The 144,179-nt window shown below is 39.6% G+C and overlaps 1 protein-coding gene across 1 annotated transcript; it reads right to left on the minus strand.

Annotated features, from left to right (window-relative positions):
* Positions 1-8,849: 8,849 nt before the first annotated feature.
* LOC137912704 (neuronal growth regulator 1-like) lies at positions 8,850-111,459 on the minus strand. Its single transcript, XM_068756838.1, has 8 exons — positions 111,290-111,459; positions 75,626-75,864; positions 59,431-59,556; positions 50,413-50,544; positions 39,261-39,381; positions 37,589-37,737; positions 28,427-28,468; positions 8,850-8,950 (listed from the first exon to the last, which is right to left on the minus strand). The coding sequence occupies exons 1-8, from the start codon at positions 111,457-111,459 to the stop codon at positions 8,850-8,852; spliced, it is 1,080 nt and encodes a 359-aa protein (XP_068612939.1).
* Between the last annotated feature and the right edge of the window lie 32,720 nt (positions 111,460-144,179).

A 144,179-nucleotide genomic window follows, 5' to 3' on the forward strand; every position in this document is an offset into this window, starting at 1 on the left:
CATCTAAAGTCAATATATTCAGAGTAATATTTCCTCGCCACAGGTTTTAGAGCTTTTACAGGTGCATGCTTGTCTCCCAAATTAGGTTTTGATTAAAAAAAAAAGGAAGCAGATTTTTTTTTTCTGTCACTGCATCAGAGGGAAAGGCAATCAACAAGTCCACCACTGGCATTTGGAGGTATTGTGATATGATGCACAATGTAATTGGCTGATCTGAGGACGTTTGAACGCTCAGGAAAATCCACTTGGTTCTGATAATAAATAAAATAGCAACCATAATTTGTATTAGATTTTCATGTAATATTGAATGGAAATAGGATGTTTTATCTGATCGAACAGTAAATCAAGTCTACCTACAGGTACGAATAAAGTAACCCTCAATATTTTGTATATTGCGTAAAAATTTGCTTTCTGTGTAAAACAATGGATGGCAAAAATCAGTCCATCAATATTCCAGTCAGACATGTCATGATTTTGAAGTCTTTGTACCATCAGTTGGAGTAAACGCATACATTTATATAAAGACATGGTGTCCTATGCATACAGCAATGCAGCTCGATGATATCATAATTAATCACACGAATAAACATGACCAGCAGGGGAAAAAAACAATATCTTTATAAATAGAAATATTGGTATGTGTCAAACTCAAGACCTGGGAGCCAAATGTGGCCCTCCAAGTAATTTTTTGTAGCCCGCGAGAGCTGTGTGCAGACATTTGTTTTTTGTAAAATGCTGCATCTGTCCACACATGTTCTTAACAGTCCACATGTGTTGGTTGTACTGCAGTTATGCCCCTCTCAACTGTGACAAAAGAGTTTTGAACAAAATTAATGCCATAACTTGTGTTGGATGATATTTTTGCTGAGAGCCATATGTAGCCGGCTACTTATGGCGATCAGGATCAGCACTGGACAGCTCCATAGGTAGTCGGCTATATGGAGCTGTCCAGTGCTGATCCTGAAAGTGACGTCTTTTCCACGGCATTGACTCGGGGAATGTTCTTTATCTTGCCCACTTTGGTTGTTTTTTTTGGTTTGCGCATCTCCATGATAAGACAAGTTGGTGGCTTTTTGGTTTTGCTTTGATTTTGGAACACTCAACACAGCAAAGAAACAAGCAACTGGGTGGGGAGCAGCTCCCAATCAGCTCACTTTCTGGTTCTGGTCAATAACTCGGTGTTTGGATTTAACCATTTGTCACCATATCAAACTGGCCATTTCCAGCGTGACTGGCTTTTAGACGGGCTTCGTGTCTAAAATTTAGTATCTGATTTATTAAAGATTGAGCGATGCACACAGAAAAATAAATTCAATTATTTCGCCACATGAAAAGGATGAGAACATTGGTTGTGAGTGTGTGTTGACAAATTTGTACAATTATTTCATTACAGCTTGGACAGAGGGGTTTGAACACAACTCGATGATGTTTGCCGTCTTGTTCGGAGGGAGGATGTGCAGTCACACATTTCGCACATCATTGCCACATCCTACAACATTTGGTCAGCTGATAATGTTGGTTTGACCTTCAGCTTCTTGACAAATGAGATCAAGTCTGTGAGGGTTTGCTGGTCACAGATGCCCGACTGCAGATCCGCATTTCAGTGCAATTTCAATCAATTTGCTGTTCTTTTTTTTCCCGCTTTCAGCAGTCTGGAGAGAGAACTCAGATTTCTATTTGAATCTGTGTGCAATGTCAATTGCAGAAAAGCTCTCTACCACTTAGAATGTGTTATATTTAGTGTGTCGGAGTTCCTGACCCTGGGTGGGTGCAACCACTGTGACTTCTGCCCGCCTTGACGTCTCATGCGTACCCTCCATCGAGGAGCAGCTGAGCTGGAATGTCCTTTCTGGGATGAGGGATCAGACTGCCACGACAGCTGAAAGCTCCAGTGAGATGACCTGGAGAAAGATTGTTGTCATGTATGAAACAAATTGTTGACTGTCACGATTGTGTTGCTCATAAAGTCACATAGTCATGTTTCGAAAATGGCAGCATTTTATTTGAGATCTGAACAGTTGCTGACTGTGTTTTTTTCTTGCTGCTTTTCTTACACTGCTGTCCATAGACAGCAGAAAACCGTTACTGTGTAGTCAGTAAAGTTTTGTATTTTTATATTTGTTTTGTATTTTGAGGCATTTGTGTTTGTATTTTTATTTTGTGGCATTTTGTACATGTTCAACAGTTTTTAACAGGACGATTAGCAACCACGTTAGTGGAAGCTAATGTGGATCTCCTATAAATAAACAAAAGTCCATACATGTTATTGGATTAAACAAATTTTGAAGCTCCATTGACTGCAATGTTAAAGAAAATTTAAAATTGATTCATGATCCAGGATCTCCTCTGAATCATCAACAAAATTGTACCGACTGTTCCTGGTAACATTCCTAACATTTCCTGAAAATTTCATCAAGATCTGTCTCTAACCTTTGAGTTATGCTGCTTACAGACAGACAGACAAATGTCGGCACAAAACATAACGTCCTTGGTAGATAAAACAAATCTTTTCCACATAAGGATCTATTTTGCAGCTTGTCACCAGCTTCACGAATGGAAACTCAAAGAGTCTGTTCATTAAACGAATGACTTGTATATTTTTAGTAATGTGTTAGAAATAAATCACTCTGACAGAGTGGCTGCAGAGCTTTCATTCCTCTCGAACACATACAAAAGCCTGACGGGTTGTTGAGAGCTTTTCTGCTGTTAAGGCTGGAAACAAAAAAAACAACAAAAAACTACAATCCCATCATCAACTGCCATTTATTAGTATCAAACCACTGCTACAAAATCACATCAAACATGATGAAAATGGACTTGCATATGTGTTATACACAATGTAAGCTTCAACGTAAGTACATGGATTTTCTTATTTCTGGACAAATATCAATATATATATTATATATGTATATATAGATATATCAATGCCACTTAAAGCCATAAATATCATTCCAGTGACCTAGAGCATATAAATGTACAACTATATCCCTGGTGGCTAAAGGACCTTCATACACATTTTATTAAACATTCCCCTTTCAGACAACTCATCAGGTTATTTTTTTAAGCAGGGCAATTTTAACAAATCCAAAAAACAAATAGTTAAATGTAAAAAATAAAAATAAAAAATCCCATTAGCCTTTCAGTGTCCATTCCCATTTTGTGTAAAATGAACAGAATATATGCAAATATATTCATTTACATAAGAAATGTTGCAACTCATACGTTGAATCCATGTAAACAAACACAACACTGAGGACACACAAGATGAACCGGTGCTACGAAGACTCATTTACTGTGTCATTCAGGTGTGGTCTGCTGTTTCAGGCATGAAAACAAATACAGTAACAGTCAGGCAAATTAGCAAAAAAAAATTACGTGGCAGCTCCGCCCAATCTTTCCCGAAATCTGACAACTGCCCAGCAGCTTCACGCGAAAAAAAAAAAAAAAAACACTTGGCAGCTTGTGATTCAGTCATCGGCGTCATGGAGAGACCTTGCTTAGATAGCTCGCTTTAAAACCCCAGCATTATCTCATGCTCTGCATCATTGCCTGGCAACTTATTTTCCAGTTCAGTGGAAATAATGAGGGACAGATTGACAAATACTTGATGCAGCCTCTTTTCAAAATGGCATGTCCCTCTATGCACTGGCAGCTGCCACATTATCAGAGGGATTTAAAAGGAGATGCAGAACAACACAAGTCAAATACTGCTCACTGTTCTTACACCAATGGAATGATTTCAGATGAGAGAAAGAAGCCTTTTCCCCTAGTCCATTTAGAATCAAATGAAATGTGCCAACAATCTGCTTATGTATAAAGAATATCCCCCCCCCCCCCGTGTTTGACAGGAGGGTTAGCTTTTGCCTGCTATGCAACAAGCATATCAAATACTACTAAAGAGACCGTTATAATGCTGTCAACTTGGCGCGCTGTTTAGGGGAGCATGATAATGGTTGCAGAAGCAACGCAGCTTCAGCATGTATGACAATGTCCTGGTTAAAACGAACAAAGGCACGGGAAGGGCTTCATTAACCACAGGGTCAGAAGGAGCCCCTCTCGCGCGACGACTCCACTCTCCTCCTCTCTGTTCCCGCTGGCCTCAGATGCCACAACACTCCAAAATACAGTCCTGTCATTTCCATAATATATGCTGCCTATATTTTGCTCCAGGATTTTAGCCGTTATGGACGAATTCATCTGTTCAATAAAAATTGCATTCATTTCAGATTTAGAGCTCGAGTCACAATACACTGAGAAAATGTGCAGACATGCTGAATATTTATTTCGGCTGTTATAAAAAAAGTGATTCTTTGTTTGAGTTTATACTAAAGACGTTAACACAACTTATAAGCAGAATTTTCAGTCCTTATATTTTACCTGATGACATCCAGAATGACTGTCTGAACCCTGATTCTATTTCTCTGGAATATTTATACAAGATTACATTGTTCCTTAATTATGAAGTATTTATAATTATAGTAATTCTGCTGCCACTTTTTTATTTTCTTTAATATGCTACACAACATTGGAGTTAATGTCAGAATATATTTTGTTTTCTTAAACCATTTGTCTTCACACCAATACATACATGTAATTTTATATTTACATAAAACCTATAATACATGGAGTGTTGTGTTTTTTTAGGTGAACATTTTCCATGTGAAGATGTTCTAAGTAACCAATTCAGAGATATTTGGCAAATCAGTAAAGACTGTGAACAGGTTAACGTTGTGGCACTGATGCTGAAATTAGGATTAAGACTGATAAAATACTTTAAAGGCACGTTCAGTACAGTACTTGCCCCCCCTCCACGTGTTTATGATGCAACACACCCAAACTTTGTGGTAAATGCTCTCACACATATCAGCCTGATTGTAATGAGGTGGGATGAGAGCAGGGTGGGGGCATGCTTTAAAATTGGCAATTTGAAAATTCAGGGTGGGGATTGTGGGGCCCTAATACTATGCACCAGCATGAATATTTATAATCCTCTTATCTTACATTTAAGAGTGGAGCGCTATTTTTTTCCTGCTGTCGGTTGTGAGTGCGGGGCGAGGCAGTGATCTGTGCAGGTTGGTGGGGTGGCCTCTTTTCAGCTTCGACATCAGCGTGACTTTTAAGCAGTAGGCCACACAACCGTGACGGTTTCAGTCAAGAGTACGCCGGTTGTAAGATACTCAAAAGTCTTTTGGTCTTGGATGATATGACACACCCCAGATGCATTATGGGAGAGCAGTGATTCATGTTTTCTTGATCACACATACTAAATGGCACACTTCGGTCAATCATAATGATTCAGTGCAAACCGCTGTTAATCCTATGTACTGTGGCATCTGGCCATCTGAGCTCAGGAGGATTTATAGAGTTTGAGGGTGGAGGGGAGGAGATCAAATATACACGATACTGTAAAAAGAGGCTGACTCAAGTGGCAGTGTGCAAACAGGGGAGTCACAGCAGCATTTGAGCCAGGGTTGGCCTGTGTGGGGTTCAAAGGAGCCCAGTGGCACTTCTTTAATGGGCTAACAACATCCTACGAGCACAAACATATTACAATTTAATAATCTGTGTTATTGTCAGCTAAAGTTATTTGTGTGGAAACCCAACTACTCACCTTTGTTTGTTTACACTTAACAAAATTGTTGTGCGAAGGCTTTTTCACTGTCTTTAGAAATATGATGCTGGCTTTATCCAAGCAAAAGATATGCCTCCAATGCAGCAGCGTCTGTGCAACATTTGCATTGCGCAGGGTTTTGTGAACAACAAAGTAACACAGGAAACTCAATTAATCATTTACCTTCCCGTCTGTTCAGAGAGTATAGGACGAGCCATTCTCTCCAACCAAACTTTTCTCTCCGAGATAACAGGTGAAATAAGTGCTGATAGATCTTACGTAGTCTGAAAATAAGAAGCCTGATCCACTTGACTCTTCAGTTTTAAAGGAAGGGAAAGGACATTTCATGTTGAAATCCATTTGTAATGGTTCTAATGGTGCTCTCAACAACCCTTTTGAGTGCTCATTAACTCAGATGTAGGTTTATATTGTAACATGAAGACTTTTATTACAAATAATAGTGATTCGATAGGGACTTAATACCATTTTTCAAAATAATCAACATCCAGTACATTTCATATGGAATATTAGTATGGTCTTAAAGTGCTTAAAAAAAGCAATCAACTTGACTCCGGACTGTTACCATAGTACCACGATAATCTTTATGACTCAGAATAGCGGACGTTTTAAGTTCATCAGCAAAGTTGATTTAAATAAATCACAAAAAAAGGAAAAAAATAAGTTTTATGGTCTGTAGGAGGAATTATTTTCGACCAGATTTAAGAACTTGGAAACAACTGGTTCCATTCATAAAAAGTATGAATATCTGTAAAATGGCCACCTCAAAAACACAGGTTAACTTTGACATGCAGCACAACCATACTCTCTGCACACCGTCAAACACGCAAGTGTGGAAACTATGACTACACACTGGCTCTAAAGATCAAAAGATATCCTATTTTCTCCAAATATACACACATTTATTCTGTTCTATAATACTGTAATATTGGTTTGCACCCTTTTTTCTTCAAAAAGTAGGTAATTTGATTGCAAACATTGTTCTTTTGAATGCACACATCTGCCAAAAAAAAAAAAAAAAAACAGTGCTGGCATCTAAATGAACCCAACAGCATTATAAACTATGCCATACTGCCTCATTCAAATAAATGTCGCATATCCGGTTTTACATGTTTCAAATGTATTTTTATACATTGTTTTCATAAATGAAGAGAATAAATATACGTCTGACCCATTTCAGTATACCTCAACGTTTAAACAAGATCATATGATGCAGTATTTTCATAATTTGTAAAACAAGCTGATAACCATTTCAGTATAAACAACAAAAGAAATATAATGTTTAGCAGACAATAAAAACAAATCCTCACAAAACGTAAAAGTAACAACAGTGTTTGTGCTTTAAGTCTTTTTACTGCGATGGCTATTTCTCTCTCGGTTTGCAGTTACAAGTTCACGTGAAAATACTGCATGAACTAGGCTACTCTTCGTCCCTAAATCTCAGGGCAAAATACAACACAGTCCGAGTTCAGATTAGATAACAAGTCAACCTGGATGACACAAACTGCATCTTGCGTAGATGCAACTGGCTTATTTGAACATACTGAATTTACTGATTCTGAATTTTATTCCTCGTTGGAAAGATTCAATAATCATTAGCATGTCAAACAGAGCTGTGTCTCATTGAAAGCTTCCGGAAGTTCTTTATAGGAGACTTGTTTTAATACGGTACTATTAAGGCAATACAGTACAATATCTCTGTTTACGCCATAGTGTGAAGATACTCGACAATGAATATGCCGTGACAGTCTGGCTAAAATGAGAAGCAATCTGAGTCTCGATATGGCTGATTGCAGTGAAGAAAAATGACCTGATGGTAAATCTTCTTATATTGAAATAGCCTTTAGCCATGTTTGTAGCAATTGGCATGTTCATAAGCATTGTTTTTCAATCTGTTGCTTGTTGGTGTCAAAAATGCTTAATTGTTTTATGACTTTTAGAAATCACTAAATATATTAATGTATTTGCTGGAAACCTTAAACTGCATGGCCACCAGCTCTACGGTTTCACAGCCTTTATTTGATAACTGGTACTTTAAAGTAGACATATATATATATATATATATTTACTTTTCAAGAGACTGCAATATATTCAAGTATTGAATCATCTCTAAGGAAAAACAGAGGAATTAAATACTGTTCTGCAGAATTACGTTTTCCCAGAATCCATTGTCTATGTATAAAGCCAGCCAAGAACTTCAACTGACCCACAATGAGTCGCTGTGGGCTTTCGGCAAGTAGTTGATCCGTAGGAACATGACAAATTCGGCGATTCTGCTGAGCGGCCCACTGGGAGCCCGATGTTTAAGGGGAGACGCTTAACAGCTAAACTCGGGCTCTGATTTTTTCTCCTGAACTGTAAGAATGTCACTGAAAGAAGCATGGCGTATACGCTGGAGGATTCACATTTCCATAAAAAATGTAAACATCGGGAATCAGTGTTCCTCCCTTCAACTGCACAAACGTCATGATCTTGGTCAAATGAGAGAAGCTGGCCCCGCTTTCAAACAAAAGCCTACACTCTACTAAAGTATAAAGATACAAGATGGTATACTTTGCTACTTTGACAGCTGCCTGATCAAATCCATTTGACAGGCATGGTAAGTCGAGGACCCACTTCAGAATAAAACAAAGCACACCTTTAACACTGTTCATCCACCTAATGAGACAGGTCCAGAAAAAACCACTGCCTTTTTTGTCTTTTTTCCCCCCATGTTTTTTAAGCACACGCCATAATTCAAATTTCTATTGTTCAGGATCTAAATGTCTCTCAAGCAACTTATAATACATTCAATACAACCCTCTGTGGTATTAATGTGTACTGACATGGTAAAGTTGTCTTTTAATTAAGTCACGTACAAAAAAAGATGAAAATGACCTTTTGCCTTTCAGAGAAAGTAGCTCAGTTGGGAAGTTTGGGGGCGCTTTTGATATGAATGTAGGTGGCGTAGGAGTGGGGGTTGAGCAACAATTTACAAGGTGGTCAATCAATCAGAAAACAAGAGAGGAAATAATGATCATAATAAAAAATAAAAGAAAAACATCAACATGTTTACACGACAAAAAGGTAAAGAAAAATAAAATTCCACAGAAAGTAACGCTGCTTATTTTCCTCTCACGGCTTTTCAGCAAAACTGTACCAGATTCGATTCCAGCCATCAGCAATGTCAAAAAGGATTCATAAATGCTCTCCACAGTCATTGTGTCTGGGCTGGCCTCTGCTAGTACATGCTGATGAAGGAAGACAGAGCCAGGACCAGGTATCGGCAGGCCAGCGGGATGTATGCACTTCCTGTGCTCCCATAGGGTGCAGTGTTGGGAGCTGTGGGCAAGGAAATAAGAGAAGCTCTGATTAGTGTTGATTGCACTTTTACTCAGCTGCACCAACCATTTCAAAATCCACAGTAAGCTTTGTATGGCGCTTCCAAATGAGGCTGTAAAAACTGCAATTACTGTACCGCTGCGGTTTTGAATTGGTTACTCCATTTATAGGAACCTTAACGGCTTTGCCGTTAGCTCTGCAGATCAGAGGCGGAAGAAGTTCTCAAATTCTGTGAAATCAAATATACCGATTACATTCAACTGCATGTTGGATCCTACAATAGTTGAACTATTGAAGTGTTATCATCATACTTTAAAACATTAGAATTACTATAATGGTAATACTAATGCTGTGTCCAACACGAGATAAATGTGAGGGGGTCATGCAATGTGTCATCTGCTGAGTCAGGCTACGCGCCTATCTTTACAGATGCAATTTAAAAATAAGCAATGCATATAAATAAATACATTTTTAATTTATTTTAATTATTTAAATAATTTAAATAGGGACAGTACATATTAAAATATGTAAATATGCCAGATTATAGCCAAAGGCTAATTTCGGTAAATTTCTGTAAATACATTACAGGTGCCACTGAGATAGGAAAGAAGAGGAACAATTTCCCCGTGTTTGAAGGGGAGATGACTCTTGGGTTGAACTGACAACTCATAAACATCTGAAATGTGCCAAGAGCCTCAACGAGACAATTATTTTGCAACGAGACAGCAAGTTGGGAGCATTTATTTAGCCTTTATTAATGACCTTTTCGGCTTTTTTTCACCGCCGACACTATCATCTTGCTCTCTAACGTACAATCTGTATGATTGTAGTCCACTAAAGCCGGTGATTAAAACCTCTCCTCAGAACAGATTCTGGGGATTAATTGACAGCTCTCTCACTGTGCTGTGAGAGGCGGGACAATTTCAACACATTGACAATGAAATATCCAACAAAGTAGAAATATACCTTTAAAACTCTATTACGTAACACCAACCTTCTAAAATACCTTTCACAAAGCACATTTTTCCAATTCCTGTCTTTAACATTACTAAAGAAGCTGTCAGTGCGGGCGAGGAGAACAGACGAGGGCTGCGCTCGGCCTTTGCTTTCCTATCACGGGCAGCTTTGCTTTGTTTGTTTGTGTTTCTCGGAGCAGCGGACAGCCACAGTAATATGAGCGGGTCTCTCTGGAGAGATGTGTCAGATGGACAGAGATGAAGACGGCAGCCTTTCATTTGGAGGGGTGACTCTGCCTCCTCTAACTTGTAGCTACACACACATCGAGCATGTTACAAGACCTGTCCTCTCACTGTAACGCACACACTTGTGTGTAGACATGCATGTCTACACACCATCATGCACAGGCATGCAAACGCACCGTGCAGCAAGCCGGGCTGTGGTCTGTCAGGGGAAATCATGTGCTGCACAGCACATATCAGCAGGGTACCACTATTTACACGGCCAGGTAATTAGTTGAAAATGTTATTCCTGCGATGTGGACCTCACGTCACACAAACACACCGAGTAAAGTAAAAACCTCATGTCAGGCGCCCGCACACACACACACGCACAAAACCATGAACATATAAAGTCAATTTCTCCATTTATTCCTGGGGTTATAAATAACCGGTAGAGGATTTGCAGGAGAGGATTGTTATCTCGCTGTGTTGTAGTTATGGTTGTTATCCAGTATTTATTCAATAAGAACACAAACTGCTGGCCATTAGAGTGGAATATGGCCGCCAGTGTTTTAAAATAAATGCAATGGTGCAGAGATTGATCTTTTTTACCGACATTATGGAAAGTTTGGTGACGATTTTAACAGCAGATTGCGGTGAGAGAGGAAACAGACACACCTCTCATTATCACCCGACACAGCGCTGCTTTTACGGGAGATTTTAAAGCATTATTTGCCAGTTTTGACGTCTACCTTTTTAAAAAGAAAAGTAGCTTCACTGACCGAATGAAAATATAACAGAAAAGTAAATATCAGTGCCTAGAGGGGCAAAGATGGATACACATTCTGATGATGTGTGCGTTCGGTGCATGCTCCTCTCTTATCCCTCCCTTTGTCTGCCTTCCCATCTTTGTCTCTTCATTGTGCCTCGTTCTCTCTCTCTCCCCGTATCCTCCCTCCCGCTCTCTCTTCTCCCATCCAAAGTACAGGATAATGACACAGTTTTCCCGAGCTGTGAGAGCGAGCCGAGAAAGGGTAACCATAGCAACAGCTCTTGTCCTGCTCTGCCGGCGCAACGTTGCCAGAGCCTGAGCGTGCTGTATCGTGCTAGCCACGCTAGCAGAATTGTGTGTGCATATGTGTGTGTGTCTGTGGTGGCGGGTAGGCAATAGACAGATGCCACTACTGCCCTTTCTCAGTTTCTCATTTTATCAGTGTCAGTGTAGTTTCTGGCTCAGTAACTACCGCAGTTAAGATCTGACACACGGCTGCTTTTCATGCAGCAGTTCAGGGAGCAAACGGGCAAACACTGGCTCTCTGCTAGGACTAATGTTGACTGGACTGGATACCACCATAATAAACCCTTCAGTTGCATCCAGGAGGGCAAATGTTTAGTGAGGCTGGGGAAAGTCAGCCTTCCTCCTCATAGTGTTTGTTTTTTGGGCTTGTTTAATATCTTCCTGTGTCACTGAGAAAAAGCGGCCTCCTCCATTGTTTTGACTGTGTGGGTTGTAACTTGCCATTTTAATTAACTCCCCAACCAGGAACTGCCTGCAACACAATTATTCTGCTTATTAACATGAAGGGGATAGGGAAAGGGGAAAGCAACAGAGAAGGAGAGAAAGTACGCACAAAAGAAAGACAGATACGGGTGAGACGAAGGGGAATCAAAGGAGGAGAGAGTTCGGGAAAAAAGGAAGGACAGTGATTGAAAGGGGTGCGAGAACGACTCTGCAGATGGGAAAGCAGAGGAAGAGGAGGGGGCTCTGCCTGAGCTATAGCTCTTTGGGGTTTGAATTTAATTGCCATGCACATCAGTACCGAGCTACAATAATGTACCAGCATTCCAGACAATATATCATAGAGAAACCAACAGCGTCAAGATGCGCAAATGGTGGGAAGACAAGCAGGGCTCCAAAGGGAGAGGAGTCGAGGAGATAAGTGGAGATGAAAGCTATACACTTCAATTACTGTTTTGCAACTGAATTGAAATGAAAAACTAAAGCCTCCCAAGCTCCAGCAAGACTCATATGAAAATAACAATCCCTGGCGCTCTCCTCTGATTCTGGACTGAAGCCATAAGCTTTAAATAGTGTGCTCTCTCTCTCTCTTGTCCTTCTTCCCTCCCTCTTCCCTCTCAAATCTCCATCGACAGCAGTTTTGTCACCCACATTTCACATGCACAACAAATGCTAAGGTCCTTAACCTCAGTCACTGGTGACACAGATAATGAATCGTGCTGAAATACGCAACAGGAGCACTCGGTGCAGGGTTTCTGTTGAGCACCACCTCGAGTGTTATGCATTGCTCTGTAATTCACTGGAACGTCACCATTCATTAAGTAATAGTGTGAGTGCCTTTCCCTTCCTCTTCTCAGCCCATCAGGCACACTGGGTTTGTCAGGTTTGTGCAAATCCATTCAGAAACCCTCAAGGCCATATTGGCTAGTGTCACATTTCACACAAGTTCTTTAATGCATATGAGAAAATGCAAAAATCCCCCCCCCCCCAAAAAACATCCACTGGATTGAGTCCCAAATTCATTTCTCTGTCGTTTAAAGGATGATTCATCCCTTAAATTGGTCGTATCCTCCAAGCAGGCTGTCGTGAACAGCACACAGTCAGGCATGCAGCATTCCAATATCCCCGAGGACACAGCTTCAGAGCCGGGCTCTTCTGAGCAGGGGGCTTGGGGAGAGGTTCAGTGTCCTTGACCATCAATCATCAGTGGCCTTTGGTCCCCCCCCCCCCACCACCACCACCACCACCACTGTGAGAGCCCACATGAGACACTCCTGAGCCAGAACTGATCCTGTACACATCATGCTGTAAATCGAGCTGAATCCCTCTACATGCGAGGTTCCCATGAACCGCCAAGGGTGTCTTTAACAGTACAACCACAAAAAAATGTCTGGCTTGGTTCGTTTCAGTCCAAACTCGTATCATGCAACACCCAAGACATTTGATGAGCTCTGCCCTAAAAGTGTGTGCTGCACTTCATCGTCTTTTAAAGTGCCTTTACGCCGAGCGTGTGCAAACACTTGATAGCGATAGCTCACTTCACTCCACTGAAAGTGAAATGCATTCTTCTCCTCTATCATTCATCTTGCACCCTCTTTCTGGTAGCACGCTGCCATATTGAGTCGGCGCACAATCGACTTGCAGACCCTTCAGCGCCTTCATCCATTTCTCTCTCCACTCCTCCAGTTATTGTATAAGCAAAATGTTCATCATGTCCAGATATGATGTTGAGAACTCATCACCTTCGCCTCCCGCTATGATCATCACACACTTCTGCTCCACGGGGTCCTTATTCACACGGACCTTCAAGCTCATTAGCTCTACCAATCATTTGCATTAGTCCTAGTAATGAAAAGCTTCCATTAATAAGATGGCCTTCAGAGATCATTTACCTTCCTCCACCTCCCAGTACTGCCATACCCCCCCCCCCCACACACACACACACAGCCTATCTCTCTCTCTCTACAGATCCTGGTTATCATCACCCAGCAGAATGTGTTTTGGGGCTGAAGATCAAGCTCTAATGGTTCCTCTCAGCATTAATATCGAAATGGAGAGTGACTGAGAAAGGGAGACGGGTCACCTGATAGCTTACTTAGTGAGCTGGGGGCTCTCGATTACAGGCAGGCTTTGGCCTTCAACTTGACTTAATCAACGCCTCTGCAGGGTATCTGGACAGTGTGAGCTGGAGGAAGAAATCCTTACTGAGAAGACATTTCCGGCGTTCTACATACAGATACGGTTCCTGTTCATTATTGATCGACGTCTCACTCGCTCAGGCTTCTCCTCTTCCTTTAACAGACTGTACGGGTGTTCCTTTTATTCAAGCTGAATAGTGGAGTCTGCTGAGAATCAGAGTGACCTGCATGCATTTTTATGGCGCCCATCAATTCAAGGACATACTTTCTGCAGGAAATCAATGAGCTTGCAAATGATGTCCTTTATATGCACGACGATGGATACATCTCCATTAACAAAATGATTTATACTTTTTCTCCCCTCTGTTTTTAGAAATATAAAGAATAAATCTACATCAGCACATTCTGGGAATAAACAAGAAAAAAAAACAGTGCACATATTTTAATCACTGCATTTTGAAAAGTATAATGGCTCTATGACTTTGGCTGCCACTCCCACTAAATCTCTTTAATGTTTGAGGCTTAATAAAATACACAGGGACAAACAAACAATGTCAGCAGGTTCATGCAGCCCCTTATTCCTTTCTCTCATTTTCACTATTGCTATAATTATCCTCCTCTCATATTTGGGTCTCTCACTTCCACAATCTCTAATAATTCCCCATTCCTTCCCTTTGTCTCTCTCACTTTTTAATGCCTATCAGGCTTTTTTTTTTTCTTGCCGCGGGCCCAAGGATTTTGCTGAGTCAGTTGCTCCTTGGCGACTGCACCCCTGTGATGATGACGGCGACAATCTGGCTGGTTATGAGGAATGTTGATGACAAGCCAGCGTTACTGTACTCGCATCTCCATGATTTGCCTCATCAATATAGTCCGATAAGATCTGATCTCCAACCAGGAGGCAACTATCTCTTCCTTCCCACTCCTTTTTTTTTTTTTTTTTACCAATCTCTTTCGCCTTTAGCCTCCTTAAATCGCAATTCCCTGCTGTTATGTATGTAGGATTATGATAAGACAGCCCTCTTTTATCAATTTCCATTATGGTGCTGATAACACAGCCGGCCTGAATGTGGAGGGTTAAGAGCATTTTCTTCTTGATGGATATGAGATAACTTTATCACTGCACATTGTCTGGTTATCAGTTCACCTGGGGCTATTCGAACCTGACTGGAATTTGCTTGTGCAAAACTGTCTCCGCACAAGCACATGAGCCTGAACTAGAATTTGCACAGATGGTCACAGTGTATGGAGGGCAATCCATAGTTTTTCTTCATATTTACCTATCCTGAGCTGTTAATTGATTTCTCTTAGATCAATTCTGTGGTTTACAGAAATTGTTGGCCCAAATAGGGCTGAATCAATTGCAGAGTGATTAGCATGAGCAGTGGAATATTTGTAGCTCAGGCACTGCATTCAAATTGAGGCAGCGCAGAGGAGGGGCACAATCCAACAGAGGCACGAGCCATATGTTGATGTTAATTATTGCTAGCTTAAAGTCTGCTTTGGTTGGTGCACGCCCATAGGCTGTGAGAGTGTCACGCATGAAATATTCTTTTATTACACTGAGACAGAACCTGAGGCAGTCGATGCACTCCAGTTTCTGCTCCCCACCTCATAGCTGTGTGCCTGCAGGAGGTTCAGATAAAAGCTGCACCATCTTGAAGTGAGCACCACTGATTCAGATGTGTATTCCACACAGCCACATGAGCCAGACACCATTTAGAAAGGGTTAAGTTGGGAGCTGATGTATCGTTCCAACTTATTTTATATGCCTTCTTAATGTAAAACACTACAAAGTGGCGTTTCAGATAAATGCATTTGTGAAAACGTTATGTATAATATTCCTCGCGTGTGAAAAAAAGGAACTATGGTACGTACAATTAAATGAAAATTGCAAAAGTTACTGGTATCATTGAGACATTTCCCCATGTGTGACTCGGTTTAGCTGCATAGGTCAACATGCTTTCCTGAAAGGCAGCTTCGTGCATCACAAACATGCTTGACTGGATGTTATAATTTTATGAATAAAGGCAGACAATACTTCACTCTGAAATGTGTCACATCCAAAAAAGGAAATGTTACTCTTATCTGCTTGAACAGAACCCCCCCCCCCCCCCACACACACACACACACACTCCAAATCCACTTTAGCCTTTCCCTTGGCTTATCCCATCTGACGCACCCACACTATCAATATGCAACTTTCATGGCTGCATAAATACCAGAAATGATGGTGACACATACTCTCTCTCTTTGATGGGGGGGGGGGGGGGAGTGGTGTTGACTGCAGCATCGAAGTATGCAAGTACCGCTCTCTCTCTCTCTCTAGCTATGTGTTCCTGTTTTTCACATGAGGTCAAACATTATTGACTGAGATCACTGAGGGGAATAAATCTGCGTTTACTGACAAATTGGACCGGTGGATTGACCCCTGGCTAAATTCAGCAAGGTACCAGGAGCTGCAAACACACACACACATATTCATCGCAGCGCCACACAAAGACAGACAATCATTCACACACACATTCACACCTATGGACAATTTAGTGCACATGTGTCAAACTCAAGGCCCAGGGGCCAAATGTGGCCCTCCAAGCAATTTTTTTTGGCCCGCGAGAGCTGTGTGCAGACATTTGTTTTTGTAAAATACTGCATCTGTCACACATGTTCTTAACAGCCCACATGTGTTGGATGTACTGCAGTTCTGCCCCTCTCAACTGTGACAAAAGTCTTTTGAACAAAGTTAATGCCATAACTTGTGTTAGATAATATTTTTGCTGAGCGCCATATGTACATATGTACATATGGCGCTCAGGATCAGCACTGGACCGCTCCATAGGTAGTCGGCTATATGGAGCTGTCCAGTGCTGATCCTGAAAGTGACGTCTTTTCTGCGGCATTAACTCGGGGAATGTTCTTTATCTTGCCCACTCCGGTTGTTGTTTTTGGTTTGCACATGTCCATGACAAGACAAGGTGGTGGCTTTTTGGTTTTGCTTTGATTTTGTATCGATTACCTTTGTTCCTGCGTGATGATTGCATTTGAATGGAACTTTTCCACATTATTAGATGTTATGTTAATTTATTCCCATCACAAACTTTGGTTCATACTTATGATTTTTCTCATTTACAGTATGGCTTTATCTTTAAAAAAAAATTGACATCAAAACTGAATATTTTATTGTAATTACTGGGGCTGCTAAAGAGTTAAATAAAATAAATAGTTATTTAACAGCACGTTAAGGAGTAGTTACATTTATTTTACATTAAATGACATTACATTTAGTTACATTTTTTACTGTGTTATGGTTTACATTTGGCCTTTGGTGGGCAAACATAATGCTAATGTGGCCCTTGGAGAAAATGTGTTTGACAGCCCTGATTTAGTGCAATCAATTCACCTAATTTTGCATGGGGTTTTTTTGGTGGTGGGAGGAAGCCAGAGAACCCGGAGAGATCCCACGCAGACACGAGGAGAAAATGCAAACTCTTCACAGAAAGGCTGCAAGTGGGATTCTCCTGGATTTAATTTGCAGACTCACTGAAAAATGACACACCTGTTCATTTGGTGCTTTAATATTTACAGTGGCAGTATGTGTAAGATGGGCACAAAATAAATTGCAGGGCTCATATTCATTGGAATGGAAGAATTATTTTTTATGGTTTTCATAACATAAAGGAATAAGCCAAGTTTTCATGATCCACAGACGACCCATCATTATTCGCTGGTTTTGGTTTTTGCATCGGATGTCTTGATACTTAAAATTTAGAACAAACATAAATGTAAAGTAAATTCTTAATGAAATATGATTTTAACTAAATACTGGAGTTGCTTGTCATCTCAAAACTCATATAAAAGAGTCTGCATATCTTCAAAGTAAACTACAGAGTATTAAAATGCAATTTAGTTTCAACCATATAAAAGCTATAAAAACAAATTGTCTCTGTAATAATAAGCGATAATCTGTAATTGTGATATCGGATCCCTTCTATGATTCATTACTGGTGAAAGACACAAGTCCATTTCCAGTTATTATTTGTTGCTTCATGTTAGGATGCAGATCTACGGCTGGAGGCCCAACTCCGAGCCTCCCACCATCACTGAGATGTTCCTATGCAAGATGGCATGAGGAATAAAAAATGTGTGGTAGAATACTCTAATCCACTCGTCCCCTTACAAAGGTGCTGAGACAAAAGCGCCTGGATCCGTCAGGGCTAATTAACAGTGTCGATGGTGACACGACTCTGGCTGGTGAGTAACTTGGGCAATTGATTGCTTCAAACACGTTAGCCTATTTGAACAGGAAGGAAGGGCTTTGATTTTAAAAATGTGGCCGTTTATCACATCAGAGGCCTTGGCGCATTACGTCTCAAGATAGTTTAGCCAAAGGCATCTCCCAGAGTGTTCACTTCCTTTATCAGTAATGTATGCTAAGAGGATGCATCCTTGTTAGAAGCCTTGAATAGCACATCAGCTGCAAGGCAGGGGAATACTAAAGGGTTAATGACCTCTTTTTGGGGGCTTCGCCCTAAACCACACGTATTTGCTCCATGCCATTGAAAAACTGAAGGCGGGAGTGAATTGAACTAAGAGCGCAGTGAGCTATGCGTGATGCACGTTTCCATGTGTGCTTTAAAAAAAGTGCATTAACTGTTAGCAATGAATCCCAGCCATCCGCCACTAACTCACACATACATGCACACTCTAGCACTGAATGGGAACTTGTGTGCTGCACTCTTTATTAGCCTCCTGGGGAGTGCATCATGCTTGGTGACACCGCTCCAACTTGCACCGAGAGCCTGTAGTATTAGGACCGGCAACACCGAAGAGGCCAAAGACGGCTGAATTTGAGCTGATATAGGACTAGCCTTATTTAATGAGACGATATCCAAGCCATTTACCCAAAGAGAATGACATTTCAGAATGTCATGACCTTTTCTAACTGCATTTAAAAATCTCCAAGGTTTTCAAGGTGTGGCTTGTCAGTAAAAAGATTTTGAGGACCCATGAGGGGTGGCAAACAGAGCGAAAGCATGATCTGATCATTTCATCGGTGGTTTGTTGCAGACACTGGCATCTATTGTTGGGTCTATTAAAATGTTTTTCTTGAGGCAGCGACTGAAGTGTTGCTTTCATGCATTTGCTAGTGTGTAATTTAGTGTGCACAGCTATAACTGAATGCATAAAATAGAAATGAACTGAAAGAAAATGCTTTGACACATCTTGTTTGTCAGTGTAATTTCTTTTGTTTGTTTTCGCCAGGACAAACGTGTGTTACATTTTTGTGGGTAATGGGCAGTCTGGACTGATCTAAGATTGAAGAAGCTCAGACCTCAGACATGATTGTTGGCGAGAATGAAACGACACTGCAGCAGCAGCACTGCACTGAGAGTAGAGTTCATGGAGAGAGGGCAGAGGGGAGAGATTGGAGACATCAAACAGGACAAAAGAAATAAGACGGAATCTAAAAAAAAGCCATTGTGGAGGTGTTTGGAGCGAGACTTGATATGTTGGCAGACAGGAAAGACTAATTTGAAGATGAAACTAGAAAAGCACTCGGAGAGCACGGACCTCCGTCGAGCAGCTCATTTCCTTCATAATTGAATTTACACCATCCACATGGTGATCTGGATCATCACCTAAAGGTTCTGAATTGTCCTTGGTATCTTCATTAACCAACCATGAAAAGTTAAAGTGAATCACACTTGATTAAATTTTAAAATGTAATATTCTGAATCTGATCCAGATCAAATTCTGGCCTAAGACAGTGCCTACATGACTTTGTCAAATTCCATAAACGTTAGTCAACAATCAACCGAGATATTGAGGAACAAATTTTGAAGCTCCATTGACTGCAATGTTAGCGAACATTTCAAAGTGATCCATAATCCACTATCTCTTTTGGATCGTCACCAAAATTTTATTATCTGTTCCTGGTATCACCCACAACATCAAGATCTGTAGAGAACCTTTTGAGCATGTTGCTAACAGACAGACATATGGACAAACACCGGTGAGTACATAACCTGAATAATGCATTTACTGAATGTCCAAGGGCAATGACAAATTACCCAGAGTTATCTTTCTGTTACAGATAAAAGTGTAATCTTTTACTTCAAAATTATACCCCTTTAACTCTGCTGAGTGCTTTCACCAAAGATGAGAGAGAGAGGGGCAAGACCCGAGCTGGTGCACAGTCTGAACCCAAAAAGACACTTCTTCCTGATTTACTGCAGCTTCTACTGTAAGTGTGTGGGTTTCTTCAATCATCCTCCTTAATGCAGTAACCATTAGAGTCTGTCCAGAAAGGGAATATACCCTGGTGTCTCAATTACAGTCCAAGACTGAATCTCTACAGCAGCTTTTCGTGACCATTAAAGGAAATGACTATCCATTTTCTGCTCCAGCTCTCACACAGCAGTAGCAGTCATGTCTGTTGTTATGAGGAGCAAAACTCATCTTTCCCACTGAAACATGCTATTCATCACCATGACTGCTGTGGTGAGAGAGTCAATTCAAGTTGGAAAAAAGGTTTGAATTGACAAAAAAAAAATCAAATTATTTTGTTTCTTTAACAGTAATTTCCCTTTTCTGATATATTCTATTAGCCAAAACTTTCAAAAAAAATGAAGTAATGTTGGTCTATAAGGAATAAGGAATAACGTGCTTTTATATTTTGAGTAGAGTGGCAGACGTGTGAAAGTTGCCGACTTACAGTCTGAAAAGCTACATGAGAAAGACAATTTTAGAAGTGACAGTAACAGAAAAATAAAAAACACCGCCTGCAACAAAAGCACAAATAACAGGCAGAAATAAAGGCAAGAAATAGAATTCTTTGACACGATTTAAAAACTGGAAAGGCTCTGACAGATTTCATAGCGACCACCAATATTACTCTCACAAATCCTGACAAATACACATGGATGACAAACAGAGTAAAAAAAAAGTGACATAGTTTTTCTGTGTAGTTTTTTTTAATGGCCGACATTCCAGAAGTGATGCAAAGAGGAAGAGATGATCAGAGAGAATTGTTCATGTGGGAACAAGGGAACGGGATTGAGCTGGATACAGAAGGCAGAGAGACTCGGTCAAAGCGATGTAGGGTAAGCGGAATAATCCACTGCAGAGCAGCACAGCCATTTACACCAGAAACCCACCAAAAACAGGTGAGAAGCAGGATCCTCGGAGGGTTCAGTAAAGAACAGTGAACGCTAAGGATGGTGAAATGTGGATAGTTATCAGTTTTTATAATTTGATTGGAGGGGAAAGTTTTAATTGGACCTTAATTAGAGTTCTAAATGCACTCTGAGTCAGTGCTAAAGAAGACACCCTCAGTTTCTCCGCCATCAGTTCATTTGCCTTAATAAATGGGTTAATACTGTAAGTGGTTATTACACGTACACAGAATTGTTTATGCTGAAGTGCTCACAATTGCTGCATCATCTAAACAAGGAGGAAACAAATTAGTCTTGGATTAATTTGTGATAAAGTAGGCAAAACTAAATGGGAAATAAAACTGTATCCACATCTATCTAATTATACTTTCTGTTTCAGAGTTTATCATTCATGCTATAGTTTAACGTGGCTTCAAACCAGTTTACTATTGCAACAGGTTTTCAACTGGGGGGGCGCTCACACCCTTCCAAGTTGACAGGACACAACCCTTCCTCTATTAACATTGTCCAGGGATCTAGTGGTCAAGTGTGATAGATGACATGCCATCTGCTTATCGGGTCCTTCCAGAAATGATTGGGAAATCTTGCTGTCAGTAAAAATGAAGGTCAGCATATCGCCTCAAAACAAACTCTACTGGATAGGAGTCAGGGCGGCGGCGGCAGAAGGGGCTTGCACGCCTCGTGATCTTGCCACTGTACAAGTGATAAGGCTGGTAGAAAATGCACTGCCAAAAAAGGATTATCTGTGGGTAGCTCAGCGTTTCTGACACCAAGCACGCTGGGCGAGGAGAGGGATTGCTGCTTACTCTGGAATTTACTCCAGGTCTCTATGATTTAGAATGCCATTCCAATCAAACTGTAAAATACAAGCTTATTAGTGGAAGATGTGCTGGATATTTCATAAGTGGAGTGCATCTATGTTGCTGGTGATGACTCACAAACCAGCCAACTAGACAAATCGGTGCCTACATATATTACAATTGCCAATTTACGGAACTCAACTTCAGAAATTCTGGCGTGCGCTTCTGGCTGCTGAAGTATAAAGAAACACTGTCATCAGCTTCATGTAGATTTTCATACTCAGGGGGCCCTGCATGGTTGATCTCATGATGCTGACTTCATCCAAAACTTCTGAGCTCCAGCAAAAACACATAACTTCAAGATCAGGAACTCTGCCATAGTTGATTTACAGGTCTTTGGGAGCTTCAGGGGTAAAATGGGACACAGACTGTGTGTGTGTGGTGAGAACAAAACAGTGCATCTAGTTTGGTACCTCTTTTCATTTGACTGTCAGACTGCTTATTTGCAGAGCTAGAAAAGTCTGAAAAGACAAAATATGGGATGTGAAACATTTGGTACTTGCTACTGATTGACGCAATTGCTTGCACCAAAGGTGAAACGAGTAAGGCATTGACATTCACAGAAACCAACACCAATCGCTACGTATCAGAGTTCATCACACAATCCTGATGGTAATTAAGAATGTAATGGGGTATCAGAAGGGTATTAAAGTTAAATTAATATTGTTGTACTTTCATAAGTTACTGGCAATTTTACTATTTTCCTGTTCACACCAGTTAAATCAGGATGATGGACTATAATATATGCCAGATTATCTGTTATGAAAGTAGTGAGCTCTGAGCTCAAGCTGTAAAATCATTTTCCTTGAATAAGACAACACGGGTGGCAGTTTCTCTATTTTAGTGGCTTATGATGCTGTAGCTTTCATGTTGAAATATAACCAGGGAAAACATATCTTTTTGATGTGACACCATATTGACAATAGCCCAGACAGTGAAGATGCTTCTCAAACAAAAAGAATCTCAAAGTCACTTTGCCTTCATTACAAGGCACCAGCTGATAGCAACCAATAATCAGCCTCGACAGAGGGGCTGTCCCTCATCCATAATGGAGCGCTCCCATTGAACACTGGAAGATTTCACGTTTAAAATGTGCTTCCAAACAGTATCTCTTTTATCACTATTAATTCCCACTGAAACATGAAAAAAAGTTGAAAATGTATTAACATTTAATGAGTGCCGTTAAAGATGCATTATGTATTAGAGCTAAAGTTAGAAAAATGTTGCAACTGCATTAAAAAAAAAACAGTCAGCTGCGGATTAAATGACCAAAGTAATCCATTACATGGTTTCAAAGAGAGGATAAATGTGCTTATGAGCTTCTTCCAGTAATATCCAGTCTAAAATTTACAAAGTGACAGCCAAGAGAGAATATTAATTTAGCACTTAAGAGAAAATGGTAAGTTGTTTCTTTACTAAAAAGGTTTCACACAGTATAATATCAACAAAATGCGCCTTGGGGTCCAACTTGGATGTACATCAGATAAATTAAGTGATAGGGGAAAATCATAATGCAACCTTCTTTAAAGTCATCTTCCAAAAAATAAAATAAAATCTCGATTTCAGACACAAATTGGGAAGCTATCCTTTCATTAAAGAAGCCTTACATGCTCACAAAAATAATTTGATTAGCACAGCCTCCTGAGCGCTGGGGAGCTGAGTGAGTGACTTTTGAATTTTGGAGGACTTTGGTAGAATACTTAATGAGGTAGATTATTTCTTTGATGCTGTTCCCTGGACCTTGAATAAAGAAAGACATATGACATGGCCTGGATCTAAATCAATATGAAATCTGTCTTCATTAAAGTTAGGAGACTTTCAATTTCAAAGAATACTGTGTAAGCATGGAACAATTTTGGATGAAATCATGTCTGCTTTCAAAAAGGTTGTTCCATCATGGATACTATTAACAGCACATGAACCTTCATGAACAAGATGAAGAAAGGGGGCGTGGGTGTGTAAACAAATGCCAGGCAGCCAAGACAACAGCACAAGACTTACTTTCTCTGCAATTAATCTCAATATACTTCTTATGGGGGGGCATTTTATAAAAAATGATAATAAAAAATGATCATCTTCACTTGGCTACACTCACATGGCCCTCATTTTTATATTTGTGAGCTAAAATGACATGTGGGAATCATAGTCATGCACATTATGTATAATTCATGTGATATTACTTGAAACAGTATAACTGTAGACCGTGTCTCACAAAAAAACAAAACAAATGTTGGGACTCAGAACAGTGTTGAGAACATTGTTTTTCTACTGTCAAGTGATTTACACAGATCAACAGAAGTGGAAGCCTGTGGGAGCATATAAATGCTATTATCACAGATCTACATTTCCTTGGGATGACATGTATGGCATCAAGCCAGCTGCCATACAGTATTGTTGCAGTACTCAAATATAGGTAAAAACATATATCGCCATATATGCTAAGGATAAAACTAGCCAGGGCATTTATTGCAAAAATAAAAGTGGTATATTACCATTTTATTCAGAGGCGTTACAAAAGTTCATGCAGTAGATGAAAAAAAAACATTCTGTTAAATCAACAACAGACTGTTTCTATTTCTGTCTCTGATCCCCTGACAAGTATGGAAATATATCTGCAAAATGTGAATGAGATAAGATCACTTGAGAAGGAAAGAAAATGTTTTTTAAACACCTGGAGGTGAAATTCAAGAGTCAAAATTCAAATACAGTAAACATATACTGGAGTAAAACTATTTCAAATAATAAACACTCTAAGCATTCAACTCAGGCATATGTAAAGCTTAAAGTTATTTAAATAACACAAATAGCATTAATATAATCAGCATGATGAAAAGGTAAAATGACATAATATAATTACACAGGTAAAGAACCCGTGAACGCATAACTTCCTTAGCAGGAGGAAAGCGTGAACTTTGCAGGTGCTGGATGCATTTTACTTTTAGTCTGGAATTAGCTCTGCAAGCTAAGCTATAGCTTGAGGCAAGTTATCATATTTAAAGTACAGACAGTGGAGCTGAATTAATCTCCACCACAAAAATGCAAATTACTATTAAATATTTAATCTAAATCGCTAATTGTCAACTTGAGTTGGGCGATAATTTTTATATACCAGTATAAATTCTTCCAATGATAAGAAAATGACTTATTCCGGTACAAATGATCGTTTAAAACAAAAAAACCCTAATTTGATTACGTGTTTTTCCTGCAACCGCCGTGGCGCGCTGTATTGGCGTCTCCCTTGAACCACAGCATGGTCCAGCAGTGGCGGAGAAATGCTTAAGAGCAGGAGGAGAAGTGGAGAATATAGACGATGATATTGTTGCCAAACAGGGAGGTACCTCTGTACTATGGAAGTGGTTTGGTTTTGATAGAGCAGATGTGGAGCAACAGACCATAATTTGCAAAGTTTGCAATGCAGCGGTGACGGCAAAAGGTGGGAACACGACAAATGTGTTCTAACATCTCATACGCAAGCACAGAGTTCAGTACGAAGAGTGTGCGATGAAGCGTGAGACGGAGTCAGTGAGCCCGTCTACACTTAGCCAATCAATGCAAAACAACTTTCGAAAGTTGAGTTGAAGTTTGCGGCGTTAGTTCAGACAATATTTAGCCGTATTACTGTTTTGCAATTTGCAGTTGGTACTAAACTGTGTACTTGAATTCTGAACACTAAATGCACTTGCTGTATTGCACAGTTTTGTTATCAATAAATATGATTTACAATTTGAGACAAGTGTATTTAATTATATGGGTTAAGGTTTGTAGCTTTATATACAAGACTCCGCTCACTTTAATTATACCGTCATAGCGTGATACATCCCAAAAATATCGTGATACATGCGGAGGTCCATATCGCCCAACCCCATTGTCAACATCCATTCACTTTCCGTGACCACTGATCCTTGCGGGGCCATGGAGGGTCGAAATGGGAGAGCTGAGACTGGGCGAGAAGCCGGACTGAGACAAACAAGCATTCAAACTCGCATTCAAATCTATAGGCAATTTTAGAGCAACCCATTTTCCTATAGTTCATCCAGGCAAGCAAGGGGAGAACATTCATTACTTTTACTGAGAGACAACAGTGTTATAACTACCATACTGCCTGATGAATTATTATGGCTTTCTAAAAATATCACATATATATGAGTCATTGTTCTGAAGGGGTAGAAAAAGAACATGTCAGTCACCGCAGAGTTTGGATGTCAGAAAACTTGGAGATGCGAGCAGGGAGTGTGACAGATGGAGCTGAGTGTGAATGTTTTGGGCGTGTGTGTTGGGGGTCACAGCTGGCTTAGGCTGAGACTGAAAGACAGAGCTTGACTTCCGTAACAATTTTACTGACACCACCGGGCAGGATGCAGCTTTTCCAACACAACAAAGCCAAGAACAGCACACTGTTCACGAGGAATCTTCACTGAGATCTGACCGTTTTTTGGGGGTGATTGTACGATGCCAGCATGGGTCCATCATCTCCTGTTTTGGGAACAGGGGTGTCCTTCCTTATATAGGTGACTTCAATATTATCAACACTTTAAGATAAACTATTGTTTGCACTATGGTCAGTACTGAAGATTTCTGAAAACATTGCCAAAGTACAATTTTGAAGGTTCCGCACTGTTGTGTTGCTACAACAGCAAGCACACTCTACAACTGTAACCCTTAAGGAAGGAAGTAGAAAGAGAGAAGGTTGCAGGTTGAACTCACACCTGGGCAACTGCAGATGACAGCCTCACGTATATGGGGCTAAAACTACAACATTATCTGCATAGGCTCTATTTTTCCTAATACTTTTCACAATATAGTATAACATAATTGAATTCACTTGTCACATAGTTCCTGCCGGTGGAGACTGCTGATTATCGTGAAAACTATCCTGGAGGCATAAGGATGTCTGTAAATTTGGTCTTTGTAAAGTCAGCGTAAAAACCCCCCACACCAATATCTGGGGTTAAAATAATATCGAATTATCCCACAGGATAATGTTTTGTCCCATTTAAACCTTAGCAGAGTACTGTAAGGTTAGATATCAAAAAAACATAATGACTGATGCTGCCTATTAACACTGTTTAATTTGAATCTTTGTCATCTGAACTTGATTAATGGGCTGAAATATGGAATGTTTGGGCTTCAGGCATTGAAATATTTTTTCCCACCTTATATCTCCAGATTCACGCAACTAAAAACACTCCTTGTTTTGGGAGCAAATCTTCCCAAAGTCATTTACAGGGTAAATAAAAGCAACTAAACTTCAATCACTAGACCTAATTAAACAGTTGGAACAACGTTTTTTTTTTTTTTTTTGCAGTGATGTAAAATAATTCTCTTTGACCAGTCAGCTGTTGAGGGGCTCATAAAATACCATTTGGAACAAGACAAGACCAGAGTGTGAGTTCCTCTTCACAAGTGAGACCATTGGTCTTTTAATCATGCCAGGATTGCTGGTTGATTCTAAGGTTAATTTGACTTATCTGACAGAATCACCGAGTATAATTATATTTCTGACTCACTTAGAGACTGCAGGTCGACACATAATAGAGTCCATAAGAATCTATACAAAGACGGCAATGAAAAGTCACAGATACGTTCGAGCAGCTTTGTCATGCACTGTGAGCCCCTGCATGTGCTATAAGTGCAGATGCATTTGAGTATGTTTAAATATTTCATGTTTTTTTTTTCTTTAAATCTGTTGTGAATGTCGTCCCGGTGAAAACCTTCCAGTGTCGGATCATTCCTGCATGTTTCTGGGCTCATGAATAGTGATGAGCAAACACAATGTGACCAATGAGAGACCAAACTCTGGTTTGCATGACACCGGTAGAGAGGGAGAAAAGACAACCAAACATAGAAGATTATTCTGGGCTGGAACATGGAAGCAGTGGAATACTGTACAGTGAAGGTGCTTGCTGAGTTGCAGATGGGGGGTATTGACAAGGACGACAATGACAGTGTAGCACCAACTGCAGCTCGGTCAGGACGTCAGGTTAAAGAGGGTGGCAACGTGCCAAATGATTGTTCTAGACAGGGGAAAGAACAGAGACAGAAAGCAGAGCCAAGGATAAAGGAGGATTAAGACACAGGAAAAGAAAGGGAGACAAAAAGGGAGTGATAAAAGTACAAAGACAGCAGAGCCTCCACCTTGCAAACAACAAACAAGGGGCCTTTGCCACCAACAGCTTCCTGCCTTTGATGCTGAATTTAGGCAGCACAGAGGAGCCGGAGAGAGAGAGAGGATGTTGGTGGTGAAAAAACCATAAAGAAAAAGCCATCAGCATTATGGAAAGCATCATACCCAGAGGTCTATGGAGGAGCCACTCTGATGACACTACTGTAATGAGAGGAGAGGGGAGGAAGAGGGCATGATGGCGCAGGCTGCAGGGAGTATATGTAGCCAGGCTATAGAAGCCAATCCAAAATTAACAAAAAAAATTATTAAAAAGGAAAGAAAATCGAATAAATAAAATACATACAATAAAGCTGTACACCCAGCAGGCATTTCAGCCAGCCAATTAAAATGAATTAAGATGGTGGAAAGGCTTTTGGCTGGAGATAGTGTGAGGCAGCGGACCTCTTTGTTTTTTGGTGTACAGCATGGTGACATATACTGACCTGGGCTTGAGACAGCACTAGTGGTCGTGGGTTCAAAAATTGCTACAGGGGAGGAGAGGGGGGAGAGGGAAGGGGAGGGAAAGAGGACATTCATGTATTATTAACAGAATGGAGACGTAAAAGAAAAAGGCATGCAAGGACAAAAGGACAGGGAATGGAGACAAATCCCCTCCATGCATTAAGGACTGCTGTCTCTGTGGCAAGATGCAACCTCTGCATGCTCATAAACAACAGGTTCTATCCCTGGGATATACTTGTTTTTTAACCTGGGAACTGGGGCTACTTCACAGTCCTGATGGGCTTTTTTGGTAGGCGGACAAGTTGTCTTTACATTGTTGACTGCTTCTCTATTTTGTGTCCTTTCAGGATTTATGAACAAAATGAAGAATGAGCAAAAAGCTCAAAGTCTGCATTTTATCCCTCTAAGGAGGGAACTCTGACTCCCAATCTGATTACCTTATGAATTCATTTCAGACTAAGCTACTGGTGACATTTGGGAGATGGAATAATGTGAATCCAGAGATGTTCAATCCGGCACGTTAAACTACTTGAACTGCGAGTGTCTCCGTGGACGAACGGCAGCAAACATGTCTTTTTATGTGAAGTTTGAGCCAAGTAACTGAATAACAAGGTGTTGCGTTTTGAATCAGTCAGGTATCAAAATCGGGAGTGCAGAGCAAAACATAAGGGAAAACATGATCTTACACATATTCACACTTCAGAAATATTGTTTTGTTTCTGCAGGGATTGGATAAGTCTAAGCCATATCTATGTAGATCCTCCATTCTTCCATTTACACTGAGAACTCAGTTTGCTAGTTACAACTGTGGGGCTGCAGGATGAATGAAGTTGTGAACAGGTTACTCAGGTTTGGTTACTCTTAACAGATTACTGTTATGGCAAATGCCATGAAGAATTTAGTTTCATGGTTTCATTTTTATCGGGAAAAATGTCTATGAATCTACATTCGTATGTGAAGCCAGAAGCATTTGCCCTCTGTCGATGAAGGAGACATGTTTACCCCTGAAGTACTTGAAAGGGAGCATGTGTGTGAAGACATATTTTTTTGTATTCCTTTCTTCAAACAGGCACGAGGGGGCAATTTGATTAATGCTCACACACTCATCCATTTCTGGGACATTTCCTTTGATGCAACATTTCTATCAAATATTAATCCAACTTACTGAGGCACCTCCTGTACACTTTGTGGACTTGCTTAACATATTAGATCCAAAATGTAGCAAAGATATTGAATGTTCTGGAAATTGTTGAAATACTACGTCACTCACATTTCATTATAATAACGTATTATTCAATAAAATGCCAAACGTCCACAGAGTATAATCATTTTTGCATTACTTTTTTGGTAGAAAACAAATTGCACTTAGCCACCATTAATGGAAGCGATAGGAGAATTAATGTTAACACTGCAGTCTGGTCATACAGCAGGTGTCTAATTCATTTTCATGTTTTATGGGAGCGCTTCATCAGGATATTTTTAATTTCTATTGTGAACTGTTCAGCTTCTCTCAGGCATTTCACTTGATGAACCCTCCATGATCACGGAATAGTAGGTGTTAAAATATGTTAATATGTGAGCCAACCAATTAGTTATTCATCCAGAGTCATTTGAGTGCTGCCCAAAGAGTGTATCATCCTGCAGGCATTCGCTGGGTTCAGTCATCCAGAGATGAGCAGTTCTAGTCATGCGTTTGGCCTGTAGGAGTCGGCGAGGGTGGATAGGATGTGGGTGGGAAAAAAGTCCATTGCCTGCTGGGTCGTAGGAAGAACACTGCCATAGCAGAAAGCATTTCCTCATAGCAGTGCAATGGGAAATGCTAATGTTTTTTTTCTGATTGCCTAAATATGGAAATACAGCCATTAAAATAATAAAAAAAGGTCCAAAACTGTGAGGATGCTTTTGGTGAAAATAAAGGCCACTCCAACCTCACTGGGTAGAAATAAAAACCCAAATAAAGAAATAAATAAAACGTGAAAAGGCTTTTTAGCAATCACAAACTTGTTGAACTTTACTAGGGTCATGGCATGCCTTCATGACCAATGTAAATAAACAACAACGGAATAGAAGAGGCAGGGGATTTGCACAAACACGATATGTTCAGTGTTATTTTAAAGTTTCACTCTGAGCTCACATCTTCCTCCTTGTTGGTTCCATGACTCACGTACTATCACACAGTGTGGGAACAAACAACAACATCAAGAACAGTGGCAAATGAGCAGACATGTTGAAATGACACCTACATGTGCAGTGATTGATAAGTGTGACAAAAGTACACAACGTTCATTAACCGACGAACCAGCAGTGTCTCTTGCCTGAGGGAGGCTGAGCGGTGACGGAGAAAGAACAGGAGAGTGAAAAGAGTAACTTTTTTTTCTCCTCCATCAGTCTCTACCGATTACAGCTGGGGGTGGGGGTGGTGGAATGAAGGCAAAGGTATAGGCAGAGCAAATCTCCTTCAGGGCTAAGCCGAGGTGGGATGGGGGGATAAGAGCTACAGCAATTAATCTGGAGGACTCCTCCGAAAATTGGAGTGAGCAGCCTCTGTCTTTTCATCAAAGTTCACTTCCATCTGACACATGAAATATGGATTGCCAGTTTGGTGACTGTTATACCTCAGCTATAATCATGATGTTTCTTGTGTGTGTGTGTGTGTGTTTTGCGAATGTTGTATTATATGTACGCACAAGGAGTGATGAGCACAAACTCAATCTAAAACAATGCATTGGTGCTACGATTCACTTTTTGACCCTCCTGTTATCCTCCGCGTCAATTTGACACCATTCAATGTTAATCATTCAAATAATAATAGTTCCTTTTTCTTTTTTTTACTTTGTATTTCATGACTTTTTCTAATTTGATGGGTACAACTGATTAACCAATCATGTTCATGATTATATTTTTTTCAATGTGCTGAACACTGTGTTCCTCTGGAGTCAATTTAACCCCAAGGTGTTTTAGCTGTGCAAACCTTGTGTGTGTGTCCTACTACTCACACCTATGAAAATCAGTGACTACAAATCATATTTAACTCTTTAAAGTCCAGTCTGTCATATTTGATACATTTGGCCTTTCAGAATTTTGAGACTTCTACATAATAAGTTTAAAGTTTTTAATTGTATTATACATTTTATTAATTAACTAATTTTAAAGTTAGGCCCGATGGTGGCACTAGAGAACAGGCCAATGTTTTATTATCAAGTGGTTATTTATGTATTCAACAAAAGTGCCTGACACAAAAACTTGGTCAACCAATGTCTGTAAATAATTTTCAGGAGGCAAATATGCCCGGGATAAAATGTGTTGGTAACATTTCAGGATTAGGTTTGAGGTTAAACACAGCCTACAGCAATAGTTTCATCTCCTATGTCAATGGCAATTGTTAATAATCACGAACTAATGGTTATGTTGTTGAAAAATTAATGCAGAATATAGCATGGACATTTGTATTCTCTGTGTTTGCATCTTTATTCAATGGCAACAGCAGACTATTTTTTATAATGACAAGACCATCAAATATAGTCCCTAAAATTTATGTGTGCAATCTAAGCATTTTACGGCAACCATTCATCTTTTATGTTCTGTTTCTTTATTACGTTATCTCTCTATTTGTCTTCTTCTGTCCATATGCCAAAAAAATAAATAAATAGCAGGACTCACTTGTTGGCTGAACCAGTGGTGGTTCCTCTGTACGAAACAACACAACACAACACACATACTGACTAACATCTGGCCACATCATTTTATTCTGTGAAATTTATGAGTGATCATAATAACGAACCAGAACATAATCTGCTACAGTTGATAACTGCCCTTTGTATAAAATTGCTTTCCGCCTGTGTACAACAACGAATGAATCAAAATTGTTCCACGCTGTATGGTGCTGTTGTAATCTTTCTGTCCTGATTTTGTTGATACAAATTGGTACTTTTTTTAATTTGAAAAGTGACTTTTCATTATTTGTAATTCAGTTTAGAAATCTATAGGGAGACAGCTTGTCTGGTGGTAAAAAAAAAAACGCTCTCACTCTCATTACACAGCTGTAAACATGTATAGAAGCACAAAAGACTCTGTTGTGTTCCTGGGCAATCGCTGAAAGCTGTTATACAGTTCAATACAATAGCACTTTGTGATTTAACAATGACTTAAAACTAGAGAAATGATTTATTTTGTAATGGTTTTGTTAATTTGCAGGTGACACCGTGTGTTGTGCCGTTCAGACAATGATTATAGGCAAAGGATTTGTGAACAGAACCGATGAATATCCAGACACAAACTTTTTTCTTTTCTCTTTTTTTGCTCCAAAAAACCCAGTTTGTGCTGTCAACACAGAACCTTGAGCAGTACTTAGTTGAAAGATATCACAATCCCCGACTAATGGTTTAACAGCACAATAACCTACACGGTTTAACACAAATGTCAAACCCGAAAGCACTGCAGTCCAATGAGGACATGGCCATCCAACTGATTAAAAAAAGATGCAGACATTAGACAGAAGCTTCAACATGTGCACACAGTCAGGAATCATATTATAAACTTTTCATCTTGTTTTCCCAATGGTTGCATCACAAGGAAACTGTGCTGTAACATTGTAACAGTTCCTCCCATGAGCAACAATGGCATGCCTTTTTCTGAACTGATTTAAAGTTACTCTGTTAAGTTAGTTAAATACAACATTTGCACCACTGAAGGATAAGGACCTTTTGACTTGAGAATCTTGGCAAGAAACTTGAATGCTGTATTTGTTTTATAGTTGGATGACTTGAATGAGGATGAACCAGGCTGGATGGCATCTATTCATATGCACTTACCAACGAATCTATTTTATAAGAATGTGCATGCCAAAAATCATACATTCCTTCATCACTTAAAATTCAGTTTAACATATGGCAGCTATCGACTACAGTGGTACCTCAGCTTACGAATTTAATCCGTTCCGGGACTAACCTCGTAACGTGAAAACTTCGTAAGTAGAGACGCATTTTGAATGTAAATGCACTAATCCGTTCCAAGCCCCGCAAAAGTATTGTAACGGTTCATGTTTTAGGAGTGTTCATTATTCCTACGCTGCAGAGAGTCCGCAAAGGCATCCAGGGAGGAGGGGCGGTGTGTGTGTGTGGGTGCCGCGGGGAGGAGGAGGGGAACGGGAGAGCTGCAGCTCTCCCGTTCCCCTCCTCCTCCCCGCGGCACCCACACACACAGAGAGTTACCCGTCGTGTGCTTATTCCAGCGTCCGACGGACGCTACATTATGATATTTTTTTAAAATATTAATCTACCTGTTAGCTGTTACTTTTTGTCCTCTTTGTTTACTGGTCCTTTGCGGTGTTTTCTGCCTCGCGTTTCTTGAAAAACTGATCCGATGACGTCTGCTTTTGCCGGCTTTTGACAATCCGTCGGAAATGTGCGAGGCAGACGTCATCATAATGAGCAATAGCCCGACTTGTCAACACTTTTTCCGGGTGACACGAGGGGGACACGAATAGCATGCTGAGATACACGCATACGCAACGGGTTGCCAGGCAGATTTTAGGCGATAGCCAATGGCAGAGCAGCTACAAGTTTGTTTACGTTCGGGGAACTCTGGGAGCGGCGAATAGCGCTATTCGCCGCTCCCAGAGTTCACCTCGTATCCTGAAATGCTTCCGTAACAAGAGGCAATATTTTCCCATTCAGAAACTTCGTAACCTGAAAATTTCGGATGTAGGGACATTCGTAAGTCGAGGTACCACTGTAGTTCTAAAATAGTAATCTAACTTCACGTGCCGTAAACTCAAACCCTCAGTAAGCGTGCACTATGGTGATTGTGTGCCATTTCACATTAAAAGTGACAGCAGAACTGGCCTCACTTCCATCAGTGGAGTTCAAGTGAGAGAAAGCAAAGGGAAAAGAGCTCCTGTGTGTTTCAGATACAGCGTGATAGAGAGGAAGATGGAGAGATGGGGGCAAAGGTGCAAAAAGGGAGATAAAAAAAATCAGAGGGACAAACCCACATTAGAGAGACAGACAAAGCGATAAAGCAAGGGGATGAAAGAGAGAGAAATTGAGAGTGGCAGCAAAGGAAGCTCACTATTCTGAGGGTTTCCTTTGCAGCGCTGCCTTTGAGCCCTTGCTAGTGTCACATTAAGATCATCCATTTGAGGATCTGAGACAAGCCTTTGATGTTCTTTGTGCATACACAAACAGCAGAGTGAAGGGCTCCTTTGACAATTACCAGCTCTACAGAAATATATTTTTGCATTCAGTCTTTGGCCTGCGAGGGACAATGCTATCATCAGAGGGTACAGCACAAAATGGTGAATAAGTTATTTCACCTGTGCACATTTTTTCACTGAATTCATTAAATTAACATTTCCCTCTTACACAAGCTTTAAATCATTGAGGGATATTCAGCAACACCAGGCACCAGGGCCCCAAACAATATGCTGGATTTTGTTAACGAAGGTATGTGCCTTATTTCAAAGAAAAATAACAACAACAAAAACACACACAAAAAAACTTTATTCAGATCTGCAAAATTTAAGCGGTTTTATTTAGGAGATGATGCACCCTCTCATAAGGTTGAGCGGGTGCATCACAAACCATGTTGAGGATGTTTGAAAATACAAGCTCCTTCAGGGAGGTTATAAAATTGAGAACATGAACGAACAAAATATTAGTATGAGTAAAAGAGGAATGTGTGACAGAGAGAAAGAAAGTTTTGGATTTGTTTTTTAAATTGATTTGTTTGCTGATCTGCAGTTCAGATCAGTAAAACTGCTATGACAGATGACTTCAGGGGTCTGATCGAGTTATAAGCAGCCGGAGTTGTAAAGAGGGAGAGGAGATGTGGAAGTGATTGTATTGCTAGAGTAATATGTTTAATCATTCGTGTAAGTCTCAGCGGTCTGGCTGCTGCAATTTGAATGAGTTGGAGCCCACCTATTGATTTGGATATAGATAATCCTGCAAATATACCATTACATAAAATGTATCTGCTGCATATGAATGGGGGGAACTAGTTTGGCAGAGTCTGGCAGATAAATCTTTGTGGTTTAGGCAATACAATGCTGGAACCTGTATATAATGTATCTCCACATTTTGGGGGAGACTAATGGCAGGTCTATAACATTATTGCAAACTTTTAGAATAACCTACGAGTATCCCAGTGTTGGAAGTATTCAGTTTCCAAACATCCAGCTAAAGTCCTCAGTAAAATTATTAGCCTGTTGTCGGGACAACTGTGTGTCAGTGGCACATAACTGGTATGATATATTGTGTCTTTTATGGTAAAGCCAAGCAGGAACATCTAGAGACTGAAGAACAATAGTTTAAGGACTGAACCTTTTGCACCCCAGAGGAATTATCTCTATATATTTTTAAAGTAGGCTACCTACTGGCACATGCCATCATCTGTTTTTCTTTAACGGTGAGACTGGAGTATACTTGAGTAAAAAGAGGGAACAAAAATGTGTGAAATAAGCTATAAATAATAATTTCTAGTTTATTATTGAAACTGTCAAGGGCATATTTGAAAAGGTTTGCAATACAGGGATGCAATCCAGAGAACAATGCAGGATTTTTTTTCACTGATGTGGTCGAGATGCAATTCAATTGGGTAATGATAAATAATTTCTAATATTAGAAAGTTTTTCCTTAAAGAAAATGGCCTATTCATCACATTCTGTCAGAAAGTAAAATTCAGAAGGGATAGATTATGCTCCTTATCTAATCTATCCCTTCTGCGAGGGAAATCAGAATATTACATTATTATAGCGGTAACTATCAATTTGACAACGGAAAAAAACCCAGAACGTGGCATCATTTTTTAAATTATTGTTGGTTATGTATGTTTATATCACAGCAGTATAAAAAAAATACATTCATATTAAAGAGCTGTTTTTGGGTTCCTTTGTATTGGTGGAAGCATTAAATATTGTTTTAAACATAATTATTCAAATAAAAAGATTACTTCAACGTTGCTGTTTTCGCATATCATCTAAAATCACACATTCGTTTAGTAGGATGACATATTGTAATATGAAGTAAAACAGGCAGTGCAGATGTGATAACTACACCTTAATATTAGACATATCAGTCCGCGTAAGGTTTCACTCAAAAGGGAAGGTGACTTTATTTGTTGGTTTACAGCAGTTACACTTCAACTGTAGTCTGCTGCTGGTCGCAGCACGGGCAATGTGGGCGAAGTGTCTTGCCTAAGGACACAATGACAGTGTACATGTGCCTGAGCCCGGGATCAAACCACCAACCTCTCTATCATAGGACCACCCTCTCAACCACTGCGCCACCGTTGCCTCAGCTTCTTATTACCAGTATGCTCCCCAACCAGAATAGAGAATGAGAATAAACCTTCGACAAAACATCTATAAACCTTGAAAACAGTTGGAATAACACCTCCCAAGAAGCACAGCATGAGCATTGGAACAAGTAGAGAAAAGTGTCCTTGAACTAGTGAATAAAGGTATGGGGACAGATAAGGTAACAGTAGGGCATGCTTTGCTCCTTCAGAAATTGATTGTGATGAAAGTGATTGTGAGCAATTTCTCAGAGATTTATTTAAAATCGGTATACATTTCCAATGTATTTTGGTTAAGTTAATGTTTTTCTTTATTCCAAATTCAGATGTGTTCTTTGAACATTTCGTATGTTTGAGGGACAGGGAACAGCTCTCACACATTAGCACAACCCGGAATCTAAACGGGTTGTGCTAAAAGACTGACTTTCAGACTTCTTAAAATCAGATTCATAATTACTGACTTGTGCAGGTGGCTTTGTAAATGCTATTCAGTTACCACATCCAACTTTCTTAGACAGGTAGTGTTTTTTTTCCAGTTCACATGCAGATGTAGACTTAAAAAGCAGACACACACAACCACCCACTTGAATTGAATACATATGGAGTTTGTAACCATAATACACAATCAACACTCACAAATAAAAAACAACTCGCAAATAAGAAAGCACCTCTACTGGTGATATGGTAGTAGCCACTTGCATCACTGGGTTTGCCTTTAGCTTTCATCCACTATAATGAATGCAGCCATAAAATGACAACACTTCTGCAGACCCTACAAACACCCACAACACTTAGCTCTGATTCTTGACCAATGATGTCAGCCACAAGCAGTTTGAATGACAACTTACGAATGAGAGGCACACTAGCGTTGGCCGTCCCCAGCTTGTTGGTGGCGACACAAGTGTAGTTCCCGTAACGATCCTCTGTCATGTTAGTCACTGTGAGGACTGATCTAGTGTTGAGGTTCTGGATGTCTATTCCTTGCCCATTGGTAATCCTGGAAACAGAACACAATCACGACAAAATGAAACCTTCGTCTCCTACACGCCGATTGCGTGTGGCTCTCCAGATTGTGTAGTCCTTCAGCATCCTCTTCAACAGATCCATTATAGTTTAGTTTGCTGTGACTGCTTTGCAGACATGCTTGAAGGACTGAGCGGAGAGAAAAATGACCCGGGAGTGAACCAGCTGGGTGCCTCTTGACATGTTGTTCATTGTTTTGTTGCAGGTGCAAGGGCGGAGGGTTTGCCAATAAATCCTACTCTTGTTGTGTTTGGCATCTGTGCGGCAAAACTGACAAATGTGAAATTGTTTACTTCGGTGGCCGTGGTGATCTTTAGCAGGCTGTAGAGATTATAATTCATTATTTGCAGTGTGCCTGGGATTATGGGAGATAGTTATCACTGCTGGGTTTCTTTTCATCAGTGTACTTTTGTATTTGATAAGTAATCAAAACCTTGAGAGAAAGGCATTGGTCGAGGGTGCACAGAAGTGGTGAGCACGCACGGACGAAATAAATTGCTGTATGCGTGACATGTATTAGAACAACAACACTTTTTACATACCACCACCGTGCACATTGTGTCTGTGTCGAACAACAGAAAGTTTAATTGACCTTAGTGTGAATCTAATGGTAAAAGACTATTCAAAGCTTGTGGTTTATGGAATGAGCAAAATACAATTTTTTTAATAATGTTAAAATACGGCGGCTGCCATTCAAATTCAACTGATGACAGTGACGTAAAACACGAAGTAGTCACATCCAGTATGTCATGCGTTCGCTACATATGCTGTGTGCTTAAATCCTGACATTAATATCCTTTCCATAATGGTGATTAAATTAAGAAATCGCCATTTAACCATGTGAGAAGTTACAAAAGAAGTCCTTGAATTAAGTAACGACTAGAATCATAGCAACTTGGCTCCTTAGCAATTTGAATAAATTGAATCCACCCCATAATTACAATTAGCACAGTGTGAGCTGATGATTGAAACTGTGCTCACCGGGAGTGGGTAATCGGGGGCAATTTGGTAGTTGAATTCAAGAACTGACACTTGAATCTAGACTGATGGATGTATATTATTCTGCCAAACAACTGTTTAAAATGATGTAAGGTGAGGACAATGAACACAAGACTTGCAAAAGCATTGCGGAGATCTCTCCAAAACCCAAATGACATAGGAATTACCAAATGAAAGATCTATGTGAAAAAGAAGCCAAACGAAAACCACCCCCATCCTATCATACATTTATGCTTACTTGACCTAGAAACTGTTCAACATCAGCATCTATTATTGGGTTTTTGTTTACAATAGGAAATAAAAAAAAATATATATACCATGATTCCTAACAATATAGAAAATCTGGCAGCTGAATAACATTCAAAACCTTACATTTCTTGTCACAAAGCTAAAAATAAATGTACAATACATGTGCACACAGAGCTGCATTTAGTGTGCATCCCAGTGCTGCTGCTAATGCACTCTATCCTAAATAACACACAACCAAAATGTGCTCACCTTTTTTCAGCTTTGTACCACTCGAAAGTTGGAGAAGGAACCGCAGCTGCTTCACACCTTAGCAGAGCTGTGCGTCCCAGACTCACTCCAGAGCTTTTCATTTCATGGATAGCTGGGGCAACTGGTGAAAGTAACAAAAATAAGAGAGAGTTGTTTTATCACGAACACAAGGAAAAACACAAGAATACATTTAAGCATTAATGTGACACCTTGCACTGGTGTGGTTGATCTTCAATAGGACAATCAATGCCACCCTGGTCAGTGCACTACAAAGTGTAAATGAAGTGTAATGATAAATAGCTTAATAGAAGTTCAAAGACTCAATGGCACAGGCCGGTTTTGTGACTCCAAAATGGGCTTCTTTCATGTGCTCAATTGTTGTATAAATCTCTTTGCCAGTGTCTTGAAGGCAGCTTTATATAAGGAAAGGCTCACCAGCAGCCCACTCCTGTAATTCAAATATGCACCCTGTTTATAGTAACACAGCCTTAAATTAAATATAATTATGCATTGGAGTTATCAAAAATTACTGCAGTATTTTATTGATATACTATGCACTTGGACAACAAATAGCTAAACCAGTACTTTTAGCATTATCATAGTCACATAATGACTGTTATTTAAATAATACTGAATTAATAAAAGCTGGATGGTAAATAAAATAAATTCATCCACTTTAACAGTAAAAACAATGATTATCCAAATGGAAGCGGATGCATGGAGGAATTCATTCTCACTCGTAATAGATGACTGATTTATTTATTTCATTGTTTTGGTATTCAACAGTGGCAAGGTGTGGTGGTGCGGTCTGGTTGGTGTTCAGTAAAGGTTTAGAGAGAGTGGGTGTGGTTCAGGGAAGCAGGATTGTAGCGGTAGTTCTGTGTTATACCGACTTCTCTCTCACCCTTACCTGCAGCAACATGTTGCATCTGCAGGGACTTTGTGAGATTCTGTTTGATTTAAGGAAGCTGTGAGATTGAATTCAAGTTTGCATTAAATACTGACCTATTAAGGACTGTTACAAACTGAGATAATTCACACTGTGGCAGCAAAGTCACTAACACAACCCATCATTTAAAGGCACAGGGCTCAATCAGTGACATTTTGTATTGTGTAAAGTAGGATTGGCCTGACAAATAAAACACTCTTCTGAATACACAATTGGAATGTGCCATTGACATAAAATACAAGCAAAATTAGTGTGTGCCATGGATGCAGATTCTGATTAAAAGCCTCTGAATCACAAAAGAAGGCCAGAATCTTAGGGACAATCATGCATCTTCATTAAATTGTCCGGCTGTGTCTGAGAGCGAGATGTACTATGGACTATTTGCATGTCTGATAATGAGCTTTAAAAACCATGCATTTTAAGTCATGAGTCATTAATGCAAATACATGGATTTTTGTCAGACAGATTGCTGATACCTGCCCTTCCTTCAAATGAAGAAAATGCAGCATAGTCTCTCTGCCAAACATTGAGAGACCATAGAGATATACAAAGTGTGATCATGTAACAGTTGTGTAGAAGATGATACATCTGGGTATTTGTACACGTTGGGTACGGTCATGTAGGAGAGGTACACTAAGGAGACGGTGGCCTCTGGTGATGATGGATGCCCTTCCACCAACCTCCTCCTGCATCCTAATGAATGCATTCATATAACTACTGTATGCAGATTATCCGTCCTTGCATGAGTACCAGTTGTGCTACAATCTTTCTTCTGTGGGCAAAAATAAATAAATGCAGAAATAACTAGAAAAGCACTCAGAGTGTAGACCTCCGCCAAGCAGCTCATCCATCTCCTAATTGGATGTACACCATTGACACGGTGATCATAGAAATATAATAAGCTGTTCTTGATATCTTTATACACCAACCATGACAAGTAAACGTGAATCGGAGTTGATTTCTAACTGATTTTTGAATCCATAAATGGGGTTTTCAATGTTAAAATTTTATATTTCCTGACCTCATTCCGGATCCAGATGAAATTCGATGGTGAGATAGAGGCCCCCACCCTACATGACTGTCATATTCCATAAACATTGGTCAATAATAGTCTGAGATATTGAAAAACACATTTCTAAGCTCCTTTGACTGCAGTGTTACTGAAAATGTCAAACTGATCCAGAATCCATAACCTCTTCTGGATCCAAAATTGTATAAACTGTTCATGGTAAGATTCCAAACATTTGCTGAAAATGTCATCCAGATCCATCCATAACCTTTTGAGTTATCTTGCTAACAGAGAGACAAAAAACCAACAAAGGTAACAAGGTGAGTCATTCTGTTATTCCGGTCCATATATCACAGAATTAAATGGATGTCATGCTGAGGACATTGAATTGTTGTCTGTGCTGGCTGTGTATGTGTATGTATGTGCATACGTAGGGTTTGTGGTGCCTTGTTTTTATGAATTATATTCCAAAAGCCAAAAGTTTCAACCCTATTTAATCTCACTTCACAAACTTTAAGTTTGAACTTCACAGATCCCCCCCCCCCCCCCCCCCCCTACCCGACACATCATAAAGATGTTGCACAGCCATCAGTATATTTGTACAAGAACCACAACAGCATGCACCAAAGAATAAATGGGATGATCAAAGTAACATCAGAGTCTACGCTCACCAGAGAAGATGTGAAAAATATTTTAAGAATATGAAAGGAGAGAAAATCGCAACGGTACTCTAAAGCACAGAAATATAAGCCAATAACAAATACGATACAATCAATGACCACCTGAAGCTTAGTGAATCCTTGTAATCCTGTTTTGGTGTTATTGTGTGGGGCCATTGATTATCTGAAGCCCCTGAAAGCACCAGGGTGACCTGGCTGTCACTCTGCACGGATGCTGGGACAGTGGACATGGTAGTCCAAGCAGATGTGTCAATACTAGCTATGCTAAAACGTAAATATCTAAAATCACTTCTCAAAAGCCTATCCAAATTTGTCCCTTTAATGAAGTTGTGTACTTTATGAATACCATGGAATACCATGCTTCATTCATTACATTCAGTGGATTGGATTAATGTTTTACTTGAATGTCGTGTTGCTGATCAACATGCAGTGATTATTAAGGATTCATATGTCTCCTTAATAACAATAACTCGCACTCATAAAAGTAACAATAACTCACACTCATAAAGGTTTACCATAATATAATTCTATCAAATGAGTTTGGCTTCAAGTAATTGTCCCTATCTCCACTGAAGTCATACAATCATTGAAACCTCATGAAATGTTGTTTGTCCAAAAAGGCAATATATATAATATTAAGTATTTCAATATTTGAGCTTGGCACTGGATCTGTTAAGAGCGATTACAGCCATAAATTGGAGTTCAATATAATAATTTCAAATTTCAACTCGCTGGTATGTGCTATATCATCATATATTGTGCAATACACTATCAAGATTTGGCGAGCAATGCAAAAGTACTGCACTAAAAGTCATGAAGGCCCAATAATCCAGGTAATTTAGTGTCTGGAGAATGCTGTGCTAGTGTTGTAAATCACACTTGGAGTCAGGGTGACTCCACACGATGGGGGGTGAGGGGTTGGGTCCAGGAATAGCACAGGCACAACAGAAAAATGGGTTGTGAAGGCTGGGTAAAAAAAGGCTGGGTAAAAAATAACCAGTTTGGTGTCAATACCGAACAGACTTCCATTACAGCTGCATCACTCAGGGCTCGTAATCAAAGCAACGGTGGTGTAACCAAAAGTGCCTACGGTAATTACAAGCATGTTAATGATGCATAAGATTTTTGACCCCTTGTCTATTTCATGATAGGGGTTTGCTGAAAAATCATCCCACCTTCGTTTACAGGATTTAATTGAGCCATGTGCTGTAAGTAGTCCTCATGTGACTATTAATGATTAATTGCTGTTCTTCAAGCACTAATACGATTTATTTAGCTGCAAACCATTGTTTGGAAAGAGAATCCAGAGAACGCAAGAGTATTAATTAAAAGATCAATTAATAATCCCACCTCTTCATTCAGATTTGAAAATCAGTTTTCATTGCAATTAAGAAATGGACTCATCAGTGCGTGACTTATCAGCTTACATACAGAGGCAGTGTTCCCCACTGCCATCTGTGGGCTTCATTGTCCTGCTTTTTTTTTGTCCGTCAGGAATGGCTGTGCTGCCAAGATTCATTAATTAATTAAGATTTCTATTCAGAACAGCTCGGGAACATTGTGTTCCTTCTTTTAATACAATGCGAGGCATATAAATAACTGGTTTAGTGGTCAGGATTGTGTGGTTTGACAGTACGAAGAATCCAATTCATTATCTGAGTTTTACACTAAATGGTTTCATGTACGCAAATCCCTACCTCTCTTTAAGTTAATTCAAATTTGAGACATGGTACATGAGTTCATAAAGTCACTATATCACCTGTATGAACAAGCTAAGTATTTATAATTATACATGCTAACTGATATATGATCACAGACATACAAGCATAAGTTATACTCCCAAAAAGTGTAGGGATGGTGGAGAGAAACATGCTATGTGTTGTCGAAGGGGAAATAATAATAATAATAGTCTAGAAAAAGTAAAATAAAAAGCTTATCAATTAATTAACAAAAATGTTCAAGGTATAAACAAAACAAAACAAGCGTCCCGTCACACGCATCACTAAGGTTGCCAACTGGCCCGCTGGCACCACACCACTGGCATTCTCGGCTTACAAACCTCAGGTCCTGAATAACAAAGTGGTCTCAGCTGCAGGTCATCCACTACAATAGAACAACTTGCACAAACAAAACAATTGGACAAAGACACAGATGCTTCCATGACCGAAACACCTCAATTTGTGCTGATGTTGACAGTCATTGTTGAATGTAAGAAAAGCAAACATTTTGAATGAAAACCAAGTTCAAATGTGACAAAAAAATGCCAATAAACAAAGCAACAAACATTTGATCCAGCTTTTTGAGGGGATGTGGACAGTCTATAAACTGTCATGTGTAAAAATACAGGCATGAAACTTGGGCCTTTACCTTTAGCCATGTTATAAAGTTCATTTTAGGTCACAAAAATATGACTTTTCTGTGCTTGCCAAATAATTCTGAAACGGTACTAACAAGAAGATTAATGCTGCAAAAAGAAATCCTGATTCTGCTCTCTTATTCATGCCCCACACGCAACTAGAAATCCAAATAGCAATCAAGACAAGAGCTTTGGAGAGATGTAGAGGAATGGATTTACATCCAAACAGCTCCAGGGTACTGGCTTTAACTCTACTTAGGATTGGATAAGAATCCAATTCGAGGAGGTTTCTCTTTTAAATTATAAGTCAGAGTGTTTCATACGACAAACTGTCATATGCTCAATTGAGACTCTGTGTCTGATGTTAAATTACTGCCTACAACACATGTCACAGTGGAATGAATATTCATTCTCCCTTTGATCCACCTCTACACTGAGGCTATGGAAATTTTTGAGTGTAAAATGAAACACAGCAAACATGCTCCCTCCCTTAATAGCTGTATCCTTTCTTGTCTTTACTTGACTTTGTTATGCTGGGTGGCCAGGAAGTAGTGTTCCTGACCACAAGTAAACAGGTTTATCTTCTTATCTATTGGAGATGGTTATGACACCCCCAAAGAGCTCTGTGAGGGCAGGGAGAGGCGCATGCTGTGGATATACCAGGGCAAGGCTTGAATCCCAAACAGGCCAGATGACAGGCGCTTTAGAGGGAAAGGCAGGGTTGGAACAAACAAAATACGAGGTGATTAAAGGAAAATGCAGTCACAGAATGCCCCTCCATATCAATGATGCCCAGAAACTTGTCAATACATTCCCCTTAATTGCTTAGAACTGTTCTATTGTGCATGCTCATAATTAATTAAAAGTGATCAAAGTTTTGTTATTCAATTACTGCAAGCAGAAGAGAAAGTGAGGTCCCCTTCTTTGTATAAACACAACCATGGTGAGTATGTGAGCAGAATTCACAGCTGCAGGGCACTGGAAGAGGAAGAGGGTTTACAAATATCTGGCAAACCAAGCCGTACATAAGACTCAGACTCAGTCTCCAAAGCAAGAAAAACCTTGCCAGGAAGGAAAACAAGTGATACTGAAGATGGAGCGGCACCTCTGCTGGTTTAAACCTGAACTCTACCATACATCAATGAAGAATAGTGGTGAGACAAGCAAGCAGCCTGAAAGAAATCCCAAAATAATAACCCGTAGAAGCTAGTGTGTAAGGAGGACTAAACCAAAGTTCCAGATTCATGCAAAAGAAATGACTATCGTAGCAAGTAACTGGTAACTCTGACGTGTCATTCATTCAATATGAAGTCGGTGTGGAAATCTCTCTGGAGGGGGAAGGTCAGAACTTTCTTAACTTGAAAAAGAAACAGTTTATAGATGCCGTTTTGCATTTTGTGGCTGATTATTGTACAACAAAGCGGCTTTGTTAATTCATTAAACACTAGCTTTTTTTTTTTTTTATCTCATGAGGAGATTTTCCATGGTTGTTTTCTCTTCATCCATCCCTCTGATGAAGCCAGCTAGAAATTATATTTATGGCTTTGAGTCACACTGTGTGGTGAGAATTTCAGCCAATAACGGTGCCCACCTGCAGAGAAGATGAATATGTAAATCTGAAAAGTGGATCAGAAAACAAATTTCATCAGGTAAAAATCACCTCTGAATCATTTCTTTCGCCAAGTTGAGCTTTTCAGACAATCTGATTGTCGTGTGACCGCCTGGATGACTGCCATCATTTGAGTTTAGCTCATGAGAATTCAGTCTACAATCATCCATCATCATCACAAGGCTAAAGACAAAAGACACTGGAGTTCCAGGAATCTAATTAATATGAGCCGATCAAGGTATTCCATTTTTTTTTGGCCTTACACAAACTCAAGCAGCGGTTGCATGTACTGGAATTGATGAAAACAACTCAAACGTAACTCATCATGTCACTGAAAGTCAAGCGGCAGACTCTGGGATATAGAAGGCCCTCGTGTTATTATGATGGAGCTTAATTTTGTTTTCATTAGTTTGGTTTGCCTATTTTAATTAGTGCCCTTAATCTGCAATTAGCCCAGAGGTCAGCTATACTCTTAGTTTCAAAAATGACCAGTTTAAAAGCGGAGGGGAATTGTTTGGACATGCAATTAACTAGATTGTTAACCCGCAAAATGTCAGTGTCCTTCACGTCTATCTAGTCTTATGAGAATGATGAAAGAGAAAAAGAAGAAGTAATTGCTGAATAATGTTTATGACTGCATTTCATTTAACGATCGAGTCTGATAGCTTATATCTTCAAATGTTCTTTTTATGAAAGCTGAATCTTATGTTCTATTCTCTTTTTGTTTTTTAAATGGCCCAATTCATGTTGGTGAGAACAGAACAGACACTGCCAGAAGTAAAATATCTACAAGACCATGCACCCTTTGAATGCATTGCCTTAAGTAAACTTCCTACGTATTGCCATGTAATCACCCTCCTTTGTTTGTGTTGCGGTGTCGGCTACCGTTTTATTCTTAATTTAGAATGTGGGAAACTGAGCCCGTACCAATACCCTGGGCTCCTGAGCTCTCAGAGAATACAGCTTGATGGGTGAGCATGAATGATGCAACACATTGGGACATGGTCCAAATGCTTCTTCTTCCTTCAAAGAGGAAGGACTGCACCGCAGTGGAGAGGAGGCAATGGAGGGTGGCCACCAGCTGGCTTAGGTTCTGCCTGCTGTGGCCATATCAACCGCTCCAAAGGACATAATTAATATATTCTGCTGCCTTATCTTCGAAAACAAGCACATTGCAATACTGAGTCTCCATATAGTGAGAAGATGGATAAAGCAAGTGCCACGAAATACACAATGATTTATTATGCACAATGATAACTTTTGATGATTTAAACATGAAGTGAGTAACTCAGCTATGACTTTTGAACAGATACCTCTTATTGCCATAAAAAGATGTCAACATGCAAATTCACTTTGTTCTGCATTACAGACAGCAGCATTTTTTTTTTTTAGGTATTGTAGTTTCCAAGGGCTATAACTGCTAAACAGACCCAATAAAACATTGGACTTTTCATCCATAAGGGGCTTGTGAGGCCAGGAAAGTCTGACTCTGTGCAGCTGAATGTTGGCCATAGCTCAAACAGGGTGCCAGACATTATGAAATATTTATACATTCAATGGAAGGAAGCTGTGAGATTTACACTCAGTGGAGGCACAGGCTGCTCTATCACCTCCATGAAGTAATTACTGAAGACAAATGTGCAAAGATTTGTCAAGAGACATGCCAAATGTGTCACTGGACTGTAAAAAAAAAAGCACTGTTTTTAAGCATATAAACCATCTTTAATGATAATGGGCCCAGACACGATTTAGAAGTACATGCTGCTTTACTGGTTCTGACATTTCACCCACACCTCAGGTTCAGAAATATCCATTGGTCAATTCAAAAATATCTATTGTCATATCTTGCAAAAGGGTGTTTTCATTTCCTGAAAGGAGATTATGGTGTTCATTGTCCTGTATTATTAGGACATTCTGTTAGGATTCAGTTGCTGCTTTTGTATGTTAAATTGCTTATATTATCAATATAATACTTCAAAGCATTTCAATGAAAGGTCTTTGGTGTGTCGCAACTAGGCTGGATGTAGAGAGAATCTCTGCCGAGCAGTACAGAAGTCAGAAGCAATGCGTGAGAGTTTACAGCCGATACAGCACATGTCAAACTCAAGGCCTGGGGGCCAAATGTGGCCCTCCAAGTCATTTGTTTGTGGCCCGCGAGAGCTGTGTGCAGACATTTGTTTTTGTAAAATGCTGCATCTGTCACACATGTTCTTAACAGCCCACATTTGTTGGTTGTACTGCAGTTATGCCCCTCTCAACTGTGACAAAAGAGTTTTGAACAAACTTAATGTCATAACTTGTGTTGGATGATATTTTTCTTTATTTATTATTTAATATTTACTTGAATAAGTTTGCTTATTGATCAATGGCGTAGTGTGGTATTCTTAACCTGATCATTTGAAAGGATTTATGTTATAATAACAGCAATAATCTATCCATATATTTTTACAACTATACAATTGAATATGCAATGTTTGTAACTTAAGTAGTGAACTGATCAAACGGAAAAATTCCACAACATGGCAATAACAATAGCAACACGCTGCAGTCAGGAAATGAATAATCTGCTGGCGGTGACTATTGAAAGTTATTTGAACGTTTTTGTTTTTTCCAGCATATGCTGACATGTTGATCCCTGCGACATATGGCGCTCAGGATGAGCACGAGACAGCTCCATAGGTAGTCGGCTATATATGGAGCTGTCCAGTGCTGATCCTGAATGTGAACTTCAGCACTGGACAGTTCAATATGTAGCCAGCTACATATGGTGCTCAAGATCAGCACTGGGCAGCTCCATAGGTAGTCGGCCATATGTGGAGCTGTCCAGTGCTGATTCTGAAAGTGATATCTTTTCCGCGGCATTGACTCGGGGAATGTTCTTTATCTTGCCCACTTCGGTTGTTTTTTTTGGTTTGCGCATGTCCATGACAAGACAAGGTGGTGGCTTTTTGGTTTTATTTTGTATTGATTATCTTTGTTATCTTTATCCATTCAAATGATTGCATTTGATTAATAATTAATAATATTAGATGTATTAATTTATTCCCATCACAAACTTTGGTCCATACTTGGGATTTTTCTCATTTACAGTATGGCTTTATCGCTAACAATTTTTAAGTCACGACCTTTTAAAAAGGTGATATCAAAACTGAATATTTTATTGTACACATTTTTTACTGTGTTACGGTTTACATTTGGCCTTTGGAGGGCAAACATAATGCTAATGTGGGCCTTAGAGAAAATAGGTTTGACACCGCTGCTATACAGCAATGTCATTTTTTTTTATTAAAGACTATTTTCTGTCAGAAGTGAAGCAAATTGTTATCTGCTTAACCTAAATAATTATATGAACTATACAATTAAGATAAATAATAAAGGTTTTTCATAAATCAATTTATAGCTTCTTGCACTGAATGCACTTCCATGGTTCATATCAACAACAGAGCATGAGAAGCTGGTCAATGACAGAAACGGCTCTGTGGCTCTGCTTCAGATAACTCTGGGCAAATCCTGCCTTAGCACTTGACAAACTACACCATACTCTCATCCGAAGTATCACTCTGGTGATCAAGCTGTTGTGACTTGATCTGAAAGCAAAGAAAAGTCCCGCTAAATCAGTTCACTTCATTTGAAGACTAGCCCACATATCCCTGTTCAATCACTTTGCAATTTGCTGTCTGACAATGACATCCCTTATCAATCATCGCAAATATCCCCTCTTTTTGGCCAGATAAAACACCACCACTCAAAGTTCTAGTTATTTTTTACTCTCGAACCCATGTCTCAGTGGAGCTATAAATAACTTGTCTCTAACACTCTACTCAGTCCCAGCGCATTAGAACCACGCATTACACAGGAATAATGGCCATTACACTTTGTTTCATAATGAAACCAGAATGAAAGTTATATTATGCAGAGAGGTGAAAATACATTATTGGACTCAAACTTTTAAAGTTTGTGAAGATTTGAAAAATCTGTGTATAAAAAAACCCCATAACCATTTCTTAAATCTTGCATCAGAAAAGTTGAACAATTACCTTTTTCCTTCACTCCTCTCCCCTCTGTGGCTGCCTTATTTAGCACAGAGGGCATCGATGCAAAAATCTCTATGCACAGTAAAATAAAGAAGTACTTTCAAAAACAGAGACAATGACAGTAATTGTCAGACTCCCAATTCTGGTCCTACCTTTGAGTGGTGATTTCCATGTGACCACGATAACCAAGCCCTGTATAATTTGTTAATGCCCCTGTTCCTCATTACTGTCTCCTCACACTTTTGAAAGACTCATTACCTGGATAATGGAATAGTGCTTGGTACAGTCAGACAGTGAATTAATCAGCTGCTTGCACAGACAAAAAGGGAATTCTCACATAAAATATGAATACACATCAAGTTCCAGGTTGAACTTTTTCAAGCTTATAGATGGTAAACTTTCTCGAAGTGCACCATCAGGGACATGATACTGGTATCAGTGAATTGTCTCTGCAGGTCTTACATGCATCTGCAAGGCTAATGTGAAAAAGAAACCCAAGAAGGTGATATACTTACAGTTGACTGTGACTTTTACTGTGTTGGTGTCAGGAGAGGCGATGTCATTTAAAGCGCTGCATTCATAGTCTCCAGCCTGATCCCTTGTGATGTCAGTGATGTTAAGATATTTGCCAATGTCATACTTCTTGGCTGGAAATAGAAAGAAAGAAAAATGAAGTACTTACAAAGTGGACAAAAAGAATAGAGACACAAAGACAACGTGCACAAAGAACCAGAAGACAGCACTGGATTGCTCTTCTTATTGCTTCCATTTTTGTGCTTATCTCAAACTAAAGTGTGTCTAATTTACAATCACAATTTAATATAAATCAAAATCAATCAGAGTAAATACAAAATGAAAGTTTTAATTTCATTAGGGAAGAAGTTTTACCAAAGTAAATTTGGGCCCGCACAGTGAGACTGTACATTATCTTCTGCCAACCCACCAGAACACAAAAACACACACACACACACACATACACACGTGCCTTACATACACATTTTGTCAATACTGTATGAAGTAGTTTGTTGTTTGTACTCAATTTGTGACCTGCTGTTTTTCACACATTGCCCAAAAACATGCATTTTATGTAGTTCTATGTAAGTTTCTCCGCAAATCAAGACATTCCAGAAGAGATGAGGGAGAAGGTGACTGAAATATATTGAACTGGAAAAGTGAAGATCTGAGTTCATGGCTTCAGTATTCAAAATGCTCTTACCAAGAAGAATACACAAAAAATTCGAATATTCTAGCATTCTCACTTTTAACACATTTTGAAGACCTTTGAAAGAATATTCAATCGACTGATGAGTCAAAAGCTGAATTGCTTGGACAACAGGGATCCGGATACTTCTGGCAAAAAAACTAACCAAGTGTTGCACAGATAACATTTCACCTAAGGTCAAGCATGGAGGGGGAAGTGAAATCTTGTTGGAACGCTTTGCTGCTTTGGAGCCAAACAACTTGAAATCAACTGGAATTCTGCTACGCACCGGAACATTCTTAAGGGAAGTGTCAGGCCATTGGTCTGTGAGTTGAAGCTCAAGGGCGACTGGGTCGTGCAGCAAAGCAATGAGTTGTTTACACAAGTTGCCTTTGCTTTATGTGGAATTTCATTTGAGATGTGAAACAGAGATACACGTAACAATATGACAAACAAGGAGTGTGTCCAAAGCTTCTTTATAGAACTGCGTACATGAAGTAATGGTGGTTTCGAATGAATGCTGTGTGAATGTCTTTAAAAGTCACAGAGGAAACACACAATTAAGAATCTCCCCTGCGAGTGAGTCGAATACTTGTTAAAGCTATTTGCTTATCTTGTGACCCTGGTGGGATTTTAGATCCAAACTAGTAAGCTGTTGTGGCAGTGACAACAAGGTCTTGGCAAAGATATTGAAAAAAGAGCGTAGAAAAATGTCTGAAAAATTGATCCACACGCAAGCATTGGATGTAGTCGGAAAAAAACATTACTATGCCAGGAGAGCACAGGGATAGAGACATAACACAAAGAGCTCCATTTTAGTGGCGGTGCACGCCTCATGGCTGGGCTCTGCATCATTAAAGTGGTATTTAATCATTGCTAGCAGTTTTCCTTTTTTAAATTTAATCCCAATGATGTAGGAGGGGATGTGCAGAAGAGTGTCAGTATGGTGCTTAAATGGTGCAGTGCAAGTTGGATGTCAAAAGTAACAGGGATTTGCACATACTAAGCAACCTGCATGTGTAACTCTACCGAAGTAATAAACAGGTATAAAAACATATGTACTTTGTATATATATCTTAAACATATATAACAGCATTCCAGGGAATTTCTTTGGTATGCAGGAAAGCATAAATTAAGAAATGAAAGAACTTTATTCAAAAGATGCTGGCATGAGGGATCTCTGGAAGAGAAAGGTCATAATCTGTCAGGCAGAAAGAAGGGACCGTTTTCTGGCAATTTATTCCATAATATTTGAAAACATTTAAATTGAATATGACTTCAAATACTAGTTTGCTGTGTAAATTGTTCCACTCTATTGTTTAGTGAGCAGCCATAGGAGAACCGAGATAGTGAGAGTCAGAGCCATGGAAAAGACATGGCAAACGGGTTTGTAATTAAGGATTTAAAATTCACTCATTATGGGGGCTCAGCAGGTGGACATTTCACTCCATCAGAAATCTTTTCAATGCCCAGCGGGAAATTCTTTTTAGGAATAACTTAAATCTTTTTAAAGCAAGTTAGGTTAAACTGCCATAATATGTTAAAATATATAATCGTTTGTCAAATTCTCTTTGTCAATTAATTATTGTACAATTTGATTGACGTTCGGCTCAAATCTAGGCAGCCACTACACCTGATAAAAAAAAGGGAACATAAAGACAATAAATCATGTGAACAAGAATAAATCCAGTCTGCAGGTCATCCCAACAGGATTTCACAATCTATGTCACAGTGACATATATAGATTTATCCTCGATATGCCACATGGGTTTCCTAAACAGCGGCCTTAATGCAACAATGCCCTAGTATTTCACAGTAATGGGAAGTTATGAGCCACAGGATGTGGGAATCTGTTGTGTGCACTTTTGTATTTTACTGGAGCTATGCAATAAAAAGCACTGACCCATGAGGCCGAGTATGCTTGATGCTTCCAATATAATTTACCATACCAAGTGGCCGGATCAGAGTGGTCTGCTTGCCTAACGGTGTTGCATGACCCTCTCTGAAATTTTCAGTTACGTGTTTCAAAGTAGAAGAAATAAAGCTAAATTTATCAAATATTTGTAAAACATTGCAACATTTCACTGTTGTAGATAATAAAGAAAGGTGGGGAAAATAATATATCAAAAGAGAACAAAGGTTCCTTATTTGGAAATGTTAAGACATCACAATCTAAAATAATATAATACGTGCAAGTGAGCAAGATGATGATGCTTCCTGAATATGCTAAATATTACCCGTTAATAGGGACCAAAAGCAAATTATATACATGCTTTTTTTGCAAGTGTCGAAACCTTTCTGAAAAGAGGTTGAAAAAACTTGAATTAATATTGTTTGTTTGAATACATGAACTTTAGAGTTGACGATAAAAAAAAACATGGATTATGTTAATCTATTGTACATTTAAACAATGTAGTTGAGAGAGAAAGGGAATAATCTGCACTTTCATGCATTACTAACATTGATAACATATTCCTCGCAGGAAATGCATTTTTAATTATTGAGAGCTGATAAAAACATGTATCATCACAGTTGAAGTGCAGGTGTACATTATGACATTATATAAAGGTTCTGATATTTTCCTTTTACAATGGCTGCATTAGCACGTAAGGCTTTACGTGACTCAGAGACTGCCATTCAACAGGGCTCTTTGGTAAAATCCACAGGTGGATTCCATTTAAACTGATGTCAGTAAAAGATGGACTCCGGTGTGAAAATAGTTCCGAATAACACCTTGGAGATGGTCAAACATTAATCAAGTTGAGAAGAAATGTAAAATTGTCACAAATCATCTTTGCAAAGTCCACTAAATTCCACTGATCATTATATGACTGCAATGATGTACATGTATGTATGTATCCATTAAATTACATTATACAGAATGTCCAACATTTACCATTTAAATTACAGTAAAACATGTAGTTTCAAACTAAACATGAAAAACAAAGATATGTTTGTGGGATCTAACCAGAATTGTTTGTGTGTGTGATGAGGACTATGAGACGCTGCCGAAAGACCCCTTCAACCTGAGAAACTAGCCACTCTAAGCAAATGAAAGAAATGATAACAATGTTAATTTTATATTAGGTGCCAATGCTGTCTGAGTCCTGTTGCAGTAAGCAGTTTCTCATATTGTGTAGGGGAGCTGTGAGGACACTGCCTTCAGGGCTGCAATATACAGATAGGGAAGGCAACAGTGAATAATCCATTATAGCACAGAGCAGCATTTGCTACATCAATTTATCCTTTTAACTTCTGAAAATGGAGAACAGCCCACACTGCTGCATTGTGTACTGTTGGCTTCTGACCCAATCCAAGGTGTGGGCCAGAACTCGGGGTAGAATCACACAATCTAGAGTATGCCTGAAAAACAGGGTCTTACTCGGCCTTGATGTACGCCCCCTCTCTGCTCCCTGGCTGTCAATTCAAGGCCTAAAATTCCAGGGAGCTGTACCAGGAAAAAAGGAGCCTTAAATCATGTCTGATTGCAAGTACTGCCACATCAGTGACCCATGGCATTATCTCCGTTGCTTTCTGTGTGGACAAATATAGGCATGAATCATACTTTCAGCTGCTGGATGAAGCTGGGCTGAGAGAGCGAATAAAATAAAACATACACAAATGTATAGCTTAGAGAGGAGCATACTTTCAAATAAACAAACATATTGTGTTGTGAATTAGAATTAACATAAAACAATTGATGAATGATTTATGGGAATGAAAGTATCAGGTAGGAAAGACAGAATAACAAATGGAAACAAAACACAAGTACTGGAAGATTAATGTATTTATCATAGTACTCTATTTAAAATACATTTTACAGGGGGTCGTTGACTGACAACGACAATTGGTTCCGAGGGTTTTGTCGTATGCTGACTCTGTGAGATGAGGGCGGTCGTAAAGTCGAACTGTCGCTTGTACTTTAGCTTTAAATAAGCTGCAGGAGTTAAGAACTAAATGAAAGGTTTCCACAGCTCACAGTCTGACACAGTGCACATGTATGTTGATTAATGCATTATGCTCTAGTAGATAAGCCTCATAAGGGCATGTGTATAATATTTAATGAGTTTTTGCGCATCTATTCAGGATGCCTCCTGAACGCCTCCCTGGTGAGGTGTTCAGGGCATGTCCCACCGGGAGGAGACCACGGGGAAGACCCAGGACACGCTGGAGAGACTATGTCTCTCGGCTGGCCTGGGAACGCCTCAGGATCCCCCTGGAAGAGCTAGAGGAAGTGGCCGGGGAGCGGGAAGTCTGGGCTTCCCTGCTTAGGCTGCTGCCCCCGCGACCCGGCCCCGGATAAGCGGTTGAAAATGGATGGATGGATGGAGTTTTTGCGACATCAATTGTTATAATTCTTTCATGAAAAATCTGATTCGTACAATCAGACAGATGCATTTGCATTTGGCACACACAAAAATGCTAGATGTGGCAAAAATGAAACAAATTTAAAACTCATGTATGCAAATAGTTATGTATACATTCTCTTTATATGATGGAATGGCAGTTATTTCATGGTTCAGGCTTTAGGTTCAGGGTCTTGACAAATTGGCCAACACAATGATTAGGAGACAAACCTTTCCTACTGAAACAAGCACGTTCAGGTGTCTGACTTGATCTGTGCGTCACTTCATTGCAAACTATGTGAAAAAGAACCTGACAGTGAACCTGGTGAACAAACACCCAAAACACATTGCTGCTTGACCTGACAGGAAAGATTCAACGTTTTTAGAGACATTATAAAGTAATGTTTGGATATTTTTTATTTTATATAGACATAGAAATAGGGCGCAGTGGTAAGCACTGTTGCCTCACAGCGAGATGGTCGCGGGTTCGTCTCCGGCTTGTGGCCATTCTGTGAGGAGTTTGCATGTTCTCCCCGTGTCTGCGTGGGTTCTCTCCGGGTTCTCCGGCTTCCTCCCACCTCCAAAGACATGCAGCCTAGGCTGATTGGTGACACTAAATTGCCCGTAGGTGTGAGTGTGTGTGTGGCTGGTTGTCTGTCTCCGTGTTGCGCTGCGATGAACTGGCGGCTTGTCCAGGGTGTCCCCTGCCTCTCGTCCATTGACTGCTGGGATTGGCTCCAGCTTGGCCCGCGACCCGATAGCGGAATAAGCGGTTAGAAAATGGAATGAAACATAGAAATAGGCTGAGGCACTCTACAATTAATGTTGCCATTCAAATCTGGAGCGAGCAAGCTCTTATGAGGATAAGATGCAAACTGCTGGTTTTAGTGTGTGAAGGTTATGTGGTACTACCTGCTTGGAAAGAGAAAGAAAAATGTGTGCCAGTTGAGAGTTATCACAGGAAACAATCAAATAGGTATTCCAGTCAACCTTTTCAAAGGTCACACTCCTATCCCATGGATTCAAATCTCAATGGAAAAAAAAGCTTATCAAAGCAATTTTACAAAGCCATCCACCCAACCAATGGGAAGGAAGCAGGTTATGTTTATTATTATATTATACTTTACCTTCTTCATATAAGATAAAGAATAGTGATGAAACAAATCATCGAGCAGCATTCATAATCAATATCTTGAAAGGCTGACATAATATCTGATCAGTTTTACATTCTAGTAACGATGCTAGGTCTAAACTGATAATGACTGGGTTGTTTCTAGGAGTAACACAAATGTTCCTCTGAGGGTATTCCTTATTTCACCTGTGACGTGACTGAAAACACGTTTTAAACCCATGGCAGGAGCTGCATCAGTGGAACAGTCAGAGATAGAATAAATGCTGAGGAACACAGACAATTAAACACTAACTTTGGACATCCAAATTTCACTGCATGCAAAAGGAGCCTGAGCGGTCTTTCCAGTCCAAAGTGCCCCCATCATGCACAAATCAATTCAAGCTATAATGCACTTCACAGTAAAGGCACTTTTTTTTTTACTTGGGTATGCTCTACGACTAGGAAGGCTCCGCTCCTTCTAACAGTGATGGTCTGTCAGTTGCATGTACGTGATTCATTTTGTATCTCTAAGAGAGGAATATGCATTGACTTTATATGAACACACTAAACCAAATTATGTTCTCTATAAATGGTTTATGGCCACACTTCAATGGGTGCAAGAAAGTTTTATTATTAGCTGGCGGTTGTTGGTTGGCAGGATGGAGAAAGAATGGGGGGGAATGCAAGCACAAAACAGTCAGTGTGGGAAAGGAGCTTGACAGTCAGGGCAATTTATCATTCTGTCAAACTTCACTGACTGCTGCAGCAGAACTTCAACGGTGCACAATATCGCCAAGCCCACCCCCAAACTGGCTGAGGGTTGAGGAAAGCATGACCGACAAAGATAACTTGAGCCATTAGCCATTGCACCTGCTTGGCCTCACGTCAACGGAAGTGATAACGCCTGTATTCTCAAATAGCAAAACTATTGTGGAGGATATGTAATAATACCATCAGTACAGTCTGTATGAGATCAACAAAAAACTGAATTGAAGATTAACCTCAAACTTGCAATGATGTAATTTTTTACTTCATACATCATCATTTATCTTGAACTTTAACTAGATTTTTGCTTTAACTTTAACTCTGTATCAGTCATCAGTCTACAAAATTACTTGCAATGTGCATTGGGCCCGAGCATTTGAATTAAAAAGCAAACAAATCAAGAAAAGGTATTTCTTCCAGTCTTATCAACACATCACTGATGAATATTCAGTTTTGACAAAAACGAGTACATGCCTGTTACTATACATTTTCTTTGTTGGCAATACATGTGTTTATCTATGTGCATCAAAAAACATTGCCTATAAGCTGTGTAACCTTTAAAAAAAACTTAATTGGAAAGTTATATTTGAAAATGTGTAATAGAAAAAAAACAAAGGTGTGAACATATTTGAACAATAGTTTCATATCTATTTAATCAGTTATTATTAAATTGTACTTTCAGTTTCATAATGTTCTTAAATGGAGCATTACTGTTTACTCCTTGCAACAAATAACCTCTTCATTTTCTTAAAATCCTGAAAAATGTGCTTCTTTTGTCGATGTGTCTTGATAACTACTGAGTATTTCCGTTAGTGGCTGCAGGTCTCCGTATATTCACATATGACTGCACACGCACGTTGCCTCAGCACTAGCTCGAGCAGACTGATCTCCATATCTAACAGATTTAATGAATTCCATCGATATGCAATAACCCATTACAATGTTTCAGTTGTGCCATGTCCTTTGGACAGTTCACTCTTACCACAATAACCCACTGCGGGATCCCATGGCAAATGGTTTCTTTTCTGATGTGCTCAGAGACAGTCTGTGATTACATTTAGTCCGGGACCCTTTTCATTGGACCGTCGTATCCTTTTTTCCATGGCACACTTCAAAGAGTGGACACTTCAAAGTACAATGAGTGACTGCCACTCGGAGTCGGAGGATGGCTCTTTTGATCATCTTTTGGAAACTCCCAATCAGGGCGAGTGCAAGAGAGGAGCATTTTGACAGCCATAAGATAAATGCAGTCCTCCTCACAAGTTATCAGATAAGCTAAGCAGGCTCTAATCCATTAATATGAAAATGAGGGAGAGCTCAAAGTGGCTGGGTGGGGGCTTTGTAGCAACTGTTAATGCTGTGGAATGAGTTTTCAAAGGGAGGATTCAGCATTCAAACTGCTGACAGATTGCACTCTGACTAGAAGCTACCTAAATAAATTACATTGACAACAATAGAGATATTCTCCATTAATGCACTTTAAATGATCAATTAGAAAGTGCCAAGGCAAGCCAGTGTTCTCGCTGGAGACATGAGACATCCTCAATACTCAACAGGTTTGTTATTGCAAAATGGGCTCTGATGAAACATGAACTACTGCCTTATGCCTATGGCAGAAAACAAGGGTATCTTTTGTTGTTCAACTTGCTTGAAGTGTCTCCTTTTAAAATGCCAAAGTACAACATTTGAAGAGATTGACAGATTATGGGTGATGATACTTTAAAAGATAATGGTTATCTTATTTTTGATATGGTTGGTGAATTTACATGTTTACATGCTCACATCTAATGTGCATGCTTTCTGTCTCTGTCTACAGTATACCAATGGATGGATGGATGGATGGAGCAGAGAACAATATATATAAAGTATATGGGTATCAAATCATCACCAATTTCATCACACCTTCTTTCACAAATCCATCCAAACCTCCATCTCTAGTTCCAGCCCGCCAATCTTCCCTTCTGTCCCTCTGTCTTCCACATACTGACCGATCCTCTGTTGTCTCTGGTCTGTCACCTATTGATCCTGTCGATGCCTCCTCATTTCCTCTCTCTATGTATTCATTCCTCCATCCAGTAGCATAGGTTTACGAGATGTTAGGTGAACTCACCTAATGGGGTTATGTGTCTCCAGGAAATGGTTGGCTCAGGTTTCCCACTGGCTGTACAGATGAGTGACACATTGCCGCCCTCGTTCACCGTGAAATCGGAAGAAATGTCATATATTTTGGGAGGAACTGGAAAAGAGAGTTGAAAATACATAAACAAGGTTAGCATTTGAAATGTACAACATATAGTTCATATAGTAGATGAAACACATACTTCACTGAAATGACCCTAATGAGGCAAAGTGTATGTAGCGTATATCCAATAATATTTGTGTCTTGTTAAATAAAATGTTTGATAAAGTAGCTTGCTCAGATATCTCAAAATTAAAGCATCACTAACACAATTAATATGCATCAATTTTAATTCAATTCAACACACTCTAAGTGCCGACACAAGTTATCCCATATAGCACAGACCCAGACATTGGTCTTCAATTTACAGTCTCAAAGAGCAAGAATAACCTGTCTGATCAATGATTAAACTGCTGCCTGTTACTATGTTTAATATTTCATGACAGTGCTTGGAACAGTTAGTCCCATCAACAAAGGTCTCGATTGGCTCAGTTGCTTGAAACATCTATTCATAGGAACAAAGCAAAACATTTTTAAATCACATACCAAATGGATGCAATCTGGCAGTGATTCATGGGTCTGCTAGAGGGTTATACTTTGGGCTATAGGGTAGCTGTGTATATATATAAAAAAAAGTACATTTGCAATAAAACAAAGCTATAAAAGGTATCCCATCAGCACTCACTGCTGGACAACATGTACCACCATAATGCAAAATGCTTCTGGGCAATCCTGGTGGAGGTCTGCCGTTTCAGGTTTCTACATGCTGCTCAGACATACACAGACACACACGTGGTCATCCACAACGACATGTCGACACATTCAATACCCCCGCACATGTGTGCAGACACAGGGATGTGCATGCAATCAGTAAGATCTCAATCACTCGGGGAGCTTGTCATGCAGTGGGCTGTGTCATAAAGTCATAACCTTACAGTTGCCATGGGATTCAAGATCTCTAATCCATCCTGCCCACCAGAAAATTGAGCTGAAAAGGTGAATTCAATTATTTTAGGTTCCGTTTCTGGGGTAACGTGTTCTCATTTGTCATTGAACTCGGTTCTCACCAATACAGAGGATGCTGATACAGTATGAACATACAGTATGAAAATGAAAATTACACTATTAAGTGACAGTTTAATTAGTTTAAGGATGACTTTAATCTCATGATCTTGTCTTCTGTCTATCATCTATCTTCTATCTATCACAAATCATGTTTGTGTAAGGGAAAGAGGGAAAAAATCTCATAACATTGTCAGTGTTAAGATAATGACTTCTTGGACAGGAATGCAAGACTTAATATAATATTGATAAACCCAAACAATAAAGATGCGAGTAACATGGAAAAGCCCATGAAAGTTGAACTAAAACCAGAATTGTAAAGTTGACACAGTGTTATTATGAATATACTATCACAAAACATGACATTGCAACACTCCAGTTTTTTATTTCATTTTTTATATGATCTTACACCCCTTGTATTGACCCAGTCTCAACCTACCAAAGATATGAGGGACTGCACAAGAAAACATTCTCCTCACAGGCATTTTGTTTTCTGGGGGAACAGGAATCATTTTGATCAACAGATCTTGATCTAAATGAGATGAAAGTGACGGACCTTCACTTTCAGAGGACCAGAGGCAATGTTAAATCTAGGTTATTGCTTGTCAAACTGCAGTGTTTACTTGCTGTAGGGCCCCACTGTTGACAAATCTCTTCAATGTCTGATAGCACAAAATGGAAAATGTTGGGGATGTCTACTGATCCTATCTCTCTCCATGGCAGGGACTAAGAGGTTTTCAAAGTTCAGATGAAGAGCCTTCAGTTGCTCAGCTCTGATCCATGGCTGAGATGTTTCACTGTATAACGGTGTCTGCTCCATGAAAGAATAAATAACAAGCACAGGAAGCAGAATAAAGGATCAATAATCAGTGGTGGCTGCTCGTCATTCAAGGAGGGGAAGCTCCTTTTTTTCCGGCCTACATCATAAATGTGTTATTTCTATGTAAATTCTACCCTGGCTGGAGCTGTTGTGCGAGGTTACTGTGAGTGTGATCGTGACCGGGGGAGAAGCTCCGCAGCTGCCGTTGCTCGTTGTGGTAAGAAACAGAAGAGACAGAAGAGAGTCGCCAAACACAACACTCGTCGTTCTTAACAACTAGTGAGTGTTCTCCTCCGGGTTGTTCCTCCTGAGCACCCTCAGGAAGTGGAGTCGCTGCTGGGCCTTCTTCACCACCGCCGCAGTGTTAGAAGACCAGGACATACATAGAGTACAGGAGCGGACTCAGTACACATCCTTGTGGGGAGCCGGTGTTGAGTGTGAGTGTATCATCAGCAATGACGATGTTCTTCTGAATATCACACTGTTGTGGGTCATTAGGATTTTGGTGCAACCAAGTTGCGTTCTACACATCCAACCATTTGTTTGCTACAACGTATATCGATATTTCTAATGCAATAAAAAAACCTAAATTGTTACAGTTACTGTTTAAACTTTCAGGTCTTGTAAACTATCAAATACTATCTAATAGTAAATTTTAATGTGAGGGGAATATAGTGACAAGTACATATTACTGAAAACAAGACTGGAAGTTGGTACTTTGTTCAAGCATGCTAAAAAAGATTGTGTTCTGGTCAGAGGGGCAAATTATTCACAGTAATGGAGAGCCCTGTGATGAAAAATCTTTCAGACCTTGCTGTGAAAATTGGTTGCAAATTTCTTAGTTGGCATATTACCTTGAAAGCCTGGAAAGCCCATTACTATCATTTTTGTGGGGCTGCTTCTTTTGGAGTGTCCCACATTATACCATAACCTCCACTTCATGAAGCACGAGAGCCAGTCTTGACTGTGTACCTACCTATGACAGCATGATATTAGAAGTCATGCATACACACAGCGTTTTGTTTCTTTACACGCTAATTCATTATCAATGTTACGATTGTCATGTTTGGCCATTCATCTCTAATTTCCCTCCTCAGTCCCTGCAGGAGGCATTGATAACGAGCTGCTTCAGCTGATCTTCTGAGTGGCATTATTGCCTGACTTGCAGTCTCCTTCGGTGAAAAAGTGCACCTCAAATGATGCCTCCTTGAATTAAGGAACTGTTTACAGCTCCACTACATAAATGCACTGGGTTTCTACTGCTACTTTGAAAATTCTGACAGGCCATCTCCAGGACGACTTCTGCTAATTTGCAGGACACTATTACTGGTTTAAACCAACTGCCATCCAGCTTTCCAATTAGAACAAAAAGGGAGAGCTCAGCAACCTGTTGTAATGGACAGCAGAAAGGATGTTCCTAAGGGCTTACTTCCATGCTGTTTAATCAGAAGTTTAAACTTGAACTGGTTGACCAGCCTAAAAGTCCAAAATAAATACAGCATATATTAGAGCCACGTGACGCCATCCAAAATCGCATTATCTAATAACACTGTGAAATCAGATTGGGACAGTTATATGTTATTAATATTCATTTCAGATGTTAAACCTTTTTAATAAAAGATTTGACTCAGAATAAATGACATTTCAGTGCATATTTGCATCACTATGTTTTTCAAATGTTTACTGTAAAGTTAGGCCTTAACTCAAAGCTAACTGGGGACAGCAGAGGCAGGGAATACTAATGATGTGTTTGACATAGCACCTTAGTAGCATTAATGAAATAGTCCTACTTCTTGTGTTTGACAGAATATTTGTTATTCACCATTAATGGAAATTTGTGACTATTGTCCATAAATCTCCATACACTCGACGTCTCACGCAAACCAAGCAGCGTCCGTCTTGCAAAGTGTACAAAAATAATTATGCTTCAGAATTCAGCAATGTCTCCTGAATCAAAATTCTGACCATTATTTTAAGCAACCCAAAGCACAAATGTAACACCTTCTGGTCCATTTTGAAGTCCACAATACACTTAGTTTTAGAAATGGCTCTCTCTACAATTCTACATTAATAGAATTAGAATGCATTGAACTTGCGTTATTCTGGAGACAACTAGTGAGGGTAGCAACTTGATTTGACTCGTCAATTAATCAACTAATTCCACCTTCATTTGCTGTAATTCAAATCCTCTGTTGTCTACCATCCATCGTCCTACAGAAATTAAAAGGCTGATGATTACTGATCTGAGGACATCAACAACAAGTTGCAATTTGAAATTGGATTAGAAGCAGATTTGAGTTTCGCTTTTGCGGATAAACCAGTAAACCAGAGATATTTGAAATGATCCCTGCAATTTCATAAATGCCTACTCTAAATTTCCTAAATTGCAGGTTGTTAAACATGATACTGATACGGGCAGATGATAATTTACCTGTAAACATGCCTGTGTGCTTAAGGCATAATATACAGCTCAATAATGAGACCGTTTCCATACAGCTATTCCTTAAGGTTTACATCTTTTTCCTCACTACAGGCAGCAAAATCTAACAAAATTCCAGTCCGTTAATGAGGTGGCAGACACAGAAACGCAACATCAACAGTGACTGATTGCATTACTCAAAGGGATTGCCTCCATTTGCACTCTCATAAAGCAGGCACACATAATTAATTGCACTTAAATTCGGGAATAGTTAACTGAAGTAGAAATAGAAATCTGTAGTTATTTGGATGGTTATTTGACAAAACATTTGACCCTATGGATTCAAGGCGTGATTGTGAAGTGTTCTTACAGTCAAGGCACAATATTTGATACTTGATACAATACTTCCAATATCACCTGCAGCTCTCTCATAGTGTTATTAAACATATCAATCTCAATCACCCCCACCCCCCCCCCCCCTCAAAAAAGACACAACCACATGCCAAAAATAAAAAGCAATAAAGTGTTGAGGAAAAACAAAGATGTTTTCTTTTCCTTCCATTTTATTTGAGCCCAGCAGCAAAGAAAGGAGGTGGACTAAGTGCTGGAATAGCAGGGACAAGACATAAAACCTCATCAACCGGCTGTGTTTGGCATCTTCATATTCTCAGATCTCCTTATGGCTTAGATGTTAGATAGATTAATACAGAATTGAGATATGGGGAGTTGGAGCAGACAGTAAATGGCTAAAGACACAAATACACTCTCAGCAAGAGCGCATTAGCTGATGAACATTATTCTATAATGGCATCATTGGAAAAGATGAATCCAGTGATTTTCCCTATTAATGTACTGCAGAAATTAGCCTCAGGGTCCAATGGCAGTGTGTGATAGTGTGGGGACAGTAAAGTATGATGATATGGTGTGTCTGCAATTGCTATACTTGATAAAAATAAATAACAAAATCTGCATTTGACGCAGGATTTCTCTGTGGTGGTTATTTGTGCATGTGAAATGAAGTTGTTATTCTTGTTGCATTACTGTAATGCGTGTCAACACAACAACGGATCAATGTAAAAGCACCTGGTATACTTTTATCCCAGATTAATCTATGCTGATAACTATAACTGCAATCCAAGATAAACTGGGCATGTCCGATACATGTCCGATACTCTAGCAACAATTGTTACCATATGGCAGTTCATGGCTATGGTGATTGATCCCACTTGCTTCTTTAAATAAGTCAGATTTGTAGATATTGAGCTGATCAGGGTGATGAACTCTCAAGATAATTAAACGATTCATTATTGGGCATGCAGGAAACTCCCGGAATTTCCCGGTTGTAGATAGCTTTTTTCACATTTCACAAACCTAGAAATGCCACTGTATTTCCAGTTGTGATTTACCATTCATTTATGATAATATTCCTGTCAAGACCTAATGGTCCAAAAATAATACACTTCCAAAAATGTCATGACTGATACATAAGAAGAACGATTGCCCCTGAGGTTAACGATGCATAAAGTGTGATAGTATAGAGCTTGTTTCCAATTCTAAGCCCTTCTTGGGAATTCATAAATTAGGGGAAATCAATTGAAAATGAACTTTTCAGAAAACCTTGTGAGGTAATTAATCTTCAATGGGAGAACATGTAATTCACAGATAAGCTACCAACTGCTTATTGAAATTGCTTCTAATTTATTCACACCAATCAGTATGTTTCAGCTTCAGCATATGATAAACAACTCTGTGTGTGTGTGTGTGTGTGTGTGTATGTGTGTGTACGTGCGTGAGAAAGAGAATGTGAGTGGATGTGCATGTGTGAACTGGAGACTGGTGTGAGGATGCCAAGCACACCCTCCATCTGTCACTTGCCCTGATTCCATGCTAAAGGTCAGAGGTCACACTTTGAAATCCAGGTCATGATTAATGTAGAGCGATTCGCTGGCAGCTAGCAGACAAATACTGCATCTTAAGGAAGGTGGGAGATTGGATTTGGTCTTTAATGGCTATTCGCTATCAGTTTGCTATGTATTAAATATGGCTTGTAGTACCACTGTCAATAAATTTAATGGTAGTCCAAACTCTTAAGAAGAAGAAAGTAAATCATGTTCTCTCTTTTACATTAATTACATCCAATATTTCCTGTTTATATTGCGGACAAGAACATGAATGAATTAATAATAAATAATAACATGCTATTCTTCATTTGTGCCCTCAAATATATATTTCATTTTTGCAGCAGTAACATTGATAGATTCTATTGCGTGGCATACATGTGTGATGCCGTCTTCATCTACGCTCTCGCCTAAAACATGTGTAAGTAACGTAGATCACCTCGTAGACAAGAAGCATTTTGAGGATGATTTTGTGAATGATGAAGTTTGGTGGAATCAGGGTCTACACACACTGTCCTCAAGCTTTGCCTTCCTCCCTCTCTTGATTTATGTCTCTCATTGCCGAGTCATATTAATTCCATGATAAATAGCACTGGCTGCCAAATAATTCAAGGCTGAAGTGCTGAAGAGGATTAGTAATTCTCAGAATGTGCCTGTGTGTGTGTGTGCACCCACAAACAATAAAGGTGTGTGCATGCAGCATTAGTTGTGTTGTGTGTCTACTGCCACATCCTCTGATGGCACCCACTATTGAATGCTTCACAAATCCGCCCTGTGGGCTGGCAGACGAAGATTTGGACTGAACAACATGGAGGACATTTCCCTGTAATAACAGGGACATTTGTGCCCACTAAGGGTTTTCTAAGGGCCAAATTCATGACTCTTCAATAAGTTACTCATCATTAAAAACCCTGAGCTTCCACTTTGCAGAAAACACGTCAATTCTTGCTACTTCTTAAATAGTGTTGATGTAGATTGCTGAATGTTCAAATTATGAGTGATACAGAACATCAGTGACTTCACTAATTCCCTTTAAACGTGCCTGTTTTTCACTTTGCTTGTTTTTTATGTCTTTGTTAATGCGAGTTCAAGACTAAAAATATGAGATAGCATAAAGATGACAACTGGATTCTCAAACAATGCAGGAGGGCTTTTGCAACTGGTGCTTTCCACAGTTGAAAAACAGCAACGCACAGTGTTGGAGGAAATCTCCCTCTTCCCCTTAATTGCGCTTTGGGAATGAGGTGAGTTTCAGGGAAGAGAAAGCTCGACAGCACCCCACTGGTGCTGGTGGTCAGTCTACATTCCGTGTGATGCATGCAGTAGTGCTGTAGGGCCAGGAAGAGTAGCCTGTGATATTTATCTGCCCAATTAAGGCCAGTGTATCTCCGAAATGCCTGCCAAAACTTCAACCACGACAAATCTGTTTCACAGCTAACCCCACTGTTGAAAGGTGTATTGTATATTAAACCATGCCTGGAGGAGAAGTGAGATAACTTTGGTCTCTGTTTCATTTACATCTCTGTAAACCATCTATTTAGTGTCAAAGAAGTCAGGAACTAACACCACTGTTGGAGGGAAAATGCAAAAATGTTGTTTCCAAAAAAACCTGTGTGTCCACAGTTGAGCCAAAGTTGATATACAAATAAAAGGATTGGATTAAAGAATGAAAAAAAAAAGCTTCCAAAGTGTTGCACATGCACATGTTATTCGTTCAACTATTATAAAGACATTACAAAGTCTAGCAGGATGAATACTTTTGTGTGGGCAATTAATATTTGTAGAGTAATAAAAAAAACACATTTGACTGAAGCAATATCAGGGCTACTTTTCCTTATAAATTACCTCCTCCAAGGAGGTTATGATTTCGCTTGCGTTGGTTTGTCTTTCTGTTTGTTTGCTTGACTTTTAACAAGATAACTCAAACGGTTCTCGACAGATTTTGATGACATTTTCAGGAAATTTTGGGGATCCTCCCGGGAACAGTTGATTAGATTTTGGTGATGATACAGAAGAGATCCTGTATTCCGGATCACTTTGAAATTTTCAGTAACATTGAAGTCAATGGAGCTTCAAAATGTGTTTCTATATATCTTATTATCGAACAATGTTTATGGAATTTGATGCAGTCATGTATGGTGGTGACCTTGATCTCACCACAGAGAAAATTAGCATCTATTGACATTTAGCCAAAGAAGGTGGGGTGTGGTTAATGTTTGGCATTGACTTTAATACTGAACTCCACGTTTGATTACTCACATGGATAAAGCTGATCTCCTTCCACCATTTCAAGTGAAAGTTAAGCTCATTGGCTGCTGTTTCACCTGTTGAAACTTGAACTACTTTTTCATGGCCTCCACAAACCAGTCAAGTCACAGTTTATCCATGTGTGCCAAATATGTTTATGGTTAATAAATAAAAACAGATTAAATAAGATTCAAATAGGGACTATTGTTTTAAAGGCCTTACAGTAGGCTAATAGTGTGTAAACAGGGGCCAAGTTCAACCATTATTTTAGAAACTACTATTAACAATGATTCTGGAATGACATCAACAAAATGGCTGACCTGAAAGTTGCCTTCCATTTCTTTATTCCACTGGCAATGTTTTACAGCCCAACAAATTATTTTATATCTTGTAATTAGACATCTGTGCGTGTTTACTTGTGCAACTATGGCAAGCCGTGTCTCACCAAATACTTATGTCCTGTCAGAAACAGTGAGTGACAATAGAGATGCTTTTATGCAGCTAATTAAACCAATGTCATCCAAAAAGACAGGATGTAGAGAATATGTGGAAAAAGGAAATGATAATTTAAGTGGGACAGCGTCCAAGGAAATTTTCAGGGACTAAGTCTACATGTTCTGCCTTGGAACTACCTCATTTCTGTAATCTGAAGCTCATTTTGACTTACAATTGTAAACAAGCATTTCAAAGTACAGAGAGCACAAACACATCACTCCGCTAGTTGCTGAGTAAAGTGGGTCCAGAATTGTCACACACAGAGAATCAAGCTTTCCATAATGGATGAATATGAAATTATGAAAATTGCGACAGATTAAACTGAGGTGGCTAAACAAAATTTGATAGAGCAAATGTGCAGCAGTGGCATTGCATAGATAAAAATGTGAAGATGACAATGCGAAAGCTTCTTTCCACACATGTTGTAGCTGTTCCTGCTCTGTAGAGAGACGTGAGTGGCTGACCTTTGGCCTCACTCATTGTAATTAACATGGCTAATATCAGCTATTTCCATGATGAGGTCTCACATTCATGCACAAACACACAATCCCCACACACATGTGAATGAAGATGCACACTTATAATGAGGAAGGAAGGTGCTTACAAACACATAAAAGAGGGCATTAATGCATAGCGACTAAAATAGGGATTAAAAAAACATCCCCACAATAACACACACACACAGAAATTACAATGATTAGTCTCTAGCTAAGTCTCAGGAGCCATGAAGGCAAATCCGTTCCTTCAGATGCACTCATTCTCTGTACACATTATATTTAATATCAATGGCAGTCATGTTATTTTAATGCATTATTATTCCCCTGCGACTCTTGGTACTTGATACTCCAGCGGAGGACTGTAACACCAATTTATATCCTCCTCAAAACTCTTAGCTCACATACAATTGTGACGAGCTATTGCTTTAAGGATGTGAAATACCCAAAAGTGGGAAAGCTCAACATCATCATCTCTGTTCCTTAATATTAGATAAAATATGATTAAATTCATGGAGTGTATCGGTGAAAGTAAATTAAATATTGTAGCCATTCCTCCGGTGCCGACTCGCTTGATAAGTGTGGGCAACGGGTTTTCTTTGTAGATCTACTCAAATCCATATTAATGACCAAAGTATTTTCATTACAAACATGATTATGCGTATTTGAAAATGTTAACCCTTTGAAGTACTACATCACAGTGATCATCATCACTGAAGCATCGCAGGAAGACTAACATGAGTTTCTTTTTAAGATAAACTGCATCACATCTACTTTGTGCATTTCATTTCTGCAGTATTATTAGTACCATGCTGGGAACAGGCACTTTGTAATTGCAAAAATGGATTCAAATGGCAATTTGTCAGCAATATTCCTCTGAATGCATTTTTGAGTTCAGTTATGTGCTTTCTCTGCTGAAAGCTGAAAACGCATTACCGATGCCGGTTACCAGTGAAGGGAAGCGTGCCCCTTTCCCCCCGCGCACTGTGACAAGCTATTTTTAGATGAGAGGTGCTGTGCATATATAATACAGTATCACATCTACAATCTTAATTAACAGAGGAAGGAAAAGAATTGTGGCTGCGGAGAAAGACGATCATGTGATGTGCGGAAGGGTGGGTTGGGCATGATACCGATCTCTCATTCCTCTGTATCCTACATCTGATATGGTCAGGATAGACTGTAAATAGGTCAGCACATGCATGCTGGAGATTAGGATATGCAGGCAAAGACTGGGCATCTATTAGAATATTAAATCAGCTGGGCTGATGGGAACTAAGAGTTCTGGTCATGGTTGTTAAGGTTGAGAGTGATGTCACTGATATTGCAGTCTTGCTCACTAGGATGCATCCAGCCCCGGGGCAAAACCCATTCAGTTTAATCTTGCTAAGTCAAGTCTCAAAGGAAGGGTTTAACCGCTCAGCAATTACCTGTGCCAAATGTACCTGGACCCCCTCAGTCATTCAAAAGACCCTGATGACTTTTAACTGGGATTATGTGAGGGACACATTTAGGCACTTAAAAATCTGGAGTTATGCAGTGAGATAAAATATCAGTGGCATTCTGTCTTTGCATGATTGTACACAATTAAGATGGTTTCTTTGTACCTGCTGGTATAACTCACTTACAGTATTATATTATTTAATCACAATCAACATAGGGAGCTTAACATTTTCTTTACACTGTGACACAAGCGAAGGCTGCAGCTTTTTGTTGACGTGACTCAGAGGTTTAATGCCAGTCCCATAATATCTTAAATCCCACAATGTCTAATTTCTTGAGGTGATGCACAACAGTAGAAGAGGGCTAAATGTCACACAGCGATTAAATGATTCTCCCGAGATGAGTATGGAGTCACAGCCATTTCCAGCCTCTAATCCCTGCTGCAGAGACATGTGATTTACGAGTTAGAGCGTGCCGGTAACTAGAGACTCCTGTTGCTGTAAAGCTGTGGTAAACGTTCATGTAAGAAGAAACTCCCATGGGTTTTAATTTTTCATAAAAAAAACAACAACAACCTAGACAATTTCCTGTGTTATAAAAACTTCAGTGGATTCCCCAGATTAGAACCTTAAAAATCCTGATCATGAATATATGGAACAAAATGCTGTTCATATTTCCATCTTCATTATGGTTTTAATGCTGGCCTTCCCTAAATAAAACCAATGTTATCATACTGGCAAGATGTGTACTGGTAAATGGATAGACAAAACCCAATATAAGGCAGCCTGAATGGCATAGATATTTAAGATAAACATAGGATTTGTTTGCAAGATCAGCTGGTCAAGGACCCTGACATCCTAACATGCACCTAAAATGAGTTGAGACCCACAGCACACTCCCATAAATATTCAGTAATCCCTTCTTGCTCCCATTTTCTGTGTTACTCCTCACTGTGCACTGTCTAGCAACAGCAAAAGTGCCAAAAATCAAAAACCATGAAATCCCTTTTACTTCAACTGTAGCATTCATGTTGCAGCATTAATAAATGTTGCATGCCTGGACTGAAAACCCCGGATTAAAGTGGCTGTTTATTTTCCCTTAGCAAGTCTTGCCTTTCATTTCAGCAGATGAAAGAAAGTATGCTCTGAGAAGTTTCTGCAACATGACAGAGCTGCTCCCCTGCTGCATCTCATCGGTAATGAAATCCCTTCTGTTACCCTTGAGTGGGCTTAAGCATGTGTACACAAGTATCGCACAGTGACAGGTAATTATTCACAACACAGAGTTTTTACAAAGTAAATAAAAAAGAGCACAATATGGTGTAAAGTTGCGGAGATGCCGTAACAGTGCGTGCACCCCCCACCACACACACACACAGGCACACACAAACACCGTGGCCATGAATAGAATTTCGAAATTTCACAACGATGTCAATGAACCACATTTTAATTACCTCGAGCAGCCTGTTAGAGACACGACTGCAGGCACCTATCAGCTGGAGTCATTTTGATCTGCCAGCAGCTCACAGATACCGAACACAGCTCTGACTCAACCGCTGCCTCATGACTCACTATGAGCAGATGCACCTGATGCTGTCCTAATACATTTAACAAGTCATACATGTTTCTATACTTTTAATGGTTGCTACTCAATAAATTCATTTGTGAACTTGTATGTTGTAATGTATTATGTAATCACCTTACAATAGTGATCAAATCACTTTTTTTGGTCATATTTTTATGTTTGGGTAAAAGTCAGAGTCCTATTCAGGAATGAATTGGAGCACAGATAGGGTCTGTTCTGGCAAGGGGAGTGCAAGAGTTAATGGACATGTCTGGAGCACAATGAATGAACCATAGGTGCATGTTATAATGTTTCCTGAAAATTTCATCAATATCTGTCCAGAACATTTTGAATTGTCTTGCTAACGGATGGACGCACATGACCTCCATCTCAACAGAGGTAAAAATATAATGCTAGCAAACAGAATTATTTACTTGCATTTATTCACGAGAGCGTTATAGCACAATGATCACCAACAATCAGCATGAGGAGGCTCTCTCTCTCTTTCTCTTTTTCTTTCTCTCTCTCTCTCTCTTTTTCTTTCTCTCTCTCTCTCTCTCTGTCCCATTATTTCCCTGTTGATTCGCTTCTGTGTCTCTGCAGATTGCGCTATTTGAGGAGAGGGAGGCTGTGTAGGTGCAATTAGGGCAAAAAGTTCTATTTACAACCATGAAAAGCCAGCAGACAAACAAAACAAAAACAAACAAGCTAAAAAATCCAATAAAATAAAATTGCAGTAACAGCAGCCAATGTGACAAGAACAAAAATCACACAGCCCTGCTTGACCTGAATACTTTATCTCTCTACTTTAAAAAACTCCATCTGATTCACAATGCATCCAAAACAGGGAAAACAAAGAGCGGAGAGCCGCAGAGAGCGCCACTCGTGCAAAATAGCCTAATTGAAAAATGATCTGATTGCTGTAATTTAAAAGTTTAATAGAACTCATAATGTGTCAAAAATAAGGAGACATTCAACGTTAAATAAAAGCAATCAGTTAAGGAGGTTAAGAGCGCTCATACCAACTGCATTACTAACATTACATAACACTACTTTGCTTTACTTTTGCACAGAAACCTGTTTTAAAGTGTGTCGGATTCAGGGATCCGTGGGCCTTAATCACTATTACTTATTATTACCAACTCAGCTGCAATGTAAAATACTCTCTGTTTTTGTTTACAAGCATCGCCAACGATTTTCTCCACTCGCATCAAGACACTCCTGCTGACAAAAACAATCTACTAATTAGCGTGTTAAGCCGGTTCAACATTATGGCTCCGAGAACATACCTATCAGGAAGGCTGGGCATCACAAAACATATTATACAGCCAACAGCTGGCACATTAGCTTTGGTTTGATTGTGACCATATGGTCAATGGGGTGATGCTGCCATGACCCAAAACAACACTGATATGATTCCAGCTACAAAATGTTGTGCAGGAAGTCAACATCTACAAAATCATGATGATCCTGCAGCATCATGACTGCATGTTAAGCAGCTGAACGCAGTTCACCACGTGAATAACAGCGTAATGTCTCCACAAAATGCCTCGAAAGCAGAGGCAAAGTGACTGAGCTGCAGAAGCCCTGCTCGGTGCCAGCTGAAAGCTATTTATTAGAAGTTACAATGATGCGTAGGTTCTCAGTCATCCAGGTCATCTGGATCAGCCATCTATCAGCAACAGAAAGTGACCAAAAAAAATGTACAAACTTAGATGGATGTAAGTGTGAACGGCACAACATTTTAGTGTAGGGAGTACCGGTGCATGGAGAATAACAGGAACATTTTGACATATCCTAATTAGTTCAGAAGCGGTTCTAACTGGTCCACAACCGATCCACTGATTAAAGTCAGCATGGGGGCCAGCACTGAATGAATCAATCTATTTCAGTTAATGATTGTTTTCTAACACAGTTGCTCTTGACCATTCACAATAAACAAGTGAAAAAAAGAAGAAATGCAAAAGAAGGTTTGTTAAACGGTGGACCGTTCAGGATCGGGACTGTGCCTGCAAAGCACTGTGGTGTCTGACGAGTTAGCAATCGCAATGCATTTATATTTCAGTCCTGTAGACCGCTTGCGTCATCACAAACAGACATCATGTAAGGCAGTATGCATCCAGGGTTTTAATAAATGATGTGTTCAAAGTGGAGAGAAGTGTAATTCTGAGACCTTGATGTGGGTCACAGGCAACCAGCCACGACACCGCTCAGGTTTATATACAGTGCAATAAGATGGATACTGATAGGATAGTATGCATCTTAGAAAATGTAGAACAGCAAAATGGCATTCTGTTTATTCTCTCAATAACGGCTGGACTTATTTTACCAGGTCAGAATGTAAGAAGCAATACACGCATTTATGGTTTTGAGCAAATTAAACACATCGCACATATGATCACACCCCTGAAATATACTACATACACTCATAATGGCTACACCAGCTGGATAACTGCTTACACGTTCCCATTTCTCACAGCTTGCATTCAAACAAAAACAGCGTTTCTGACCCTTAACTGTTCCATTAATACTACGCTGCCTGTGTGAAGGTTTACACATTCCAACAATATGTTATTTTTGAAATTAATCCCAACCACTTAAAAAAGAAAAATACTGTTTGCCTACTATAACATTCCAGTGAATGCTTACCAATCAATGCAGACTATCACAACATATGGTGTAGTAAACAATGGAAACCAAAACATAAGGGGGAAAAAAATGTTTTTTCAAACATTATACTCATATTTATATTTAGATCTAAACATAGCTGAGAGCTTGCATTAGTTTATTAAAGACAGAGCACATGGCACTCGGAAGATGGAATTTCGGTAGAGCTGTTTTCCTAATCCACAGTGTTGAAGAATCAGTATTCAAACTCAGTCACAAATATAATTTCACCATGTAGGAATTGGACAAAGTTTCCAATTACATCTATGTGTCTGGAGCAGTCTATCTAAAATGTCCCCTAAAACCCAACAATGCCTACCAACCATGTTAAACACTGATATCCTCAATATAAAAGCCAATTTGGACAGTCTCTACAGGGTTCAATGGTAATTTTATTTTGTTAAAGGTAGACATTGTCAACTTTAACACCTGATATAAAATCCAGTGACATCCTATGCAAGATTTGAGAAACCTAACAATCACATATCATTTTGTTTCCTGCAGTGACCCCCACCCCCCCACAGAGGATTGATTAAAGCTACGTACAGAGTCTGCCCCAAGTCATTTGAACTGACACACTTCTACCTTTTGTACCACAGCCTCCAGGCTGTGCCTTACACTGTCAATTTATCTCTGCTGAAATTATGTTTTTTGTTCTATTTCATTCCCTTCCACTCCTGAGTAAAAGAGAATAGCATACATTTTTAAGGCACAGATGCCACCAGATACACCTGTGACCATTGAGTGCGTGGACAGCAAACATATTTGGAGTCACTGCGGAAATCATGTTGGCTAAATGGTCTTTGTAATGTGCAACACCGTGGCTGTTAGATAAAAAAACAGCAGCGCTCTAAAATCAAACATGAAAACACAAAGAGAGTAAACACAAAACATCAGAGAACAGAAAACTGAAATCTATCAGGAACTCCATTGCTATTGATTGCTGCTAATTATTAAGCAGTTACACATAAACACTTATAGACACACACACACACATAAATACAAGACCTGTACGCACCTTTTACAATAAGGTTGAGGAGCTTTGGCCGTGGGTTGCGCTCGCTCTGAATTGAGCATGTGTACTGGCCGTCGTCAGTTATGTCCACTTTCTGTATCTGAAGGCTGTATTCGTGTTTGTCTCCAACGCTGGACACGATGGACACACGTGGGTCGCCAGACCACTTGTCATTTCCTGCAAATATGATGCTTGAGCGGTTCAGCCAGGCACCTTTAGAGATCCCATCCAACAGGTAGCACCTACAAGAAGAAAGAAAACTTGCATCTGAGAAAATGTGCACGGTCTGAAAAGAAGCGAGTAAAATAGACGTTACAGTCAGCTTGACGATTTAATACCACTTTAGCCATGACAGGCGTATCCTTAATTTCACTTACTAATGAATCTTTCCCTCTCCAGCAATGTTAGCTGTCAGTGAAAGATTGTGTTTACAAGTTCTCCAAATAAATGAATACAATCAATCACTGTCTTACATTTCATGTATCTCATATAAACTGCATCTCCACTGCCTTATATGGAATATTTGAAGCAAGAACACAGACCAGAGACATGTTTCCAGAAAGTAAGCCAGTGAGGGTGACTCAGTCTGCTGTGGCAGATATCAAACTCTATTTGCCAATATTAGCCAGAACCATTAGTAACAGTGCAAATTGTTGCTCTGTTAATGAATCAACAATGACATTTTGTATTGTATTATTTTAATCTACAATTTAAATATCACGGGTCAATCCAATGGCTAGTTCTGAACTGGCATGTTCAGAACTAGCCATTTAAAAACCAGCGACTTGGAGTCGCTATCATACTTGCGTTTCAATGGCACCAAACCGGATTTGCCTTTCATTTATCTGCAAAGTGACAAGCAGGGCAGCTAAATTGTCTTGCAATGAATAATGACTCTAGCGAGAGAAGGGAAATGATTTAAAGTGAAAAGTTACTCGCAACAAATAAGCGAGAAAATTATTAGTGAATCTCTGATGATTGCAGACAAAACCAGTTGATACTATTCAGGTAGTGTGTTGTTAGATGCAGGTTGTAGGGTGACAATTACCACTACAATCTTATCACAATAATTAAAACATGGATCTGTTTTATTATTTTTATTTTTTCATCACAGCATTGAGTTTAAGTTCAAATGGTTTGATATCCAAGACAAGTATGTAACACTAATACCAGACATATGATGAGTTCCCAGGTCGTTCCTGTTCAGGGGGACAGCAACAGAGTAAGTAGAGATCCTGGTGAAATTTACTTCAGCTATTCTACGCTTCATCTAGAGTGAGATACTATTGGAGTTAGCAGTTAATGTAAGCATCATGAAAACAACACCAACAAGCATGTTGAAATTGATGCACTCAAGGTGACAGCAACTTCTGGTCTGTTTTAAAAGACTGCATGTTTTAAATGGTGACCTTTTAAACCCATGATGTTGAAAGAACATTTTGATTTTGAAAGGGCAATTGTGGGTGTGAAAACAGAGAAATCAATAGCAGCTACACTGGAGAAAACATGATTTATGGTTGCCTTGTTATTCAAGGATGTCATTATGAAAGCCCATCAAAATCTTTCAAATCTAGTGGCCGTTGGATTCAAAAAACATGTTGCATTAAATTTCAAGCCATAAACTGGCACCCGGCAGTGTAAAATTATTAGTCACTAAGGTAACAAGCCACGATGAGCTAAAGCCGTTTCTCTCACAGTCAGATAGTACACTTTAAATTATCTTTCTTTTGGTCATTTCAATATCTTCGTACAAGTAATAGAATTAGAAGATTTAAAATTCTGGGAGCTAAATGTGCATTATTTTAAGGCCATCAATCTACTCTTATATAAAAATAATAATTTCCTAACATGTGCAATGCTTTTAAAGTGAAACAGGAAAGGAGTTAAACTACCCTTGAGCTTCCTCCAGTAAATCTTACCTTAGGGCCAGGAACGCTCCAGCTCAGGTGGTCAGTTAGAGAACAAACTTACAGATCTATGGGTTCTCCAAAGATTGCTTTTGTAGTTTTTATTACTATTCACTCTCCATCGCTCAACACTTGTTTGTTCTAATGCCTCTTGGGCAGCACCCTCTCTAAAGGGAACCCAGCCTGGACCAGGCCTTTGTCCCACACCTCCTTTCCTGACAGACACATTCTTGGCGTAGAGTAAAGAGCTTCGTGGTTAGTGCCAAACTGATTTCCTCGGTGGCTTCAGTGCTGATTCTGGCCGTCTGCATGGCGTGTTGACAACAGCTAAAGAGCCAAACTTGATTGCCTCTGATACTCCTCATCATTGCACCATTTGCCACAGAGTTTGATGTGATTTTGTACGTCTAAACAAGTATAGAAATTATTTGTTAAACAACTGCTCTCTGACACTGGTGTACACTTGGGCCTTATTTCTCATTCCACCCACCTGTCAGCCATGCTCGTGCCTTAGCTTGCTGCTATCATTGACTGGGGCTGTCAGATGATATATGAGCTGGTCTCATCTGCTGCTGACTTCTTTCTATCCACAGGTTGATGTTATATGGACCTGTTCGGCTAACCATCACTGCTCAGGCTTTAAAAATTGTTAAGGTCGCCATACTTCATTACATGAAAGTAATTAGAAGCATATAGGATATCCAATATTTTCAAATGCATTTATTTTTTATAATGGGCAGCATTGTGGCACAGTGGATAGTGCTGCTTCCTCCCAGCAAGAAGGTACTGGGTTTCAAATCCTTTCTGTGAGGAGCTTGTATGTTCTCCCCGTGTCCGCGTGGGTTTTCTCCGGGTTCTCTGGTTTCCTTCTACTTCCAAAAAACATGGTGAATTGATTACTCCAAATTGTCCGCAGTGTATGAGTCAGCAACTCCTGGGACCAACAAAGTGGAAAAAGCGGCTGTAGATGAGATAATTGAGGTCGTTATCTACAAGGCAATGGATGGATAAGAAATATTCGAGTTATCAAAAGTACTTCAAAGTCTGATTTAGACAGACACAGATCTGCTGATTTTAAACACCAGGCGTTTTATTACATAGCATGAAGAAAACAGGGATCTATCCTCGGATCTCTTAGTTGGTTGTTTTGCCAAGTATTATTTGGAAGTTACGATAAAGCCATGTAAGCAACTAGGTCCTTCTTCTGTCACATTCCCTTTGTTCATGCCCTCGACCAGGCATAGCTATACAGAAATAATAACACCTAAGGTGGGCTTTGCTTTCATCAGGCCTCTTCTCAAAAAGCACACCAGGATGCAGACTTCCTGTGGAGTATACAAAGCTACGGTAATTATTCCACAGACCTCAGTGCACCCACTTTGCAGCTTTGACACCTGAAACATGCACTAATTAATACCTTTATTTATCCCTGCTTCTGCAATTGACTGCAGACAAATCAGAGCGTTTTTTTTCCGTGTTTTGGCTGACAAATAACAAAGTTTGATTCAAATCCTGTAATTATGCTCAGTGTGAAAAAAGGGAAGCGATAAGCTGGTATTAAAGCACCTCCCAAAGATTGTAAAAAAAAGATGACAAACCATTAATTAAAATATGGCAGTTAATAAAAGAAACAGATTGCAATCTGTTCAGACAACCCCATTCAAGTTCTTTGATCGAATGCCAGGCTTACCACTGGGGCGTCGTTCTGACCCAGATTGTTTTTTTTTTTGCTTTATAAAACTGTTTTCTAGGTTTCTCAACTGTGAACGTGTAACGGTGAACATGTTTCACGGAAAATAATTTCAAATTCAGCAGAATTATTTCTGCATTTGGCATAAAAAAAGGCTTCTATATGGGTCATACTGTCTGAAACTTCTTGTTATGTAATACTTATGTAACACCCACAGAGAAATGCTCAACTTTAAGCCAAGCAGATGCCATGCAAGATCATTAATCCCTCTGTTTGTCCTGATTCAAGTTACCAAAGATACTGCACAATGTCAGCACTATATCTCCACCTATATAATATAAATTATTAGAAATGTAGGAATGTGATTACTGATTTTTTTGACATTTGAGGGAAAAATAGGGAGACCTTGGAAACTCCAAACAGAAAAGAATTGAACCCTGAACCTTCTTGCTTTGAGGCAACAGCATTACCCACTGTGCCACCCTTTACAAATATATATGTAAATATAAATAGTATTACTTGTGATCACATGAGAGATGCATTGCTTTATACCGAAGGCATTTAATTTGTTAAAATGTGCCAGTAAGGAACATTTACATTTCAGTATGCTAAAGAGAATCACTTTTATCTAAAAGTACCAAAGGTGCTTCTGAAAAAAAGCTGCTATTTCGGCTAGGTTTTTCATAATTACTCTTATGAACTTACAAGTTCTGAGCCGTTTGTGCTTTCAAAAAAGAATATGATTACGACAGGGCTGTAATACAGTCAGAGCACTAAAATCAATACTATTATCTACAATGTACACATTCAAAATTGTTCAGATAGCTTAAAATATGTCAGATCTGGCAGCTTACTGGTCTATAGACTATAGCAGCACAATTAATTTTGAACATACAAGCATTCCGTGACGTTTCCTCTTGCGGGTTTAATTTACACTCCACCCTAAAATAGCTTGATATTTAATGTTAATCAAACCTGCTGTACATTAACCATGTGTATGCAAATGGCCGGAACCCCACAATCCACCCACACACAAATAACAATTATAACAGCACCATATATGTATGTGTCTAAGACTGTAAAGGGCCACATTATCGAACGCACCTCCCAAATTCAGACACAGCTGTGTGTGTATGTGTGTGGTCATGTGTGTCTAACGCTACACTAATTGGCTCATCTCAATCAGCTGTGCTCAGCTCCACGCAAAAGTAAAGGAAGTCACGCTTTAATGGTGACTGATTTGTGTACTCTGATGACAAAAATGCAGGCTATCCTCAGAGAGGCTTGGCATAAAACTATGAGCAGCCCCGTGTAACGTGCATGAGCGTAGCAACATACAAGAACATTACAGTGAGTTAGAAAATCTAACTTCTTGCTTTCACCTAAAACATTTCATCTAATTTTGGATTTTGGCACTGAGATGGTTTATAGTCCAACCGCCACAAGAACACCCTCCTACCTCCTGCAGTATACCGACCATGTGATTGCAAAGGATGCGGTCCTTTTTAAAGTGCATATTCTGGAGTGATTCAATATTTTTTCAGCTTTTTGTTTGGATGACATAATGAATGTTTCACTACTAATATTGGGTTAAGTCTTGGACTTAAATGTGGGGCACATGGGTTGACAAAAATAAAATAAAAAGGGAGCTGAAAAGACGCTTCCTAGTAATGACTACAAGCTTCATTGAACCGCTGCAGGTCACTTGATTTCTCCTGTATTGTTGAATCAGCATTATAAACAGTGCTGTAACGCTCTTACATTAGAAGGGCGGGTCATCTTGAATGTCTCATTATTGTTATTTACCTCACTTCTGCTTCACTGGAATGTTTTATGTTTAAGCAATCTGACAGCCACAATTTGAAGTGTCTCTCATTGTCAGCTCACACGTTTAAATCAGTGTATCAGGCACACAATTCTTCGATTCCATACAAGCTTCCATAGCAAGAGTACAACCAGCACATATTTTCTTAAGTTTCTTTGTAAACATTATGGAATACAATCACAATTACATCAATTTCTCAATAAGATCTTCAGAGTTTTGCAGCTCTTTCCCACAATAATCATGATGCCACTCATTCTAAAACCTGAGCATTTCTGGAAATTGCATTAAACCTAAACTTTGATTGCATCAAAGGTATGAATGATTTTAAGTATAATTATGAGGATGGTAGCCTTTGTGAATATTTTAAACTTTGAAATGTTCTAATGCAGGCATGGGCAAACTACGGCCCGGGGGCCATGTGCGGCCCCTTGGGCTTTCTAATCCGGCCCGCCAAACTTGTCCAAATTCTATCATAAAATGTTATTATAATTAAACCCCATTCATTTTACCTTTTTAAGATTAGCTTTTTATTGTCATTATATGTTTTACACCACAAACACAACGAAATTCCATTTTCTCCCTGTAATGCTACCTGTAAAAGGCCAAATCCTTTCATGTAATGACTTTTACATGCCATTTATATTAGTTCACACAAAATTTAGAACCCATTGTGGCCCGCGAGTCAAAAAGTTTGCCCACCCCTGTTCTAATGTATCGCATCAATACGCAGTGAAGTGTTGAAAAACTGTGAAATGTGGGTTATAATGAGTTGTAATGACTTCTGTGCTCTCCTTTTCCTGGTTTGTGTGTGTGCGTGTGTGTCAGGGCGTGCCTCATCCTGGTGGCTTCACACCTGACTCCCGTCTATAATCAGGATCTGCAATATTTAACCGGGGTCTCGACCTCCACTCATCACCAGATCACACTGCAGTCTCCAGTGGTTGTAGCTACGCTCAGGCTCAATTAAGATATTCCAATGTTTATTTAATTCCTATGACTCATTCATTTCTCGTGTGCTGCAGCTCAGTGAACGCCAGTCTGCCAGCCTTCTCCACCCACGTGCTCCGATCAGCCCAGCCGCTCTGACTGGCCAGGCTCTGCCTCAGGATGCTCTGGGCCCATAACTCATTCAAACCTGCACAGCCTCTGCCTGGGATGACCTGAAATGCTTTGTCTATCCCCTCCAGTCTTTTACAATAGTGTTTGGATCCTGTATAAAAACTAAACCTTAACAACGGTTATGAATTAAGTGAATAATTCACTTTTGCTTTTTTGTGACGCACTTAGTATTAGCGCTTGTTATGTCTTTCCTTCTGTTGGCACATTTTTTGCCAAACTATTCCATATTGCAAATCCCTGCTGCTCAGACTTAATGATTGGAAACAATGCTAGACGTCAGACCTGATAATCTGTCAGTGATCAGATCAAATCTGTAAGAGTTAAGACAAAAACACTCTATCAAAAAAAAGCACATCACCACAGTGCAAATCGTGCTTCAAACACTGAGAGGACCACCTTGGATATTTCATTCTCCAGTCTAGCATAAACTTAAATCGGAAAATTAGTGGTGCTTGATATTCCATTGAAACATCTGCTCAAAGCAAAGCTTTTGTCCTCATGTTTATAGCAGCACCCACTTAATCAGCTTGAAGAAAATAAGCAATTTCAAGAGTGAAAAGTAAGTGTGTGATTCAGCAAAGAAATCTTTGATCGCACAATCAGCGGATAATGATTCATTCCATTTTAGCCATTCCGCGCGCAAAGAGAGATATGCTGTGACGGCTGTACCTCCATGGTGCGCTCTACAACCTTTACGACTCGCTGCCCTCAACAGAGCTCAACTGTCCAATAAATCCTCGAATGAGAAAACACATTTCACACTGACTGACTGGATGTCGAAGCACTATTGAAAGGAGGCTATGAGTGACTGGTGTGTGAAAAGTCAAAGTCCTTCTGCTGTCAAGCTTTCTTTTTAGATTGCTGAGTTACTTCTGATTTCAGTCACATCACATCAAAGTGAGCAGAAATGATAGGGGGGGGGGGGGGCGTGACTGTACATTTGTCAGAGCAATAGACAAATCGTTTTTATTACAGATTACTTTGTCAATTGTTTTCTTCGTTCCTCTGCATGTAGCCTGTAAACAGTCAAAAATAGTGAAGGATGCCCAAAGCATTTTTTTCAAGGCATGGATTCGTCTGTCAACGGTCAGAAGGCCAAATATAATCTGTTTACTGTGATGGAAGACAAACCAGTTATTCAGAGGATGAAACCGATCAATACCATGATATTTGATTGTAAAGATCATTATTTTATGTCAATGAGTCAGTAAAGTAATATGGAAAGCCTTACAGCAACCACAGAGAGGTTCACCACTTTGTGAAAATGCATGTGTCTCAGCATGCAGTAGCAAAAACGTCTTAAGATCTTCAGTCCATAATGTCCTCAAAAGATCAAGGTTGAATCTCTGTATGAAACGGGTGAGAACAAAAACAACCGCTGAATGCTGGTGATTTTTACCTCGGGTGACACGGCATCAAAACGTTGGTCTTAGTGTCATGGCATGTGTGACTTGCATACAGGTCTGTGAAAGCACCGCTGATGCTGCCAAACACAACTTGCTCTGCGACAGCCCTGCTTGAACAATACAATTATTTAATTTTGTTTGTATTGACATTTTACTGTGTCCCAGTATTTTTGGGATCAGGTTGTGTTTACCTTCATCTACCCCTTTTCCAATGTGCACTGCTGCACCTGTGTGTGTGTGTGTGTGTGTGTGTGTGTGTGTGGTATTGTCTCCGTGTCCCTGCATATAGTACGGCCACGTATTTGAGTCTGCTCACTGGGGGGTTGGTTCTGGTTGCGGTGTTGAGTTGTTGCAAAGAACAAGAGAATAAGGATGTGCTGTAGTGCCGTTCAGCCAAGATACAGAGCACCAGGCTCTTAATCCCTAAAATAATCCTGTTGACTGTGGCTACTGGGACACATCTGAAACCTTCCAGCTATAATCCACGCAGACCCAATGTTGAAATCAACACCTAACAGTACATACAGAAAGAACTGTCTAAAACCGTCTCACAGCGATGACAACTCCAGCATGTTGATTTATTCTCATTTTATTCATGTCAGTATAAATTTCAACATACAGAGGCGGAGCCAGGGACTCGGGGGAGCGGCAAGAAATCGTCTGACCTCTGACTTCATAAAAAAATCTTTGTTGTTGCCAAAACAATTATGGAAACAATCCCAGTGCAACATCGACTTGTTCCCCTGAGCTTTGGGTCCCCTTAAGGCGCAGATGCCCTCTTCCAGGCCACTGCATAGAAATGAAGCTGCTCATGCTCGCATAGCTTTGGTTGAAACGCATAAGAGCTGCCGGGTGAAGGCCATCAGCAAGACGCACCTATGAGAAAGTCGCCTTTGATGATTGTCTTCATAACAATACTGAAATAAGTTTGTCCACATTCCCTTCTTCTGTCCCTCGCAAGATTTCACCTGCCGTTTGTCTCATTTTGGAGCACAAGCCAACATCAGAACTAATTTGTGTACAGAAAATCTTTCAACATGAGTCATCTCTGGATTAGTTCACATGATTGATTCTTTTTTTTTTTTCATGAACTGACATTGACTGAATAAACTTGACTTCTAAGTGAATCTAAATGAATGGGCCTTAGAAAATTAGCGGTTGAATAAAAGCTGAGCGTTGGATGAATCCTGAGTGAATAAAGGATGCCTCTGCTGAGGCATGTTGGACCAGCACTTTTCCACAGACAATTGATGCTTATGAATGTGTGAATGAGCTTTGTGTAATACATTCCCGTCAAAACTGAGCCACCGCACACGCAGATGCTGTTAAATATCAAAATCCAGCAACAAAAAAGATGATCTTATTCACTACAACTGTTAAACTTCTATGACAACACCATCAGCACTCAATGTCATCAACAGGAGACACAACCAATATTACTTTAGATAACCATATTTAGAATTACAGGATTAATCACAGGAGTCACAGGATTAATATTTTTAAACGGATGCAATCATAAGCCAGAAACAACCAGCCTGCAAAGATTTACAGGTAAGCATTTCTGATAAGAACCTCTGATAGCTGAGACTCACTGTGACGAGCACTTCAGAGGATGAATGACTGTACCTTTCTTTCACGAAACGGAATGGAAATGACGTCATCTATTTTAGTTTGCTCTGGGCTTCATGCACTCCAAAGATTGTGCCATTTGCCTTCTATGACAACACAATACGCTTCATCGTACCGAACATATTTAATTTCAGAAGGGAAATTATAAAGCTTTTTTTGTTTTGTTTCCTCTTGCTGACTAGAAAATAAAGGAAGGCATGTTTTCAGGAAATGGAAGTAGTTACTTTTGTTACTGTTATTAACAGGATTGCTTTTAACATCGTCTCACAAATTCCTGGTGGCTGACAGTAGAAAAACCACGAGGTGCACTGCTCTTTTGACTTTAGGTATCTGTCAGTACTTGCGGATGCAGAGAACACCGACTCTGTCCTTCAAAACTGATGGCTCAACACTACAAACTACACCACCGTCCTGCAGTTCCAGCTTAAACGCGGACTGACAACTGACTTTGTGTCATGCTTTGCAAATAAACAGCGAGAAGCCAGTAATGACTCTCTGTCGTTAGACATTTTCCATAGATACATGTCTGTGTAATTCACCCCTTATGTAAAAAAAGGAGGGAAGCTAAATGGAAAGAGCTACGAAGAAGATAAGTATATAAATTAGGGAGATAACTGAATTTCTGCAGCGTATTAAAGACCAAGAGATCAAACTGTGGGAAGCTGTGGGTGGTTGACGTAACCCTGACAAGCACACATGAAGATCAGAGTATTAAAATATTACCCGGGCCCTGGGAGTCTGTTAATTAGAGTTCATTTGATTTTCTATATGCTATAATGTATAGACAGAAAACAGTATGCAAAAAAACTGCATGCATTTTGTCTCTAGAGGAAAATAGCCATCCATATTTAATTCCATTTATCAGATATTTTCCTTCTTAATTAAGCTGTTGATTATTTTCTCACTTAATTCATTGATCGTTGGCATATAAAATGTAAGTAAATTCTAAATAAGATAATTATGTATTCTCTAAAGCCAGTTGTCAAATCCCAAGATTAAACCTGAATTCATTTCCTGTCAATTGATTAATGGACAAACACACGAATCCTGCATCCAGGTGTACATTATTTAATGCACAAGAGAGCAGCGTGAAGTTCCCACCATTATCACTGTGGCATGTTACCATTTACATAGGAAATATTTTGTCTCAATATTAATACTAAATCATAAAAGCTAGTAAACTACTGCTACTAATAGTACTACTACTGTTTTTTCGGCTTGACCCATGAGGGGTCGCCACAGCAAATCATCCTTTTCCACTTCACCCTTTCCTTTGCATCGTTCTCCCCAAAACCAGCCACTCATGTCCTCTCTCACTACGTCCATGTATCTTCTCCTGGGTCGAGCTCTAGCCCGGTTCCCTGGCAGTTCCATCCTCAGCATCCTTCTACCGATATAGTCCCTGTCTCTCCTCTGGACATGTCCAAACCATTGACGTCTGCTCTGACATCATCTCCAAAACGTCTACCCTTCACTGTCCCTTGTATTGTCTCATTTCTAATCCTATCCAACCTGGTCACTCCCAAGGACAGCCTCAGCATCTTCATCTCCTCAAATTCTAGCTCTGCATCCTGCCTTTTCCTCAGAGCCACTGTCTCTGAGCCGTCCATCATGGCTGGCCTCACCACTGTTTTGTAGACCTTTCCTTTCATCTTTGCTGACACTCTCCTATCACAGAGCACACCTGATACTTTCCTCCACCCGTTCAAGCCTGCCTGCACACGATTCTTCTCTTCCTTTCCACATTCTCTCTATCACTCTGCACTGTTGACCCGAGGTACCTGAAGTCCTCTACCTTCTTTACGTCTATTCCTTGTAACCTCACTGTTCCGCCTGGGACCTTCTCATTTACACACATGTACTCTGTCTTACTCCTGCTCACCTTCATTCCGCTCTACACGTTTCTAAATTCTCCTCTACCTGCTCCCTGCAGATCACAATGTCAGAGACAACAGCTCAGCTCGGACATCTGCCCCCGTCACCAATTTGTACCCAAGCCCACCTGATCCCATCATCCCACCCATCCTCCATCATCCTTTCTCCGTCCCTCCTTCTTCTTCACTCCCTGGCTTGCCATTTCAAACACAAACATGTATTTACATATACAGTGCGTACTGTGGCACAAACACACGTTCACACAGCCTTGTTATGTTCCTCTCTCTATAATAACAGCACAGTTTCTCATCAGTTATGACTTACAGCTGCACTGCACAGCACAAGAAGTAGGTTAACGAGCTGTGGCATTTTAAAAGTGTGATGCTCTAAGGAGGGAATGCATTGACGTCGTTTTCCCACTGGACCGCGCCCCCTCTCTGTCTCCAAAACCCTGCAACATGCAAATGTGAAGCTAATTATTATGTTGTTAGATTATAGGTAGACAGACAGTGATTCTTACAATGCACCAAAGAAACAGGCATTTATCTAGATATGATTTCAGACAGGATTTAAAGTAACTGATAAATATTCTGATTGAACATGGACTCTTTTTTACTACTTGGAGACACGCATTAGCGTACAACAGTATTGTTGTTTGCCCTGAGAGGATGTTATTTTTTGGAATTAAAATGGACTTTTTTACCAAATGCAATGAGCTCCTTGATGATTTGTTGATCACAGATCCTCGATCACAGATCCCTATTTCAACATCTGGAATACAGCTGTGTGCAACAATTGCAACAATCCATTTACTTTACTTTTTTTTAGGTTTTGAGAATGTGCAGAAAGCTAGTTCTGATTACCTAATAATAATAAATGAGCTCTGTCAATTTACACAACAGCTCTCCGCTCATTTCAAATGTGTTTATAGCATTTTTTGTGACATTCAAGATGAACAGTAAAACTGCCAAGTGTTCTGTCTCTCTGCGGGGCATAACCACATCGATGCCGTCTAATAAAAGACCACAGCCAAAGCCTCTGCTGATGTTGGAAGGGAATATAGTTAATAAGAGACTATTAGCTTCGCGTGTAAGTGAAAAGATAATGAGAAATAAATATGTGAATATCTTTTTCATGTTAGCTGCTGTTCTTTATTGTCATTTTGTGTGTGTGTGTGTGTGGTTTCTTCCATCGATATGTGAAGAGTATGGCAGGCACACTGTTTAGCACACCTCCTACCACCCAGGCGACAGGTCAGTCCTGGCAGTGTGCCGAGAAGAGCAAGAGAAGTGAAGTCAGAAGGACAGGCCAAGGCCGAACGCGGCTCAGAGTCACTGCTGACCTGACTGATTAAAGATGAATCAGTCAAGCCAGCAACCAAACATGTTAGTGAACGGTCTACGAAGACCTGAGGTGATCGAGGGCTCTTTTTTGGTGACAATCATTTCACCACACAACTGTAATGTTCTGATGTTCATTTACTAAAAATGTAACAGTAAGAATAAGCAAATATTTACTTGAAAACAATCACAGTTTTTCTTTTTTTAAATACGCTGACAAACACTTGGAGGGCAGAAAGAATGTTGATATGAGTTTGGTCCATCAGGGTAATTATGTTTTCATCTTTGCACTATGTCAGCGTGACCTGGATCATGCTGACCTAAATACTGCCCGTGTTTGGTCATACGAACATTATAACCAATGCTCAAGTGCAGACCCTGAGCTGAATGATGTCTGCTGTCTGTTTTTAGATCACTCGATCATTTAATAGTGTGTGTCTGTGTTATCTGAAAGTAAATTAGTATTTTCCCAATGACTGCTAAATTCTAGTTAGAAAGTTGAAAGAAAGAAAAGTTAGAAAATTCATTTAAATACAAAGTTGTATTGGAAACTATTTGGGTTTAAATTTGGTGAGGAAGGAACCCATAAACAAGAACAAAATAAATGCAACCTGAAAACATAACTGTAGTGCGGTTCAGAAATATTTTCAATCAAATATATATGGATATTCCTACAAGTTAAAAGTAGAAATTTATGCTATTATATTACCAGTGGCTTAAAACTGTCAAATGACAACAAGCATCAGATGGAGGGCCGCCCTCTCTGGGTGGATGTATCTGAAGAAAGATGATCCTGCGTGCCCAGCATCACCACACACTACCACAGTCAACCAACATATTTTCTCTATTGTAGAAAAATAAATTCAAGAAAGAATAACTCAGGGGCATCTCTGGTTTATATGTGTCAAAATGAAATGAATGCAAAATCGTACAGTGTCAGATCTGTAAAATCAAGGTTTCTGTTCCACAATGTTGACACTGACATCACTCCTTGTTGACATGGCTCAGATTACCTGAACACTGATGCATAAAAGATAACTGTGTGAATATTAGCACAAGTGTCACGGTGTGTCAAGTCTCCACTGTCAGCATGACATGGAAATTGCCACACTTTTAAGTTCCTCTCCCACAAACACTGAGGGTAACAAGGGATGTTTATTATTGCTTTCCTGCAGGGCTTTATCCACCCTTGTTGATGTGCTCTGTCCATGGCAAAAATGGACAATCCTTCATTGTCAGAGGACATTGGAAGCCCTGCATGGCGCGATAGGTGCGACCACATTAATCATCCTGACAAAGGGAAATAAGCAATTGCTACAGCACTTAACTGCTTTCACTCATCTGCAAATATTGGAATAAATACTTTGAGGAAAGGAGAGGCTCCGATGGACCCAGTCAGATTTTAAATGCCCTATTTGTGCTTCTCTCTCATGCTGTTACAAACATGCATGCAGTACAAATTCAGTTCCATCTTTTAGTCTATAGATTGCGTGAAATAACTGGTTTAACACTATTGGCAGTTTCAGCATCCTGATTGCACTATAAATAAGAAGCCAACCCCTTACTGAGCTGTGGTACATCGACCCAAGGTGTTTGAGGAAATGTTTGCACCGGGTCACATGAGTCTACTCTCTGATCAATCGGCATCCAGTTTGTATATGTAGACATAATCAAATTGCCGTTTTTGTATGGGAGGAGCCAGAAGAATGTTCAATGGAAACACGCACGTAATGAATTCTTCGTCCTGTCTTGCTTTCAGAGTATTTGTGTAGGAATAGGCCGAAAAAGTCAATTCAATTGAGTTGCAAATGCTTTAATGACTTTAAGACTCCATAGGAATACAATAGTGAGAAAAAAAATTCTTATTACAGCCAATTAAAAATTTGAATAGGCCACCAGAGTGTCGTGGGTTGACTTAAGGACACAGCGAAAAGAGTCAGCAAACTGATGATATCCAACAAGGGACACAGCATGGCTTACAAAGGCACATATTTTCCTCACTCTCCCCTGGCTTAAAGTCTGTTGCTGAAGTGATGATCAGCAGGATAAAAAAAAACACTTCTACAGGAGTATGGACATTGATAAACAGTTTAATCGAGGTCTAACAATCGAAAAGCTCTGCCTGGTGCGTGCAAGGCAAGCTGAACCATACAATTTGAGATAAATGCACACAGTTCATTCAAAATGGTGGCACAGTGGGCAGCATTGTTGTCTCGTAGGGAAAAGCTCCTGCATTCAAATCTGCCTGCAGATCTGGAATGCTTCTATGTGAAGTTTACATGCTCTTCTTCCTGTGCCAGAAAGTAGAAAGTAGAAAGTAAATGCATGTCTTTGTCTTTCTGTATGCAACCCTGCTGACCCCCCCCCCCCCCCCCCCCCCTGCTCTGCCACTGCCAGCTGGAACAGGCTGCAACCTCGCACGGGATTAGATGCACCAGAAAATCAATGACGAAAAGAAGACAGTTTTGCCTCATTGTTTTGTCAAGATTTTCTTCTTGTTTACTCTCAAATTTAAATACTCCAAATGCACAACGTGTAACTTTTAACACAATTAGCAGGTGACAGATTGAAACGAATAAGAAGTCAGTATTTCAGTAAGAAAGTTAGTGGTGTGCAGGGTTAGGGTTAGTGCAGCATTTAATCTTAAAGCACAAAAGCTCCCACCCATGAGACGACATCCAAGCAAATTCACTAGGTTCCTTCTGTTTTTTCTTTGTTTGTTTTCTACAATTTGATGGAAAGTTATTTATACAACAGGCAACAGTGGGTTTTATTTAACGGTAACCCGACAAATATTAAATCACTATGATTTGCAAAGCAACAGCATTGGCACTCATTTCATATTTACATGCAATATGGCATGTATGTAGTAAACAGAGTTGTAACTGATAAGTTAAGGGGTGGGACGCTGACACCGGCGTAGACGAGGCGGTCGCGGTAGTCTCGTCTACAAGAATATGAATGTATGATAATAAGCGGGAAAAAAAACCAAGGGTCCCCAGCAAGCTCAAAGGATAGATCATTTTGTAATGGGTAAATATTTAGCAGGTTAAAGAGGAAAAGCTGTTGGGTCACACTTGACGGAACACAATTAAAGCCAACGCATATGAATAATATGGTATGATAAAACAATTTGCTGAACAAAAGGTCAACGTATCTCTTAATGGTAATATCTCCATCACTCTGCATGTTATCTACCTTTAATGTATAGGCTATGTCAAACTGGAGACAACTACCTCTACATTTAACGGAGATTACTCTTCAGATCTATTTTGAGAATACATTAGTTCAGTTAAGTTTATGCATGAGATTCGGCCTTTGAAGCTGGATTACGCTCGGCTGCTCATGTTCAGAAGTAGCATTGTTCAGTTGTAGACACTTTTCCTTCCAAGCCTCCTTTTTGCTCCTGTTATTTTTCAGTAAGTGACGCATGTGATCTGCTGCTAATATGACATTTAAATGTCTTGTCCTTTTATCTAAGGTGGACTGCAGGAAGAACAGTAGGAACTATGGTAATAATTTTAGGTCACAGCATCACATTTCAGCCAAACTGTAAGACACTCACATTTTCATCTTTGTTCACTCACAATAAGTGTTTGATCATGTAATGAAACATTTCTTTATTTAGTATTATTTGAACTAAAATATCTCCACAGGTATACCTTGATATATCCAACTCTGCAAACTGATAAAAAGCATAAAGCTAAATATTCTGTCTGGCTTTTATGTCTCTCAATGATGCTTCATTTTTATCTGAGTAACTTTCCCGAACTTTATATATTAAAGATGAAAAAAATACTTCCACACTCACTTTAATAACACTGTACATTCTTTTTTTTTTAATGTGTAAAAGGGTTTACAAGTTATCCACTGGATATGTTCCAATTTTCCACCCATCAGACAAAATCATCTCTCTGCCACCTTGGACTGGCGACGTGGTGCCAGCAGCAAGCTGAGCTCATGAATCCCATCCTGCATGTCCATGGTTGAAAACCCACTGTTTTGTCCACCTGTTACTGTGTCTAGTGGATTCCAAAAACATACCCTTCACAATTTCCATATTACTGTCTATAATAAAATTTAATTTTGTTTAACTATTAGTTTAGTCTGCTGTTTCCTGCTTGCGGAAAGTACAAGTTTCATTTTGCGAATACATGCATATTCATATTGCTGTTACACATCAGTTGCTCCTCTTAATCTTGTGTCAAAAAACAACAATCCTGGAAAAGATTATTCCTGTGATTCTTCATCCTCCTTGAAACATGTGCAGAGACAATAGCACAGCTCCACAAGAAGCACAAGACTGGCACAAAGACATATTAGCCATCATGATGCTGTTATCTAAGCCTATTAAATGATGGATTTGGGCCTTATTTCCCCCCCCCCCCCCCCCCCCCTCCCGTGAGCCAGTATTGAAGGAGAAGCAGGAGAATGTGTGTGTTTATTAAACCCATGTAAATTGCCGCAGCATCTGAGACTTCAGCATTTTGGCAACCAGGATAATAATGGCAAAAGAGATACACCCAGCAGAGAATCCATCGCATCCCCTCCTTGGGCATTATTATGCCTCACCAGCTCCAGCAACTCATTACCGTCATTGCACACATTCCAATGAGCCAGTGGCAAATGAGCATGCACACACACACACAATACTGTAATCTGGAGTTTCAAGGGATCAGGTGATGATTCTGCACAAAGCATAACAAACTCGCTGCATCAGACACAGATGAGAAGCACGACAATAAACCAATACTCTGAGTCAAATTCCTGCCTTTCATCATGCATAAGACATACAAGTAACATGCACACACACACCAAATCTAGTCCTCAGACACTCCACTGTTTAGAGTATGTAATTTCATCTGAAGGTAAAATGGCTGATACAAAGTAAAGTTAACTCAGCTCTAAGCACAGAATTCTAAATAAGATGTATGAGGTGCAGCCTGTATGATTTTCTTATCAGTTTATGAAACATGCAATTAGTTCAAGATGGCCTCGAGGTTTCCTGAATAACCCCATTAAAGAGAACAGTGTTAAATAGGAAAGTGCCCAAAGGCAAAAATAATGGAGTTTTCCGTTGACACGCTTTCTATTTGATGAAAGGCAATGTGTTTGCTTGGTTTTACTTCGAGCCTTCGAGATACACAGCGGTGAATGGAAAGCATTCATTTCACTTTCAGCAACAAAATAGTCCACGAGTCAAAAATGTTACCAAGCGTGTGTTAAAAGCCTCAAGTCAACTTTGATTGCCTTATCTTGGGATATAGCGAAAAAACAATGCACAATATATATTTTCGAACCTATAATTCAAACTGTGTAGCACAGGACCCGAGACATTCCTACAAACCGCAGGTTCTCCACATGGATGCATAGGATCTGCTCCAGTTTCCTCCCGCAGGCTAATAATATGGTGTAAAAGTGAGGTAATGACTCTAAATCGCCTTTTAATTGCAGGTGTTGTTGCTGGCTGGTGTGTATTGAACAACGGTTTCAAAGTGGTAAAAACTAGAAGGAGAGCTTCATGATGACCCGGTTGGATCTCGAGCACCCAGATCTGTGATCAGGAACAGAAACATGTTTATTCTTGAATCTTAGTCAGGATCAACCACATTGACAGTTTTCACCCGCAAACAGGCCTTTAGTCTGTTTGGGCATCAAGACAAGGTAATAGCAGAAAAGTCAGGTGTCAATCTGAATCTGTTCCTCCTGAAATGTCTAACCTGGTCCTGATCTGGGTCCACAGGGTGGAACAAACCTTCCAAAGAAGATCAATAGCAACGACTTGGGTGTGGGCTGAAGGAGAACTCATCCAAAGTCGGCTCATCGGGAGAGTCTACTTTGAGATGAAAGAGCTGTTGTTTCCCTCAAACAGTTTCAACAAAATGACGGCACCACGTGGAGCTGAGAGAAGGAGCTGATGCGGGAGATCTGTGGACGTAAAACACATCTGACTCAGGCCAATCGGAACAACTTTTCTGGGGAAGTCAATGGACTGAATTCTCAGCTGACCACCCTCGGTGAGATGTAGCGAGCGATTCAGACCGACCTCAAGCAACCGACACGTAACTGCCTGATCGTAATAATTCTTTTTACACGAGCATTATAAATGTTTCATCTGTACAAAGACAAAAATGCCAAGTTTTCATCACTATTTCATCTTCCACCACTGTGTATGACTCATTAAAGGCATCATCTGGTTATGCCTAATACATGAGGAAAGATTTAAATTAGTCATTAACATTAATGATTGTTGATCACTGAAGGAGTTTAAATTTGGATGAGAATGTGTTGGAATGAGTCATAGAAGCATTTTAGCTTTAAGCCAAATGAAATAGAAGAATATATTAAATTGGAGGATGGCATCTTTTTAGCTGGAAAGTAGTGTCCAAAAACATCTACCCGAAATGTTAAAACCCATGTGCAGCGCCTCCCCCCCCGCCCAGTTCAGTGACTGGGAGAGGCAACTGTCTTTTTATTAAGAGCTTAAATATAAAGCTGACAGTGCAAAAATGAGTTGTCTTCTTTTTCTTATAGTCTGATTAGACTAAGGTATACTAAAATAGTGGGATTAAAATAATGAGAAAAAATGAAAAGGTAATGCATCCTGCTTCATAGTAGAAGAAGAAAGACTGGAAACTCCAGCACCTTTAAAAAAAAAAAAAGCTATGCCATGCACAAGCACAATTTATAAATTGTTACCTACAATTTCTAAAATAGCAACAATTTACATTTAACTGCATCCGACCAAACATAGGGTGATATCTTGATGCTGCTTTTGGTCTCACAATTGAGTGATTATTCTGTTCACCCACGTGTCAGCAGAGAAAGTGTGTTTTCCTCTGAAAGCCATGATATATGCTCATTTCTCACTCTGTTTCAGTAGTATAGCTTTCAATCTGTTATTTGTGGACTAATGGCAGAGGATAATTCCCAAGCTCAACATTAGTCCCAATCAAGTCGTAGCCAAGCTGCTGTTCCGACTTGGACACACACATGCACACTGTCAAAGAAGCTGGAAATCACTCTGCACAACATCACAGAGGCCTACATAGACTGAGAGACAATATGCTGCACTATAGAACACTGATTGATTATTGTATGCAGGCTTGAAGTGTGTGATGTGAGTAAGAAACATAATCAAAGATGTTGTTATGAATGAATATGATCTGCTGATTCATGCAATGGCGATGATGGCGGTGATTGTGAGTAACATTGATGAGAGATGAACAGCTGGGCCAGTACCGACTGAATAGGGGTGACGCCGGCAAAATCTAACACCACACGCATGCACACACACGCACACACACACACACACACACACGTCTTTTGGAATGATGCACACAAGGGGGGCTGCATCATTTCTAAATGAATAAACAAATCTATTCATCTTGATATCGTTCCGCTAATGTTGGACACAAATATTCCAGTAATAGCTCATATAATGCGCTAAGACAGATGCCATTCAGACATTTGATCGATGTTTTGAATGGGAACCGGGCGTGCCTTGGGAAGATTACCAGGTTGCTACGCTGCCATGAGTCTAGTAACCGCTGACCTTGACAGCACGTCAGACAGCGGCATCCTGAAGGCGCGATTTTGATGACCGTATCATCAATCAGAGTGGCAGTGAACCAAACGCACAGGTCAGAAACCTCCAGTTGGTAGTGAATCATCACCAGAAGGCAGTGCATTAACACACACACAGGCTTACAATAGGAAAGGCCTGCAGTGTAGTCTTCTATCCTTTAAGGATAAACCAAAATGTACATTCTTATCGACGATTAATGATGTATGGAGCTCTATAGTGTTGTGGGAGATAAATCTGTCAATCAACCCCACCCACAGTCTCCCCCCCCCCCACACACACACACACAAAGTGCACATCTGTGTACACACCTGCCCACAGACGAATGTGAGAGCAGAGCAGGCCTCTTCTCACAGAGCCTGCTCTGTTTTCACCTTGAGCTTTGCTAAGATAGTTGCAGCTTCAACGGATCACCTCCTGACAGAAAAAAAAACTCAGTTGCCCACCAGCACACTCAAACAAGAGAGTGAGCATCGCAGCCTCCTTACAGCATGTAGGTCAGCCTTGCCTTTCATGAGTGCTGGTTGGGAGAAGAGGTTATTACCAGTAGATTCAAGCTCTGCTCTCCCACATTTTTTGTCTAAAACAGTATGCTTCTCCCAGCTGATGGTTTATGAAGAACCCATTCTTCTATGAAGTCATGCTCTCTGAACGCAGCAAAAAGAAAAGGACTCTGAGCTCAAAGCCATAAAAAAAGAAAGGAAAATAAACATCTTGCTCGAATCATTGATGCCATGGTGTTATATTATCATTTTCTTTTCCTAATCAAAAAAAAAAAATTCCATTGGTGCAATAATGTTTTATGTTTAACTCCTGCCAGTGAGAGTGGTATGGTCATCACAAAATGCCATATGGCCTTTAACATCAAGATAATGTTGCTGAGGATAATTTTCAAAGTAATGAAATATTGCTCTAATGGACAGACAAAACCTTAATTACATATATTAGCTAATGTTTATGACTGCTTTATGAAGGGCGGATGTGAGACAGTCGGACAGTAAGCCACAGGCTAGATCATTTTTGCAAACCTTATCCTGACATTACAGTCCAAAATGAGTTTGAGAATGCCATAACAGCACATCATAGAGTCAAATTATTTCACAGCTCTTGTCTTTCAATGCCCCACGCTGGTTCGGTTATATCGTGTATTATATTACTGTACCCCTCCTTTAGGAGCAATATATTTTCCACATGGGCTTTTTTGTCTTATAGAGCAGAGGACATAAAAGTGAACAAAAAGACTCTTGCAGGAATTATAACCATAATTTCTACTCACAATTATTGTAATTTAATCCGAAATGATGGCCGTTTAGTCATTTAATACATGATATAATGCCACACGATTTTTTTTAAAGCTCTTGATTAGCTGCTGCAGACACTGCTGAGACTGACAATCCAATGAAGCGAAATGTATTTCATGTGATGATGGCCATTCATCGTTATCATTAGATAACATACAAAAATTAACCATTTCTGGAGGCATTGCAAATACCTGAGACCTTTTCTCACAAAGCACTGAAGCGAATACCAAGCAGGAGCAGTTGCTTTGTACGTGGGTGACACAAGAGGGGAGGGAGGCAGTGCAAACATTTGACATATTGAATGTATAATATTTGACAGAGGTCAGAATGCGTGATGTTGCATAGTCAGAGTGATTGGTAATGGAAATCAATAAAACACACACAACCACACACACACACACTCACACAGGACATGTTTATTAATAATTTTCAGTGTCCCATATCTTTCCTCAAATCCCTTTCTTTTCGACTCTAAATAAGCCATAGAAATGTGAAATAACAGAAATAGTTACATTATTATGTTAAAATAAGCGTTTTTCCAGTTCCTGGAACTGGCTGATCGCTGTCATTCTCCTTTCTCATTCCTCTTTCTGTCAGACAGTGAACAGGGCTGGAACAAGTCTGCAGCTGGAGTGATGATTGATGAAACGCCTTCTCTGCTGACGCACGGCTACACTTTTCAGCACTAATTGGGCAACACTGCAAACTCTATTGGCAGGATATGCTGGGTCCAGGTCTAAGCAAAACAACAACTCAGATAAGGTATACTGTTGATGAAGCGCTGACCTCAAGCCCTGTGTAGCGTGGCAGTGGGTCCTGTTTACTGTGTAGACTAGAGCACATCTGGCACGAGGGTGGCCACCAATAGCTTTAAATAATAATGGAAACTGAGAGGTACCTGTTCAGAGCAGTACAGCTCTCTAAAGCTACCTGCGAAAGAGCATCTGTGTGCACGGAATACATTATGAATGGGACTCCACGCTATGACAATGCAAAGAGCAATGCACTACATACCAAAGCCACTTCATATTCCCCAGGATTACATTGTGGGCCAAGGTGCTACCTGCAGCTCGCACTGTTTGTTTCTCCTGACTTCGAGGGTGACTTACATAAGTTATGATATGCGTATAATGCATTTATGAAGATGGATATTAACTGACACAATTTAGATTAAGTGTGGCGCTCAAGGACACATCGGCAGTATCCCCTGCGCTTGTGTATGAACTGACAATTTCGGGATCATTAATCTATTTTAGGGCTCAGACGGTTACAGCAGAGTAAACAGAAGGCCAGTGTCCTTTAGAAAGATTTGCCAAACAGCAGAACCTGTTCAGATCATGAATTCATCCACAATGTCCTGTAACGCAGGCAAAGGCAATTACTATGCTTGCAAGCCATATGGCTGGGAAGACATCGCTGAACAGTTAGCAGCTTATGGGTTCAAAATTGTTTGTGCGCGCTGAAGCGTGACTGATCCGTCCAATTGGCGAGAACATTGTGTAAAAAAAAAAAGCTTTCTGAATAAATATACATGATGTGCCACTAAATCTGATTATGGCGTGGAAACAAGTCGAAAGAGCCATTACTGTCATTCTGCTCGCCACAAACTCAATCGATTGTCTGCTTTATTAGCAAACCCTAACAAAATGCTTCGTTGTTTTTTTTTTTATCCATTTCTATTTAATTTTCTGTCTCGCCCTTTTTTTCTTCCTGGAATTCTCCTCCTTTTATTTGGTGCTTTTATCCCTATTTAATTGTTTGTGTTAAAGTGTCTCTGGGCCCCCAGACTGTATAATTTGGACCTGTCACTTCCTCAGTGGCAGAGTAAACCAGGAGAAGCTTCAGTGTGTCACATCCAGGAGAAAATGATAAGAATTTAGATCAAGGAGGGGGGTGGAGATGATATGGACAGAAGCCTTTGAGTTTAGTTTCTGTCTGGCTTCAAAGAAGGTACTTCTGAGGGTAAACTTGGAACTTCAGGTATCCAACTTGCCTTACTCGTAGTTGCTAAGCAGTTTCTTAAACCATTTATGTAAGCTTACAGCATTGTTCTTCTTATGTTTCTCTACAAAGAAATGCTTGCATGAATTATTCATGCATGCAGCTATATACAGTATCTCCCTATTATTAAGGCCGAGATCAAAAATATATTCCATCCGTGGAATAATCAAGCCAGTAAAGCAGCAGCTGAGTTGCACATTCTGGCTGATTACTGGGAAATAAAAGTCAATTTGGAGGAATGGAAAAATATCCATAAGACGTTAGCAGCTGTAAGAGAGGAAACTGTAAATGAAATGCGTGAGATAAAATAATGCACTGTATGTCAGCCATCCCTGTAGCGTCACACTGCTTCTGTGAAGAACACACCACTATGGGGTTGCATATACAGTTAAACAGACTGTTAGACATTCAAGAAGAATATGCACTATGTTACCAGCTGCTCTTTGCACTAACTGTCCAAAACATTTATTTTTGCAAATGCCTACACTGTTATAGTATTCAAACCAACTGCAAACACTCTGTCAACCCAACTTCTGTGTCAAGTGTTAGGTTTTTGGAAACATTTTAATCAAATATGTTATGCTGTACTAATCTAAGGTGTTTTAACTAATGTACTACATTCCTCTGATTCGACTCAGGGCAGAATCTTATTTTGTTTTCTAAAGAGTTCTGAATTAGAGCATATGGACTCCCATGAATACATACTGCCTGGAGACGGGCCAACAATTCTCTCTAAGTGATGGAAATTGCTTCCTTAGTCAAGATGACATCATGGCCATTCATGAAACTGTCATCTACCTATCAATACATCGTCCTTTTATATTTTGGATTATTGCACAATCAAATCTTGACATATGCAATTACTTACCTTTGTTTGCGAGACCACACTATCGCTGTGCTGAAACAATTTATTCTGCAAAAGCAGCTGTGATTGTCAATACAATATGTCTGCGTCTAAACCCGCTTTGTAATGACGACAGTGGGGGAACATGTTTGTAGTTCTGTTCTCTACCAACCAGATCTGTTTGCTGTTGCCACATTTTATATTTTCCATGTCAGTTTTCTATATATGAAAGGATCCAGGTAAGTATAGTCAGCTAAAGCACATAAAACACAAAGGATGTCTCTGTTAACATGGCTGCAAACAGCTACTAGCTCTCCTCAAACCATTTACAAAACGGATTTGCTTCGCAGTCTCGGTTTGACCAGTGTCGAGTAATTTGAGTCTCCTGTGACTTCTTTTTCTGTTGCACAGTAACGTGTGACATGCTCAGGTTAACTTTAACCTGTGGAAAAGCTATAGAACTCATGCTGATCTAAAGGCATTTCTAAAGGTGATTTTGTTTAACAAAAGGGAGATACCTAAAAATACCAGTGGAGAACAGAAATATCCATGGGTTCCAGAGCGACTGTAAACTTAATCATCTATGAATGGCCATGCTGGCCTGTCATGGAAGACACTGTTGTTTATCAGGTGGTTGTTTTAGATGTCAGCACATTTGATGGAAAAAATTGGAAAACAATCCAAAAATCATTGTGAAAGCAGTAATTTCTTTAAAGCGCTGTGTCAAGGACAGTCACCCATCCCTGCACTTCTGTGCTGCTGCACACTGGCATCAGCATTATCACGACATAATAAAGCAGTCGGCGCTGATATTCCCTGAAGCGAGCCAGCACATATCACCGGATCGAGCACCTGTTTTCACATGAAGCTCTTCCATGCGATGGCAGATATGGAGCACAAAAAAGCAAAGAGTACGCCTCACCAACGCGGCACTGAAGATTTATTTATTTATTTGTACTCATTGAATGGCCCTAAGGTGGTCGTGAAGAAAAAAACAAGATGACAGGATTATCCTCACCGGGTTTTAAAAAGTCTACTCATTATAGCCACTGATCTGTTACAAATAAGGATAAATATTCTGAAAGGAAAATGTCGCTCGCACAACACAGGGATGAATGGAGCGGGGGGGGTTAGTGTGTTGCAATAAAAAACGCTGTCTGGATTAAGGTTTTCAGAAGACAGACGAGACCCACGCACTTCCACTTACGGTAAGACAACTGGATGTTATAGAGATTGCAGGACGTATAATAGCTTGAAACATGCACCAGGTACATTCTCTTCTGTGGCGCCTGACTGCATCTCTTCGGTTTACTGTTAAGAAATCAAATTTTAACAGCAACGACTGTTATGGACACCTGAAATGTCATAGGTATATAGCTCAAGAGCCGGATCCTAATTAGCTTTGAGCTGGAATTCCCCTTTTCATATTGCTCGCTGTCTACAATAAAGAGGCGAGAGAGAGACCCAGACTGTACTACAGAGAACATGGTTAATTTTATGTTCTATAAAGCTGACTGAGCTAAGTTAGATGTCATTAAAGAGCATAGTAAAAGCATCTCTGGAGAGACATTGTAGCCCTTTTTCACAGAGCTTCTCATTTAGCGGCATCACTGTTAACGCAGCCAAGATGATGAATGAAGTAATGTTTGCAAGTTTTGCTCAGGGTATGCATGATCGTGTTCAGGGCCTCGCTCTTGATGATCATCGGTCACGAATATCAGCAAACTGGAGCCCAAACCTGCGATTACCAGCCACAACACAGTATTATGTGCTTCTTCTTTTTAATATATTGGTATCTAACTCTATTGCATCAATGAATGCCCCCATTTCAAATTCTAACTCGTCTATTTCGACCTGTCTCAGACACCATTTATTTCCCTGTGTTATGGTCAATACACAAAGTTATTTAGTTAATAAACATCATGCTATTCATGCAATCATCCAAAATTGACTGACAGGTGGATTGATGAGGATTTCACTCAGCAGAAAAAAAAATCACCCTCCCAGCACAAGTATCATCTGTAATAAAACATGTTTTTGAACGTAAACATCTTCATCCTCGGTCTGGGATAGGTGCATCCCGAGCTTACTATTTTTTTATTTTCCAGTCTCAGCTTTATTGTGATTCCTTTGATTGAAAACAATTCTTCAATTGCTATATGAATGAATATTCCACAGAACAGAACACAGAGCTAAGCTAATAGGATAAGACCAATCACTAAAGCCAGGGCAAACTCGAGTATTTACCAAGAATGACAGACAGCTTTGTCCGTTACCCAGGAGCAACTGATCCCTCCTGAATTAGCTGTTTACCTTTGCATGCAATTAAAGGACAGAAATGCAGAAAGAACGAAAGGAGTGGGAGTGTCACAAATGTGTGGAGACATCATCATCAAATTATGAATAGCTAAACAAAGTAAGCCAAGCAGCCTAAAATTAGAATACTGATGAGTGTCATATTCATACTTCCGTTGATGAATTCATTGTTAAATGTTAGCAGAGGGTCTGAGACGGTCTGCCAGCCATGGTGGGACAAAACCTGATAGCCTGTTAGTGTCAAAGCTTCCCTCTAGTCTATGCAAAGACAGAATCATGTTCCTTTTCCAACAACTGTGATCCCAAACTGAACTAGTATCTATTAATTGTTATATTACTAAACATTGTGTTAAACAATACAGGCCAGGGGCCATTTCAGCAGCACTACTCATGACTGATGTTTAAGCTGAAGGGACTGTTAGAGACTAAAAGCAACTGGCTCAATCTGCAAGCGGTTACCAATTTGTGCCATATATGTGGAATAAAGCATAAATGCATTGCTATGGATGTGCACACCAAGCATCTAATAGGGGCATCTGTCTTTGGTCAATCACTGTCCTAAAAGTTTTTCAATGAAATATTCCTGTAAAACAGCACCAGATAATAAACCTTTAATTTGTGTGCAGCGTGACAGTTCTGTTACCGGGTTACTTTAATTCCTGACCCCACTGGAAAGAAAAGGTAGCATTATTCTGACTGATATTGATTTGGTCCACTGCATCTTTCTCAATTTACTAACAATTACCAATGCAGACTATCCAATTACTCGGCTCCAATAAACATTTATAGCATTCTGAAATCCACATACTCATTATACAGAGAGAGAGAGAGAGATAAATAGAGACAGAGCGAGCGAATGGAAAGAGAGGGAAAGAAAGCGCGAAACCAACAACCGGCTCAAATCAACACTTTGGCCATGCCAAAATAAAACCAAATTAATAATGACAATATGTCTTTGTTTATTTTTGACATTAGTAAAAAGCACTGGCAATTTCTTCTTCATTCAAATCTGAGTGAAGCAAAATATATCATCAGTCATCAGAGACATGACCAATTTTTGATTAAAGGAACTTTGGCATCCAGTAAGTAATTGAAATGTATTTCATCTTTAAGAATCCAATTAAATAATTAATCCCATGCAATCGTTCAGTTACATTAAAAACTTTAATTTAACTGTGTACATTTTTGTGTAAAAAAAAGAAAAAAGGAAATTTGAATGGCAATTGAAAACCAACGATTAATGTCACTAAATGCCAGAAAAACAGCCTGAAAAAGAGGTGAGATCTCTCTGAAATGGTCGAAGTCAGTGAAGGTCATCGCCCCTGATAGCCAGATTTCAGCACTTCAGGCTATTCTTTTTCTCACGTGATTAAACTGTTTACTGGTAGCCCCTGTAGTCCCAGACCATGGTCACACTTTAAGATCAACCCGTCCCTGCCCACAGAAAGCCTCTCCTCCTGATGATCCAGCCACAAACATTGATTAGAAATGCTCTTAAAACACTCTGGATTAGATTTGATGAGATAAGGAGATTGTCGTCGGTCGCGCGTCATTGCATAAGGGGACCGACTTCTGACTGAACAGAGCCAAAATTCAGGCATGTATGATTATGCCTACTGCAGATATTTCTGAGCAGGCAATTTTCTCATTTCCCAGAAGCTTACTGCACTGCTTGGTATGCTTCACCATCAATCAGCCTTCAAACTCACTGATGTCAGCGAGTTTTGTCTATAACCTGCTGACATGAGAGGCATAACAAGGCTTGCCCGTACATAACTAGGCCCAACTGAGGAGGCACGGATGTGATTATGCAATTCTGTCAGAACGGCACAACTAACTATTACGAAGCACAAGGAGATGATAACTAATTGATTAAAGATTTTAATTGAAGAGGCTCTGAGGAATCATTTCAGCTGTCTGTGATGAAAGACTGGAAGCAATGGCATATGATTTGGAGAAGACAAGACTGCTCGAAAATAAAATAAGATGAACGTTAAAAGAAATGCACTCTGCCGCTGTCAAGTTAATCACGTAAAATGTGATCTCCGAGAGAAAAAGACTATATATCTACAAAGTCGTGCACAGGAACAGCAAGATTTGTGAAACAGCCTATTGAGAATCAGTGCACATGTCGTCTATCTGGTTCAGCACTCTGTAAAACCTCACAACACCTGATTGAAAATATTTCCACGTAATGAATATGCTTGTAAATAACAAGTGAACAGATCACACACTCAATTTATAATGTCAGCCCTTTGCAAGACAAATTTCTGCTGATGTGAAAAAGCAGTCTCCTGGTGCAGTGGACAACCTCTCCTGTAAAATGCTTTCACGTTGCTTTAAAACCGCAAAGGAGATGTTGTTCGCTGATCATTTTGACACTTCTAACTTTTTTCACAACACAAAAACCCTGCAGAGGTGAAGTGGATGTCTTAAACTGGCTCTGAAGAAAAGCTCAATTTTGCACCCCAAGCCATTTCTCTTATTCCTGGATTTGTAGTGATTATAATAATGTTAGGAAAAGGCTTTAAAGCATAGCATGGCATCTATTCCCCTTGAAGGGTTTACCTTGAGAAAGCATTTCCATTTAGGCTGTAATTTCCCAGAACACTCAATCAATTTAGTGTTAATTGAACTGTATTACAAATAGAAACCCTTCATTTTCAGAAAGTGCAATAAATTGACTTGCCTGACAAATGACGACTATAATTGTACATTTATAGCGTGCCTGCAAATGCAAATGCATTTTTTGGCTTTTAATCCTAGTTAGCCCTACTATTTTGGATGCAACTCCTGGCCGTCAATCATGGGATGTAACTGTAAAATGTCCTCACAGCTTGTGAGAAAGCAGGGTCTGAGGTTGGCACCCTCGTATTTCTCATAACTGCAATGAAGGCTGAAGGAAGACACGGTGCAAATGTTTATTTGTTGTGAAAGCAAACACATTTAACCTTTTATTAATTATTATTATAATTATCCAGCCATATTCAGCTGACTAAAGTAACTCAAAGGCCCCTGATAGCATGAAGTACCTTTGCCTGTCTGTGGTAATGTGCTGTACTCCTCTCACACAGTAGGGTGGAATCATTGTCCACAACAAACCTGCTACACTTTATCATCATCATCATCATAGGGTTATGGTTAGGGCCCATAAGGGGAAAAAGCTCTTGTGATGTGAGTCTGATGATATAAAAAAAATAAAACAAGTAAATATACTGTTTGATTTATGCCGATAAACAGAGATAGGATGTAAAATATGCAACAGCAACACCCCACTGTACATATGGAGCTTTTTCTGAGCAGATCTGTGATATTTCTTCTCCAACTGTCGAAGTACAGACAACTCTGCAGAGAGCACATCTTTGAGATATAACTCAGGGATCACCACTGGAGAAAAATACTCTGAGTCAGGAAGTACATGCTGATCACATCATCTGAGTCTGCAGTGCAGTGTGCATGTAGCAAGGCTCAAACACAACACGTTGTCAAATGGATGGCAAAACATTTTGCTTTTTGATGAGGTTTGTGTCCAGTGTTGAATCAAATATTGTCAAGCAACCTTATATGCGTAACTTAATCGATTAAGTGTTATATGTAGATCACAAGCATCCAAGCCTACATAATTAGCCTTATAATTAATTATAATCAAAGGAAATCCCCCATAGTGTTTAATGGACTGTTCCTCTACCGCGCATCAAACCTGAGGTACAACCAATAATAACCAATATTTTCAGTGAACAGTATTTACATTTTATGTTCAGTGCTCAGGAATGGAAGTGTGGATGTCAGGTAGTTGCTGATGATCATCCAGACTTTAAACCACAAATATCAAACATGCTTGGTATACTGAACAGGCCAGCCATGATGCATTTGACAGCTGATCAGGAGGTTTAAGATAAATGCCTCACATTTTACTGTTAATAGCGGCCAAGACCTCAGAGCAGATTCTGCTGCATTGTTGGGAACAGCAAATCACGATGAAATCGTTCCAAGACTCGTGTGTTGAGCCAAGCAGTTCCAGCCACTGGCAGACAGACAAAAAAGTTAATTTTGGAGCCTGCTGGAAGATGTTAGGAAGACAGAAAAATAAAATGTGTTGATTAATTTGGCTTAGAGTAGATATTCCGTGCATCTGTTGTATGTCAAAATGAGTGCATTTCAACTTTTGCCTATTGAAGGCTACTACTAAAAGATACATTTATATACCTGATCTGTATCTATGTAGACTGATTGTAAAAAAAAAAAAAAGCATTGAATTCTCATCTAAAAGAGATTATGCTCCTTTCACAAAATGACATTTAAAATGAAATCATGACAGTTTGTGAATTTGGAGCGTACACTGTGGCGGAGGGTTAACCGGAGGCCTTAAAGGAGGCAGCGGTAATGAAAGCCCTCGTAGCCGCTGTTCTAGCATGTCACCGTGCTGGGTGATTTCAACTTTCACTAAAGGACATCGATTGCATATTCAGTGCACTCGGTTTCTCTTGGCAACAGGAAAGAGACGTCCATGATGGTATAATATTCCTGCTTTCAAGTCTTTAAAAGGAAGGGTCAGATTTTTGACATGAGACAGAATGAATTTCTCAGAAACATCCGTGCTTGGATGAATCCATGTGGACAATGGGACAATGCTCTCAAAGAAAAGCCCCCCGCCACCTCCCCCCGTAGCCATTGTTTTATTCACTCATCAAAAAAAATGAGGTCAAATGACTTGCCAAACACTTGAGCCTTGTTTCGAGGAGACCGTGGTAAACGAAGATGGGACCGCAGATCCGTGACAAGTGCTAAATCATGTTTTATGACATGTAAGAGTAAGATCATGAACATGCAGCCCAATGTTCAGGACTAGTGATGGCTGCTCCATGTCCAGCGATGAGGCTTTTCAGTGCAAATGGCTGTAGTCGCATTATGACATGAGGAAATACAGAAACTGCAGAGGGTCACAGTCAGTGACTGAGGGTCTGTGTTAAGTTCAGCAACTCTTACATTGAATTGTGCCCTCTGGATTTCAGACCCTTCTTCCTCTCTTCTAGCCCACCAGCAGGTTCACTGGGGCCGGGACACCTGGCCATTTAAACCGGGCGTGGTCTCTTGTGCTTATAGTAAATGTCAGGACCTTTCAGAGCCACAATAATAGCACAACTGAGCAAAATGATATGTGGCATCTTATCTGTCCTGGGTTTCAACAGAAAATAATAGCTCAGCTCAACCGTGTGTGGACAGAAAAGATTTTCATCAACTGCTCTGCTGACATGAGACAATGATTTTAGATTTATACGAATACCAGACTTTCAAACTAGTGACAGGTCAATTTTACACCATTAGAGAAACGAAGGTCTGTGGAGCAGCCTTTATTTTGTGGATGAGGGCCAACTGTCGGACCAAGAAACAAATGTAAGCGCATCACTGTCTTATTTCTGGCAGTACTGCCTGCAGTATTTCCAATTTACTTACTTGGTTTCTATTTTCTGCCTTTGGAGAATGTAAAATGCAGCTTCTAAAAGCACCAATTACCATACCTTTTGTCTCTAAAATTACATTATTCTACATGCATGGATTTCACACACACACACACACACAAAATAAATAAAGCTGACTGTAGCACACAGAACCAAACTAGAAAAACCGATGTACCCCAGAACAGCGCTGCATATTACTTATACCTTCGGTTTCAGCTAGATTTCAAGACTCTCTGCTGTTGAATACAGCTGCTTATCCATGTGGAAGAGGCTGCTACTGATACCGTGTGTTTCCTGACAGCATAGGAAGCTGTCTTTTCATCTGGCTGTCCCCCTTAAATTCATAGCTCTGCGACTCATTTACTGGGAAGAGACAGGGTGTGTTCAACCGAATCCAGACGACATGGAATCTGTGAGTGGATGGGGAGGAAAGGGATGGGTAGCTCCTGGAAACAATAACCTCCTGTGGAAGCTCCTATGTAGAACAATGTAGCATATGCATATATGCACTCATATAAGACACTGTAGCAGCAGCAGGACTCTTATATAAGGGGACCTTTGTTAGTGGCTGAAAATGCTTGAGGTTTTATGTAATCAAAAATGATTAAAAAAAGGTGATGACACACACACATGTGGTCCCTTTATCATTATTAAGAGGCTAAAATCATTATATTGAACTGAACCCTCTGTCCAACATGACTCAAAACTGCAGTAATGCATTGCCAATAATTGAAAAGGAGACGTAAATAAACATGTGACAGCAAACCCACCTATCAGGTGCTACTCTATCATCGAGAGGCGATGACTAATTGCATTATTGCAGGGTTAGTCAGTAATTGAGAATGCTCACATTTTTTTGGGAAACTATCAGCTCTGGGGCAGAGAAGAATTGCCCTTCTGATAGTCAGGGGTCTTGTCAATGGAGAACCCGAACAAACAGGCACTGTTGTCTACACAGAGCTCTTACATGGGTCATGCTTTAATGCTGGGCTGGCTCTTAGTATCAGTGAAGACAAAGAAAAGAGGACAAAATTAGAGGTTGCTTGTGGTTTAGAAAATTACTGGACAGAGAAGGCTTCTAGCATTTAACTGTCATGACGTCAGTGTTAGGCATTACAGAGAGGCAATTGCAGCAATTTGAATGCTTTATTGGCTGGGCTAACATGAAAGCATAGCAACAAGACAATTTGACACTGCTGGAATTCAGCCGCATGAAAAAAAGCATTGAGCAGTGGAATAGCTCCATAGTTAACTGTAAGAATAGTTAAATGAAAGCTCCTTGAAAAACATTTCCCATCAATTACATGGATTTCTAGATGACATTTCCTGAGGTGATCATCTAATGGTGGAGAGCGGTGCCTTCTTCATTGGGTGGGAGGCAACTTGTTTATTGAGTTGCTTCATAGCAAGGGGATTATCTTTGGTCCAATAAATCCTGAGGATCCAAGCAAAACTCCTGCTGTTGCACACAGCCGACCCAGATTGACACCAGGGAATTAGACAGCTCTTCTAAAAAGACAGAGGTGTAAGTCTCTTTGGCAGGACAGCCCTTGAACATTGGGGGAAGGTGGTAAAAATAGTTACCTCTTATCTGGAGCCAAAGTAAGACTATGATTGCCACAATGTTTTAATGATCCTCATAGCAGGACACTCACTTCCAAAAAGCAACTGATGAAACCATAAAATCAATTAAGCTCTTAAGCAGTCAAGTATGAGACAGCATTACTAAAAGCCGGGCCGAGTGGAAACTTCTGCAGTTAGCTGCTCTGTATGCAGGTCCACACTTTGCATCTCCTGGAGTCAACATCCAGAGGATTCATATTGAAATACATTTCAACTTGACACAGACCCTCAGCAGGCTTCCCCCTCGGCCTTTTCTCATACCCACGCTATTTGATATTGGTAAAACAAAATATTATCACAAATTCACGACCCTCCAAAAATGAGGGTTAAGGTTAACCCTAAAATAGCAGATGTTTGTAATTACAAGACAACTAAAAAAGAAAAAGTTGTATGGCGAGACTTTTAAACATTAATACATACAGGAATTAGAAATGCACTCAGAGAGCGCAGACCTCCGCCGAGCAGCTCATTCCCCTCATAATTAGATTTAGACCATTCACATGGTGATCTGGGATCTTTATACACCAACCATGAAAAGATAAAGTGAATTGGAGTTGATGTATATTTTTAAATGATTTTTGAATCTGTAAATGGGGTTTTCAAATTAACATTGAAGAGTGTTACTTACAAGATTGTTACAATGTAATATTTTTTCCCCTAACGTCATTCTGGATCCGGTCCAGCTGATATTCGGTGGTGAGATAGAGGTCCCCACCCTACACGACTCAAATTCCATAAGTATTGGTCAATAGTCAACAGAGATATTGACTGCAATGTTACCAAATATTTCAATCTGATCCATAATCCAGGATTTATTCTGGATTATTACCAAAATGTAATCATCTGTTTCTGGTAACATTTCCAACATTCAAACTTTATGAGTCGTCTTGCAGATGAAGGGACAGACAAATGCTGGCGATTACATAACCTCCGCCTCCGGAGGCAACAATGAACACATTTGTATTATTCGTGCTTAACATCCGAGACTCTTTCATGATTTTTTACCCAGACGAAGAAAATGTTCAGATTATTATAAAATCATTTGACCAAACCACGCCCCTGCCAGTTCTTGGTGTCTTTAACGGGCAGCTCCCAGTGCAGCGGGCATTCCAGTCTACGTGATGGGGGAGGACGGTTGAAGAGGATGGATGAGGATGGCGGGGGAGATAGCGCGTCATTGTCCTAACTCCATTCTGATCGACAGCGGCCACAAATACACTCGTTTTGGAACTGCGACATCCCACTGCTGCACATTCAGCCAAACCTGTCCGAACAGCACCGAAAACAGCACATTACGCGTGAAACTGCGTAAACCAACACGCATGATGGCTTTAAATTTTCACAGGACACACATGCCAGGGATTATGCTAATGTGCGGGGGATTAACCATCAGAGAGAAGCTGTAACAAATAAAATTACACTTTAGCTCAGTGAGCTGGCGCACCACAGAAAACTTTTCCATGAGCAACCTGCCGAAATGCACTTTGCGAGAGCAGCGCCGTGCGTATCGGCGCCGACTCGCCCCCAGCCAGGCGAAAACAAGCACGGGATGGAGGGATAACGGCCTATTTCGTATTCATTGTAAACGCCAAGAGATGATTCGCTCTTTAAAAGTAGTGGAAAGCCACGTTTAAGGAGCAAAAATCGGTGCGCAAAGAGTGCGCGCTCGATAAATATAAATATCTTCGTGAACTCCGCCAGTCAGAGGGAGAAAGTGAAGTTGCGTTATCTTGTTTGTTTTTTTTACCTCAGTAGAGTCGTGTCGCCTTGTCTGCTGATCACACTTTCCACCGTGGAATAGTCCACGGTTTGTCCAGCGGGCAAACAGGACGGCAGAAAGCAGCACAGGCTGAGCATCATCGCAGTAAGCCATTGGCCGGAGACGCAAGCATCCTGCACCGCGATCATTGTGTCCATCACAGCTGGATTCTGCTGCCGCTTTTCCGAAGTCTTCTCGTTGCAATAAGAAACACGGGAGAATTAAAAGAGAGAGCCTTGACGCGAGCGATGTTTTAGGACCGCACGTCTCCTCCTCCGATCCCCACAAAGAAACGCCGTGTAGTTTCCCAGATTTGTTGTGCTGGATGTGGAGCCCACTGCGCGGGGAGCTGTACTCTCCAGTGGCTTGCACACCATCTAGTGAGGAAATGCGATGTAAAATGGGAGCAGACCTAGAAGCAGACAACCCCCAGGCTCTGATCCTGTTGCCATGCGGCCGTTTCCCGGGCAACCCGTTCCCAATGGTTCGGGATGGAGCAATAAACTTGGTAGATATCGATTAGGTATTGATACAACCGCGAGCAATTAAAAAAACCGACCGCAGATGAACTCACCTCATAAGGCAATGAACAACAACATTTGGAATGGAGCTAACTAATAGTGACGCATCTCATAGAAAAAAAAAAAAGATCAAAGTACAGCAGCAACATCAACAAACAAGATGTTTCCCTCTCATCGATTTAGATATTCGATTACTTAATAAAGCTGACTAGAAAAGTTGTTTTCAGCCACTCGAGAAAAGTTGCCCATGTTATAAAGACTGAACAATGAGCACATTAATCCGGAGAATATTCCACACCTTGTTCAATAATGGGAATACTCATAATTTCAGCCCCATAATCTATTGTTTAAAGAGAATATAACATATTTATTCATGTATAGGCCTACATTTGTAATTTTAATGTGAACACAAGTGGAAGTATTTGCACCTAGGCATGAGTTGGAATGCTGAGACCTTACCTTCCATATTGTGCTGCTCGAAACGTTTTGACTTAACCGATATAATGCCAATGCTTTTTTTTATTGTATTATTGCTCATTTTATTTCCCAGATTTCAGTTTAAACCTTATTTGAAAAGTATCCTATATTATTTTCCTCAGAATTCTATATTATACTTCCCCCTATACCTGTAAACGTCATATTAATTTCCCCAGGAAGATCAATATGTTTCCATTATATCTTATCTTCAAAATCTTATCTCACCGAGCCGAGATTGCACTCTGTGATATAATCACGATTCACTGTCTGGAGCTGCTCCATTGAAATTAAATGGAGCAAATGGCGCTGAACTCCTGAAAGGTTCAGTTTTTAGAGTGAAACAAGCTTTATACTGCTGCAAAGCCATTCGGTTAAACCCAGATTGGGAGCCTTTTTATAAATTCATCCTGGGTTCTGTGTGAGTTGCTTTTCCCTCTTTGGTTATTATTTATCTGAGGGGATACACCGTATATTGCAGTGATATGAAAGCGTAGGACTTGGGATGCATTTCTATTTACAAGCCGAGCTGTGGCAGAAAGACAGGAAGCTACTTTTGTTACAGTGGGATTTCTGCAGTGTAGGGAATGTTTCAGCCACCAATGAAATGGAGAGTAAAAAGTTCATGTTGTAACAAACACTTGTAATTTACATAACTGAAGCTGTGTGAAGATGTGACAATAGCAATGACAATGGCTGCATTCTAATTTTGAGACAGAGTCGTTTGGGCCTGAAACAGTCAGACATTTCCTTTCCCATCGTTCTCTTGTCTGTTACAGCATTGATTTTCTTTTTCTTTTTTTCTCTGAGCCTTTCAAGATACTTCAGAAAATGAAGCTTACCATGCATGAAAATGTAATTACTGTGACTCCAGTTAGTGTTAGGGCACTGAGCAGAATTGGGAGAGGAGCGATGTCCTCTAATATTCAGGTCATAAAGAATTCAGGGATTATCAACAAGATGCACAGGATAAATTGATGTCCGATCACAACCCTTTTTGTAATGTATACCATTATCTCCGCCGAGGCGAGGCAGAGGTCATATATCTGTCTGTCCATCTATCAAGATAACTTAAAAAGGTTCTGGATGGATATGGATGAAATGTGCAGGATGTTTTGGAACAATTTATAAGTTTGATGATGATCCAGATCACCATGTGGATGGTGTAAATAAAATTAGGAGGGGAATGAGCTGCTCAGTGGATGTCTGTGCTCTCTGAGTGCTTTTCTAGTTTTGTTTTATTTTTAATAATAAATATCTCTGGCACATCTAAGTTTTCATAACCAGACCTTTCATTTAAAGGCAAAGTGAAATCAATGCATAAAATCATTTTTAACAGGGAGTGGATGAACCAACCCATAAAAGATTTACAATTTTTCTCAGCATGACATGTGTCCCCGCAAGGTTTGAATATATATTTCTTCACATTGCATCTTTAAAAGTGAAGCGTAAACCCAGAAGAATAATGGCCTTGTTAATGTGTCTGTTTTAGTAGCAATCTGCAGCAATAAAACTGTGATAATTTTCTTAATAGTTTGCTAACAATGTGGCAAAAACCACTGGAGCATATGCAACTTTATTTTGACTGTTCTGAGTGAATGATGGTCTGTAAAAAAGCATTTATTGCTTTTCTGTTGTCATATTTCATGTTTTCAGAGTGTTAACACAGGATTTCAACTTCATAGTATTGCGTTAATTTAACACAGGTAATGCATCATATTGAAATATTTTTTTCCTCATAGACCATGTACATATATTTCTCTTTTAGATTGGTGGTTGTTGTTTGTTTGTTTTTGCTTTGATGATAAAGGATTTCCTGAAGGGAAATGTGCCGACTGATCACAACAAACACCATGATGCTTATGCCGAGAAGTTGTTTAATGTATTACTACATACTGTATTCACGGGACATTAGGAAGATCCATGAAGAAAATAAAGTATCTTATATTCAAAGGATTTTTTGTTTTAATAGTCCATGATTGTATTTTAATTATTGAAATTATTTGGGTCTTTCGAAATTTCAGCTTTATCTGGTCATTTGTTCTGTGTAAAGGGGGACGGCGAAGATTGATCAGCTGCAACTGACCCATCTGAATCAGTCGACAGACTGCCTGTTTGATCAGAACCGTTAGTTGTTTTCCCAAACTCCCTCCCTTTATTCCATCTACGCAAATTGTCGGTCAGAGCGTCTGCCTACTCCAACGGTTCACAGAGGCCGACTGGCCTGTTCTACACAATCAGTGCCAACAGTCAGGTCATGGCTCACCTTTCAAATTATACAGCCAGAGCACATTCAGAGCTTTGAAGCCACATCACAGACCTTGTAATCAGAAAATGTGTGAGAGAAATGAAGCAATATTTTTTCATTGCACAGTGTAAATCAAACTTGACGCAGTTGTTTATAAATGTAACATTTCAAACTTTGTATTTTTCGCTTTACAACATGTGAAAATTGTAAAACCCAAACATGTTAACGCCTTTGCTTTTCCACTGGGTTCTTCCCATACGACACTCCATTATGATGCAGTTCAACACCTGTCACTTGTTTTAGTGGAGAAAAATGACTTGCATTTGTCAAACTATACCTTAAAGCCTAAATGCACGACATAGATAAAGTGGACAGCATACATTTTGAATGAACTATAGAGTTTGATGTATGTAACCCTGCAGCAATACTTTATTTAGAACCATTCCTTCCCTTGCTTTTCCACCACTGCCTTTGTAGGACAAATCCCACAACGATCATGAGTCATGACTGATTTGTGCTGTCAGACAGTGCCTACATACCACATTTCATAGAGGCAAATGGTTCAAAAGTTCTCCCGAGTCATTAAATATAGCAAGAAAGTGATCTTTTAGTCACGAGTGTTGTTTACACATCTAAACAGAACTTAAAGCAGAGTAAGAAAAGTTCATCCTGTCACAAAATATACGAGAATAGGCAGCACTGGCGTGTCATAGGACATAGTGTATTTATTTATTTTTGTTAATTCTCATCACTTAAATGTGGAGCAGCTTTGTGAGACAGTTGAGCGCCCAGTTGTCTGGATACAGAGTGGTCCATGGTGTATCAAGTATGCTTCAGGCTACATATTAATGAGACTCTGGAAACCAACTGTGGACAAAGTCACAGATAAAACCATTGAAACGTTAAACTGATTAATTTTCAAATCATGTAAAGCCAAATGTGTTACTTACAAGAATACAGTACCACAAGTTCTACTCACATTTGTAATTTCATCAGTCTGTGAAGTGCAGTGTACAATTGATTCCCGCTGCAGCTTAAAACAAAGTCCAGAATAGACTGCATAGTTCTCCAGAGATTTGATGGGAGTTGGAAATTCGGTGGTGATTATTTGAGGATTAGGAAAAAATCATGAACCATACAAATACAGAAATGCAGACACTTGAATTTTGGATCGTCAGTATGCATGGTGCACACGCCATCTGAGCAGTGGGACTTATGAAATGCATTGAAATGGTCGAAATGCATTAGGACTTGATCTATCCTTGGTTGCTTTGTTGGTTAGTTGGTTTTCATCAGTTACCCAGCAAACCCTGCCAACCTTCTGCCACCACAGGATGCAAATGTGGTGCTATTTTTATTTAGTGAACATCAGGCATCAGCGCTGACATATTATTTTTACTGTTCATTCTTCTTCCATGTAAGTGACTGGAACCTGATCTATACAAATACCTTACTAATTACTCTACACGTAATATATTTTCAACATCGCTGTTTTTCTCCAGCCCCATGGCAATAGGTGGTTTGAACCTGTGGACTTAATGTTAAACATAAAGTCATTTTAAAAACAAGCACCAGGCCTGTAGTAAAACCTTCATTTATGCAGCAATCCGTTTTTACTCCACTCTTGTATATCGGCATAATTGGGAGACATTTCATTTACCCAGTACATCATAGACTAAACTACGCTGCGATGAGGTGTTTCCCACAGAAACACACTGTCAGGCCCCACAGTTTACTGTCTTCATCCTCTCTGCAAATGGCCTGAAGTTACAGCTCTTTTTTTAATGTATTTCCCTCTTTGTGGAAGTGAAGAAAATCCTAAATGTCTTTTTTGATTGACTGAAGTCAGACTTTTGACATCGTTGCGATGCGTGCCTGCTGTGCAGCAGTTGAGTATGCTTTGATCAACATGTATTTTTATTCATTCAGTCTTGCTGGATTTATTGTAGCCTAACAACAGTTCTTTGCATGAATAAAGTCACAAACCATGCAGAAGCTCATTGGGTGGAAATTAAAGTTTAGCACTGCCTTTCGGTAAAGAAGCAACTCCCGTTTGTCTCCTTTCATCGTTTTGTTTGATTGTATGAAGTAGTGTGGCTGTGTCCGAATGACTAAAATGTTTTTTGCTACACTGTAAAATAAATGTGTTGCGTCTTTTCTAGGATTAAGCACATCAAAATGTTCTTAGTTCAAAGAAACACTCATAAGTGCAGGTAATAATAGATCTGTTGCAATCACATGTGGTTCAATACAACGCTGATACAAAATTACAACTTAAAAGTGATTATCAGTGGCTATGGTGTAGAAACCTGTCATGTTGCGTTTGATACATTTCTTTGTGATGAGAAAATTCTTATAGTCACATATCACCTGCTTTGAGCAGAAAGAGTTGCTACAAAAGCTTCTCATAATCAAGGAAGTTTTTGCTGAACAGCCATCTTGAAAGTATTCTTCTTTTGCACTTTTACAGAGGTTGTTCCTCTGCAGAATTTCTGGATGGAAGATGACAACGTCTGAGAGGCTTTTCAGACAGCACACACTTTAATGGCTATTATATAAAACTTAGCGAAACGTCACCACTGTTTTTATGCTGCTAGTATTGTTAGGGTGCTATGTCTTCTTTTGCAGTGACATGCACTTGAAAGAAATGGGACACTCCTCTGAGGACGGCAATGTCCAGCTTTTAGCCAGGGAATGCAGCATAACAGCTCACACAAGGGTGGGGGGGTGGGGTGTCAATGACCCTTCACCTTACGAATGCTAATGACTCGTGGGGAGTTTTATTTCCTTGGGGGTTTTGGTCCTTTGCTTGTTTTCTGCTCAGGAGAACAGGAGTAGAAGAGTCTGGGCTCTCTACCATGCAGTCATTGAGAACTGAAGACGCCTCAACCAATCGAGTTCAGTTGGTTCTTTGTTTTTACATTTCGTGGTCTTATTTTGCTTATGAAAGAGGATCCTTGCAGGAACTATGACTACATTAAGCATTTAGACTAGAAACCTGGTTTGACTCATGAATAATCTAGGTTTATATATGGTATAAATCACTGTATTTGAAGCAGATAATAAACATGACAAGTTCTTTGCAGATGCATGATGATGCTCCTAGTGGACGGATAATAAGTCATATATTGAGTGTCAACAAAACACTTTAAAATGATGAATATAAGACATTGAATACCAAACATATCCATATATGTATCTTTGGTGCACGTTATTCCTTTAAGTTGCAGATAAGAATCATATTCATGCATGGGGTCTTCACAATGGAGCTGATAAGATTGTCACTCACCAGGCCTTTGTCTCCAAATGCATTCCTTCACTTGTCTCTGAACATGACAGAACATCACAAAGACTTTCATAGATGCATTTGACTTCAGCAGCCATGTCTTTGACTGGAGCTGATGTGTTGATGTTACATGTAAACCACACAGCAATTGTTTTAAACAAAGCAGGTTTGCTCTCATATTTAACATCGCTCTCAGGTAAATTCGTGAAGAGACTGAACTTGTTGTCTTCCTGTAATAAGAGGGAAGGTGTATCAAACTGATCTATTTTTGACATAATAACTGTGCTTTCATTACTGTCAGTAAATGGAAAACTACTGTTTACACTGTCATGTAGGAATCAGAAAATAACTATAAAGATCGTAAATATTGTGTGATTATCCTGAAACTGGATAATCACCCAATATTTAACCCAGGATTGATGTATAGAATATATTGGTGTTGAAAGGTAATCACTTAATATTTAAGCTTTTTTCTGAAAGAAATGTGTTTGGTTTGAGGTTGAATTACCAATTGGTTGAATTGGTCCAATAATGTGGAATATACTACCTTTATCCCTCAGACAGACAGTCGCTCCCTCTTTTCAAATCTCCACTTAAAACACACCTTTTCTCTCTGGCTTCATACACAGCATGAGAAACTAGACTTTTGAATGTTTCTGTGTATGCATTGTGCTTTTATTGTTTTTTTATTAATTTATTTTAATTTCGCTGCTGTGTCCATGCAGTACTTTGGTCAACGTTGTTTTGTTTTAAAGTGCTTTACAAATAAAGTTGGATTGGATTGGTTTGGATAATCTTTCTCCTTCATACTAGTTCAGGGTGAATCTAAAATAGTCAGATATCTTGTTTTGAAATGTTTATTTTATCTTAAACTGAAATGATGACCAAAATGCTAAACTTTGCTTCAGTTTAAACAAGATCTGATCCTTTATAACTGTGACATTCAGTCAGATGCCTGGTTCCACAGTTCACTCAGCCGTTTGGCTTCAATCTCACCCCTTTGCATGTGGACAAAAAAAAAATATAGTAATAATAAAGAGAGCGCCAAGCATGACCTTCGGCGCAGGAGATGGGAAGTTAATTTTGCATCTCATTGAGAGTTCAGTTTTTGAGCTTTCTGGCTCCCCTGCAGACAGCCGTCATAGAAAACTGGGATTTCATAGCAGGCTTTAATCTGTCTGACCTTCTTACTCAGAGAATAGATTTCCTACCACACCTCTAGAGCCTCTGGCCTAACTACCTGAGTTACCTTATGAATACCAAAAGGACATCATACATGCTGCTCATTAGTATGTTTACATAATTATAATTTGTATTTTATCTAATATGAAATAAGAAATGATAACGTCAATGTGTGCACTCCATAAACAAATCAGTTTTATTATTGGATAGCTTTGTGTGCATCTGCAAAATGGTGAATCCTATCAAAATGAACAGAGTGGGTTCTGACTGAAGGTTTATGAATAGAGTAAATCAAAATTCAGTTGATATTAATTCAGAAAATTTCCAACTAAAATGTATCCAGGTGCTGAATAATATCTCGGCATATAACTATCACAACATGGAATCAAATCTGAACAAACAGCAAAATGTGGGATCTAAAAAGATTCAAACAAAAGTATAATTGAATAACAAAGCTATTGCCTTTTGTACCTAGAATGGCAAATGACTATCAGCATGCTACTCATTAACAGGAGATTCAGGGGATGAAGGAAACAACAAACGATGTGGATAAATAACTGGAAAAGGCACCTAATGCATTTGCTTTTTTTTGTCTCGTGCACTTTGCAAATTCAACCTCAGGAGAATGGGGATGTCATATTATACCTTAAAAGGGCTAGATTGGAAGATTCAGCTAGAAGTAATGAGAAGTGATATGCTGAAGCTTTGCCGAAGATGAAACGCCTAAGGGTATCATGAATGCTTTAAAAAGTGCAGTGTAGTTTCCGGATTGGATGAGGCTTATATTCATGCAAAACATATCAAATCAGATTTATTTGACTGCGACTAGCCAATTTGTAGTTTATTAGTGAGCTATCTCTGGCTTGACCAAAAACAAACCACAGTGTAATACATTGTCCACCCCTTGCATTAGAATACAAAGGGGAATTAAACAAGCCACTACACTTTTATTTCCCTTATATAGCATAACTTGTCATTTTATACCTCCTGTGTTTACCCTTTACGCCAGGGTGATATAATTCCACAGGCTATTCTTTTGTCCCTCTGCTAGGCACAATTGGTTATGTTAAAATACAACAACGTGAATAATTCTCCTTACTGGAGAGATCTAAGATATTTTGCTACCAGCTTTGCTCTGTGTGGTCACAAATGCAATTTTCAGGTTGTTTTGACTCTGGCAAAAGCTCGAGTTCCCTTTCATTTCCCCATGGTTGACAACCCCAGCAGCCCTCAGCAGGCTAGTGAGTAGAGAGGTGAATGTGTCAGTGTGAAATGAAATGCTCTCTTTCTCCTCGGGGAGGTCCCAGGTCTATGTGCCCCGCCACTCAAGGAGAAATAACATTGGGCTATAGAGAGACAGATTTGTAAAAACATGGACCATGTGAAATCAAGTCATTGTACTGGGACAAAATTGTTGAAAACCTGCTCGAGTGTGGTTCTAATCATCCTATCTGTCTTGCTGTGTGATTGAACACCAGGATACATTCCCTAAGCCTCCTTTGTGAGCATATTTTCCAGAAACAATGCTTGGAAGTTGAGGCAGAGAGATTTAATGTGGTTGTCAAATGACAGATCTTTGCTGCTGGTGAAATCCACTGTAATGGTTTGTTTTCCATCATATATAGCAGGGCTTTTTTTGTACTTAAATTATTAAAGTTTTATTTACTGAATCATGGATTCCTCAAAAAATGACCATAAAGGTGTCACATCATCCTGTTGCTCAGTCACATACACTGTCAGAGAGAAAGGCATTTTTGTTTTTGACTTCAAGCTCTTATGCGCTTTTCCCACACACACCTAGTGGATTATAAATTATTATATTCATTATACCACTCATAATACATGGGAATTTATGAAAAACAGTGTATCCGATTTCAGACAGAGACAAAAAGCAGGCTTTCATTTTCAGCCAGCTAGATTTTACTGACAGATTTGATCAGCTCGAGCCAGGGTCCTTGCTGATATAAAGCTCTACTGGGGCACAGTTCCAATTACTCAAATCACATTTACTTTCTATCTTTAAATCGTGCTGACACTGCATTGTCTCGTTATGTATGTACAGGTACATAATAATAATAATAATGAATACATAAACAAATATAACCTTTATTCTGGTTTGAATGTTTTTTTAATGAAAAAATAGTATTAATGAGTGAAAACTCATTAATACTATTTGTTGATAGCAGATCCTAGCTACTGTTAGATGTTTTTAGAACACTCATTGTATTTGATCATGCTTGGCATGAACAGTTAAAAGTCTTTGTGTCACCCAGTATGGATGTTTTTATTGCAGCATTCTGTTATAGGCGAGAGCATTGCTTCGAGAAATTCAAATAAGTTTGTCAGCTTTTGCACTTCCAAGACCTGCAAGTAAACTAGCTATGCAGGCAATCTACTTTGTTCACCAAAGTAAAATAACTGATATTAGAAAAAAAAATATTACAAAATAAATTCAGTCCAGTTTAGTCTTTTCTTGACTATTATTTTGACTAATAAGGGGACTACTGTGTGCATGCAGCAGGATACCAGCTATCACATAAGCATGTGAGGACCCGTGCACTGTGTTGCTCAGAAATGGGCCTCAAGATGCATGCTAAAAAGCTTGTTTCTTGGGTAAAACTGCATTAATTGACAGTTTGGAAGAGAAGAAAATAGCGCGCGTCCCAGTAAATTGGGTCTAACGATACCCCCTGGCAACAGGTAATCTAGATTATATTTGTACCATGAATTGATTAAAAATCGGAAGATTTTCGAATGTTTTTAAAAATTACTACTTTAAAATGAGTAACCAAAATAATGTCATTGCACGGTTGCAGCTCGTGCTACATGTATGAGATCAACATCCCTGCAATGTATCTGACTGATCTGTGTTTGTTATTCTGAAATTAGATTATTATTAGATTTTGCTTTTGTTGTTTTGTTGTTGTTTTACCGAAACCTGTAATTATTTATTTATGTGAATTTTGAATATCATATTTTGTTTTGCAAAGATTACTGAAGATAACACCATTCAATTTATTTTATGCTTAATTATGATGATCACAGACTCTCTTTTAGGGTGTATTTAGTGAACACTTAATTCTCACCAGGACCATCTATTTTAGAGGGAATGTGCTCTCTCTTCAGGATTGAAGCATCAACCTAATGATCCAAGTCTGACTCATTTCTTAATTTGTAATGATATAAAGACCTTTCAATGGGTGATGATTATGATATTTTGCGAATGCCATGCTCATTATATAGTCACACACTCTAATCATCTTAAATGGGATCATATTCACTAAATTCTGTTTCTGTATACAGTATACCGGTAATGCATACAATCAATTTAAAATCAATTGTCATAAATATTGTTTGACAAAATTTTATATGAACATTTACTCTGTGTAAGAATGAATTGTAAATTAAAAATGTGGACATGTTTACAGAAATCAACATTTTTTTAGCAGATTAGATGTGGTTTTATTGTAAAAATTGTATGTCTGTGATGTGATGTAATTTTGGTGATGTGTATAGTTGTGAAAATGGGCAGATTACTGTTGTTTGAAGTAGCCTGAACAAATAAGAGTGTGTTAAGGTTTTTACAATAAAGTGAGCTGAGAGCAGCCAAAAGCCCTAGTTTGGTCCAAAAACTGGACAATTATAGTTTGGCACTCTCACCACACACAAAGCAGCTGGAATTGCTTATCTGAAGCTTCATGCTGCCTCTTCAATCCATTACTTCTAGTCTTTTTCTACTGATGACCGGTCTTTTATTGTTGCATAATATAATGCTATCTTTAATTAGTGTAGGTAAAAGTAAGCCAGTTAATTATTTTTTGTTTGAATCTATTTTCCTCTTCACATAACATTATTGCTATTTCTTTTGAATGTATTCAGGCACATCCTCAAAATTATTGCCTGAAAATGTGGCAGTATTCAAAGATCAATGAGGAACAGATTTATGGAAGAACCTTGCTGTTCCCAGCTTTAATGAGACAGTTTTAATGTGATATTACATGCCAATCACCTTGTTTCTTGTTTTGCTTAAAGTAAGTATTAAAGAGTTTGAACATAGCAGAATATGGAAATCCATCCAAACAACACATTTAGACCAAAATGAATCAGCAAATTACACAGTATAACTTGGTCAAATGCTGTGGAGTTCATTGATTCTTTATGGATTTGAAAGTTATTTTCACTCGAAGAAAGGTGGGGGGTCATTTAATCCAGACACCCTGGTGCCCTGAGTTATGTGCTATTTACTTTTGGGTTTAAAATGTCACTTCTGATCTGTCACCTCCTTTCATTTCCCTTATTGGATTCTTTATTCCAAAGTCATATTAATAAATAATATCAACATCAGCCTTCATTTAAAGATACAAATGTTTTGTTTTGGATCTTCTGCAGGTTTCAAGGCCCAGCTGTTACAATAAAAAAGAAAAGTGCACATGGAATGAAATAATTAGATCGAAATCATTACCAATATCAATATACTGTACTTCCGCATTAACAAAAATACAGCTTCGTTCTATGCACATGGATTAGTCAACTATAAACACAAATTTATAAACAGATTAAGACAAGCACAAGATCTTAGTAAATGGAGCTCACAAATTTATCAGCAGAATGTACATATTTATTGAGGAAGCTCACAGCTTTTTAAATGGGGAACCCGGGTTTATAAAAAAGAAAAGTCCACCCATCAGTCAGTAATGTTATTGGGATTCCTGTACAGTGTGTTCATCCTCCAAGTAATGAGTTACCATTTTTAAATTGTAGTAGTTGGTTGTAATTGTCATTGATTGAATGATAAGAATATAATGAGGGGCATGGGCATGTCGTCACCAGAAAACTTGCTTTTGAAGTTGAATTAGAGGTGGGATATGCTGTTTTATGGTGTTATAAGAGCAGCAGCAGCAGCAGCACTAACCGTAATGTAATCCTAAACCAGATAATGGCCAGATTGAACATCCATGCACATCTCAGATATCCATAAGTGCTGAAATATACTTCTTCCAAATCTAAATGTGTTATAGAATGAAACATGGGCTTCCTTCGTCTCTAATGTAGTCTAAATAACATGAGTTAATTATTGTCTTCAGTTTATCTCACTGGTGTAGCAGCCAGCCATTACTGCTTTCTGTTCCAGCATCTGTTACATGACTGAGTTAGAAGACAGTGGAAACTAAACTATGCTCAAAAGATTTGCACAATTATTTTAATACAATATAATACAGTAAACTCTGCCATAGTTGTCATGCAGACTATTCTTGTTCTATCTTAGGCCTTAGTTTATTCTCATACCATCCTATCAATCAGTTGGCACACATGCTCAGACTTTTTTCCTGTTGTCATTCTATGGGACCATCAATAACATGAGATGTCAGCAAATCTCATCATCTTGTTACAGGTGTCTTATAGGAGAGTGACACAATGGTGCTAGCCTTTCATCTTGCTGCCGTTTTTTTCTTTCTCTCTGAAACACTATTCTGTCTCTCACCCCAACAAACTCACGTAGATGCTATGCTCACACATTACTTTCAGCAGAGTCATCAGCCACCGCCACCATCGGCGGCAGGACCACTACTGCTGCTGCTCAGGGCAGATACTCTACTCCATCCCATCTCCCTGAAGTGTCAAGTTATCTGATGTCATCTGCTGTAGTCTCTCTTAACTGAACTGCAAAATAGATTACAAAAGACATAAAAGGGTGTACTATGCAACAACAATAATAATTTGTATGTACTTTTTTTCTGCTCAATCTTTATATTTATGTTCTGAACCCAAAATCCATAACTTGCATGAAAAAATAGTAATTTATCCTCTCTGTCTAAGTCGAACATTTGCCCAAAATGAATTATTCAAAGGTTTCTTCTTCAAGATCAAGTTACCCTTCAGTTTAATTGTTTCAATGGGAAAAGCTTTTATTGAACATTGCTAGGGAGTTGATAATTTCTGAATTCAAAGTAGTCATCACATTCCCACATCTCCATTATTTGTCAGTCCATTATATTTTTTAATGATTGTCATGCCAGTAAACATCTCAAATTCTTACACCACACAACAACAGCAAAATTCACGAAGAAAAACCTGAAAGGCAAACCTTGAAATGTATTCACACCCAGACACCTTAAAACCGCAGGATTTAAACAGCTTATCTTGCTGCCGAAGCAAATTTTGAAGCGACTGCTGAGATTTTATATTCTAAGTCTGCATTAAAGTATATTGAAAAAAAAAAGATTCTGCTACTCTGATCAGATTGTATTCTGTTGTGAAGGCCTTACAATTTTGTCAGACAGCTCCGCAAATACTGGCACATGTTCCTAATATAGCGATGTCATCTTTGAAAAAGATGAAATCTGCTAATTTAGGATGGTTGCCCTGGAACATTTAATTTAAGTATGTTCATTTTGTAAATAAAGTAAAAGATATATAAAGGCTGTAGCTCAAACATCAAAACAGACCAGAGCTACTTGTTCATTTTATGTGAAAAGCTATTTTTACCAAATAGACATCAAATAAAGAATTGTGCAGTGGCCTGTTCTGGGCAATAATATAATATGAAGGCAATTTGTAGCAGGGACGATTCAAGACAACATGAGGCCAGAATAAATCAATAAAATAGAAGCGTATAATGATAAAAAAAACCTCTGACATTACACCACTGAATCTACTGATTGAGATCCCTACACATGAAATCAAATGTACAATTTGTATTATGCGTATCAGTCAGAAGACAAAGTGAATTTATTAAAAACAAAATTCTTAGACCTTTTCCACATAAGAGTGGATTTTACGCATGATTAATATCACATCTGGTCACATCATACTTATTTTGGTGCTACCACCAAAAATGAAAAATTGCACGGCATGTGTGTGTATGTGGTTTCATGTGGGTTACGTATCCAGGTCAGCTCTGACCGATGCTCTCTAGCAATCCAGGGACTAGACCGTGCAAATTCATCCCCGCTGTATGATCCTGTATCCGCGGTGATGTGGCAGCAGGGAAACGTAAACTGTTAAGACACAGAGATGCACAATGCATGCCTGTTCACATGTAAAGTGCAAGGTGTTAAAGAAAGCAACTTATTGTTGATGCTATAGAGCCACTGCTCTATAAATTCATTCCATAAATTGCAGCGAAAAAATCCTGTCCTTTCCCTAACCCTAAAATGTGAAGTGTAATTGTTTTGATGAATTAGTTGAAGATACTAAATGATATATTTGTTAGGTGCACAGCCAGAGCTTCCTGCTCCACTCTCACTACGCTGCCTGCCACACCCGTCATCAGCTCATCCACATCACCTGTGATGCTCTGGACACCTGCTGCTCATCTCCTCATTGGTCCCACTGCATTTATATTCTGCTCAGTCCTCTGCTCTGACAAATTGTCAGTGACCTGTTCCTACTCCCCAGCACTCATATTCCGATTTTGCATTATGTGTACCGACCCTGCTCGTTTTCTGGATTTCTGTTTGGCTTTGTCTGCCTGATTGGACTGATTACCTGGTTTATGAACTCTGCCTGTCTCCTGGAACTCATCTACTACCTGCCCCATTCTGATTTGTCTGCTGGAACATTAAAGAGGGCATATTATGAAAAAATAACTTTCCCCATGTTTCTACAGCAATATTTTGGTGGTTTCGGGTCAGTACCAACGTCAAAACTGCTAAATTAAACTATCCAGTCAGTCCTGTGTAGTTTGCGTAGTTCTGTAACCAAGTATTGAAACGCGTCTGGCAGAAATCAAGAACGAGAGAGAAGAACTGCTGTTTTGTTGCCTGCACTGAACAACACAGATTTTTACGCCGGCTACCAGCTTCAGAGGACAGAAGAACAGAATGGATAAAGTTTATTTTTGGTGGTACTGTTCTGGCAAACATTTACCGAAATGTTAAGCATACACTATATTATAGTGTATGCTTCAAGCCTGACTGCTCTAAGAACCTCGGCCAATATAACGATGGACTAGCTACGAAACATTTTCTCAAATAAGGACCTACTGTCTGGGACAGAAGTGGAGACGAGCCAGCAAATGTGAGTATTTTAATGTTATTTCTTCTCTCTTGTCGTGAAGCTGGTTTGCGCTGGGTAGTTACATGTTGTCCATGCTCTCCATGTGGCTCCTGCATGAGTCAAAGAAGAAGGAGAACAGAGTGGATAAAGTTTATTTTTGGTAGTAATGTTCTGGAGAAAATTGGCGAAAATGTTTTAGTGTGTGCTAAGAGTCTCCTCGCGGTTTACCATGTTAGCGTGCAGCTGCATGCGTGCTCGCTATGAACGTGCTTTTGCATCTGGGTTTAGAGCGTTTCTGACGGCGGTTTGAGATGGAAAAGAGGGACGCTGTCCTGCAGCATCTGTTTGCTATTTTGATCAAAGACTGTCGCAGATATTTCATATAAGTGTCTGGGAACTGCATTAACTTGTGGAAAAAGGGTATAATCTGTCTCCTTTTAAAGTTACATTTCTGGATTCCCTTTTCCAGTCGTGCTTTTGGGTTCTCCCTGTCGGCGACCTCACAAAATTGTGCAAATACAAATGAGGATTATTCAAATATGTAAATTAAACAATGAACAAAAAAGCATTACAATTAATTGCCACCTTTAGGTACAGTAGGTAACTAGCAGGTTACTATAGTAACTATCAGCGCTCTGTCGACTTTCAGTTGTATTTATTTCTCACCGCCCCCCGCCCCCACACACAGTTTTGTTTTTCTTTGGGTAAATCATGTGTGCGTTATGTCACCTGAAGTGTGCTCATAAGGCATCTAGTAATGCCCCCTCCCGACTACCCACTAAGCATTGTTACTCACGCATGCAGGGGAAAGCTGGGCTACAGTTGAAGAAGATGGAGCACGGCTCCTCCTCTCTGTCTCGCAGTGACAGTGCTTCTCCTCCACACCTTCACATTCGTCTAATGAGGTGATAAAATGAATGAATGAGGCATGGAAGGAGACGTGCTGCTGAGGCCAGTGTGTTCCCAGGATGCAACTCCCCGATGCACAACCTTTTGCTTCTCTGTATTTTAGAGATTGAGAACAGACGGGGGGGAAGCTCCCAGGAGGATGAGGCAATTTGTGTAACATGTCAGCAACATGATTCCGAGGTGGCATGCATGTAGCATATACATTAAGTTTTCTGCATTGCATTCACTACTTCTAACCAAATTATGTCTAGAATTCCAGATAGTTATTGGGATTAAATAAATCTGTGCAAAAGTTCTATAAATGAGAAATGAAGTATTTTCAAAGTGAATGGTACACAAGCCTTTGGAGCAGGTGGAGAGAGTTTTGGGGAGTTAAATGTGAAATGGTACCCTCTCAATGTGTAGTCAATTTGGTTTGAGCGGAACAGTTATAAAATCCAACTGCCCGTGCTTTATCGCCTTCCCAAGAATGTATATTGCTGATCAAACTGTGCTCAGTCGAAGTTTCTACTATGAGCTTGGAGAATAATGACAGGAAACAAAAGAATGCCTTTGACTGCTCAGCTGTGTATATATTTCAAATACAACCAGTTCTTTGTCGTTCTCGAGGAGTATGAGGCTACCGACTCACTCTGAGAACTGCTGGTAGATTTATTAGGTGAAATTCAATTCAGACAAGTTATTTAAGAAAACAGGATGGAACATCTTACAAAAGAAATGTACACTGGGATATTTTTGAACTGGATGTTTTACTGATTTGCTGCACAATACTTTAGGCCAGGGGTGTCAAACTCATTTTCTCCGAGGGCCACATTAGCATTATGTTTGCCCGCCAAAGGCCAAATGTAAACCGTAACACAGTAAAACATTTAACTAAATGTAATGTCATTTCATGTAAAATAAATTTTACTACTCCTTAAAATGCTGTTAAATAACTATTATTATTTTTTAACTCTTTAGCTGCCACAGTAATTACAATAAAATATTCAGTTTTGATATCACTTTTTGAAAAGGTTGTAACTGAAACATTGTTAGAAATAAAGCCACACTGTAAATGACAAACATCATAACTATGAACCAAAGTTTGTGATGGGAATAAACTAACACATCTAATAATGTGGAAAAGTTCCATTCAAATGCAATGGCGATGCAGGAACGAAGATAATCGACCTAGAAACCAACCGAAGTGGGCAAGATAAAGAACATTCCCCGAGTCAATGCCACGGAAAAGACAGCACTTTCAGCATCAGCACTGGACAGCTACATATATTGCCGACGACCTATTGTGCTAATCCTGAGCGCCATGTGTTGCCGGCTACGTATGAGTTTGAGTTTATTTAAAACAGGGACAATACATATTAATGAACGTTTACACGTAAATAGGTAAGATTATAGCCAACGGCTAATTTCCATCTTCAGTCCCTTCGACAGTGGGATGGAGCTGTCCAGTGGTGAAGTTCACATTCAGGCTCAGCACTGGACAGCTACATATGTAGCCGACTACATATGGAGCACATGCTGGGAAAAACAAAAAAGTTCAAATAACTTTCAATAGTCACTGCCAGCAGATTATTCATTTCCTGACTGCAGCGTGTTGCTTTTGTTATTGCCGTGTTGCTGACTTTTTCCGTTTGATGAGTTCACTACTCAAGTTACAAACATTGCATGTTCAATTGTATAGTTGCAAAAATATATGGATAGATTATTGCTGTTATTATAACATAAATCCTTTCAAATGATCAGGTTAAGAAAACCACACTACGCCAGCGATCAATAATCAAACTTATTCAAGGAAATAATAAAGAAAATGTCATCCAACACAAGTTATGCCATTAACTTTGTTCAAAACTCTTTTGTCACAGTTGAGAGGGGCAGAACTGCAGTACAACCAACAAATGTGGGCTGTTAAGAACATGTGTGACATATGCAGCATTTTACCAAAACAAATGTCTGCACACAGCTCTTGTAGGCTGCAAAAAAATGACTTGGAGGGCCGCATTTGGCACCCGGGCCTTGAGTTTGACACATGCTTTAGGCCATTAAGTTTCAGACAGCTTCTTGCTGAGAATTTCAAAGTGGGTGCATTGATAATGTTTTCACATCCAAGATAAAAGGCTTTAATTAGCGTTGGATTCCAATAAATTTGTGGAATAGAGAAAATGTGATACTGTTTGATGATGAGTTGTTGAAGCAGAAAGTATTAAACACATCCTGTGGCTCATCTGTTCTCAAACAAAAATCCGGGGTGCATTAATGACAAATAACGTCGTGTCATGCTCTTTTGAGGTGATTCAGACACCGATTCAATCTCATTTTGTTAGTTCCACTTTTAATGGAGTCTATATGCTGTCTGGAAAAGATTACTTTCTGCACAGTCTAATCTGTCAGTCCAAACACCGAGAGAAACTCCGTTCTTCACATCCGAGTAAACAGATTGGTGGATTGTCTGCGGCTAAAACAGACGGCAGATTACGTCCTTGTGTTACCGCAAGGAAGGTGCAGAGGCATAAACCCTCATTTTAATGCTGACTAACAAACAATAGTCCCTCTAGACGATGTCAAACGAAAGAATGAAATTGACTGTCTTTTCCCCTTCTGAGTTGCAAATATATGATGAAGTTACCTACAACGCGTACACAGTGTGTGCTTAAATGTTGAATAAATAACACGCGCTAAACCTCGACATGAAGACTCTACCAGTGGCTGGGTGCTTAGCCTGGCAGACAGGCCTGGGAGTGGGAGCGCTCAATTGGTATTCCTGCCTGACTCGGATCCCAGAAGGCCAACCCTCATAAATAATATGATAATATTGTATTTCAAGGGCTGCTGAGGTTAGCTGTATGGCAGAGGAGGAACAAAACACAGTGATATAAGACAGTAACCCGAGGTGAGTGGCAAGATCTGCAGCCAGCAGTGCGTCCTGGGGTGATTGCATTCAGTGACAGTCGGAAGCTGAAGAGAGGAAAAGTGTTGACAAGTTTAATCAAACTATGTCAAGCTTGACAAGTGCAGGATTGGGACCGTAGAAGGCTGACTGGGGCCATGTTTATGCAGAAAGCAGAGCACTGCTGGTAAAGATCGTTTACCCTGGTTTGGGATCTCTCTCTGAAGAACGATCAGGGCCCATGTTTAAACAAAGGAGATTTTACGCTTCTCCAATCTTTCAAAACAAGCTGCGTTCCTGCTAGACAGGAGAGTAGAAACCGCACATGTAACACTGCCGCAGAGTGCACAGATGGAAACATACGGGCTCAGTTTCTCCATAAAGAAGTGACTGCTCACTGAAGTCAACAGACACGGAAGCTTTTTTGTTTTAGTTTTTTACATCTCACACAACACACAATCGGGAACTGTTTTAAATATAAGCAGTATCCCCCAACTGAGATGGAATATGCCAACTACAATTTGTCTCCATTAGTGTATTGTTTTTGTACTTGTGATGACTGTGTGACAACATGTTACTGCTTACACTGTGTAGAATGATATTATACATTTGTATTTGTACTATTGAGCAAACTATTCCCCTAAACAACAAGCTCGACACATCGTATGGTAAGTGAGACAGTATTCATTCCATTCCACGATCATTAAGGTATTTTCAAGTCTTCAGAGGTTTATTTTGAATAGCAATTGAAAGCATGCAGGGTGCATCTCCACATTAACATGACAATGTTAATAAAGTATATTGAGAATGTATTTTTGTTTGCAAAATAGCATTTTTTGAATAATTCCACAAAAACAAGTTGCCTCAAGGGGTGTTTTATGGTATTTTAACAGCTATGTAATAATAAGACGACAGTCACATATTAGTCGATCGTGTAATAATAAGCTTTATTTGTATAGCACCTTTCAAGAAACAAAATTCACAAAGTGCTTTCACAAACATGGAAAGCCTATCAAAACAAGAGTCCAGAAAAATAAAATAAATGGTGATTTGAAAGTTACTACTTTATTCCCTATCAAATTCATCATGCTCTTAATCGTGCTGATGGCACATTACAAGCAATTCTCAACTCTATTCCCCCTTTAAAAAATAATATAAAGTACACAATTCTACAATCATCAAACCTGTAACTGTAAATACGTGTATTGTGTTTATGTGCACTGCTTTTACGTTTATGGCACAGGCTAAATAGGCTTTTTTTTTCTGGCAGCTCAGCGAGCTCCACCTCCAGTTAAATTTCGCCTCACATAGCTCACAATTTTTGAAAAGATCCTGTTCATTTTTTTGCTCCTAATTTCAACCAGGAAAGTATTATTATTCTACTAATACTGTTAAATACTGCTGTTCTTTCTGACAGTCATCATACTGAGAAGATCTACTTGTGCAAGGCGGATAGTCGCCCACTGTGGGATCTGCTCAGTTTGCAGCTGTAGTATGTTAGTTTTTCCTCACCACCATCACCAAGTGTTTGCTCATGGGGGAATTGATAGGTCTCTGTAAAACCAGCAGTAATGACCAGGTTTTGCTCCGTTCGACGTGCCTTGAGATCTCTTAATCGCTGCATCCTAATTTCCCTCTGTCCTGTATTTAAATTATGAAAAGTTGACTTTTTTTCTAATTATGGTTGCTACAGGTAATATTAGTGGTAATATTTTCTTGCAGGAAAATGTATTCATCTTGGCAAGTATTTGCATTTTATGACATTGGAATCACCACCCTCATAATTCTGTTATTTATCCATCTCGTACAATTTGTATTTTCCACCTCATTTAAATATTTGAATTCACTGGTTTCTCTTAGCTCTTTTCAGTTCATTGAATATTAGACCGTCAGGCCCAGTGTTCCAAATCTGAGAGATAATAATCTTAAAATATTGAAATAATTGCTTGGCTAAAGGTCTAATTGGACAATTTTGACAACTGCTTTCTGGTTTTTATTCAGTGAATCTGCTCACTGTTAAGTGAGCACTAGCATACTGTAGCGGGATGACCTCTACCAACCAACATTTCCAGTTATAAAAGTTGAATTCAGGACATTGTTGCCATGTCGGTCTACAGTACTTCCTACTGTGTACATCTTCATGGTTAAGGCATACTATCTGCCTAACCTGTGCAACAGCAAGTCATTTCTGAGAGTAGATAAAACCCCACATACATTCAGAGAGAATCCAGCTCATCATGATGATTGTGGAAGTATCCTCCTTCTTCCTGTCCCTGTTTAACATTTGCTGCAAGAAATATGAAAGCAATTTCCTCCCAGTTTTATATGATGTCATCCAACAACAGGGGCTGATGGATGCATTTGTTTCACTTCTAAGATATGACGGTGCCAATTTGAATATTGTTTAGGTGTATGTATAATGTTTTGTTCTCAAATGTGTTTGACACACAAGTGATATTTTTATTGACATAAAAAAATACATGAGGCCTCAGGAGAAATGTTTTTATTTAATGCTTATATCCGTGTCTCGTTTTTGTTTCAGTCAAGCAGTAACTTAGTAATGAACTAGTACGTGTTTGAATTCATAGAAAGTAAATGGAAAATAAATAACAGCTATTTTGCATTATGTGTTGCTGGCAGCCTACATAAATTATGTCTACTGGTTGCAGCTAGTTCAATATGCTGTTGTCAATAAAGCTGGTGACAGTTTCATACAGTTTTTATTTAACCAAACTCTCGACTGCATCAGTTTACTAACTTTGTTGGATGAGAGCGTAGAAAATGTTATGTAATATCGGTTTAGCAATATTAGCTGCTTCTTGAAAGCACCATTTATTTATGTGTCCAACATGTATGTGTGAGAGCAGTGGAATGAAGGAGAGACGACATTCGGGTTTCTAATTAAATAGAGAGATGACTGCCACTGAGTCAATGAGTCATCAATAAAAGAGCCTTTTCAATAGCTGTGTGTAAATATGAGAGCTCCTTCAACATCCAGTCACAAATGTGCACAGAGTATTTGTGTGATGTGTGAAAGGCTAGCTGCGGACAGATTCCCCACGTGGACACGCTGACGCACCCTTGACCAAGTGTCGGATCTGCTCGAGCCTGGCATGGATAAAAGTACTCGGTCCCATCCCTGTCTGTCACATGTCATGTTGGAGCATTGCAGTACAACCATTGAGTTGCTACCGACCAAACCACATAGTATTTTTCTATGTTATGATGACCCATTGATCCAAAAGCTTTTGCCTTCTGCAAAAGACATTCATGGGGAGTAGAGCCAGTGCAGTGTCGGAGTTGATTTCTGCCTTCAGTGAGAGAAACACTCAAACCGCTCGATAGAAGTTTGCCTCAAGGCTCCATTTTGAGACTACCTTAATAGGGAAGGACTTTACCCCACACTGAGGACATGGGGGAGAATTTTACCTTTGCAGTTGATAAAACACCATGAAATTTGTGTCTCACTTAATATTTGTGCTGCGAAAGTAATTTTCTTGCCCTCAGAAACAAATGCACTATATATAGTCTAGATACCTGCACAGTAATGGAACAAATGATGATGAAGAGGCTCCTGTTTTAATATCTGATCGTTAGTGTTTAATTTTTTCAGTCATTTTTCAGTCAAATCAACACACAGGAAAACTGGAAGCATTTTGTACTCTACTATAGAAACATTGTGCAAATTAAAAATTATAGAGAGGTTCAAAACTGAGCATAGGTCTAGTTATGGAATGGAATGCATGACAAGAAGGTAACGCTGGCCTAGAAAAGAAATCATTGGCAGTGAATATAATCCACACATCAAGAGCATTTCCACCCAGACACAGTTGAAACAATTATAAACAGAATGTGTTGTGTCCCATGAACTGCTCGGCTGTAAAATTTACCCATATGGTTCGAGATCACGACTAGGCAATGATGTGCTGCATTGTGACAGCAATGGTCACATTGCCAGGTGCTCCTCACTCAATTCAGGTCAGCACCAATGTGGGAATCTGTGAAGTCATTGGTGCAAGAACATTTGAATCACCATCAGTATGCTCACTCAGTTGAGAGACATGTTGAAAACCCTTGCAGAACTGGAGAGTGAATGAAGAAGGGTTATTGCAAAGAGGCATGAGGACATTACATTGCCATGCCGACATTCCCTTCTCTCAAAGGGAGCTTACTGCCAAATATATGGAAAACCCTGTGGTGCTTTCACAGGGAGTGTCTAACACACTAACACACACTGGTGCGCTTCAAAGCGCTTGTCAAGCCACCTTAACCTCCCCTCTCTACTTGTAACCCTTAACCCTCACCTTTGTTTTACTCCAAGAGTTTCCAAGCATCCTGTGCCAAGTCAGATTATTCTGATTTGCCACTGTGCCCTGTGGGCTGCAACACCTTCAGTGTACTGGCTGTGAACTGTAAGTGTGACATGGCAGATGGAGGGAGCAGTGAGGGAGGAGGTGAATCATTCAGTTATCCAAATCTCCAGGTCCGCAAGTGGAAATTGATCAGTTATTAATACATTTTCCCCAGTCTTTATCTTGTAGAAAATGGGCCTCCCATTAATAATCTTCACTAAGGGATGCAGGTCCACCACATTTGATTTCAGCTTTTTTGTTTCAAGTGGCGAGGGCAGTAGAGAAAGGGAGATTGCATAACGGGTAGAAAGTAATGTGTGTTAATCTCATAAAATGAAGGTCAGACACTTGAATGTGAAGGGGTTGCGACACAAAAACAGTCAGCGAGACATCAAAATAATTTGGGCCCTCCTCCATTAATGAATTGGGCCCAATCCCAATTCATCGTTTGCTTTTTGATTTACTAACTTTGGATCAAAATGATTTATCCTGGAAATAGAATCTGACGAGTCACAACAGTAGATATTAAGATGATTATCACCGATATTTATACATTGCCAAACGAATAAAATAGTCAAATGAATGGATTCATTTTACATGCATTAGTCAAGGTACACTAGATGCAAGATTCCAAGACAATGGAAAGGAAGATCTGGACAAAATAATTGGAATATTGCATGTATTTGATAAATGTAGCTTTATGCATCAGTCTGCAACTAGGCTTCCTTCAGCTGGATGAACTGTCATTGAAATGTGCATATGAATCCTGCTGCGCACAGTTAGAGCGCACACATCCTCATGTTTTGTACTTGCAAGCAATTCCACCTACCAACAGAGAAACCCAGAAATTGGCCAAAATAATCACATTTTCTCCCCCTCCTGGCGATTCTCCTCATGAAATCTGTTCAGATCTCAGAGGTTGCACTGAAATTTCCATGTTGCATCATAATGGAAACACTAGTTCAAAGGAAGGAACTCCTCAAAATGTCTCCACAGATTAGCATTCTAACATTCATTCATTCATCTAGCATTCAATTAATTCACAGAGAACAAAAGGGTGGAGTTGCTTACAAGCATGTACAAGATACTAAATTAAACTTGAAGAAGCCCAGGTTCATGGCAAAATAAATCTGGAGCATACTGCAGGCAAAATAAATGTTTTTTTTTTTTTTTTTTATAGCAGCTGTTGGGAGCGGTTCAAATTTGATTCAGCAATTGGCCAGCGTTGATATCACTAAAGGGAAGTAACCTCTGGTTAACAGGGGCAAACAGAGGTTAAGGCAGAAAGGTAAAACAAAAACAGAATTAAGACATACTGATAGAAATTGCTGCCAAATTTCCAATTTTGCTGAAACCGTCATTAAGAAGCAAACTGTCAGCGAGAACATTTTTTTTTTGTCTTTTGGAGAGGCCCAAATAGGTTGTGACAGTATCCATGCAGTTAGATGGTGGTTAGAAGTGTGCAACCAGTTTGCATCTTTAAATGAAGCAAAACATGAGGTTACATCATGGCAACCTGGAAACTTTGCAGTGAAGTTGGTTGTCAGCTAAAATTCACCAGAATAGTTTCCAAATACTTTCCACTTGTATGAGTTAAGATGAAGGGGCTCTGGATCTTTGGATTCCTTCTGCAACCGCTAGTGGCAAATTACTGCCCAACGACTCTTAAAGTTTGCCTAAAGCGCTGCCTGAAGGCTCTCCCATTGGAGCCAAGCATCCAAGCTTAATTTTTGAGGAGCTGGATGGAAAATTTCTCCAGTCTCCCAATTCAGAAGACTGGGAGGTGAGAGTAGAGGCCATAGCATCCCTAAATAAGGAGGAATAATTCACTTGCTCCACATTCACATCCTACAACAATAAAACAACAGGTTTTTGTTGATTAAAAATTGGTTGAATAATACAATCGCACTCAAAAATCTTGAAAGTGTCTCATCACATCCAGCTATTTCAGAAAGAAATGCCATACATATCCTTAATGAATATATATGATCTTAGTAACAGTTACTCAGTCATATTGATAAAGTATCTGTCAGGGAAAACTTGAACATCAGTATAAAAGGTAGCTCTCACATCTTATATCAATCAATCAAGTTATATGGCAGGGACTTTTCTTTAGAATAGTGTGGAGTAAAAATGAATTTACTTAGTGTATGAATGCTACAAAATCATACCTTTTCTGATCATGAAGAAACCTGGCCAGGTAAATACTCAGCAATGGCAACTGCCTGCTGCAGTAAGAGTAAGCAACCGTCATAGTACAGTGAGGGAAGGACAGAAAAATAGAAGAACAGTTAGAAGATAACAATGAGCTGCCCAGTGTGGCTGAGTAATTACTAAAGTTTGGCTGCCAAATGCTTCCTAATGTAAACCATGTTTTAGTGTCTATAATTATCCAAATCTTTTGCAGGGAAAACGGCTTTGTGACCAATCAACACTGGAATTTTGCATGTGGCAGTATTCTATTAAAACAAGGGGAGCAAACAGTGACAGCAAAGTTAAAAACTGTCAATTTGAGTAAAGCCAGTAAACAGATTAAAATACAACATATTAGTAGTAGTATATAAGCAAAACAAAACACACGAGTTACAAATAAATGGACTGCACTTATAACACTTTTCTATACCTTCATGGCTCACATTCACCCACCAGTGAGCGACTACTGTCAGGCCCACTGGGGGCAATTTAGGGACACCAAGGACACCTCTCTATGTGGACAGTCGGAGCCGAGATTCAAACTGCTGACATATTGGTTACTTCCAACTGAGCTACAGCCACCCTACACAATGAAGTACATGACATTGTGCTGGATGTGCCCTTTATAGAGCAATGTTTTTTTTATTATTGAATTAAAATGTGTGGGACGAGACATCTACCTTGTGCTGGTGCCAGAGGGGCAGTTTTGACATTCAAACAAGAGTGCGATGTCTGCATGGAGGTGGCAAATGATACGATTACACAGATTCAGATTGTAAATTTCAAAATTCAACCTTTTGTAAGCATCTCTACAATCCATAGAGGGCTGACAAGACGTCAAGTAATCATGAAACAAGTCTACAAGGTAGAGAAAGCTGTGACAGAGTGAAGTGCTGCAGTACCATTACACCGTAAACAAATAAACAGTGATGCGCAAAACAGCATGTATATTGCATCGTAGTACAAGTAGGTAAATAAGCACATTTTATTTCTATAGCTCTTCTCATGAAAATCACAAAGTACTTCACATAAAGATAAAACAAGATTTAAAAGATGAGTATAAAATAACAGAAGCAGCCATAGTAGGCACGATAAACATGAAACAATACCAGAAAGCTAGAGAAGCACTCGCAGAGCGCAGACCTCCCCCGAGCACATCAGTCTTACTATGTTGTGATTTACTCCAAAAATAATGTCCTTACATTTATTACCCTCGCCGAAGAGGAGGTGAGGCTATTGCAATTGGGTGCGTTTGTATGTTTGTTTGTCTGTCTGTCCGAGCGCATAACTCAAAAACTAGTAACCCAATCGACTTGAGATTTTTACACAAGCAAGGTTCTGTCCGTGGCTCGGTCCTCCCCGAGAATACCATTGATCCGGATCTGGATCCAGATTCTAGAATTATTTTTACACTCGCCGAAGAGGAGGCAAGGGTATTGCAATTGGGTGCGTTTGTATGTTTGTCTGTGTCTGTTTGTCTGTCCGAGCGCATAACTCAAAAACTAGTAACCCAATCGACTTGAAATTTTTACACAAGCAAGGTTCTCTCCGTGGCTCGGTCCTTCCCGCGAATGGCGTTGATCCGGATCTGGATCCAGATTCTAGAATTATTTTTACATCTGGAATCGTGCCTGTGCTGTAAACTGCCACTTTAAGAGGGAGGGACACGAATGGCGTGATGGGAAAAAGAGTCCAGAAGGTGTCTTGTAGTACGTTCCGGAGCAGCAAGCTAGAGCAGGTTTGGCCCCTCTGATCCGGAAGCCCTGTTTACTGTCTCACAAGATCGAATAGAGGCCTTCTCTTCGGCGAGGGTAATAAGGTTAAAAGCATCCATTCTGCAGGCGGCAGCAAACCAACAGTTACTGTTATTTGACATCAAAATATGTCATCGATATTTGCCTGTATCTCTGATAAGAGGGCTTGTATTACCTTGTTTCAGCAGATAAACTTTTAATTTCTCAGATTATACCTATTTATATGGACAGTCATCTTGTCAAGTTGATAAATGTTACTGTGTACAGGACAGATTAGACGCATCTTTCATAATGTGAAATTGTGTAGATGGGTGCACATATTGGCTGACATGGTGAGAAAATACTAAATCAGACTTCTTCTCATAAATTTAACATCTAAGCAAGTTGAGCACATGTGCATCTTTATCAATGTAATGTCTAGCTTGTCACTACATGAATAAATGTATAACCTATTATTGTATGCCTGTTTGGCCAGATTGCATTTGTAATGTTTATTGCAACTATTACAGTGATGCAACTGCAGCCGTTCGACAGTAGCTATGATTATGCAAAGGTAGGTTACTCATCAGTGACTCTAACATTTGATGAAGAATTTAACAGCTCATATTAGCAAAGACAGAGAAAACAAGTCATCCACCTTTTTCATACCTGATGGCCCTAACAAGCACTGCAATTGTTTGCAATTATATCCAATTAAACATGGCATTCTATGGATGTGGGGACATCAGAAGGAAGAGTGATGTCCTTCAACATAGTCAATTTCGGCTCAGTTTCTTAATATACGTAATTGATGGAAGACTGAGTAGCAAGAAAGCAAAATTCTATTTGGACTGAAAGCCTTTTAGGAAAGATGGTAAACAACTTCACACTAGGTTTCAAAGAACAGCCTCGGCTGTATTTCCAGAGCTAAAATCTCACTGCATGACTGAGCTGAGCTGCGCATTATGTCAAGATGAAGTCAGGTGTGGCTCTTTGTCTATTATGGCTGTACTGTTTATTTATACGCATCAGACACAGTCCTACTCATTATCGGAAATGAAGGCCTGTTTTAACTGAATTGTAATGTGGAGGATGACTGAATATTCTGTAACGTGCGTGAATCAATGCATTGTGAGTGTAGTGTATGTATGCTATCTTTATTTTGTTTGCTGTCTGTGGGAAGATGGTACTAAACTCCTCAGAGGTGAAATTTACTGGAGCAGAAATAGTCTGGGAAGATAAGAGAAGAGTGTTGTAATTATTTATTTTTTGGCAAGGCTAAACGGCCTCACAAAGAATAACTATCTCTGTTGTGTGTGTGTGTGGTTTCCTTGTTTTTTGCTTTGTTTGTTCATGAATTAGCCAGATGTTAATAATGTGCTAATAAGTTGATGGTAGGCAAACAAAGCCAGGTAGGTCCTCCTGCTTCCAGCCTTTATGATAAACCATCTAAGATATCCTTGCCACAACTCCATATTTAACTTTAGCCACATTAGACTGGCATCTTCCTCTCATTTCACTCAAATACATTCAATAACCATATTTGAATTACTGTCGTACATTTTTATATTATCGTGATATTTTCTTCACACATTCAAATTGCTGCAATGAGTTAGTATAGAAGGCGCCACAGCATCAGTGCATTCGTGAATGCTGTTCTAAGGGTTTAAACCTGCAAGCCTCTAGTCATGCAGCTAATCTCTAATCAGATGTCGCCCAGCCATATGCTCAGCTCGGTACCAAATTGTTTACTAACTACAATGAAATCTCTCTGCCAGAATTACATATACCACTTGAGAATATTAACACGTTTTCACTCGACATCTGATACTGTTTGGAGATAAAAACAAGAGCACGGCTCGGCTCACACACAGTTTGTGTGTTTTTCTTAAGTGTGTGTTTCTAATGTCTAACGATGCTTTTGCATTTGCATATTATCTCAAGTCACATTCATTGGGCTTACCTCATATGCTCTCCACTCTCTTCACTGTCCAGAGCTCTGATAAATAGTGGGGTTGCCATGGCAACCGTTTTTCGATGGCAGGATTATCAGTGACCTTTGTGCAATATATACAGAGCCTATAGGACTACACATTAAACAATGGCTGTGTCCCTCACTTCTGAATGTTCTGTTACTTCCCCAGTGCTCGTTGAAAGTGCTCAATGCGTTCTGTTGCAGAATTATCAAGGATCTATTGGCAGATCACAGCATGTCATGCAAGAAAGCGGGAAATGACTGTGCTACTTTGGCAGTGGAGCTGATTCAAACACTGCACACTTTATCCTTGTATGGATTACCAGTAAGCAAATTGCCTAAACCATATAAAAAGTGATTGTGATTGCATTGCTGACAGTTTTTTGATAAGCTCATTTATTAATTGAAATTATATCTACAGTGTGTATGTATATTGTATTTATATATATTATACCGCTAATGGCGGTGAGCAAGAGAGAGAGTTGGACAGTATATAGACACTTTATTCCGTAATTGTACCTTACATGTACAAGTACATAAACTTAGACATAATGGTTCTGCCTTTGGAATGCTTAGTGTTCTTGATAGCTTCCTTCTGTTTGAGGATTGTACATATTGTCGATGTACTCTGCTCGTAATGGCGCGCCAAATCACTTACGCCTCACCACGGTCACGTTGACTGACAATTGCAATAACTGCATGCTTGATCTCCATCGTCATCATGTGTCTTTTCTTGGCGCTGTCATCCTTGCCACTCGCTTTCTTTGGACCCATCACTTATACGGAATACTCAGACACAACTGGTCAGTGTCGCAAAATATATTGGCAACAAATTTATTTTATCATGCATGCTCTATGGTTTTAAGATCTAGTGACTGACTCGGATAAAGATGGCCTCTTGTCTTGCCCGCCATACAACCCGTTGAAGCACTACAAGCTCACTAACGCCAGGTACAGAAGACTTCCTACATTTATAATTCCACCTGCTCTGTGTTTCTCAGTGATGGAGAGGCATTTAATGTTGAATATTTCACCTGACCTAGGAGGAAAACTTTGTGGAGTATGACGGCGCAAAGCGTGACCCATCACTTCAGGGTGATTTTGACTTCTACAGTTCAGTTTTCAAAGACATTTTGAAACCAAAAAGGCACAGGATGTAATAAATAGTGAACACAGAGAAGAGTAAATCACTAAATGCTGCGCACAGAGACACACTGTTTAAAGAAGGAATATAATTATATTACCTTGATTTCTATTTATTTTTGTAATTTCTCACACATTACATGCTATTTATAGAATTGGCACATATATTGTCTCTTTTGTATCCAACAAAGAATACCTGCATAAAAAAGGTCGAAATCATGTTGCAATCTTTTTTTGTCCAGGAGTGTATGCTGCATATAAACATATAACAATATATAAGGGTTTAAAATGTTAACCAAATTGTGAAATGACAGTGGTTTTGCTGTATGTATTTGGATTTCTGAGTCAGATGGTTTGAATGAGATAAGAGTACAGAACACTAGAGGATAATATAACATTTTCACAATAATAAAAAATGGAATGACAAGACATAAGGCTCCCTGATAAGATCAACAGTGCCCTCTCCTGGAAACTAGACTGTACTCTAGGTTGTCAGTAAAAATACTTGTATATTTCTATCCATTGTAATAGAAATGTATCGCCTGCTGCATTATCATACATAATTAGAGTTTTGAAAAGATTACGTATTTTCAAAACTAAATAACAGCAAAATATTGTTACTCCCATGAAATGGGTGCAACACCGTCTGGTGCTATAAACAAGGGAGGTGCATTTTTTTTAACATATTTTTTTTTAAATCATGAAGATTCAATGACTGTTCTTTTGAACATTCTTTTTAGGAGTGTGGGGGCATCCTTACTGTCACCGGTTATTTAAATAAAGCACCCAAATACTCACTCTCACAGGCTTCAGGTCAGGGTGAGCTTATTCTGATTGGTTGCAAGGAGCCTCAGTGCAACCATAGGCTGCAGGAAGATTATATTATGTATCTATTATGGATTGACAATTTAGTTATTCAATCCTTGTCCCAGCTTTCATCCACATGAAAGCTGTCTGATAATTCTTTCCCCACAAATACACACATTTCTGTGTATTGAAGTCTATATTCAGATTAATAGACCTTGCACTTGCACATCTTCTATTGCCTCAAAGAGGCTATGAAAATGATATATGCTAACCAAGTTAGCTTTTTCTTTACTTGACAATAAACCCTCCAAGGCTAAGGTTGATCATGTAGCCCTAATTAACTTACAGTACATTGAACGGTGTCTGCGCTGGCTCAATATATATATTCAGCTGCTACGTTTCAGACGAGGAACCCTTGCCGCCTGTGGCATGAACAATTTCACTATAGCCATCTGACCTCAGCTGACAGTTCTGTTTATATCAAACCTCTGAAGCAACTGTCAAAACTCTGCTGTTCAGCATAATTTCAGTAGCAGAGAACGCTAGTGACATATTATTAGAATACTGATGCAACAGACTAAAATATTTAATTATGGTGGTTATAAACATTGAGAGTAATGCTTCAAATGAAAGCTCATGCTCTCCTAGTCTAGTAAAATGAATGCCCCATGACTCTGCAACATCGCAGTGCCTTTGGATTGGCAGACCGGGGTGGTGGTCCCTCTTTATAAGAAGGGGGACCGGAGGGTGTGTTCCAACTATAGAGGGATCGCACTCCTCAGCCTCCCTGGTAAGGTCTATTCAGGGGTACTGGAGAGGAGGGTCCGCCGGATAGTCGAACCTCGGATTCAGGAGGAGCAATGTGGTTTTCGTCCTGGCCGTGGAACTGTGGACCAGCTCTACACCCTCAGCAGGGTCCTTGAGGGTGCATGGGAGTTTTCCCAACCAGTCCACATGTGTTTTGTGGATTTGGAGAAGGCATTCGACCGTGTCCCTCGGGGAGTCCTGTGGGGAGTGCTCCGGGAGTATGGGGTGTCGGACCCCCTGATACGGGGTGTCCGCTCCCTATATGACCGGTGCCAGAGCTTGGTCCGCATTGCCGGCAGTAAGTCGGACCTATTTCCAGTGCGGGTTGGACTCCGCCAGGGCTGCCCTTTGTCACCGATTCTGTTC

The sequence above is a fragment of the Brachionichthys hirsutus genome, unplaced genomic scaffold, assembly GCF_040956055.1.
Source record: "Brachionichthys hirsutus isolate HB-005 unplaced genomic scaffold, CSIRO-AGI_Bhir_v1 contig_468, whole genome shotgun sequence".
Taxonomy (NCBI): Eukaryota; Metazoa; Chordata; class Actinopteri; order Lophiiformes; family Brachionichthyidae; genus Brachionichthys; species Brachionichthys hirsutus.

Excerpts from the sequence above, each read along its gene's own strand:
- LOC137912704 (XM_068756838.1), bottom strand. The coding sequence starts at position 111,459 with ATGGACACAATGATCGCGGTGCAGGATGCTTGCGTCTCCGGCCAATGG. Across the intron at positions 39,382-50,412 it reads AGTAAAAGTCACAGTCAACT|TTGCCCCAGCTATCCATGAA; the intron begins GTAAGTATATCA and ends TACTTTCACCAG. Across the intron at positions 28,469-37,588 it reads CGCTAGTGTGCCTCTCATTC|CAATTTTTGAACCCACGACC; the intron begins GTAAGTTGTCAT and ends CCTCCCCTGTAG.